Source organism: Dipodomys merriami, unplaced genomic scaffold, assembly GCF_024711535.1.
Source record: "Dipodomys merriami isolate MVZ:Mamm:240054 unplaced genomic scaffold, mDipMer1.0.p SCAF_7, whole genome shotgun sequence".
Taxonomy (NCBI): domain Eukaryota; kingdom Metazoa; phylum Chordata; class Mammalia; order Rodentia; family Heteromyidae; genus Dipodomys; species Dipodomys merriami.
Genome location: NW_027206290.1, coordinates 32,227,860 through 32,370,688, shown reverse-complemented (window position 1 = coordinate 32,370,688; position 142,829 = coordinate 32,227,860). Strand labels below are relative to the sequence as shown.

Here is a 142,829-nt window from a genome sequence, read left to right as displayed (position 1 = left end):
TATTCAATGTATATTAAGTAAAAGTTGAACTATGTAACTGGTGGGTAAGGATGGGATTAGAAAGATGGGGGAGAATGATGGAAGGGTAGCATGATCAGGATGCATTATACTCATAACCTGACTTGTTGAATTGAAACCCCTTTGTATAACTACTTAAACAAAAAAGAGTCCATAAAATGTTTAGGGTAATGTGTTTCTCTGGAAAGAGGTTTGGACCATGAGAAGAAAAATGCAAGCGATCCTAGTCCTGTTCTCTCAACAAGTCCCTAAACAACAGGGTCATATGCTTTCCGTATACTTGGGTTTATTTTCTGTGAAATGTGAGAATCAGACTAAACACTCTCAGTCTCTGGACTGGACAGCCTGGGTATGTTCTGGCTCCATCTCTTATGAGCTCTGTAACTGTATGTGAGTCACATGGCCTCTTGGAGTCTGGGATATTTTGTCTCTGATGTTTAGCTATTAGACAAACAGGAATAACAGGGCTAAAATGAAACAATGATACAGTGCTATCCAAAGAAATGTTTCCTATGGTAATTCTGGGGTGACCTCACCTCCCCAGACACATATGCTTGTGTTCCCAGGACCAACTTCTAATACAAAATAGCCCTGGTGCCTTCCTCCTCCTGCAGCTTCTAGATAGCTTCCATTCTGCTTCTTGGCTAGCCAAAGCCTTGTGGAAAAGGAAATGACAGGGAGAAGAGCAAGCCAGTCATGTAGCAGGCATGAGGGAGAAATAGACTCAATCTCTCCCACAGTGCAGTTGTAGACCATGTTCTGTATCTTCTGGCTAACTCCATCTAAAGGTAGCAGGGTGCTACCCTTTACCTCCAGGGAAGGAAGCTGTGTCCATCCAAGGTGCTCCTAGACTCTCATTGGCCCTGAGCTCTACCTGTGCCATTGCTTCCTAACAGAAAGTTCAGTTGTCCTGGCACTCAATCTCCATGGCAACCTTGCTTTTGAGACACTGAATGGAAACTGCTGGCATGGGGAGGCCAGTAGCAGAATACTGATTTGCCTGGGTGTCTGTAACAACAACTGCATCTCAATACCTTTCCAGATACCCACAGAGCTAAAAATACACCCAACTCTGTCTAGGGCTCCCCAGTCAAGCTAAGCATCTTCAAGTACCTCTGTGCTGACTTTGGCCTGCTAATATTAGGATCCTTGGCAGCTTGGAATCAAGGGACGTAGACTGGGGCTTGAATGCAAAATTATAGGACTCAGGTCTGCAGAGATGCATTGGGGAGAAGTGGAGAGGTGGGAAAGACCTACAGGAACCCAGGGTGCTTCAGAGGGCAATCAGCAGAGAAAACATTGAACCCCAACTCCTGGCAAAGCTTTGGGGATCTTGGTAGTCCAGCTAAGTTCATTTAGGGATTTGTTCATTTGCTTATTCAACAAACATATGTTAAATGCCTACTCTATTCCAGGTACTGGAGTTAGAGGTGTGAAAACGAGAGCGAGCATGTTTCTTGCTCTTACCAGAAAGCATATGAAATCTGGATTGTGCTTAAATGTCAGAAAATATTGTGTGTCTATCTGGGTTTCTTCTCTGCTATGTTAGTAAACGACTTCAAGTTAAAGATCATGTTACTTATAACCCTGGCACCATTTCTAGGATTTTATAGGTAGTGAGCTAAGATAAGACTGAATGGAATGGAATGGATTGGCACTGAGGCTCCAGCTGTAACCTGTTCTACCCTAGTGCTGCAGCTTCTCTGTGGGCCTTGGCACAGCTCTGGCTGGCTATGTAAAGTGCATGCTCAGGCTATGAGGCACTGTATTCAGGATAGACGAGGTGAATGCTCCACTCACACCTGCTAAAGGAGCTCAATACAAAGTGACAGATGGAATTAATTCCTAGTCTCCTTGGCAGGAGCTTCCATCCTCCCCCTACTCATCATCTTCTTCCCGTAATCGCTGCACATGTCATTCAATTAATTCTGCATTTCCCAGAGCAGGAGGCTGTACAGAGTTTAAAGCTTAGAGTCCATGCCAGGGCTGTTCTCAAAAAGCAGGTACACCACACACTTGGCTCCAGTCACAGCTCCAAACCCAGCCTCCTCCACAAACAGATAAGAAAATGGAATAAGACCACAATTCTTTGGGACAGTACCTGGACATGAAGTCGTGTTGGGCAGGTAGCTGAGCATAAGTGAGGTCACAATGAGCCTCGAGGTATCAGATCCTGCAGCTGGAAGGTGGTCTGGGATCAGAGCTGAGCTCCTGGATGAACTCCAGATCATTCTCAGTCTGGTTGTGAATGAGAACAATTCCATGCAACTTAATCCTCTCTTCTGGCAAGGCACCTCCCAAAATGCCTGCAGGGAGTGGCAAGAGTGGGGGGGGGGGCCCACAGCAGAATGGCTCTCGTTCCTTCAGGAACCCTGTGGCCAAAACAACAGTGACTTTCCTTCTTCTGCCCTATTTCCTCCATCAAGTGTGGCAGTAGCAAATCTCATGATTTTCCTTTCTCTTCCTGCTGGAGAAAAGATCCTGGGGCTGCTGGGGCTTGATCTGTAACATCACATGCTTCCACTGCTAGCTGGCTGCGTGGTCATGGGGTAGGGTAGGGGCTTTGTAGGCCCCTAAAATAGCATGTATCCTTTGAGGGATACTGATAGGGTCTTCTCTTGACTAGGCTTCAGGCTGGACAGGTGCTGGACTTCTTTGTGTGTCTCTGTGTGCCAGTCCAGGAGTTTTAACCAGGACCTGGGTGCTGTCCCTGAGTGTTTTCACTCAAGGCTAGAGCTCTACCACTTGAGCCACAGCTCTACTCTGGCTTGTTGGTAATTAATCAGAGATAAGAGTCTCACAGACTTTCCTACACAGGCTGGTTTTGAACCACGATCCTGAGATCTCAGCCTCCAGAGATAGGATTACAGGCCTGAGCTGCTAGAACTTGCTTGGTACTAGATTTCTTCAAAGGCTTTACCTGAGATTTTTTTCCCCCACTCCTTCTTCTGACTTGAGCAGCCTCAGCAAGTCTGATAGCTGGACCCCCTACTCATGGCTCTGAGGAGGAAGAAACTATAGGGGAAAATCAGCTGACTGAGGCATGTTCTAAGAAACAATTGTATTTCAGTGGCCTGTGCTGAGAAAGAGCCTTGTACTCAGAACAGAATTCAGGTTCTAGAGCTGGGCATTGGTAGCTCAAGCCTATTATCCTAACTACCCAGGAGGCTGAGATCTGAGGAATGTGGTTCAAAATCAGTCCATGAGACTCTTATCTCCAATTAAGCTTTAAAAAGCCAAAAGTTGAGCCATGACCCAAGTGGTAAAGCACCATCCTTGAGGGGAGGAAAAAGCTAAAGGACAGTGTCTAGGTTTTGAGTTCGTCAGTACCAGCACACACACACACACACACACACACACACACACACACACACACACACACACACACACACACACACACACACACACTTTCTTTTAAACTTTTTTGAAAAAGTGAAAAGAAGTCAGGTTCTGGTTCTGTTCTTCCCTAAGCAACTAATCACCTTAGCTACAGCACTAGCCGCTGGAACTTGTCATATCTCACAAGATTCTCAGAGAGATCCATTAGAACAGTGGACAATTTTTTGTTGTTGTTGTTGGTCATGGAGCTTGAACTCTGGGCACTGTCCTTCAGCTCTTCAGCTCAAGATGAGCACTCTACCATTTGAGCCACAGCACAATTTTCTGGCGATTTATTGGAGATAAGAGTCCCACAGACTTTCCTGCCCAGGCTGGCTTTGAACCATGATCCTCAGATCTCAGTCTCCTGAGTAGCTAGGATTACAGGCATGAGACACCAGCACCTGGCTAGTGAACACTTTTGTAACACACAGAGATTCTTCATCTCATGGTGAACAGGAAGCAGAAAGCAAGGAAGAAGGGAAACCCACATATAACCTTTGAAATCATGCCTTCTGGGACTTACTTCCTCCAGCTAGACCCTGCCTCCTAAAGTCGCCACAACCTCAAATAGCACTATATCAGAAACAAGTGTTTAACACAGCCTATGGGAGACATCTCATATTCATTTGTAACAGGGCTGTAGTCAGGAGGCTAAGATCTGAGATTCACAGTTTGAAACCAGCCCAGGTATAAAAGTCTGAGAGATTTTTTTTTTGGGGGGGGGCAGTCTTGGAGCTTGAACTCAGGGCCCGGGTGCTGTTCCCTGAGCTTCTTTGTGTCCAAGGCTAGTGCTCCACCACTTGAGCCACAGCACCACTTCCAGCTTTTTCTGAATAGTGTTTTGGAGATAAGGGACTTTTTCTGCCTGGGCTGGCTTTGAACCCCAATCTTTAGATCTCAGCCTCCTGTGTAGCTAAGATTACAGGTGTGAACCACCAGTGCCCGCTTCTGTGAGTTTCTTATCTCTATTAAACTACCAAAAAAAGCCAGAAGTGGAGCTATGGCTTAAGTGGTAGAGTCTTGAGCAAAAGAAGCTCAGGGACAGTGTCCAGGCCCTGAATTCAAGCTTCAGAACTAGCATCTAAATAAATATTAAAATAAAAATATAATTTCTGATTGTCATTCTTGGGAAGGGCATAAGTGGGCAGGAACAAGGTGTGTACATGTGAAGCAAAATTCTAAGCAGATTGTGAACAAGCAACCAGAGTTGGGGAAAGAGAGAAAGGAGAAGATCAGCATGGCCCAGAGTTAAGACTTTGTAGAGAAAGCTCTTGTGAGCTAGACTGTAAAGATACACAGTCATGAATCACATAATATTTCTGCCAATGAAAGACCACACATATATTGTGATTCCATAGGTTCTATCACCTAGTGACATCACAGTCATCTTAGTTTGTAAGTACATAATTTTTTCACTAAGGAAAAGCTGGTAAAATACCTAGAGGAAGTCACTGTTGTGAGGATTACACTAGGTCCAGGTTGCCATGCTGCAGCTCACTGGCTGCCCAACACAGTAAATTTCCTTCACTGAGCTCCAAGTTTCTCATCCTTAGAATGGGGACATCACTTCCTCCAAAGGTCTGCTGGATTGATGGAGTTAAGTATATAAAACACTTGGCACAGAAAAGATGTTCCATGAATGTGGCCCTAGGCCAGAACCACTCTAGGGAGGCAGGGGACTGAGCAGAGAAGTAGAGCTTGAGCTGGTCCTTCCGCTCTGTTCCTTGTAACCAAGGAGAACATTTGGAGGTGGTCCAACCAGACAAGTCCCAGTGGTGCCAAGATGGGAGACTTCAGTGAGGAACAAAGTCTTCCCACCCTTGCCCTTCTCCCAGGCTACCGCTACAGGCCCAAGACCAGCCTTGCATGGCAGCCTCTCATCTCCCAAAGCCCAAGTGGCCAATCGAATAGCTATAAGTAAGGTACAGAGGGCACTCAGAGACAATCTGCTCCCCCAGCCAGAGATGCACTGTGAACCTCATTTCTTTGATGGATGGAAAAAGAAATCATTTTCAGTGGATTTATTTTTCCTTCAGGCATCCTGAGTCACAGAACCTGGACAGCCTCCCCCAGACATAAAGCCTTGAGCAACCCAAGCCACCCCTGCCAATGCCTGGCATAGTAAATACTCTTGAGCTGCAGGGCCAATAGGTTCGAGTGCCTTGATGAAGAGTGGGAGTGGGATGTGATGGGCTGCATAGGCTGAGGTGACTCAGAGCTTGCCACTGCCCTTGCTCCCTGGGCCAGTCTTCAGAAGAGTTACCTGGAGCAGTAGACAGCTCACTGTCGTGGGCTGGATCTTGAAATTTGCCTAGTGTGAGACCTTTGGACCAGTGTACCACTGGGCAGCCTGGATGAGTAAGTAGCTAGATCAAGGACAAGAAACACTGTGGTCAAACCTTGTCTGCTTTAAGGATTCACTGAGAAGCCAGAAAGAGCCTTATCCTTGGAGGGTTTGGGTTTCTTGGCCTGCAAGATGGAATTGCTGTTCCCACACTGCTCATCACAGAGGTGGAGAAGAGCACCATCTGAGTTAATGCTGTCCATCAACTGCTTATACAGCATCACGAGCAGCTAAGCCTCTCTCGGATGCATAATTCAAAACCTGTCCTCTAAGAAAATTTTAATTCTACCTCTTTCAGCTACACAGTTTATGCTCTTGGTCCTTGGAGCTTGATACCCTCTAAACAGCTCTGAACTAAGCTGTTCTAGTTCCCTCCCCAACAACACACAGTGAAACAGCTTGGCTCAGAGCTCTTGAGAGGGTTTCAAGCTCTATGGGCCAAGAACACGTGAGTCCTCACATGGAAGTCCTGCCCAGACCCTGGCCAATGGGTGCCCTGCAGGCACTTGCTCCCCCGCTACCCTCTGGGTATAGGCAGCTGCTGTGCAGGACTGGTTTTGTGTGCCTCCTGCCCCACTTCCCCCCTCTATCTGCTCCCTAGAGCTAGTCTTATTCTCCCTTCCTGACGTCAAAGGCTACAGCCTACAGAAGGGGAGGCCAGGATTCCTGGCAATCCAGGGGCTTGGCTTTGGGAGCAGCCATCTGCTTTCTTATCCCTGGGGCTTGGCTGGACCTCCTCTGCTATTACCTTTCCTCTTCTCCTCTCAGGGAAGCTTTCCTGATAGGATGCTATGTCTAACCACCCAGAAGTCAGCCCGGGGTCTGTACTTTCTTCTTTCTACTTGGGTGCCTCCTTTATTTTCTCCCTCAAAACAACTCCCAGGTGCATCTGTGGGATGAATGAGTGCATGGAGGGCCTAAGAACAACTGTGCTAAAGATGTCAAGAGAATCAAACAAATCCTGGAGGGTTTGTTTTTTGTTTGTTGCTGTTTTGATTCATTTTGTAGTGGCTCTAAGATTTGAACTCAGAAGCCAGGCACTGTCTTTAAGCCTTTTTTGTTCAAAACTGCACTCTACCACTTGAGCCATAGCTCTACTTCCCACTTTATTTGTTGTAATTAATTGGAGACAAGGATCTCATGGACTTTCTTGCTAAAGCTGACTTCGAACCTCAGTGCTCAAGTCTCATCTTCCTGAGTAGCTAGGATGAAAACAATCTACCTGCCTCTAGTTCTTGAATGCTAAGATTACAGGAGTGCACTACTCCACCCGGCTAGGAATGGATTTCCAATCCACATTTCTTTTAGCCTGAAAAAAAGAGGGAATGATAGCCCATTTTTGCCCCAGCTTTAAGCCAACTGTAAGGGCATACTTGTACACATCTCTCCAATTCCATCACTTTTCTTGAGAGTTTCCCACTGTTAAGAGGTGCTTGAGTGATACTTTTGTTGAAGAGCACTAATAACTTAATAGGGCCCATGAATTAGCTAAAAGCAGGAGAAAAACTTGGCATCTCTGCCTCCATTGTCTCTACTCTATGCCATTCTCTCTGCAGTCACTTTGCAATCATGTTGGATTTCCGGAAGTATAGGACCAATGGATGACATCTGTGTGACAAGGAACAAAACTAGTTCTGAGATACAATGCAGTGTTCTTATATGTGCCAAAGCCACCAGGCCACAATGACTTATTTATCCTGTTAAAATTGGGCTTTTAGCCTCTCACCCAAATTCTAAGAGTCCCACATTAGGCCCAATTACTGGCCCCCATATGCCAAAGAGACAAGGGCAGAGAAAGGAGATTTATTACATGGCAGCCATGGAAAGAGAATATCTTCCGGGGTATAGACATTGGTTAACTAGGAGGAATTGGGAGTAGGGGAGTAAGAAGAAAGTTGTTTATGGTTAAAACAGTCCTAAGTATGGTATGCTTGACCAAAAGCTTGGCCTATTTTTTTTTGGGGGGGGGGGTACAGATACTGAGACTTGAACTCATAGCCGGATGCTATCTTGTAGCCTTTTCTCTCAAGGCTAGTGTTCAACCACTTGAGCCACAGCTCCACCTCCAGGTTATTTTTAGTGGTTAATTGGAGACAGAGTCTCACAGATTTTCTAGCCCGAGCTGATTGGGAACAGCTATCCCCAAATCTCAGGCTCCTGAGTAGCTAGGATTACAGACATGATCTACCAGCACCAGTTTAAGCTTGGAAAAGTTTCAGAAAAATTGGGATTGCTTCCTGCTTCAAGATAAGGACATAGTTTTGCCAGCTTAAGGGGGCAGTTAGCCTTTTACAACAAGATGTTTATCAATGAATCCAGTCTTTCCTAGACTCTAAGGTGATAATAAAGTGACTGAAAGAGAGAAAGGCTTAGATAAAGAATCCAGATTGAAGCGAGCTTAGGAAAGGTCTGGGTGCTCCATTTTTAGTTAATTCACACACAGGCCTATGGAAAACATTTTTTTTTCCTCTTGTGCTGGATTCAGGGCCTGGATGCTGTCCTTGAGCTTTTTTGCTCAAGGGCAATGCTCTAACCACTTGAGTGATTAATTGGAGATAAGCATCTCATGGACTTTCCTGTTCGGGCTGGCTTTGAACCTCACACAGCCTCCTGAGTAGCTAGGATTACAGGCTTGAGTCGCAGTGTAAGTCGCCTCTTACACTGTAACAGTAATAACAGCTTGTCACAAACTCCTCCAAAAACAGGGACTAAAAGAATAGTCTACTAAGCACAACAGGTGCCTGGAACTTCATATCTTTTGCCCCTACCCCAATTCCAAAATCTATGTAAGTATAGAAGATAGGATACAGAGCTGTCTTCCCAAGTGATGCAATGTAATAAGTCTTTCTCTGCTCTTCAGTGTGCTTCTTTATTTGAGGGTGTAGCAGGCCCTGACAAGTGGAACTCCAGGAGTTTGGGGCTAGTCATGTTAGCCTCAGAGAAAGAATACTAGTCTCCTAGGTGCCCTGGGAAACACCCATGAGTTCTATCTCCTCCCTAATACCTCCTGTGGCCACCCCTTCTAGGGGGATAATTAATAGTAGGTTTTTGGTTTTTGGTTTTGTTTTTGTCGGTTGTGGGTCTTGAACTCTGGGCCTGGGCGCTGTCCCTCAGCAATTCAGCTCAAAGCTAGCATTCTGCCACTTGAGCCATGGCACCACTTCCAGTTTTCTAGTGGTTAATTGGAGATAAGAGTCTCACAGACTTTCTTGCCCGGGCTGGCTTTGAACTGTGATCCTCAGATCTCAGACTCCTGAGAAGCTAGGATTACAGGCATGAGCCATTGGCGCCTGGCTTAATAGTAGGTTTTTGGCTAGGACTTCTCCCTATAGGTAGAAAACTCTGGGCTATTTCAAACCAAACTGAGGCATCTGGGCAATAGAAACATGTGTCCTTAGTTTGACTTTTATGTCACAAATTCCTATTTAAGGCCTCGTGCAAATGAAAAGTATAGGATGGTGGGGTTGGGAAGGTGGCTCAGTGGTAGAGTGCTTGTTTTGCATGTGTGAGGCCCTGGGTTTGATTCCTCAGCACCACATAAGCAGAAAAAGCTGGAAGTGGCACTGTGGCTCAAGTGGTAGAGTGCTAGCCTTGAGCTGAAGAGCTGAGGGACAGTGCCCAGGCCCAGAGTTCAGGCCCCACAACTGATACACACACACACACACACACACACACACACACACACACACACACACACACACACACACACAAGTATGGGATGGCAACCTTGTATATGTGCCAATCCTTTCCAAAAAAATCTATTGAGTCATGACCCCTCACTTTCTAAGTTCCAACTCTCATCCTCCCGAAACCCTAGAAACCCAACATTTTTAGCCATGTGCTTGCTCTTTACTTACCTAATAATGTGAGTGTGTATAGATGGGATGAGCTGATAAACCAAAATCTGCCTGACAGAGTAATGGGGACAGAGGACTACAAAAGAATGAAGAAGTAAGGACAAAAGAATGAGGAAGGGCTGGGAAGGTGGCTCAGTGGTAGAGTGCTTGCCTTGCATGCATGAGGCCCTGGGTTTGATTCTTCAGCACCACAGAAGCAAAAAGAAAAAAGCTGGAAGTGGCACTGTGGCTCAAGTGGTAGAGTGCGAGCCTTGAGCTGAAGAGCTGAGGGACAGTGCCCAGGCCCAGAGTTCAGACCCCACAACCGGACACTCACATTCCCCCCCCCAAAAAAGAAAGAAATATAGGCCAGAACAATAAATCTTTGGTGTCACAACAGGAAACAGAAAGGAAGACTCACCCATAAGAACATCACTACTTAACCCTAGGCCCAAGATGATGGAGATAAGCTAAATTGTCATCTTCCCTGTGGCATGTCTGTGCCACGTGTTCTCTTTCTCTGCCATACTTCCTTGCCTCCCTCTTTCTTTCCCTTCCTTCCCTTCTCTCTCTTTCTTTCTTCCTTCGTTCCTTTCTTTCTTTCTTGCAGTTGTAGGGCTTGAAATCAGGGCCTGGGCACTGTCCCTAAGCTCTTTTGCTTAAGGCTAGCACTCTACTAATTTGAGCCAGAGCAACACTTCAGGTTTTCTGGTGGTTAATTGGAGATAAGAGTCTCATGGACTTTCCTGACAGGGCTGGTTTTGAACTGTGATCCTCAGATCTCAGCCTTCTGAGTAGCTAGGATTACAGGCGTGAACCACCACTTTCCTACCTCTTCACTATGTTCAAACTTTGCCTGAATTATTCTCTTGTAAAATGCAAGGACTGAGGTTGTTCAGCTACTCTAAACTTTCTGGTTATTTATTTGGTGAGTTGACCAGGAAATTAGGAATTATGTCTTTTTCTGGCTTGGATTCTTCAAATGATTACTAGCTCAAGCCTATCATTTCCCTTAACAGTGTTTTTCTTTCTGTCTCTGTCACTGTCTCTGTCTCTCTGTCTGTCTGCCTCTCTGTGTATGTTAAATTCTCTGTTAAAACTTGCTTTTCCACTTTACTTTTGTGTGTGTGACTTCAATCAATTTGTGTTGGAGACATCAAAAATGCAATGTGAGATCTTCACCTCTGAGACTGTCCCACTATTAAGACTGAGAGGGCCTAAACATTCCAATGTTACCATCACAAATACCTCAGGTTTGAGCACTGGCACCAAAGGTTCTATATAATTTATTCTGAACAACTCGACAGCCCAGTGTTACACAGATTATGAAGTCGGGAAGGGTAATTCTGGTTCTTCTTTTTTTTGTTGCTGTTGTTCTTATCTTCCCTAGTGCCCTTGATTGAATGGTTTATTCATTGATTCCATCTCTTGCAGAGCAGCAGGGCTGGTAGGTACAAGCTGAACAAAGGTTTGTTATACACTGTGTCCTGGGAGCTAGTCTATAAGCCATAGGACAAAATGCGGGGCTGTCAGAGCAAAGTCCAGGAAAATATCGAGCCCCCTCTAGAGTGTAGCTGGGTCCAAGAGTAGCCAAGGCTCTACCGAGAGGAGGCTCTATTAGGGAGGGCAGCCTGGCCACAGGAGGAGGAAGAGTGAGTACCTTCCCATCCCAGCGGGAGCTCTGAGAACTATCTGCAAGACTACTTCATTTAGCATGAAAAAGGAGGAAGTGGTGGCACATTCTTGTCAACCACTAATTCATGCTAAGGTGTTAATTGTTCATTAAGGAAAGTGTTAGTTTATAATAGCCTCAAGGTGGGATCCCCTTCTAGAGAACTGTGCTCTCTCTCTCTCTCTCTCTCTCTCTCTCTCTCTCTCTCTCTCTCTCTCTCTCTCTCTCTCTCTCTCTCTCTCTCTCTCTCTCTCTCTCTGCCTCCCATCTGCTGGGATTACCAAGAGTGCCTGGGAATCTAGTAGACCTGGGTTCAAAACTTGCTACCTGTCACTGCTTGGAACCCTGAGCCAGTACAGTCATTTAAATTCAGAAAGTTCACTTTCTATAAAGTGGAGATAGGGGCTGGGGGTTTAGCCCAGCGGAAGGGCGCCCGCCTGGCGTGCCCAAGGCCCTGGGTTCGGTTCTCAGCCCTAGTTTAAAAAAAAAAAAAAAGACATATAAAGCTACAAAAAGACCAAAAAAAATAATAAAGTGGAGATATTTATCTCCACCTTAGGATTATTGTGTGGGTTAAAGGAAACATATGGAAAAGGTTTATCTCAAAGTATGTATTCAGACCTGCTGCGTCTATGTTTAAAAAAAAGAAAAGCAGAGGATGGTCATAGAACCCAAATTCCACTGCTGGGTACGTTTCCCCAAAAGGTAAGACAGGGACTCCTATAGGTATTTGTCCACTCATGTTTATAGCAGCATTGTTTACAAGGCCAGAAGGTGGAAACTTCCATCAATGGATAAATAAACATGGTATTAGCTGGGCACGAGTGGCTCATAACTGTACTCCTAGCTACTCAAGAGGCTGAGATCTGAGGACGGAGATTTGAAGCTTCCTAGGGCAGGAAAGTTAGTGAGACTCTTACTTCCAATTAACCACCAGAAAGCCAGATGTGGAGGTATGGCTCAAATGGTAGAGTGCCAGCCTTGAGCAAGAGCTCAGAGACAGCACCCAGGCCCCAAGTTCAAGTCCCATGACTAAAAAAAAAAAAAAGTGTTGTTTTTATTCTCTTGCTCCAGTAGCACTGGTCTACCCACTTGCCTTTTCTCTTGAGGAAAGTGGACAAGGGCAGGCTTGCTGTGACACTTCTAAAACCTGAACTAGATTCCTTACTATCAGTGAATCAGACTCCCAGAGCAGGGATTGATTAACAAGGTTCTATCCTGGCCTAGAAGTTTATATATCAAGTTCATTAGAAGGAGCTGGCTGTGGTACTAAGCTGGGCAGAGGGAGGGGGAGGCAGATCGTGTCTATTGAGTGTCACTGCTCACCAGGCAAGGTGCTAACCGAGTGCTGGGCCCACAAATGAAAGCTTCTGTCCTCAAGGAATTTGCAGCCATCTTCTCCCCTCAGTTACCAGCCAGCCAGCCTTCACTGTGGACATGGCCAAGAGAAGAAAGAAGAGTTTGCAATTACCTGTCAGGGATCAGAACCTAGAAAGCTTTCTCTAGGGCCCTTAGAAGACCTAATTCTTGAAGCGAGCACAGATATTGAGTTCTTGACAATAAAAATGCCCCTGTGTTCAGCCCTTGATGAGCTGTCAAGCTTGGCTGCCAGAATCATCACCCCAAGAGCTCAAGCTGCAGGGCAGAACTGGGAGTCCTCCCTGGAACACCACTTCAGAAAGAGTTGCATTAGTGTGTATCTCCTTGGCATCACAGGCTCTAACCCAAAGAATCTGAGGTTCTGAAAAGAAGATGGGCCTCCTCTCTCTCTCTCTCTCTCTCTCTCTCTCTCTCTCTCTCTCTCTCTCTCTCTCTCTGTCTCTCTCTCTCTCTCTCTGTCTCTCTCTGTCTCTCTCTGTCCCTCTCTTTCTCTCTCCCCACCCCCCTATTTATTTATTTATTTGCCCAGTACTGGGACTTGAAGTTAGGGCCTCTTTTTCTCCCTTGTACTTTTTGCTCAAGGCTCACATTCTACCACTTGAGCCATACCTCCACTTCTGGCTTTTTGGTTGTTAATTGGAGATTAGAATCCCATGGACCTTTCTGTATGTACTGGCTTTGAACCATGATCCACAGATCCTCAGCCTCTTCAGCAGCTAAGATTACTGTTGTGAGCCACTAGTGCTGGTAGGTCTCATCTGTCTTATATCTTCTACCCCTAAGACTGCAGCAGGTCGGGATACCATTTGAAATATGGCTAACAGTACAAACATAAGGTCCTGATTCCAAACAAGTGCTTTTTATTCACTCAACATTTATTGAACTCCTGCTTTAAACTAGCATATTAATAATTTAGTTTTCATTTTCAATCTGGATAGGAAACAGAAATCTGTCTAAGTGTAATTTCAAAAAAGGTAAAGAATGAGCCTCATATGGATAAATTATGAGCATGGGTCAATGATATTTTTGTTGTTGAACTTGTTAATCAACAAGGGAACCAATAAGAAAATAAGGTTGGCTCATAAAACAGTTGAGGAATTAAGATTTAAAGAATAGACATAACAAGCTGGGCATAGTGGTACATGTCCATAATCTTAGCTACACAGAAGGAGTTAGAGGTAAGACCCTATCTAGAAAACAACTAAAAGCCAAAGGACTGGGGGTGTGGCTCAAGTGGAATGTTTTCCTAGCAAGTCTGAGGCCTTTAGTTCAATCCCTAGTACTGTCCCAATCTCCCTTCCCCCTAAAAAAACAAAAATTAAACAAGCCTCCCCCCTCTCCCTCAAAAAAAGGCCAGGTGCTAGTGGCTCATCTATAATTCTAGCTACTCAGGAGGCTGAGATCTGAGGATCACAATTCAAAGCTAGCCTTGGCAGGAAAGTCCATGAGTCTCTTATCTCCAGTTAACTATCAGAAAACCAGAAGTAACAGTGTGACTTAAAGTGTGTAGAGCGCTAGCCTTGAGCAAAAAAGCTCTGGGACAATGCCCAGGTTCTGAGTTCAAACCCCACAACCACTACCACCACCAACAACAAGAAGAAAAAGATAGGTAAGAAAACTGAGGTTATCTTTCCTACTGGATAGAAATCACCTGATCTCTGAAGGAGAAAATGTAAACCTGGGTAGGAAGTAACCCAAAGAAAGTAATACAAAAGACCACACAGACAGACGTTAAGTAGAAGGAAAGGTTTATTGCCAGCAGAGCTGACAAGGCCAGGTTCTCATGAGGAAAGGGAGAAAATGGTGCCATCTGGCTCCTTGGAGGCCCTCTTTATATTGGAGGCCGGAAGTGGGAGGTGCCTGGAGGGTGGGCGTTTCTTTACAATCTCTACCTGACCAAACAAACAAACAATGAAAGTACAAGTTAACATAACTTCAGTCTGGGCTCTTAATTAATAGTAACAAATGCCAGTAACAAATAGCTCATTCCTATAATCCCAATTACTCAGGAGGCTGAGATCTGAGGACTATGGTTCGAAGCCAGCCCAAGCAGTAAAGTCTATGAGACTCTTATTTCCAACTAAACACCAAAAAACTAGAAATGGAGCTGTGACTTGAGTGGTAGAGTACTAGTCTTGAGAATATAATAATAACAAAACAACAACAACTCAGGGACAGCATCTAGGCTCTGAGTTCAAGCCTCAGCACACATAAACACAAAAGTGACAAATAACAGTATGAGGTCTTCTAGAGCAGCTCTTTACAGGGGTGGGAAACATCTGACCATAAAATCAGTTGGTATGGGGCTGGGAAGGTGGCTCAGTGGTAGAGCACTTGCCTTGCATGCCTGAGGCCCTGGGTTCGATTCCTCAGCACCACATAAGAAAGAAGAAAAAGCCGGAAGTGGTGCTGGGGCTCAAGTGGTAGAGCGCTAGCCTTGAGCTGAAGAGCTGAGGGACAGCGCCCAGGCCCAGAGTTCAGGCCCCAAGACCAGACCCCCCCAAAAAAAAAAAAAAAAAAAAAAAAGAAAGAAAGAAAGGAAGAAAAAAGAAAAAAATCAGTTGGTATGTGAGGGACAGGCCCATATGCTTCTCATAGGCTGCTCATAGCCTATCTGCCACTATCAATTAGCTGTATGGCCTTTGAATGATGTCACAAGTATCCAATAGTCCTTGACAGTAAAAATGTTTTTTTTACTCTGGGTGTCAGTGGCTCACACCTGTAATCCTAGCTACTCGGCTGAGATTTGAAGATGGTGGTTCAAAGCCAGCCCAGGCGGGAAAGTCTGTGAGACTCTTATCTCCAATAAACCACTAGAAAACTGGAAGTGGTGCTGTGGCTCAAGCAGTAGAGCGCTCACCCTGAGCTGAAGAGCACAGGGACAGCACCCAAGTCCAGAGTTCAAGCTCCACGACTGACAAAAAAAAAAAAAAAAAAAAAAAAAAAGATTTTTACCCCTGCTAGGTATATAACATGAGCCATGTGTGTGCTTTCATTGCTTCTAGCCAGAGAAAGATGCAAAAGCCAACAGAAAAAATTAATTTTAATAATATGCATTAACCCAACCTGTCATCTATCTGGATAGATGATATTAGTTATATTTTGAGTGTTTAATAACTATCTATGAATTGCTGTTCTAATGTTGGGGATTCGAAATGAATATGAAGGAACATTGTCCTCCTCTTGGCCTCCTCTCTATTTTAGTGCATTCTTCCTAACATATCCACATAGGTCCCTGTGGACCTAGCTGGCTAAGGGAAATTTAGTCCACACTATGGCCAATAATGGAGTTTGCACAAAGCAGTTAAGCAAACATTCTAGTGAGATGCATGCTCTTGAGAAGACATGTCCAGGGCTGTTCAAGTGGGATAGAGTAGTACATCAGAAAAGACTGCTGAGGATGAATAGGTGTACCAGACAGAGGAAGTAGAGAAATGATGCTCCAAGCACAAGGAAAAGTGAGTCCAAAACAGGAAAAGGTACAAATTCCAAGAATACTGATATGGCTCAGCACTAGTGGTTCACAGCTATAATCTTAGCTACTCAGGAAGCTGAGATCTGAGGATTGCTGCTTTAAGTCAGCCCAGACAGGAAAGCTCATGAGATTCTTTTTGTTGTTGATGATGATGATTGTGGAGCTTGAATTCAGGGCCTGGGTGCTGTCCCTCAGTTTTGTCACTCAAGCCTATTACTCTACCTCTTTGAGCCTCAGTGCCACTTCCAGTTTTCTGGTGGTTAATTGTGTCATGGTCTGGGCTGGCTTTGAACCACGATCCTCAGATCTCAGCCTTCTGAGTAGCTAAGATTACAGACATGAGCCACTAGCACCTGGCATCATAAAATTCTTATTTCCAAATAACCACCAAAAAAAACCTGGAAGTGGAGCTGTGGTTCAATTGATACAGTGCTAGCCTTGAGCAAAGAAGCTTAGGGCCATTACATAGGCCCTATATTCAAGCCCAAGAACTGGTACAGAAAAATAAACATTGATACAAGCATGTTTTTGGAGAATAGGATGTGTGGGAAGGGTGAATCAGGGACCAATTGAGGCCTGGAAATCAGGTTGGGACCAGATAGGTCTGCCTCACTGGATTTGTCTCATGTACATGTAGAAATAAATGGGCATGACCATCCAGCAGGGTCATCCTAGGCTACTCTCTCTTGGTGGTGGTTCTCCCTTTGGCTATCTCCTTCAAGGAGCTGTGAGCCCCATGGCTGGTAGAATTCTCCAACTCCCTGCCCTCTCATTACCCCAGTTGTGAATGGGAAGGGAGTTTGCGTCATGGTTGGTAGCTAAAAATATTTTCTGGACATCAAGTGACAGAGGTGATGCCCAGATCTAGGATGAAGAAAGCCTTGGTAGAGAGCGGCCAGTGGCTTCATAGGTCATGACAGAATAAAGTCTCCTGGGATCTGAGGAGACTGTATGATGAGTTATGGATTGATGGCTTAGTAGCCGATACTTTGGCAGACTTTGGGTCAGGTTTATATGAGATAAGAGAATCCCAGCCTGGTATTAACCCAGATACTGGGCAAGTGAGCCAAGAAAGGGCACGGCTAGCTGTTTTCATGCCCATCATCTGGATAGAGATAAGAGCTGGCTTTGATTTCTTTTGCCCTTTACATCTGGGAGAAAAAAAAAAAAAACACCCAGAGTCCTCTGCAAGCATTCTCTAAGACATTGGTCTGAGACTTCTGCAAGAGGCAAGACAAACTAGGGAAGGTAAGGATGAAGTAGAGCCAGAGTACAAAGCTTAGAACTCCTTGCTTGTCAGAAAAATCCTTCAGGATCTTCTACCCCATTAAGGTCAGGAAGAGGAAACTGCCTTGTTTTACTTCCAGTATGTTGTGTACATATATACAACAAGCTTCTCTATCTACTAGCCCAAAGCTGCTGGGAAAGGGAGCTGTGTGGAGAAGTGATTTCAGAATGTTCTACAAGTAAAGCCACCTCTCTGGCTGGTGCACACATGGATGGGGGGGAGGTGGTGGGGAAGGGCTAAGAGAGGTCTTTAATCAGCTCCACTCCCAGAGCTCTGCCCCTACCCCATGCTGGGGCTTGAAGGTCAGGGCCTAGTGTTGTTCCTTAGCTTTATTTGCTCAAGGTTGGCACTCTACTACTTGAGCCACAGCTCCACTGTGGGTTTTTTTTTTTTTTGCTAATTAATTAAAGAGTCTTATGGACTTTTCTTCCAGGGCTGGATTCAAGCCGTGATCTTCAGATGGTAGCCTCCTGAGTAGCTGATAGGTTTTTAAGTCACCAGTCTAGAAAGCAACCGACTTAAGGCTCCTGTTTGCACTTGGAGATTTACCCTCACCATATGTAGGCTTAACCATCCAGCAGAAACAGGGAAGTTCTGATCTAATCTCCTTGGAAATGAGATTTCCCCCTGCTTCCACTTCTACACTGTTTTTTTTCCCCATAAAGGGATCACTGCTGAGCTGAGCTTCGTGTGAATGCTTTGTGATGACAGGAAGAGGAGAGAAAACCAACGCCTGGAGCAGTAGCGGCCACTGAGTTGGAACTCAGGGAATGAAGCCAGGCCTGCCAGCTTCCAGCCCTGTGTTGAGAAATGAGCTTCACAAAATGTCAAATAGTTGGTTAAAGCCCAAATCCAGGGTGATATCCAGCTACATTTGAAATATCAAATACAAGTTGCATTGCCTCTGCCATGTAAGCCACCAGCCACCAGCATTTATGCCGAGACTTCTGGCAGCTTACTCCATGTCCTTCCATCCAGCGCCAGACCTAAACGTCCCACCCCAAGCCCTCAGTGGAGGAGGAGGCTGTGGGTGACTAGACTTTCTCTCTCCTCAGCTTAGAATTCATCCAGAGAAGGAGACAGGAACCAAAGACATGAAGCTTAAAGAAGCTTTGGGTACTGAGTTCAGTAGGACCTCATCTGGACCTGTAAAAACCTGTAAAGGTCGACTGAATTATAACTAGCGACAGCTTGGCTAAGCTAAGCCAGTTGCCAAAGATTCTTCAGCCAGGGTGCAAACCAGACTAGAGCTCAAGGCCCCCAGTTCCTATTCACATTCAGCTTCTAATAGAACCAATCTAAACTCTAGAGACATCAATGATGGTTCAAATGCCTGTGGTGAGAACTTCTCATCAGCCCTGACTGAGAAGCAGCAGTCAGGCCTGGCTGGCTCCAGCTGTCTTCTTCATAGCCCATGCAGGCCTAATGGCTAACTTCTCACTGAGAGCTCTTTACAGTGTAGTAAGGGGCAGGGATGAGTGGGGGAGATGAACTCCTCCAAGACTTTGGATCCTCTCTCCCTGGGAAAAAGTACATTTACAGACATACGTATATAACCATGGTTGCAATTGGAGGAAGTTCATGGATTCTGAGAGCCGGTAAATTCTTGTGAAAGGACTCCTCCTGGGAGCTTGTGTAGAGAAAGAAAGAATATTAGAGGAAGGAAACCCCAGTTCTCAGGCTGAGGAAGAAGAGTGCACAGAGTCACTTGGACCAGGGAGGGAGTCAGCTGTGCAGAGCTCAGGAGCCGTGGCAACTTCCAAGGTGAAGCATGCTGATGTCATGCGAGGTCATCCAAAGGCACATGCAGCTCTGGGGGTCTGAGAGAGGCAATGTCCCAGGCCAGCCCTGCCCCATCCTGGACATAGGGTTTGCCCTTATAACAGAGGTGGTGTTCCACTCCACAGCTCAGCTGCCTGTGCCTCCATCTGAAACGTGCATTAAGGTTTTGTCCCTTGAAACAAGCATAAAAATTCAGACAGGTCTTGATTTTATTTTGTGCAAGTAGTGGGGTTTGAACTCAGAGCCTGCGCTCTGTCCCTGAGCTTTCTTTGCTCAAGGCTGGCACACTACTATTTGAACCACAGCTCTACTTCCAGTTTTTTTGGTAGCCACTTCTAGCTTTTTGGCGGTTAACTGAAGATAAGAGTCTCATAGACTTTTCTGTCTAGGCTGGCTTCACGTCACGATCCTTCGATCTCAGCTTCCTGAGTAGCTAAGATCCTGAGTAGCTAAGATTATAGGCATGTGCCATTGGCACCCAGCATAGTCCTGATCTTCACCTTCCAACCTGCCAAAGACGGGTGGTGTCAGGCGAACCCAGTCACAGCCAGCCTGTTAAAAATAATGATTGCATAAAGAAAACATCCCCAGAAAAAGAAGCCCAAGGAATCCATGTCAGTCTGGCAGACAGGCCTCCCAGCTGACCACCTTCTGAGGTGAGGTGATCCAGTCTTCCTGGAATTGTGGCTCCTGCTGTTCTTTCATACACTAGCTCAGCAGACACCCAAACACAGCCTGTGGGGTTTGCCCAGCTGTTCTATTTCCAGCTTGTCAAGTTCATTTTAGGCTCCACAGTGTTGGCCCTCCATGATGGAGCTCCTCCTTCTTCCCTTGCCTTTCCCATTACTTTCTCCCACTGTTCTTGCTCCTCTTTCTTCCCCTGCCCCCTTTCTGTTTACCCCTTTTCTCTCTTCCTCCTCTTGAGACTCCTGTTGGGTTAGTCAGCTTTCTGTCACTATAACAAAAAAACTGGAAAAAAAATCAATTTTAAAGCAAGAAACAAGCCAGGTGCCAATGGCTCATGCCTATAATCCTTGCTACTCAGGAGGCTGAGATTTGAGGATTTCAGTTGCAAGCCAGCGCAGGCAGCAAAGTCCATGGGAATTTTACCCTCAATTAAGTACCAAAAATCCAGAAGTGGAGCTGTGGCTCAAATGGTAGAGTGCTAGCCTTGAGCAAAAAAGCTCAGGGACAGCGCCTAGGCCCTGATTCAAGCCCTAGGACTAGCACACACACACACACACACACACACACACACACACACACACACACACACACACACACACACACACACACACACACACACACACACACACACACACGAGAAACATTTGGTTCATGATTGTGTTTCAGTGGATGATTGATGAAGAAGGCCTGAATGCCTATAACACCAGCTATGCGGGAGGCTGAGATTTGAGCATTGAAGCCAGTCTGGGCAGAAAAATCTAAGAGATTCTCTCTTATCTCCAAAATTAACCAGGAAAAAGCCAGAAGTGGAACTGTGGCTCAAGGTGTAGAGTCCCTTCCTTGAGAGAGAGAGAAAAAAAAGTTAAACAAGAGCATGAGACTGTGAGTTCAGGCCCCAGTTCTATCACCAAGAGAAGGAGGCAGGGAAAAGAGGTGGGGGGAGAGAGGAGGGGAAATGGGGGAGGCAGGGGGAGAGAAAGAGACAGAGAACAGAGACAGACAGACAGACAGACAGACAGACACACAGAATTCACTTTATTGTGGCCAAAAGCAAAGAGACACAGAAATGGACCAGGACTCCACAATCTCCTTCGAGGGTGGACCTGCAATAACCTAGGCTCCACCTCCTACAGGAACCAGCCTTTATTTAGCATGTAGGTTTTTGAGGAACACTTAAAATAAGGACATTTAAGATCTAAACCATAAACCTACTTTCTCTGTGCTTTCTTTTGTCTCATCACCTTCTTAGCTCTCATTTCCCATAGCTCTCACACAGAGTGCCCCTACATGACCTCAGGGCATTCTGACCTCTGAGCCTTGGGGAGAGTAGAGCAACAACTTAAAGCTACAGCCAAGGTACCCCAATCACTCAGGGTAACCCTTAGGGCAGGCAGTATCATGGATAGCAAATACACAGGTCTCACTATTTCTGGGTCCTCAAGAGGGAAATAGCCAAGCTAGTGAAATGTCTCATGAGTATTAATGTCCCAGAGCCTGGCCTCAACTGCCCACTCTACAGTAAGTGATTTCTGGAGCTTTCTGCTGTGGATGTCAGATCTGTCACCCAACCCTTGGCTGGTTCTCTGTGTACACACTGGCCTAGAGCATGAGCTTTGGCCAGTTGCCATTGGCTGGCTGGTGTTTGAAATGTTCTTTCAACAAGATCTATAGGAGCTCTATGATTAATCCCATAGAGGTGGGACCAAGCTCAGAGACATTCAGTCATTTGTCCAAGGTCACACGGTTCACAAGAAACAAAGTCACTGGCAGCCAAAATTAGCTGCCCATGGGCAGTTGCTGAGTGAGCCTCCAGCTTCTACCTGAAGTGTGTCTAGCCATAAAGCCAGGGGTGGGTACACCAGGCCAGAACCAGCCAGAATAGATTCAAGTCCAAATCAGCCTGTGAAATCTACTAGCAGCTCCAGTCAACTTCCTCTCTGTGCCTTGCTTTTCCAGTTTGCAAAGGCAATGATAAAAAGAATGCTTACCTCCTGGGATCTTCCTAAGGAATGATTTATGTGTGGACACTTAGCCTTGCCCTAAGTCCTCACTCAGAGGTAGCCTGGATGACCTGAGACACCTGCTTGCTGACTGTGCATACCACCTGACTACCTAGGAGAGATCAGAAGAATTATATCCCCACCATCACCTCAGGGCCCACTGTAGAGACCTAGAGCACACAGCCATCCACCTTCTCATTTAATTTTTGCACCATCCTTGAGTAGAGCAAGAGGTTCATCCCCATTTCTCAATGTGTAGGCTGAAGTCCTGTAATGTCATGGGCCTGACCTGAACCCCAATGTGGGTCCATACTTCTTCTCTGACTTACTTGTGCTACAAGAATTTTGTCCAGGAGCACAAACTAGTACCTACCTAATACTGGGAGAGCTGGAGAAGGCATGAGGTTCACAGATCATCATACATGGAGAAGAAAATGGTCCAGGACACAAACCCCTTGGCTATATCTAGTAGGCTCTAATGCAAGTCTGAAGCTACCAATCCTGGGAATGAAAGGCTCCGATGTTTGGAGCTGTGAGAGCTGAGGCAGGGGCAAAGGGCTATGGATAATAGGTGGAGACTTGGCGGGGGCAAAAGGAGAGAGATGATGTTTTAGACATAGGTGACTTCTAACTTTACTTTTGTGAGGGAGTTGTTGTTTTTACAATACTAGGGGGCAAGCGTGCTACCATTGAGCTACTTCCCCAAACCATGCATTTGCTTTATAGTTAACCAGTACAGGCCAGATTTCCTCACAGATCCCTGCCCTGTAATTTGACTCAAGAAAACTGCCTACCCCTTTAAAAAAAAACCAAAACTTCTGGGCATTGGTGGCTCATGCTTGTAATCCTAGGTACACAGAAGGCTGAGATCCAAGGATCATAGTTCAAAGCCAGCTCAGGTAGGAGAGTCCCTGAGATTCTTTATCTACAATCAACCACCAAAAAGCCAGAGCTGAGCTGTAGTTCAAGTGGTAGAGTGCTAACCTTGAGCACAAAAGCTCAGGCAAAGTGCCCAAGCCTTGAATTCAAGTCCCAGGACTGGCAATGATGATGATGATGATGATGATGATGATGATGATGATGATGATGATGATGATGATGATAATTTAAAAATAAATCATTTTAAAAATGTAACCTGTTTAGAGTGCCCCAGATGAGGACTTCTGCAACAGAAAATAAGGTTCTCATTCTGTAAATAGAAAGGTCTTACAAGCCTATTTATTGGGAAATAAAACATATAGATACCAGAGTGTTGATGATTAGCCCAAGATTTTGGTGGTTGTTGTTATTTATATAGAGATTAGAAGATAGTGAAGAAAGTAGAAAAATCTCTGAATTGTGGGGGGCAGGGAGGCATAGAAAGTAGTTGGTTATTATAATAAGAGCCCCTGGCTGGAGTTCGGAAGATCCAGGAAGAGGTAAGAGGAAAAAAAACGTAGTGACCCAACATTTCAATCAGCTTGTCACAATCCAGCAGGGAGGTTCAGAGGGAGAATGGTCACAGAGGAGTATTTGTACCTCCCCAGTTCTCTCGCTCTTCCAGCCCCAAGATCTTTCGGAGGCTGGTTACCACCTCTAGCAGTGTCCTAAGAGAAATGAGGTCCCTAGTTGATTTGCTTTGGGTACAAACAGAATTGCTTCCCCATGGGAGAGGCCTCAGCCACACTGGAATGCTGGGGCATGGCGTGGGGAGGTTCCCCCACCCCTGGTGATGGTTCCCTCTGTTGTGACTACTCCATACACACGGTTGATGGAGCAGCTGTGGCCTGGGGGGCGGAGGGGGGGGGACAAAGGAAGCAGCTCCTCCTTAGTGGTGGTGGTGGCAATGGCACACCTCCATTCTCCATGACAGCTGGGGAGCCGCCACCCCCCACCCCCAGGGAGGCCACCATGGCAACAGCCATGGAGGAGCAGCTAGGAGCCTTTGAGCCTCTTGATCTCCTGGGCTTGCCTCTTGGTCTTCCCCAGGGGCTTGGCTGTGCCTGGGCCACAGGGAGAGAAGGTAGAGTCAGAGCCCTCCATCTCAGCCTGCCTGGCAGCCTCCAGGACCCAGGACCTCGAGGGAAGTACATTGGATAAGGAATCTGAAGTTTTAACTGGGCCGAAGGCCTAAACATGAGAGCTAGAGGGGAGAGGGACTAATGGGTATCCAGATTGGATAAGAAAGCCTGCAAAGAAATCCTGGTCTCTGATCCTGATAGGATTGTCCTCAGGGGAAGCCCCAGAGTCTGAGAATCAGAATTTAGAAAGTCCCTCTGTGGCAGTGTGCCTAGGAGCCTTGCTGTCCCACCTGAGACCTGAGCAGCTGGGGAAAGACTAGAAGGAGTGTTGTGGAACTGACTAGGGGTGGATGTAGGCAGAGGCAACTCAGACACCCAAGTCCCTTCTTCCTACTTCCCAGCCTCATTTCCCACCCTCCTTCCTTTCATTACCTCCTTCCTTTCTTCCTCCATCCTTCTTTACCATCATTTCTCCATTCATTGAAACCTTTCACTGAGCATTTACTATGCATGGAGTGTGGAGCCAGGCCCTGAAAGAGGAGCCAGGATGAGTCAGCACCCTTACCCTTGAGCAGCCTGCAAGGGGGAGGAGGGGGAATGTGACAAGAACCAAAAAAAGACCAGATGGAAATGGTAAGTTCTGTAGAGGAGAGAGGAAGAACTGTGGGACTCTCCCTCCCCCCCTGCCCCCCACTGCCTTGCTCATTATTCTGACAGTTTCTCAGGCAGGAAATGCATAATGTAAAGAGAAGAGCTTCCACATTGTTCCCCAAGGGCTCCCAGGAATGCCCTAGAAGTGAGGTGTACAAGCCAGCTGGAAGCAGCTTGGGAGGGGTAAGAAAGGACTGAGTTCAGCTCTGGGCCAGGCCTGTCTTCTGCCCAGTCACTCATTCATAAAATATAGACCCAATGGACTGAGTCCCTAGCACTGTGCTAGGTCCAAGCAATTCAGAGAGAGGCTGGTAATAAACAATCAGATATACCACAAGAGAACTCAATAGGCTGTGATGATAGAAAATGTTAGCTCCTGATATAGTCTAGGGGCAGTTTGGGACCTTCTTTCTGCCCTTTGAAGAATAAAAAGGTAGGAAAGTGTTTTAGGTAAACAGAGTAAGTTTATTTGAAGGTGAAAGGAGAGCCATGAAAGAAAGTAGACAGAATTAGCAGACTCTCCAAGTGAGGAGGGTATCTCCCTTGGGAGAGAGGCAAAGTCCAAGGCTTGTTGTTTGTTCTTGTGAGATATTTGGTCCTTAGGCCCTTCCTTCTTGGGGAATATGTCATTGGCCTGATTTGTTAAGCAGTAGTCACTCTGGTCATTCTTACCTCCAATTAACCGTCTCTCCCCCTCCCCCCCAAAAAAGAGGGCTGGGAAGGTGGCTCAGTGGTAGAGTGCTTGCCTTGTATGCATGAGGCCCTAGATTGCATTCCTCAGCACCAAATAAACAGAAAAAGTCAGAAGTGGCGCTGTTGCTCAAGTGGTAGAGCACTTGCCTTGAGCTAAAGGGCTGAGGGACAGCACCAGGCCCAGATTTCAAGGCCCACAACCAAAAAAAAAAAAAAAAAGAAAGGAAGGAAGAAAGAAAGAAAGAGAGGGAGGGAGAAAGAGGGAGGGAGGGAGGGAGGAGGAAAGGAGGGAGAAAGAAAGAAAGAAAGAAAGAAAGAAAGAAAGAAAGAAAGAAAGAAAGAAAGAAAGAAAGAAAGAAAGAAAGAAAGAAAGAAAGAAAAGAAAGAAAGAAAAGAAAAGAAAATTAAATTGGGTGCTGGTGGCTCATGCCTGTAATCCTAGCTACTCAGAACGCTGAGATCTGAGGATTGTGGTTCAAAGCCAGATCAGGCAGGAAAGTCTGTGAGACTCTTATATCCAAGTAACCACCAGAAAACCAAACGTGGAGGTGTGTCTCAAAGTAGTAGAGTGTTATCCTTGAATGGAAAAAGCTCAGGGACAGTGCCTAGGCCCTGAGTTCAAGCACCAGGACCAACCAAAAGGGAAAAAAGAGCTGGAAGTGTAGCTGTTGCTTAAGTGGTAGAGCTAGCTTTGAGTAAAACAGCTAAGGGACAGTCCAAGGCTCTGTACTAGCACCAAAAGTTACAAAAACACTAAGCTAAGAGCGGGGGCTGGGATGAGGGAAAATGGAACATCACTTGTGAAAGTACTCATGGGTAAGAGGCTGACGTCTGAGGGGAAGACCAGCTACAGGAGGGCCGGGAATCTGCAGAGACAAGACGGGCCCTGAAGCCCCTCGAGGAATTGGGACTTTATTGCAAATGCACTGGGAAAGCACCACTCAGGGTTTTAAGTGGAGGCAACATGATCCAGGGTCCATTTTAAGCAGCTCTCTGTAGATGGGTAGAGACTGGGTGATGGAAGGGCAGAGGGGACCCTGGAAGGAAACTCTTGTAGGAGCCTGTGTGTGTGTGTGTGTGTGTGTGTGTGTGTGTGTGTGTGTGTGTGTGTGTGTGTGTGTGTGTGTGTGTGTGTGTGTGTGTGTGTGTGTGTGTGTGTGTGTGTGTGTGTGTGTGTGTGTGTGTGTGTGTGTGTGTGTGTGTGTGTGTGTGTGTAGCATGGCCAGGGGAGGGCTTGTGACTATACACCAAGCAATCCAGGCAACACCTGGAATGGGAGAGAGGCTATGTGTGTGCTTGCAGTTGACAGGGGATCTATAGGATGGAAGGAGACGTGTGGGTGTCACCAGCCCTGGGAAATGTTGCTGAGAGTGAGCATGGGTGAGGTTACATTGGAAAGAGCACATGGAGAAAGGGAGCCCCGCCCACCAGCAGCCACCAGGGATTGCTACATTAGGAAGCAGGGAATGTCACTCAGCCAAATTAGGACCTAGCATTTCAAGACCATTATGTGTAGCCCCAGCATTGTCCAATCTCTGCCTTTCCAAGGGGTCATTGGAGAAGCAGGCAGAGACTCGAGCAGGGTAGATGCAAGTGAGACACCCATACAAGATCCAGGTTCCTGGGGTCCCTGGCAGCCCTCTGCAGGGAGGCATTCTATCCTGGTTTGGGTGTGGTGACTACATCCCCAGAGGACTGACCAGCTTGTGGGTGGATTCAAGAAGACATCAAAGGTCCTGAAGCTCCTAACTCAGATGAGTACTCATTGCAATATATCACCAAGATCCGAGGGGGGAAGGTGCTCAGTCATATGGAAACTTGAGCCCAGCTCATGCCTGTAATGCTAGCTAATCTGGAAGTTGAGAGCTGAGGATCAAGGTTTGAAGTCATCCCAAACAGACAAATCTTATTTCTAATTAACCAGCAAAGCACTGGAGTGGAGGTGTGGCTCAAGTAGTAGAGTGATGGACTTGAGTGGAACAAGCGAAGCAAGCGTATAAAGCCCTGAGTATGACATTGAGAGGAAAAGGGAGACAGCAAGACTTAAGCCCAGGGTGCCAGTCACTGAAGACTGTGTCACAGATGTTCCTTTGCCCTGATCTACATCCCTGATGGGCAGGCAGGAAGAGGCAGAATGAGTCTAGCATGGAATTCCATCCACTCTGGTGTTAAGGAAGTTGGAAAAATCCCTTTGGAAATTGAGTTCAAGTAAGCCTGCTCAGAGCTCTGGTTTCTAGATCTGCCTCCATCCTCCATCCTAACTGGATATGCGACTCCAGATAAGCAATATTTCGGTGGAAGGAGGTTTAACTATCTTTTTTGTTGTTGTTGTTGGTTGTGGGGCTTGAACTCAAAGCTTAAGCATTGTCCCTGAGCTCAAAGCTAGTGCTCTACCACATTGAGCCACAGCTCCACTTCCTCTAACCACCTTTTATGCTGAGCAGAAATTCTTCCCACAAACCCATGTCTTAGCATGCTGCCACTATCCCTCCAGGGAGGGTGTTTCCCACATCCATTTCTCTTTGGTAGTTTTGTTAGAAAGCTTCTCCTTTTCCAAAGGCCTGGAGGACCACAGCAGATGGCCACAGTGCCACCTCCAGACAGTGGGATGGGGTGGGGGTGGGGGGACTTCCTTGTTGATTTGGTATGGGATGTTTTCCAACATCTTGCATGAAATTTGTACTAGCAAAGAAAGCAATTAAGTTCTTCATTTGAACTCAATTCAGATGTCCAAAAATCTTTCCTCCTTCTTTCCTTCCTTCCTTCTTTCCTTCCTTCCTTCCTTCCTTCCAGTTCTGGGGCTTGAACTCAGGGCCTAATAACTATCCTTTAGCTTTTTCCTGCAAGCCTGTTATGCTACCACTTGAGCCACAGTTCTACTTCTGGCTTTTTGGTGGCTAACTGAAGAGAAGTGTCTCATGGACTCTCCTGTCTGGTCTGGCTTTGAATTGAGATCCTCAGATCTCAGCCTCCTGAGTAGCTAGGATTTACAGGCATGAGACACCAGTACCCAACTAGAAATAATGACATTTCTATCAGAATCAAAACCTACTTCCCAAGGTGTTCTTTACATATTTGAAGATGGAGATCAGATTTCCACCCAGTGTTCTTCAGCTTCTCTGGTCCTCCAACAACTTGGTGTTTAGACCAGTCCTACAGGTCCCTATTCTGTGTATCAGAGAATAAATTCAGTGGCATTGTACTGAGTGTCAGCAACTGTTCATTAATGGCACCTAAGACATGACATTTCTTTTTTTTTTTTTTTTTGGGTCCGGTCGTGGGGCCTGAACTCTGGGCCTGGGCGCTGTCCCTCAGCTCTTCAGCTCAAGGCTAGCGCTCTACCACTATGAGCCACAGCGCCACTTCCGGCTTTTTTCTTTTTGCTTATGTGGTGCTGAGGAATCGAACCCAGGGCCTCGAGCATGCAAGGCAAGCGCTCTACCACTGAGCCACCTTCCCAGCCCAAGACATGACATTTCTTGTGTGTGTGTGTGTGTGTGTGTGTGTGTGTGGTTTCAAGGGATGTACATACATATCAAAGAAGGAATGGGTTAAATTGCTCACTTCTTCAAGTCCTGATTTTTTAAATCTATACAAGTGAGAAGAAATGCCTTTGTTGTAAGAATTGAGATTAAAGAACTGAAAAACATTAAAAGCAAAATCCCAATTATAGAGTTTATGCCTTTCAATTCTTGCCCAGTTTAGACATAGGTCAGGCTTGATCCACAGAGTCAGATGATGTGGTCTGAACCCCAGTTTTGTCACGTAACTGGCTGTGTAGCTTTGGAGAAATGACCTGACATTGCTGTGTTGCATTTTTCTCTATTAGAAAACAATGATGAAGACCCGTTCTTTGGTGTTATTTGGAATGCATTCTCCTGCATTAAACACATTGCCTCACACTTAATACATACCTTGGTTGTTTGGAGTTGTCCTCTTTCTTACTCCTTCACAAGGACATAAGGGCTTCACTGAAATGTGGCCAATTCATAGCATTGATTTGGGAAAATGAGGTATCACACAGAAATAATCCTGTTATTGAATGGGGTGCACGCACCCCTCCCATGTTTAAGACAGTGACTGTGTGCTTGGCACTGACTGCAAGCTTTGCTGAAACCAACTCATTTCAATACCCAGCAACTCAGTGGGGTAGCTGCTATCGTTCTTCTCTTTGTGAAGACCAAGAAGAAAGGTTCAGTAAGGTTAAACATCACTAGGCACCAGTGGCTCATGCTTGTAATCCTAGCTACTCAGGAAGTTGAGATCTGAGGATCTCAACTGGAAGCCTGCCCAGATAGTCAAAATGGAGACTCTTATTCTCCAATTAACCTCAAGAAGCCAGAGTTGAGGTATAGCTCAAGTGGTAGAGTGCTGGCCATGGGCAGAAAAACCTGAGAGAGAATACCCTGGCCCTCAGTTCAAGCCCTAGTAGTGGCACAAGAAAGAAAGGAAGAAATAGAGAGCTAGAGGGAGGGAGGGAAGGGAGGGAAGGAAGGAAGAAAGGAAAGAAAAGAAAGGAATGAAGGAAGAAAGGAAGGAAGGAAGGAAGGAAGGGAGGGAGGGAGGGAGGGAGGAAGGAAGGAAGGAGGGAAGGAAGAAAAGAAAAGAAAGAAAGAAAGAGAGAGAAGGAAAGAAAGAAAGAAAGAAAGAAAGAAAGAAAGAAAGAAAGAAAGAAAGAAAGAAAGGAAAGAAAAAGAAAGTTAAATATCATAGCCAGAAAGTGATAGAGCCATCCCAGAAGTGAGGGTGTGGTTCAAGTGGCAGAGTGCCAGCCTTGAGTAAAAAAACCAATCAAGAGTACAAGGCCCTGAGTTCAAGTTCTAGTGCCAGCACATGCATGCGCGTGCGCACGCGTGTGCGCGTGCGCGCGCGCACACACACACACACACACACACACACACACACACACACACACAGCTGATCCCCATCACCAGTGTCCAGTTTAATCCAGACCCAACTTCAGCTCCGCCCAGCAGAAACCTGAGCATGGCTTCCTCGCGAGCAAGGCTGCTGTTTCTGTGAGGAGAGGTGGGGGAGCCTCCTCTTCTTTTCTCACCCAGCTCTGTCCTTGTGCCCTCCAGTGCTCTGAGGGTGATGCGTCCCCCTTCCACTTGGCCTCCAGTACCCTCAGGCTGTATGCAGGGGTCTCAGCCCCTAACCATGAAATGGTTCCACACTGATCTACAAAAAGAAAAGGGAAACAACAACACAAACAAACAAACAAAAATCCAACCATTTTGGATGTGGGCTCTGATGCGTAATATCATTAGGGATCCAGCAGTGCATCCCATCCCATTATCGCCTGGCCAAGCCAGCCTAGCTGGAAATGGCTTTCTTCTGTCTGTCTGGGGAGGAGCGGGGAAGCACAGCCCTATCTGCCCTCCTGTTGGAGGAGAGATTTTATCTGTAATTGACAACTGGCTGCCTGCCACTGCCCTGCCTCTGCTGCTGGCTCAGGCTCCCAACTGGTTTTCCACTGTTGAATTCAGTAACAGGCTGCCCATTGCTTTTTCTCTCTGCAGAGGGCCCTAAGGTGCTCACTTTGCTCTTGTGTGCTCCCTAGATGGATCTGGGTATGCTTGTGGCCCTTCTTTGTGTGACTGGACATGGAGATCTGAGAAATCTGTGGAGAAAACCCGAGAGTTGCAGGCCAGGGCAAGAAGGAAACAGACGCTTATTGTACAGCTGCTGTACATCACGTAAACACAACATGGCCATATTCTTACAACGCTTATAGAATAAGGTATTATAATCCCCTCAAGGGATGTGTCTCAGCCAGTAAATGGCAAATATAGACTAAACAGAGGCTCACGTGACTCAGTTTATGCCTGTAGTGAGAGAGCGAGAAAGAAGGTAACAGACAGGAGATATCAACCTGTAGCCAGGACTGGCTATATCATTTGTAAAACTGAGTGCAAAATGCAGCTAAAGGGCCTCTGTTCAATGATGACCAACTTCACTACGGCGACAGCCGAGCTCTGGACCCAGCTGAGTGACAGCAGGCCTTCCCTGCTCATAAGTCCATTGTGTGTAGCCTCTATGTGAGTGGAGGACAGTGAAGGTATTGGGTGTGACAGACATCATATCTGGACTCGGGTATGTTCACTCCACATCTGTAAGTAGCCCCTGATCAGCTGGGGGCTCATGGCCCAAGCCTGAAATTCTACCTACTCAGGAGGCTGAGATCTGAGGATCACAATTCAAAGCCAGTCCCAGGGAAGGAAATTATGATTCTCTTATCTCCAATTAACTACCAAAAAGGAGTGGAACTCAAAGGATAGAGACCATCCTTGAGCAAAAAAGCTAAGGGACAGTGCCAAGAACCTCAGTTCAAGCCCCAGTACACACACACACACACACACACACACACACACACACACACACACACACACACACACACACACACACACACACACACACACACACACACACACACACACACACACACACACACACACACACACACACACCCTACAAAAACAAAACTATAAAAACTCATGATCATGCCAGCAGTCCCATATTGGTCTTGTTCCATCAGCCATCCAGTCATTTCAGTGACAGCGCCTCTCCAGGACTTAGAGCTGGTGCCACTGCAGGGAAGGGGAGATCCACTGCACAAACAGCAGGCTCATAGTGGACCTCCCTGAACAAGGAAGGCTTCTTCTATGTCGTGGAGTTCAGGCAACAGCCATGGAGATCAGAACACTACCCAAGAGCTGTGGGTTGTGTTAGTTCCCTTTTGTATGGCTTTGGGCAGCTCACTTATCTCTGAGCATTTATCTCTAGGAGTACAGTGCGGGGCTGAGCCCCATGGAGGATCCCCAGTGGGGTAAGATTAGGACCAGGTGTGTTGCGTTGCTCAGGTGTAACAGGTTGGAGGTCCCCACACACCCTGAGCCCAAAAGGAGACAGACACACAGAGGAGCAGCAGGACACTTGAATGTCTTTATTGGGGCTCGAGCACAGCATGACAGTTGAAGGCGTGCAGACAGGGCAGCAGAGCCCAGCCTAGGCGTGCCTCAGACACACATAAAGGTACAGCTTTAGAAAAGGACTGACCAACACCAAGGAGGGGCAGGGAAGGAAGAGAGTAGGAAGGGAGGCCAAGGGAGGGGCAGAGGCCAAGGCTGAAGGGGCCACCTGGCCTCTGCTATTGCACTCATCCTCTGGCCACTGGCCAGGAAGTACAGTATTGCAACTGGTTTCCTCTCACCCAAGGCGTCCCCTTCTCAGACCCCTGAGCCAGATGGGTAGACAGACCCCTTCCCTGCCCGTCTGCCCAGCAGCATCTTTTAAAACATACGACAAGGGAGACAGAAAAAAAGTCAAAGGTGAAAAATAACGAAATGCCCCACCTCTGCCAAGAGCACAGATCAGGATGTTGGAAGGAGTGGTTGGGCTACACAGGAGCCCCTGGAAGTCCCCCCACAACTGGAGTGTGGGGTGGGAGGTAGAGTCCCAATCTGGGGGAGGGCTGGGCTAGTGAAGCAGTGGCTGGGGGTGGGAAAATGTGGGAGCAAGTCTCACCTTCAACAGATTCCAATAGGCCATCTGCTGGCAGAGGAAACACCCACAGAGAGAGTATACTGGGACCACCCTGCTGGATGGGCAGATCCCAGGGGGCACTTTTCCTGGGACATCACACACACACACACACACACACACACACACACACAGAGTCAGGAGAAAATCTGGGAAGGGGAAGAGGATGGGAAACAGGGTAGGGAGAGGGTTTGGGGAGACAAAGCCTAACAAAGAAGACAGACCACCAGTAGCACGTGCACTACACACAGGAGTATAGTATGTATGAATATAGATACTATATGTGCATATATATCTCTTCAATGTACAGTAGAACAGAACAGCAGGACCCAGATGGTTCTGGGCCCTGAGGGTCACATGGGAGCTTTTCCACCAGTCTGGTATACAAACAAGGATATAGGAGTCTCTCAGCAAAAAGATTCGTGCCTGGGTTCCAGAGTTTCCCTATGTCTCTGGCTTTCTGTCTGTCTGTCTGTCTCTCTCACGTTGGCGCCGCTTTAAGAGAGGGTGAGGACTTCAGCCTGGGCATAGTTGGATGAGAGGGCGTCTTGGCAGGTCTCTGTGTTTAAAGAGCACAGGGGTGAGACACTGGGACGCACGCTTTCAGTTCAACATTGCCTTGGGGGCGGGGAAAGCAAAGAGTTCAAAAGCAAAAGAAAGGGAAAAACAAAGAAAAAGATATTAGAAGGAAGCCAGCTGCTGACCTGCAGGCTGAGAGCTAAGGAACAGGCCAAGAGCAAGTTGGAAGGCATAGGGACCCCAAAGCTAAGAGGCAAGGAAGATCCAAGATGGGTCAGGGAGTGGGGTGGGCCCTTCATCACCCCTCTTCCAACCCAGCTCGAGGCTAAAGGGACTCAAGTAGCCAATAGCTTCAGAAACAACCAGCTTTTCAGAGGTTTAGTGTAGTGGGAAGAGGGACCATAACTCTCTCTACAGCTGAGCAGGAAGGCAGCGGGGAAAACGGATGTGACCTTTGGTTCCTAAGTCAGGACCCCAGTCAAACTATCCCACAAACATCTCCATCTTTCTCCACCACCTTGAGCTATTCCATTATCCCAGGTAGCTGGCAAAGAAGGTTCTGGAGCAGAGTCATATTATGACCAGTCCTACCCTCCATGTGGCAGAAAGAGTTTCAGCAGATGGAGGGCATGCAGCCTTAGGAGAAAAGGCTCGCAAATAGCATCATATGGAGCAACCCAAGCCTTCAGGGTCCTCATTGGTACTACCTTCTCAGCCTGGGGTGTTGAGGCTTGGGTCAGGGAACTGGGCTAACAGTGAGGGTGTGGGTTTCAGCCACATACTAGGATAACCTGAAAAGATACCGTGTTTGTGATCCTGCATGGGGATCATTAAATTGAGCTTCCAGACCTCATAGCTTCTGTTCTGGAGTCTCCTGCCATGCTGAAAAGCCTCAGTTACTTTCTTGGAACACATCTCAAAATGACACTGTTTCCACATCCTTAATACTATGGGTTCCAGCCACTTCCTTAAACACTGCCCTTTGATTCACTAGTGTTCTGAGGCCCCAAGTACCTCCCAGAGCTTTCCCAACTTTTGTGCTAGTACTGGAGCTAGTACTCAAGGCCTCATGCTCTTGCTTGGCTTTTTCTGCTCAAAGCTGGAGCCCTATTTATTGAGCCATACCTCTACTTCCAGCTTTTTGCTGCTTAATGGTATCGCTAAGCATCCCTTGGATTTGTCTTCTCATGCTGGCTTCAAACCACGATCTTCAGATCTCAGACCTCCTGGATAATTAGGATTGCAGGTGTGCGCCACTGGCACCTGGCTAGAACTCCATTTCTGAAGACAAGCAGGGAGAGCTGTGCTCTTACACTGTACTCCTAATAGAAACCTGTTTGTGCATTTTCAACAATACCCAGCCACAACCCCTAGTCCCCAGGGGAAGAGGGCAGTCTCTGAACTCCTGTAGCTACTAGATCCTAAGAAGCACTAGGGTGAGAAGGGCTTTAGGGGGCTTTTTTACTGACATCCATGGGTCATTCATGACATTACTTGGGGCTCTCAGACATTTGGGGAAGTTTTTCCTGGAAGACGTTATCTTACCTTAGATTATCTATATGACCTACCATGGTTGGGCCAAGGGTTACAAAGGGTGGCTCTTGCCAGGGTAGCATAAACTCTGCTCTCCTAGGTACTCTATGAAGGGCAGCCCTGGCCCAATGGTACTTCAAGACTCCAGGTTTTTAAGCTAGGTGCTAGTGGCTCATGCCTGGCATCCTAGCTACTCAAGATGCTGAGGAATTGTGGTTTGAAAACAGCCTGGAGACTTAAGTCTATAAGACTTCATCTCCAATTAAGCACTTTCAAAAAAGGCAGAAGTAGAGCTGTGGCTCAAGTGGTAAAGCATAAGCCTTGAGCAAAATAGCTCAGAGACAGCACCCAGAGCCTGAGTTCAACCCCCAGGACCGGCACCACCACCAACAAAAAAGTTCAGGCTCTTGGCAAGTACTCGGCCTTCCCTCTTCCTCTTCCTGTCAGCCTGGCTATATAGCCTGAACATTCTCTTTCCCTCTCATGGCACCTCACAGCCACTCTTCTCAGAAATATCCAGCTGCAGGGCAGCCTCTAGAGTTGCCCAGCCCTGGGTCAGATTGGAAGATGCTAACTATTGGTGTTTATGATACTTCTCTGCTCTGGAGAAAGAAACCAAGTCCCAGCTGTGGAAAAGGTTTCTAAAAGCCAAAGTAATAGGAGCAAATCCAAGTCCAGTACAAGGAAAAGCAAACAACACTCAGATTTGGGTAGGAGAGACCCTAAGAAGGGCTGCCCAAGGCCTGGGTAGGCCTGAGGCTTGTTCAGGTAGCAGCCCCCAGGCCTTTAAGACTCAACTGTTTTCAAGGTCTCCCCCTAACTGGGTCCTGTCTCTCTCCTCTAAAGCAGGTGGGGTTGGGGGAGTGTGGGAGTTTCCCCCAGGCACTAGGGGCTACAGCCTGGCACTGCTGTGCTGTGTTGCCCAGGGACATCTGTACCCCCCACAGGGGTGCTGTGAGCATGCCCATCCTCGTAGGAGGGAAGAGGGGAGGAGGCGGTGGGTGCCGTGGAAACTTGGGCTCCTGACAACTTGAGGGCTGCCTCCAAAATAGCTGCCTCAGCTCCCCAAACCAGAAAGGCATGTCAGAAAAAATAACTGTGGTACCCATATGAAACCGGACACCCGGTTCATGGTATCCCCATCAGACCCCAGACCCTCCATGCCAGCAGCCCTGTGGGGCAGGGCTGGACCTGCTGTGAGGAATCTGGGCTCTGTCTTGGCTGAGGGGGAGGAGGAAGGGAAGGGCATCTCCGTCTTGCTCCACAGGCTTCTCCAGCCTGTCTATTAAAAGGGTCTGTCCCCTCTAAAGGCTGGTCACAGGGATGTCCCTGTACTCCCTCTCAAACTTATGGGTCGCTTCATTCTGACAGCAAGCGGCAGGCAGCCTCACAAACCACAGTAGGACTGGTATCCTCTCTAGAGAGCTATCCAGCATCTGCTCAGGGTTACTAGATGCACTAAAATTATGAAGCTCCTGGCATAGGTTTTACACCATACCTCAACCCCAGGAAACAATCTGATCTTTCTCCCCCAGCCACCTTTTGAGGTAAGCTACAGATTTCCCAGCCTCCTGCCAGATCCCTAAAGCTGTCTTGCCAGGCCTATCTTTGCTACTCTGGAGGGAGCAGATATGGACTTTCCTTAGTCACTCCCTCTACCAAGTTGCATAATCTGACTCTAAAAATTGCCAGACGCAGGGCTCTGCTGTCAGGTCTAATTCCCATCAGGTGAAACAGGAAACGTCTTGGCTTGAGGCTTTCTTTCCTCTTCCTGGGTCTTAGGCTGAGGAAGGGGCTTGCTGGGGGGAGGGCCTGGCAAGCAGGTGTGCGCCTCCCTAGGATTGGCAGCAGCAGGTGCAGGCAGGATGGCTTCTGTCGCCTCACTTCCCCTCAGCTGTCCCTGCGCAAGGTGTACCCCTGCTCACTCAATGACTCACAAACCTGTTGTGCTCCCGGGCTCGTTAGGTAAATGAATACACTTAATTATAGAAATTAGATGAGTCCCCGTTCTGGCAGGAATACAGAGCAGAGGCTGGGTGGGAGCGGCAGGTGACTCAGAGGCAGGGCTGGGAATCTGAGGGACCAGGAGAGGGAGTGAATTGTCGCAGAAGCAGAGGAAGCAGTGTAGAGATGGCTGTGGCACAGGGTGCAGATGGGATGCTGGGTGGGCTGTTGGGTGTCACTGAGGAATCTGGGCACGGGCCACTGGAGAAGAGCACTTCCCTGCACCCAAACAGCCTGCCCTAGGGCTTAGAAGCCCAAGAAGCCTCTATCTGCAACCTAGGTCAAAGCTGGAAAATACCAAGCCCCTGCTCCCAGGGCAGCGCCGCTCAGGGATCCTGTCTTCTGAGGAAACAAACCCCCTTTATGCCCGCAGAAAATGCGCCACATGGCAGCCTTGTTCTTTGCTGTTCTTAGTGTGGAATGGACAGACAGACAGACAGATAGGCTGCTTGCTTACTGGTTAAAGGCCACAGGAATGGAAATGCATAATAGGAAATATTAATAGGCTGGCACCAGTGGCTCATGCCTGTAATCCCAGCTACTCAGGAAGCTGTGATCTGAGGATAATGGTTCAAAGTCAGCCCAGGCAGGAAAGTTTGTATGATTCTTATCTCCAATTAACCAGTAAAAAGCCAGACGTGGAGCTGTGGCTCAAGTGGTAGAGCACAAGTCTTGAGTAAATAAAGCCAAGGAAGCACACCCAGGTCCTGAGTTTAAGCTCCAATACTGGTACAAAAAAAAAAAAAATTTAATGTAGGCATGCCTCCTTGGCAAGGCTAAGTGGTTCCAGGTATAACATGTACTATCCATCAGCCCATGGGACCCAGGTGGGGTGGGGGTGGGGGGGGCACGGGGAAGCAGAGCCCCAAGACACATCGCCTAAATGTGCTGGCACCTATGGCTCAGAAGAGATCAGATAGATGGAAGTCATGGTAGGAGGCCTCACAGGAATCTCCCCTTGTGTCTAGGCTACACTGCTAAGCATGTTGGGGAGCTGGGTGCTGCATAGGAGAGGCTTGGAGGCCTGAATGCTCCTCAACTGACTGGCTACTTTCTCCCTTTGCTCTCCTCCAGCCCCAGGAGGGCTGGGAACTGGGAGGGCAGGTGACTGTATCTGCTTGGAGTGTGCATTCCTGTGCCCTGAGGCACAGTTAAGGGGCAGAATGGCCAGGTGGGGGGCTGGTGAGGGAATGGAAGGGATGGGAGAGCAGGAGCTTTCTTGGAGGGTAGGGTGAGCTGTACCGCGATGCCAATGGAGACAGCCCCAGACTGGTTCCAGCCGCTCCGGCTATGTTGTTTAGACTCCGGGACTTTTCACAGCCTTGGTGAAGAAAAGGCACATGGGTCAGAAGGGCACGGCTCCTTTGGAGCAGCTCCATGGCACATTTCAGGGAATTCTGGCAGGATAAGTAGCCCAGATGGAGGGATCTGTCCCCTCCTGGAGAGGTTTCCTCACTCTCCCTGGCCCCTGGGTCTCCTGGGTTCCTAAAGACAAATCCCAGCCAGTTGATCTTTGTCCTGTCCTATCCCCAAACTAAATTATCCTCCTGCTCCTTGATGACCCACATGCACAAAGACCGCCCCCCCCCACTCTTTCAAGAATCCATCTTCTCCACCCTAAGAAACCCCAGTTTAGAACCTTCCACCTTCCTCTCAGAAGCCGACACTCTGATGCATGGGCAGCTATAGCTTAATGATGGGGTCAGTGCCAATGGCTCCATGAAGTCCAGACCCATTCTCTCCTGGTCCTACATGTAGCTGAGCAAAGAGAGGTGCAGCATTGTATGATGTGGGGAAAGTTGTCGAATGCACACTGGGAGTTTGGCGATGTTAATTGCCACACTTGCTTAGCAGGGCCCGTTTCCCAGCAACCCACCTGTTCCCTCTCGAAGGTCACTCTAATTGGCTGAGTTACATGCTTGTTGCCAAGAAGCAGTGTGGAGGCATCTTGAAAATAGAGCAGCTGGGCCCCACAGCACCCCAGAGAGACAGGGTGGGATGCGGGCTCCATTGCCCGGTGCACATGCACCCATTTTTCATAAGTGAGGCTGTTCCCAGCGCACTGGGACTTTTTAACTTGCACCCTCACACCTCTACTTCCACGGAGCCCTTCACAGCACAGGGAGGGATAGGGGTGCTTGGCACTGGCTCTGTTTGCTCAAGTCCTCCATGGGGTTGGGGTTCTCTCCACCCCATATTTGAGGCTGTCCATTTACCAGGCTCCAGCCAGAGCCAGGCTGAATGATGCAGTACACTGCATATTTGAAGCAGAAGATGGGAGAAGAGGGCACGTCCCAAGCCTGAGGATCGGGGCACAGGAGTGACAAGTGAGTTATGAGTTCTGATCGTTCTCCATCTGCAGCCATTTGTCTGGAGCCTCTGGGCTGTCTCCTTCCAGATGCCACATTGCTGATCCCTCTTCTGCCACCCAAGACACATGTGCTAGATATACAACATCAGGATCTGGCAAAGTCAGGGTGGCCTGGGGATCTCATAGGAATGGTGGTGCTTAGAAGGCCTGAGAAGGTGCCCTGGGAGCCCTCTTGGGCAGCCAGATGACATCTACAGGGGCCAGAGACATCACACACTCTCCCTGATGCAGCCAATGACCCTGCCTCACTGAAACTGGTCTCTAACTGGGGTATAGAACAATGGGAAGTAGGGGGTTGAACTGGCTGGTTAAGAAGTACCCAGAAAGCTAGGGATGAGTTTTATTTTAGGAAGAGCTAAGACTTGTCCTAGAATTAAGGGAGGGTGTTTAGGAAGGTTAGGTCACAGGGGTGGGCAAAAAACATAAACATGAACAGAAACCAGAGAAGACTATCTGGTCTCAAGATCGTTGGTCCTTTCTCATGCTTGATCATTTTACCCTCTCTTCTAGGGCAGGAGTCCCTGGTTCCACAGCCTAACTTCTGCCCTGCCCCCACAGTGGGCGCAAGGCCTGATGTTAGAATTCCTCCCTTCCTAGACAGGCAGGGAAGGGGCTGGTCCCCAACTCTCAAAATCCTTCAGGTCACTTGGAAGGGGATGGGTCTCCCTTGAAGACTTTCACATCCTAGGTACTTGCAAATCTGGCCTCCAGGCTCCCAGTGCAGGATGGAAGGGAGGGGGCCTTGTGCAGGCTCTCTGAAGACCTGGGACCTGGTATTTCCTGGGACTACTTCCTTAGGGCAGGAAATGCCTCTTATTCAGGAGACGTAAGGCGAGGATGGCAGTGAACTTGTAGGCCAGGCTTGAAGGCAGGAGCAGGTCTCAGAGGCAGTGAAAGTGATAAAAATGGAGGGGAGGAGCTAAGCCCCTGGCCTAGTGCCCCTCAAACTTCCTTAGCATTGATATTCCCCATGGGCACTTTGGGGAGAGGGAGGGCTCTAAGGCCTCTTTCAAGATTATGGAAGCATTTCTAATCTAGAAACTGGGAGATCAGAATACCAATTCTAAAAGCGGGGGTGCATCCAAGGCAGAGGAGATGGTGGCCATGGACTCCGGGGAGGAGGGGACCTCAAGCTCTTTGGAGAAGGGTGAGGATTCTCAGCTTTGTGGGGGCTCCCCACCTTCCCGGCTTGGGGAACCATACCTTTTCGGACACTGCCATCAGCACAGGCATAGTCCCCAGCACTAAGCAGGAAGCAGGCGGCTGCCTTCTTGTTTCTGTCCCGTGTGCCAGAGCGGCGCAGGGCCCGGCGCTCCTCAGGGGTAGGGGCAGAGGCCAGGGGCTGGGTGAGGCCAGCTCCCTCCTCATCAGACAGCACCGCATTAGCATCGCCATTCTGCTTGGAGTCTGAAGGGCAGACAGAAAAGAGGCTGAGGAGCTGGGGCCCATCTGGGGTCTCTCAGATTCCAGACCCAGAATCTTCCTTCTTTAACCCGAGGAGGGGCCTAGGGTCACTGAGAAGGAGTGTCATCAGAGCCAGGGAGCAGGCCTGTGTTTAGGACAGGGGCCAATGGCAGAAAGGATGCTGTGCTTGCTTATTTTTTTAAGTTTTACTCAGGACCTTGTGCTGTTCCTTGGCTATTTTGCTCAAGGTTAAGCATTCTACCACTTGAACCGCAACCCCTCTTCCAGCTTTTTGGTAGTTAACTGGAGATAAGAGTCTCACAAATTTTCCTGCTCCAGCTGGCTGTGAACCACAATCCTCAGATCTCAGCCTCTTGAGGAACTGGGATTATAGGCATGAGCCACCAACACCTGACTGTGCTTGCTTCTGAAAGTAGTTTCTTTCCCAATCTAGGTCTGGTCTATAGAATATTCCCTGGAGTTGGAGTATAGGACAGACACCCCACGTCTAGACTCCTCACACCAGCCTGTTAGAGATGTACCAGATCAGCCCAAGGCAGGTGACAGGCAGACCCAGCTTCCCCTGGGTCTGACTCAGGCTGGCTCTGGGTGAGTGTGTATGGCCCAGGGAAGGCCTGACTTGAGGGGTCAAACTTATTCAGAGGTGTCCCACCTAAAGTGGATGTTCTGTTCACTAGGCAGCTAGGCCCAAGGCCAGTGCCCAAAAGATTTGGGGGTCCTCTGCTCAAAGAGGACTCTCCTAGTGTCAAAGAGACACTTGGGAAGAGGCTCTGATTCATCTCTCCAGTGCAACACTGTGAGCTCTTACCCCTGGCCTCTGTCAAGCAGCTGCGTTGTAATGCTAGAGTAAGGTGGTGACTCTGACATTGACAGCAAGCAGCCAGACAGGCTAAACACATGGCTGACAGGGCCTCAGTAATGTGTGCATTGAAGAGTGCACCCAAGACCTCTGCATTTGGTTATGAGGATCTGACTGGACTTTTAGAGGACAGAAAGGATTGCCTGGGACATTTATGTCCCCAGATCAGGAAGGAGTACCACTGTGGTGGGAAGAGAAACCCTGGGGGCAGGGTACTGTCCTGTCAAAAGTCTCTATCAGGGAAGACCCCAGGAAGGGAGTGGCCCCAGCAGAAATTATGGGCACAGGCCAAGAAACCACGGCTGAGTGTCCTGATTCAGGTGGCTCCCAAGGACTACAGCTAGTTTGTCACAGCGCCTAGCTAGATGTTCCTGCCTCAGTCTCTTGGTTCAGCCCAGTGCTGTTAGTCTGATGTCCAACAGTCTTCCAACTGGGCACCCCACCTTTCCCAGGAGCCCAGCCCATCCTAAACACTGGTGTCTTTCCCACCTTCTGGCCTAGCCTGCATTGCTGGGAAAGGAGCTGATTTCCTTTTTCATGTCCTAATCCAATGCAGGTGAGCTTTCCTGGGCGGCCTTTCTTTGCAGGAAAAGGTAAGACTCCATGCCTAGGACCTCCCTTCCAGGGATGCAGACATCAGGTTCTTCAATCTTCCTCCCTTCTCAAGACTGTCTGGGCCACTCCTTTCTTGGTTCCTTTCCATGCATGTCAAACCCTGAGCCCAGGCCTCCCTCTGGCTTGTGCTGAACAGAAGGCAGCCACCCACTGCTGTTACGTTATCACATTTATTGTGCCCAGAGACACCAGACGAGACGATTGGGAAAGAGGTGAATCATGTGTTGATGCACCTTGGAGGAACAGCTGCCCTGCTCTCTGGCTAATGGCAGTGCTCAGCTTTTGTAAAGCGATTTTAACTTCTCAAAGTGCTTCACTCATTTGGGTCTCATCAGTCTGGGGCTAGGATATAGATATAGCATTCCTACCTTACAGGTAGGAGAAAGTGACCTGTCTCCAGACACACAGACAGAGTCCTCCCAGCCTTTTAACACAGAACACCATGCATGTTCATCAGAGCCTGGGCTGGATGGAATACTCGACAGATTCTGACATTCAGAATGTCCAGAAAGCCACAAAATAAGGTTGATCTCAATATTCTTCTTCCTCTTTCCCTCCCTCCTTTCTCTTCTTTTGGTGGTACTGAGGTTTGAACTGAGGGACTCAACAATAGCCAGACAGGCTCTCTTTCTGAGCCACACCTACAGCTCCCTAACAGCACATCCTATACTGAGACCACTATAATAAACCAAGGCAGTTCACCCAGGGGGCTCTCTGGGCCACGTAAGGAAAAGGGGTCCTCCTCCCCAAACCCTACTCACCTGCTCGTTTCCTCTCCAGCACGCCCTCTTCCCGGGCAGGGGGGCTGGTGTCACTGTAGGTGCTGTCCCGGGGCGAGGTCTCCTCTGATTTGCAGTAGATGGGCGACTCAAGCTGAGCAGGCCGGGGCACGTGCTTCTTCCGCTTCTTGGGCAGCTTCTGCTTGGCCATGGCTAGGGAGTAGTACATGCCGAAATTGTTGACAATGACCGGCACCGGCATGGCTATGGTCAGCACCCCGGCCAGTGCACACAGCGCCCCCACCAGCATGCCAGACCATGTCTTAGGGTACATGTCCCCGTAGCCCAGCGTCGTCATGGTGACCACGGCCCACCAGAAGCCAATGGGGATGTTCTTGAAATCGGTGTGGTCGTTGCCCCGTGGGTCGGAGGGCCTGGCCCCTATGCGCTCCGCATAGTAGATCATGGTGGCAAAGATGAGCACGCCCAAAGCCAGGAAGATGATGAGCAGCAGGAACTCGTTGGTGCTGGCGCGGAGCGTGTGGCCCAGCACACGCAGCCCCACGAAGTGACGCGTGAGCTTGAAGATCCGCAGGATGCGCACGAAGCGCACAACGCGCAGGAAGCCCAGCACGTCGCGGGCCGCCTTGGACGACAGGCCGCTGAGTCCCACCTCCAGGTAGAAGGGCAGGATGGCCACAAAGTCGATGATGTTGAGCAGGTTCTTGACAAAGTCCAGCGTGTCAGGACAGCACACGATGCGCACCAGAAACTCCAGCGTGAACCACAGCACGCACACGCCCTCGATGTAGGTCAGAATGGGCTCTGTCTCCACCTCCCGGCGGAAGCGCACGCTGGTGATGTTCCCCACCCGGTGGATTTCAGTTACATTGCGGTCAATGTTGAAGGCCTCATGAGTCTCCAGGCAGAAGGTGGTGATGGAGACCAGGATGAAGAAAAGAGAGGCAAAGGCCACTACCTGTGGGCCAGGGAGGGAGGACAGTTTAAGGAAGCTGTCAAGACAAGGGCGGATGGACCTTGCTGGGAACAGCCATCTCTGCTCATGGAGAGTAAGCACACCGGCTACCCACCAGGCAGTCTTTTCAGACTAAAGGTGGGATTAAGAGGAGCTAGAACTCTCCTTGGAAGGGATGTGTGGAGGAGTGTGAGTACTAAGGCTTGAACTCAGACCCTGGGGACATCTCCTTAACTTTTTTGCTCAATGCTAGTGCTCTAAGCACTTGAGCCACAGCTCTACTTCCCGCTTTTTGATGGCTAATTGGAGATAAGAGTTTCTTGGACTTTCCTACCTGGGCTAGCTTTGAACCATGATCCTCATATCTCAGCTTGGGTAGCTAGGATTAAAGGTATAAGTCAATAGCTACCTCCTTGGAGGGTTTTAATATACCTGTGTGGGCGTTGTAGAGCAATATTTCCTATCTTCACAGAGTACACAGAAGACAGAGGCTGCCCTTGGCTGGAAGCCATATGTCAAGGAATAACAGCCGCCTGGCCCTTCCTGCAGTAGTTCTGCCAACCTTAGCCTCTTTCCTGTTTCAAGGCTTCTTAAACCATGATGGGTTACAAATCAGCTGAAAAGTAATTCCAAGGCCATTTTGTCTCAGGAGATTTGGGGTAAGGCCTGCAATCCTACCTTTCTCACAAGCTTGGAAGCTGAGGCTGTGTCCACTGACCACTGCTGAAGTAAGCAAGCTGTAAGACACTGATTTCTCAAAGCAAGGGCCTGTGGCCAGAAGTACCAGATCCCTGGAAACTGGTTACACAGATTTCAAGATCCACCCAAACTGAGTGAGGTAAAGGGCTTAGTAATCTACTTTAATAATCCTCCTATGGCAATCCTGACATCCAAATTTAAGGCCCACTGTTTTCAGGAATGTCCACAGGCAAGGACCTCTTTCTGCTGGCTAAGTCTATTATCCACAGCTCTAGACATGGCCCACCTAGTTTGTCCCTGATGACTGTGTAGGTGGTAAGGAAATCTGTGAAAGGACAACATGCCCTATGGCAGGTGACAAGGTGGTCTGCCCAAGACAACCAGTCTTCCCCTTCCTGGAAATGGACACTGAGCTCTACAGAAAAATGAACTGCACCCATCAGGATCACTGTGGCTGACTGATCCTGATAGCTGCTGTTGGAATTATAACAGCAGCACTCGGTAGACGAACAGCCAGGCTTAAGTGTCCAATCATTATGAATGGAGATGAGATGCATGTGTAATAACACCAATTACGGAGCCTTCATCTGTTATTCATGCCTTGCCATTCAACATTCAGTGCTGCCCTGTTGCTGGGGTCTTATCTCCTTTGCTGGCTATATTGCTCATCCTGCTTGGGTGTGGCTAGGCACCCTCCCTGAGCAGGTGACTACGGATAATGGGGGGGGGGAGAAGAAGGAGGGAGTGAGGAAGGTCTTGTCCCATTTTTTTTTTACAACCCCTAAGCTTTCTCTGCCAGGATTTCCATCCACTGCAGGCAGATCTGTTTTTCAGAGGTTTTCATCCTGAGGCATCTGTATCGGGGAGGGGGAGGAGCAGTCTGTTCTTAGGACTGTAAAACACCAATGGTGAGCACAGGGCAATCAGACAGACAAGACAAGCAGCAGCACCTCTAGGGCCTTTGGAGCTGGACAAGTCCAAGGAGAGAACTTTGAGCACAGACATTCATCAGCTGTCATTCTGTGCCCAGCACAGTTAGTCACTCTGTATGCATCATCCCCTTCATGCTTCCCAGTCATCTGGGAGGCAAGTCATATCCCATTTTACACTGGAGGGACTGGAGATCAGGCAGGTTACATACATGTCTCAGATTACACAGCCTGGGAGAGATGGAAACCAGCGTAAAACTGAAAACTGACTTAAAAGTCTACACATTCCTTTCCTACCACGCTGTCTTTACCATCTCCTGGGCAAGGCTATTTCCCAGGCCCAGGAATGCCAGCTCTAAATGATCAAACCTTCCTGTCACCTCCCTGATACCTGCTATTTCATCCTGGGGGGATGTACCTTGGACTTAAGACAGAGCCCCCATCTCCCACTGTGGGATTTCTCTTCCACTTGAGCAGGATGGGTTGATCAGAAAGAGGTTGGAAAGGGAAGAAGGGTCCATAGACAGACATGCTCCCTACGTTACAGCTGTGTCTGCCGCCCATCCTGCCTGCTTCTCCCCAGGAAGGGGAATTTCCATGCCCTTGCTGGCCTCACAAGCCAAGCCAATGCAGGTTGAAAAAGCTGTGGGCAAATGGCTCCAGCCTGTGGCTCTTCTCAGCCAACAGAGATGAATTGGCAAAAGCACCTGCTGGTGGTGAGTGACGCTGGGGGGCGAGGGGAGGTGATCCTGACTCCATTGCCTTCTCCAAGAAGCAGAAGGGGCTGGAGAAGGGGCAGGAACGACTAGGAAGCACGGGAAGTATGCATTCTCTCAGGGACAGTTAGCTAGGAGAGATGCCCCACCTGGGAGCCTGCGCATGAGGTTAATTAGTGATGTGGAAAAACAAGTTGAGGAAGAGCTGCCAAGGGGCGAGCAGAGGGAGCAGAGCCGGGAGGGGTTTGGTCTCACCCACAGGCCAGGACACTTTCATGGCTGCCTGCCCCGGCGGACACTGCCTAGGTTCCTGCAGTAGGCTAGGGCACTCTTCAAATCTCACGAGGTACAGACCACTCTCCGGGGGAAAAGCACACTCAGTTTTTTTCATTTGTTTTGGCTTGGTAATTTTTTGTGCTGGTTCTGGGGCTTGAACTGAGGGTCTGGGAGCTGTCCTTTAGCTTTTTTGCTCAAGACTGATGCTCTACCACTTAAGCCACAGCTCCATGGCTTGTTGGTAATTCAGAAATAAGAGACTCAAGAACCTACCTGCCTATCATGGCTTAGAACCCTCCATCCTCAGATCTCAGCCTCCTAAATAGGTAGCATTATATATGAGATCCACCAGTGCCAGCTTTACTGTCTTCTTGTTTGAGAACATAGCAGTCTAGTGTATTACCCAGGGTTATAGGTTCCTCCAGAGCCTATATTATTCCTCTCCCCTGAATCATTCCCCAAGCTGGATTCTTTCCTAAGCTAACCTGCAGGTCATTGATGTCCTCCCCAGGGACAAGAACACTGCTTTTTTTCTTTTCCATGAGGCCCTTAGTTGGGGGCCTCCCAGGACAAAAGGGGGCTCAGAAAGTAACTGGAGCAATGTCATCCTGCAAGGGGGCAGAGCTTGTGCTTGAGCCTTAGCCCCAAAGGGCTACCCTTCAGAGCTAGCAGGTACATCTGAGTTCCCTGTCCCTCAGCCCAACTGAGAGCAGAAGACAGCTAAAGAGCTCTGGGCTGGAAGCCTTGGGTTGGTGAGGGCAGTGGGGTTCTGCTGCCTCAGTTTCTCACCTTGGTGCTTACCCTTAACCAGGTAAGTGATGCCTTGTGGTGTTTCCATGTGGAAACTAACAGATCTTTCCATTACATGAAGACACAGGCCATGAATCTTGCTGGAAGCCCAAATGTGGTCCAAACAAACAAACAAAAAAAAGTGAACTAGCTGTACCATGACCAGCTCCTCTTCTCTTCTAAATACCCTGGACAGGAAGCTCTTGCCTGTTAGGACAGCACTTTCCCAGCAGACATGGTTCCTGCAAGTACTGTCCATCTCCAAAAGCCTAGGTGTTTTAGCTAGTGAACCAGCTCTCCAGCCAGCTTCCTCCACCATTCTCTCTTTAAGATGATCCTGAGCTGGGTGCCAGTGGCTCATACCTATAATCCAACCTACTCGGTCTAAAATCTAAAGATCACAGTTTGAAGGTAGTAGCCCAGGCAGGAGAGTCTGTGAGATTCTTACCTCTAATTAATCACCAAAAAAAGCTAGAAGTGGAGGTGTGGTTTAAGTTATAGAGTATCAGTCTTGAATGAAAAAGCTAAGGGACAGGATTCAGGTCCTGAATTCAAGTCCTAGTTCAAGCACGCATGTGTGCATGTTTGCATAGGCACACACAACTGTCTTTGGACAAAGGAGAGGACATACTTTTTGATTCAAGTCTGGTTCTTCCACTAACCTGTGTTATAACATGGAAATCCAAGCACCTACAACATGCCACGGTGTTGGAAAGGGCAGAAAACATCCCAAACATGCTTATGGAAGACTGTTCATAATTAAATAAGTAAAAAATACATAGCTTGTCAGAAAGTGCAAAGGACATAGGAAAAATATCAAAGAGGTGGGGTCTGACATGGGAGAGAAAATTCAAATAGGATGGTCTGGTAAGATCACAAAGACAAGGTGATGAGAGCCCTGAGGGAGTGAGGGGGGGAGTCCCAGGAAAAGCCTTCGGAGTTCCTGAGGCAGAAGGAACAGACACTGTACGGCCTTAAGGCTATAGTGTGCATGGCGTGCTAGAGGAGATGAGGATAGAACCTACTCTCTATGGCTGGTTGATCTGAGGATTAAATGATTCTTGTGAAACTCAGCACAGAGCTTAGTGTCTCAGAAATCTGGCACAGGCTAAGGGGAAGAGGTGACAGACACCAATCACTGGGAACTGAATACAACCACTGGGGACAAGGGAAGGGAGCCTAAGGAAGGAGGGCCAAGGAGACAGATGGACAGATAAACATAAGGAGACTCATACCCAAAAACCTATATTAAGGATGAAGTGTAGGAGAGGGGAAAATTGAGAACACAGCCAAAGCGTGCAGAGGAAGATCCATGGTGATGGGTGAGGGGCTGAGCCTCCTCAGGAAGTGAGATCCCAGTGCTCAAGTAGTGCTGGGAAGGGAGCAGAGCATCTTGGTATAATATGAGCAGTAAAGGGACAGAGCCTGCTTGAAGAAGGTATCTTTCCATTGTCCCTGGATCCTGGGTGACCACCTGCACTGAGGCCCAGAACCTAGCATCAGGGTGCCTCTGGCTGTCCCCTCCCCCCCTCCCCCCGCCCCGGCTCCCTTAGGAATAAGCCTTGGCCCTCTCAGCCTGAGCTAGGACCTTCTGATTCTAGCATCCAGAACCAATCTCCTCCTGGGCTCAGCCTCTGCAGAGTCATCATTGGGGCCCTCCTACAGCCCTACCTGGGTCACTATCAAGTAGCATTCCTGACTATTATGCCTCCATGTTGCATGCAGATCTGCCTCTGCCTGGATGGTCTCCTGGCCAGGCAATTTCCCTTTCTCTGACTCTCCCCGGTTTGACATCACCCACACCAGAAATTTATTATTTATATATGTATTTATAACCTACCTTCTTCTAAAAATTATTCCAGAGAGCCAAGTCATTATCCTACAAGTCCTAAACAGCTCAATTTCTATTTTCTCATACAATCTCCCCCTATTTTCCATGTAGAGGTTAAACTTATCATATCCTCTCTCACCCTATACTGAACTTTTTAATGACTACCATGCAACTCAATACCATCTAGTATTATTTCTTGTCACTCATTTCTTTGTGTGTGTGTGTGTGTGTGTGTGTGTGTGTGTGTGTGTGTGTGTGTGTGTGTGTATGCCTGAACTAAGGTTGGAACTCAGGGTTTGCATGCTGTACCTAGCTTTTTTGCTCAAGGCTGTTATTTTACCACTTGAGCCACAAGTCAACTTCTGGCTTGGAGGTTAATTGGAGATAAAGAGTCTCATGGACTTTTCTGCCTCATCTAACTTTGAACTTGAATCCTCATATCTCAGCCTCCTGAGTAGCTAGGATTATAAGCATGAGCCAAGAGCATTCTGCTTCTTTCATTTATCTCCTATCACCCAATTTCTTTCAGCTGCTACCTACTTCACCTGATCTGCCTGTCTGTCCTCAGTAAAGAATACCTCTGCCAGGTGGCTCATGCCTGTAATCCTAGCTACTCAAGAGGCTAACATCTAAGGATCACGGTTCAAAGCCAGCCTGGGCAGAAAAGTCCATGAGACTCTTATTTCCCACCAGAAAACCAGAAGTGGCACTGTGGCTCAAAGTGGTAGAGCACTAGCTGTGAACAAAAAAGCTCAAGGACAATGCCTAGGCCCTGAGTTCAAGCCCCAGGACAAAAAACAAAACAAAACAAAAACTCTGATTCATCATTACATTCTAGAACCCAGCTTTGGTGTCTGTCATGTAGTAAGTGCTCAGCAAAGTCCTTTGGATGAGAAGGTCAAGCAAATTTCAGCTTCCTTTTCCAGTCAGGGGTGGGGAGCTGTCGAGAGGAAGATCATCAACCTGGATGACCAGGGCTGGGTTGACAAAGGTATGCCCAAGAATACCTCTAGACACAGGGTCCTAGGACTCTGCAGCTCACCAAGGTAAGCCAAACCCACTTCCTGATGGAGCCCCTGCCAGGGGCTGGGCGACCATCCACAGCTTAAAGGACACCTCAACAGGGATCTGGGCCAGGGTCATAGCACACTGTTCATGTGCAGGGACCAAGGATGGTAGACACGTTCCATGACCACCAAACAGGCTGACATTGTCTGTGGCAGAGGTGGAGGGGACAAGAAGCTTCCTTTTCCCAAGGCCCAGCTGCCTGCTTGCTCCTGCCTGTTCTTCTCCTTACTCTCCAAAATAGCCCAAATTTATCCCTCCATTCCACACCCCACCCAAATGGCGACAAATAGAAACACCTCATCATCCAGAGCCAAGATGTTCAGAGGCAAATGTTATTCTGTTCAAAATGAGAAGGAAAAACACCAAAGAAAACCAGGAGGGAACTAAGAGGCTGCCCGAGGCAGGATCTGCAGAGAAGCCACAGCTTTTTGCCCAGCTCTCTTCTGCTTCTTAAGAAGGTAGACAACCCACCCCACTGCCCTCCTGGGCCCAGGTTTCCAGTCACCCTAGCGCAGAGGGGACAGCTTATTGTGGCCATTGAGCAGTGGGTCCCTAGGCAAAACTAGATCCAGGAAAGCAAGACGACCTTCAGACGTGGGTAGGCAGGAACAGAGCTCTTCATTGCTTTCCTAGAAGACCTTATTTTTGTCCCTTTGCCAGGGCCAGGGGAAACTTCACTCCTAACCAAACCTTGCTTCTTTTTTTTCTTATGTAAGTCCCCCAAGTGGGAAAGAGGGGGCCTCACACCAAAACAATTCTAGGAGGAGAGGCCAAGGAAGGGATTTGGGGGAGGAGCAGGAAGGAGCTCCCTCTGGCTGGATGGCCTGCCTCTCTGAGCTGTGCGGAAGCCAGAGGCCCTCTCTGTGCTGGAGCTACAGGAGGTAGTATAGGAGCACAGATGGGGACTCACGAGACTTGGGTTTGGATCTTTGTTGCTCCAACTGTGCCACATGGGGTAAGATTTTCTGGACCTCATCTAAACTGAAGTTAACAATCCCTGCTACCCCTGGGTGAGGAGGAAGCAAAAGGAAGCAGAGAGCAAGCCTATCCTCACACTGATGTTTGTACAGGGAGAAACACAATCCTCACCACCCTCCCTTTAGGAGCCGTGGGGATGCTGTGGGTCACCTTCTTCACTCAGAAGGGAGGCATCATGGGAAAACAATCCATCCCACAAAGTGAGTTAGCCAAAAGAGAAAAGACTATGACCCCCAACACAGCCAAGAGCAGAGTTAAGGCTAATCCAGCCTGAGACCTCTAGAAAATGGAAGGAATCAGGCATCCCAGGGCACATTCATTAGGCCTTGGTCTGCTCTCAGAAAAGGAAGGTGTGATTCTATAGTTCTGGGTGCTGTGCCAAGTCTTTTCTAGTCTCCTACCCTAGGCTGTAAAGTCACCTTGGGAACCACTCATTCTGCTTAGAACACTGGGGAGATGCTCCTAACTCAGGCCACAGTGAATGGAGCAGAGGTGAGCAACCTGACCAAGAGTCCATCTGAACGTAACAGCTCCATGGGCCAGGCCGGTAGCTAGGCAACAGGCTCTCCTAATCAGCTCGACTCACTTTCCATCTGTGTCTCTTTTGCTCTTGTCATAATGCACTACTCAAATGACCTGCTGGGGTTTGCAAAGAGATGCTTTGGGGCAGAATTAAACTTCTCTGCCCTCATGCACCCTCCTAGAGGACATCCCAAGTTCACTGCCTTGTGGGGCTGCAGATCCTTTCCAGGGAGATAGTGATTGAAGGAAAGTCTGCACACAGAGCCAAGGAAAAGGTGGTATGTGCATGTGTGCCAATGTTGGGGCTAATGGCTTGGGCAATAGTGTGCATAGCTCCTGAGCTCCCAGCATAGCACAGTGCCCTCAGACCTGGAAGAATCCCTTCTGATGTCCCCACTGAGTTTTCTGATATCATCCACAGGAGATAACCTCAGAACTTCATGCAGGCCACAGCAAGAAACTAGCCACTTTGCCATCCTGCACATAGCTCTGCTCCTGAGGTGAGTATATGGTAATCACAAGGCAAGAGCTTGTAGATCAGGGAGCTCTGACTTTGAGAGCTCAACCACTATCTAGGGTTGTGATCTATCTAAGGGTGTGATCTCAGGGCAAGTATTTGTGCACTCACAGCTTCAATCTGTTCAGTGGAGGCAATAACCTTAAATTGATAGAGGGTAGAGATTAGCATCAAGTATGTGCAGTAAAATACCTGCACAGGTCACTCAATGAATAGTACTTATTAGTATTTAAAAATGTTACTCTTACTGAGTGCTGGTAGTTCACATCTGTGATCCTAACTACTCAGGAGGCTGATCAGATCTTAGGATTGTGGTTTGAAGCCAGCCCTAGCCAAAAAAAAAAAAAAAAAAAAAGTCTGTGAGACTGTGATCTCCACCTGACCACCAAAAACAGGAAGTGGAGCTGTGGCAGACGTGAAGCTGTGGCTCAAGTGATAGAGCACTACCCCTGAGCAAAAAAAGCTCAGGAACAGTGCCCAGGCCCTGAGTTCAAGCCTCAGGACTGGCACCAAAAAGGAAGGAAGGAAAGAAGGAAGGAAAGAGGGAGGAGTGGAGGGAGGGGAGGAAGGATCATCTCATGTGTAGCAAAATCCCTTATAGTCATAGAGGAAAGATACCAAGAGGTGAACAGCCCAGACACCTCAGGATGGGCAGAAGTTGAGCCTAACTCCCCTAACCACCTGCTATCCTGTCTTCTTGGCTTGCTCCCTTTCCCTATGTCTGTGAGGCTGAATCTACCTCTTCTCTATTTCTCAGCTTTGAGAATCTCAATGGTCTGCATGTATCTCTCTCCCCTAGTGCAAACAAACAGCCAAGAGCCAACACTAGGAGAGTTAGCAAACTGCATGAGAAGTAGTTTGCTAGGGGCATCACCTTCTGAACTGGTCTCAGCTGGAAAGAAAACAAGGCAGTGGGCAGCACCTGAAAAAGATCCCTATCTTCTAGCTCTAGAACTACCTGTAGTCTCAGCCTGGCTAGCTGTGGTCTCTGAGACCTCCACTTGTCCCTTCTTTTTCAGGCAGGTGATGCATCTGCCTTCGTTCGGCATTTATGCCACTCGAGCCCCATTCTCTTGACTCCTCTACCCTCTACCCTGGGTGGGGAAGAGGAACTTTTCCTTCTTTGACTGGGATGAAGTTCAGCCCAGAGGTGTTTTGGCAGCATTCAGGCTCATGAACAAGACAACCTAGAATGCCAGCAGTACCCATCAGCTTTAGCTTCTCAGCAAGAAAACAGTCCCCAGACCACACAAATCACATTGCTCTTTCCAGCCAGGGCTTTAAACTACAGCTGGCCGTGAGGTCATACAACAGCCATCAGGGGTTTTATTTTTTAAAGAATGTAAAACCCCCTTCAGGGTCTGAACCTAACTAGGTGGGCGACTCTGTCCTGTTCCACCACCCCTTCCACCTATAGGGTTTTAAGAGAAGCTTAATTTAGGGAGGATAGGGGAGAAAGCAGGTTTTGCCTAAATCAACCTGTATACTCCCTCCCCCCATACACCCATTTCTAGCAGTAACCTGAACCAGGGCTTTCTGGGAAGCCACTGTGAGGCGCAGCAGCAAGAAAAGGAGCTGCAACAAATCTGGTATCACCACCCTGAAGCCTGTGGCTGGCCACTGCCCTGGGAACCTGAAGGGCCTTACTGTTCCAGGCCCTTCCAATCTTAACATGCCCCCCAGCCCAGCCAATGCCAGGCTAGATCAGGTGTGCTGGAGGCCTCCAGGCCTGGCCTACTCTCTGAAATGCATAAATGCCAGCACGCAGAGCGGCTGGCAGGATGTTAATGGGGTGGCACAACATGGAAGCATCTAACACACACACCCCAGTTTCCTTCCTTTAGCCAGGGCTCACCCTGGCAGGAGGCCAAACTCCACCTTTCCAGGTTGGTGGGCCGGGGGGGGGGGGGGAGACAGCTGAAGATAGGGTGTGGACATTAAAGGGGCTAGAAAAGCCAAACTGAGGGCACCCCACTGACTGGAAGTGGGGTGGGGTGGGAGATGCGGCAGAGCAGGCTGCTGGGATTGAGTCCAAGTAGTAAGTCAAGTGTGTGCAATCTCCTGATGGAGCGTGCAGGGGAGAGAGAGGGTGGGAAGTGTGCAATTCCCTAGAGGGCCCTGAAAGGAGTTGGAAAGAAGGCAGGGACGGCCTGCCGTGTTAAGTCGCTCTCTTCCCTGCCCCTACCCACCACTCCAGCACCGCCAGACACCCCTTGGAGACAAGGGGGGGGGTAGGAGAGACACAGAGAGACAGAGAGACAGAGAGAGACCCGGGCTCCTGCCCTGCCACTCACCCTGGCCGCCCGGGAGGAGTAGGGATCCTCAAAGAGCGCCCACATGCGGGGTTGCCAGCCACGGCAGCCCCCGGACCCAGAGCCGGGCCCTGCGCCTCCCTCGTGGGGGCCCAAGCGCTGCAGGGCCAGCTCCCGCTCCTCATCGCCGGCTTCGTCATTGGGCCCCGCGCCGCCGCCGCCGCCGCCACCTCCGTCCGGGCTCTCGAAGATGTCGAGCGCCTCTTCGGCGTCGCGGTGCTGCCGGTAGGTCATCCAGCAGCAGGGCTCCACGTCGGTCTCGTCGATGCCCCAGAAGGTGAGCTCCTCCTCGAAGAGCGGCCCGCACACGTCGGCCGGGCAGTGCAGCTTGCCGGTGCGGTAGTAGTTGAGCACGTAAGCGAAGACGCCCGGGTGCCGATCGAAGAAGAACTCGCAGCCGCCGCCGCCGCCGCCGCCGCCGCCGCCGCTGCTGCCGCTGCTGCCCGCACCGCCGCCATCGGAGTCGGGCCGGCCCCCGCCGTCGGGATCGGCCAGCCAGGCCAGCCGGGTGCCCGGCAGGGTGCGCAGGGTGCTGCGGTAGGTCTCATGTCGCGTGCCGCCCACGTTGATGATGATCTTCTCCGACGCCTCGCCCTTGGCCATCTCCTCCTTCAGACATGTTTTGGACGGAGGCTTGTTCCCCGACTTGCGCCCGCGGTAGGAGGAGACACACACCGAGCTGATCATAAGAAGCGCTGCGGGGCTCCGGCTTGGGGCGGCCGCTGCCCTCCAAACACCCTTCCCGAGGAGGCAGCGTCAGGCGGGGAGGGGGAGGAGAGGAGGAGGAGGAGGAGGAGGTGGAGGAGGAGGAGGCCGGAGGCGGCGGCGGCCCCCTCTGCGGCGCGGCCCTGCCCCTGCCTCCCACCCGCCCCCCCCGGGGGCGCCGAGCGGGAGGAGTTGGGTTTCTCGGATGCACAGGTGGTTGGGATTTGGGGAGGCAGCGCCGGGGAGGGAGGCAGGAGGGAGGAGACGAGAGCCGAGGACTCAGGCGAGGGCCCCCCGGGGAGGTAGAGGCACGCAAAGGCACACCACCACCGGGTTGGGATTAAGGGCACTCGCAGCCGGGGACACGCCCCCCTAGCCCCCCCCCCCCCCCGCAACCCCCCGAAGATGGGAGAGGGGCTCGGTCCCGGAGCGGCCCGGGGGGTCGGCGGCGCGCGCGCGCTGCACTCACACGGGCCGCCCTGGGGCTCCCACCGCGCCGAGCCGGGGAGCGGCCGGTTCCCCGCGGCGACGGCGGCGGCGGAGGGGCAGCAACAAGTCCTCCCAAAGCGGCTGCCGGGGCCGGGCCGACGCTCTCACAGCAGCCGCAGCTCCGCGGGCCCGGGCTGCGTGCGGTCAACACGAGGAGGCGGCGGCGGCATGTGGCCTCGTCCCCCCATTCATAAATCCAGGCGCTGGGCACGGATGGCGGGCGGGGCTGAGCGCAGCGAGGAGGACCGGCGGGCCGGGGCTGCGCAGGGCGAGGCGGCAGCAGGAAAACAAGCGCGCCCGAGGAGCGAGCCCGAGTCCTGCGTCCACGGCCGGGAGCTGCGCCGGACTGGGCGCCGCGCTGCGGGGGCCGCGCCGGGCGGAGGGGGGGGGGAGCCTCAGACGGGGCGTCCTGCGCGGCGCCGAGCCGGGGAGGCGGGGCTGCTCCGGGGAGCTGGGCACAGGGCGCTGGCCCAGGAGTCCTCGGGGCGGCGGCCGGGCGGCCAAGGACACCTGCAGGCTTCCACGGCTGCGCTGAGCGGGAGTCTCAGCGCAGCGCTCCGGCGCCGGGTTCCTGCGATCTGGCGGCGCTGGGAGCCGCGCCATCCACGCGTCTGCCCATCTCCGGGCTGGCCGCCGGCCTTGGCTCTCGGCAGAGGGCCGGCGGGAGGTGGACTAGGGAAGAGGATGCCTGGCCTCCGGTGCTGGGACTCCGGGGCTTGGTTCTGCGTCTTCTCTCCCGCGATCGCTCCGGGTGGCGCCTTTTCCTCGCGGCCCCGTTTGGCCTGGGCGCGCCCTCCTCCGGGCGGGGTGGGCGGGGCGCAGCGCGGGGCCGACCCGGCACGCTGCGGGGCCCGCGCAGACCGAGCTCAGCCTTCCCCCGGTGCAGCAGATCCCGGTCCAGGCGCGTAACCCCCTAGCCGCCAGTGCCCAGCCGAGCGCGCCGCCCCTGCGCGCCTCCGCTAGCATCCCCTCCCACCCCCCGGGTCCCTCTCCCCGCCTCTCCTGAGCCGCTCGGCTCCTCCCACTGCAGCCCGGGTGACACCCAAGCGCTCCAGACCCCTAACCCCTAACCTCCGCCCACCTCCTCTTGCAGAACCTATTTCCCTTTCCTTGCCAAGCCAAGCCAATGCTCTAGGTTGCCTTTTCTCTGTGGCTGCTTGGAGACCAAGATGGAAGAGAGTCTGCCCTCGCCTGCCCCAGACCACCTTGTCCCGATTCTGCCTCTTGGAAGCTTGTTGGCTTTTTCAGATCAAGGTTGGCCCCTCCACCACCTGAGCCATACTTTCAGCGAGGCATTTTTGCTGGTTAAATTGGAGCTAGGGTCTTGGCTGCCTGGACTGGCTTGGAACCTTTGATCCTCGTGTCGCAGCCTCCCTAGTAGCTAAGGATTACAGGCTAGAGCCACCCGTGCGCCCCCATGCGCTTCATTCTTCATGGCTCCCGTCACAGTCATCACAGTTCCCACAGGAATTAGACCACCTGAAATAGGACCTGGCCTTGGGAAGAGAAGTGGTTTCTGGTTTGAGTGGAAAAATGTGGGGTGGTCGGTGGCCTTGAAGATCAGTAGGTTACAGCTCTGGTTCATGGCAGGGCACATGGGAAGCGCCGGGTCCTGCCTTGTGACCACCACCCCTGTTCTACTCCTTGCAACTTTGCCTGGAATCTGCCTCCCCTCCTCTCCCTTCTCTGACCCTGAGCTCCTACAGGCCACACTGTGCTTTTTTGTCTTGATAGCTCTCACAGTGCCTGCCTCTGAGAATCTGTTTGCTAAGTGATTGAGAAGCTGCCACATCCAAAGCATTAGGCACCAACTGGACTTTGCTGGCCCCATCCCAAGAGCGACTTCCAGATTCATTTGTTTTTATTTGTTTTTATGCTCAGAACCTCTCTTACATCTTTAATTAATATCTCCACCCCTCCCCTCCTGGAAGTCTGACTGGGTTATATAAGGAGGATTTGGGGGCAGAAATGTAAGGTGATGGACATACCTTCCCTGAGCACCTGTGTGCCATACCACTTCCTGGTTAGGCAGGAAGGGGGGCTTTCATGTATTCCCCCCCAAAAAAAAGTTAGAGGCCTAGAACAAAGACAAAGGATTTTTGTGTGTGTGTGGGGGTGTCTGTATGTGCCAGCCTGTGTCCTGAACACAAAGATGGCACTCTATTACTTGACCTACATCTTCACTTCCAGCAATGGATTTTTATAAGCAGAAGTCTCATCATCAATGAGGTCATGAAAACAAACATGACTATGACCTTTGATGATCTGTACTAATATGCAGAGATGTGTGGCATCCTAAAATGAACACACATTGGTAAACATCTTCTCGGTGCCCAGTTGCCTCTCTCCTCAGACCCAATGTCTGCATTTTAGAGTTTAGCATTTAGAGTTTACTGCAGAAAAATATGACTGAGAAGATACAGGACTGGCCAGGGCTCAAATAAGGAAGAACAACTGAAAGGATATTAAAGAATTAACTAATGGTGCCTTTAAAGCTCTCTCTTGGCTATGTCCTGACAAGCTCTTTGGAATCTCTCTCTTCTCTTTCCATTCTTTGATGGCTGATTCCAGTCATTCTGGAGAAAAAGGGGAGTGAATGAGTGAGAGAAAACATCCCAGCATCCCTCCTCTGGTACATCTATCCACTCAATAAACACAATGCCTACCACCTTCCAGAAGTTACTCCAGGCACTGGACATCCATCTGTGAAGAAAACAGCTCTTGTGCCAGGGAACCTCTGCTTCCCTTCTGTGGCACTGGTAAGTGATGATGAGCACCCAGGGAGATGGTGAAAGGAGAATTCTTCCAGGGAAAAATGGATGCCAGGAGGGAAGAGAAAGATGGGAAATCTAGCATGGGAGTAGGGGAAGCCAGGACCAGCTGAGGAAAACAGGCATCCTGGTATAGGAGGGCTGCTGGCCAGCCCCCAGAGTTGGGAGCTTCATCTCAGGCCAGAGGCCTCCAGAGAAAGCTTTGCCACTCACTGAAGATTTTTCTTCTGCATCTCTGGACTGATCTGTTTCCTGAGTCTGGGCTTTTCTGGGAAATATTGTGCTATGGTTGACATCATGGGACTTATTCCATCAGCTCCTCGTGTGTATTCATATTATTCCTCTCAAAAACAGAGAACCCATGTTAGGGGAGGAACACAAAGACACAATTCCTATGTGCCTCTGATCATATACAATAATATTTGTCGAAATGAACTCCAGGCAATGGGACAAGAGGTTTATTTCTTTGTTGTTTTTGTTTTCTTTTTGTCTTGTTTGTTTACCTGTCTTTAGGAGGCTAAAGGTGGGCATGGAAATGGAGGGGAAAGGGGTAAACAAATGCAGTAGTGGCACTCACTGGACGGTATGTTGAGAATGAACTATACAAATGTGTGTGGGTTTGGGAGGGGAAAACTGGGAGAAAGCAAGAGAAGGGTGATGTGCAAAAGGAAATGTACTTGTTCCCTGACTTACGTAAGTGTAACCCCTCTACGCATCATCTTTATAATAGCAGTTTTAAAAATTAAAAAAAGGGGGGGGGGAACCCAAACACAACACAGTGCCCAGGAATTGGATAGGAAAGCCCTCTCTACCTGATTGCTGGGTGCCTGCCTACTGTGGGTGGGAAGGTGCTGCCCTCTGGTGGTTGATGCTAGGACAACTTGGATCTGGGCCTCACCCACCCTCAGTTCCAGGCTGTGATGTTGAGGAGAAAAGGGGGGGGGGGGGGCGGGGCTGCTGCTGTTGGGTGGGGCAAGGTAGAGGGGAGTATTAGCCCAGGGCTTCCCAATGATTCTAGGGTATCAGGTGTTGTCCTAGATTCATGCTCCCATCCAGAACTCTGCCTTTTCTCTCTCCTTTTTCATTCCTCAGTATCTTCATAGTTAGCTGGGTGCTGGTGGCAACCTATCAGAACCAAGGTGGGTACTAGTAGTTCAGGTCTATAATAGAGCTAGTGGAGAGGCTGAGATCTAAGGATCTCATTTCAAACAAACTGTTAACTTCAGTGAACTAGCAACACTGCAAGGGGAGATGTTTTTCAAACGGTATAATGGCAGCTTGGAGCAGAAATGGCTAAGTGAGAGCATAACCCTGAGTTCAAGCCCCAGTACCAGGCCTATGCATGTACACATACACCCACACCCACATCTTGGTAGTTGCAGGTTGAAGCAAGACTGGCAGCCAGAGCTGGAAATTGTTATTTCCCAGAACTTTCTTCCCCATTTTCATCTTTTCTCTACCCTCTCCTCCAGTAGGCAAGAGCAGGTGACTGGGAGCCAATTCGCACTATGATTTCTCTTAGTGGATTTCCCTCACCAGGATTAGGGGCATTGCTAAAAAAACAGGGAAAGATATTTGATTTCAGAACAGCAAGCTCCCATAACCTTCCAGAGTCCCTCAAAGAAAGCCCTTGCCTTCTAGATTCTGAGGCTTTTACTGAAGTAGTGAACCTAAAATCAAAGCTTTTTATGTTACTTCTTTCTCCATTGGAGTCTTTGGGTGTGATCTCCCTTCTACTTTCCTTCTTTGGGCTTCACTTGTTTTGAGGGGCTCCAGGTCAAGGAGTAGACCCCAGGAGTGACCCAGCAAGGTTATATCCATTGGTACTCACATCTCTCTCTTTTGGCATTTCAGCTCCTGCCAGGGAACACCAACCCCTCCTCCTTCAGGTTCAGGCCAAGAAGCCAGCATCCTTTCCCAGCATGCCCTGAACCTTCTCAGCCCAGCAAATTGAATTGCTTTCTCAGATATCATCACCAGGCAGAGAGGAATAGGCTTTTTCCCTCATGGGTTGAAGAAAGCAAGGGTGGGCAAGAGAAGGCTGGGAAGCCTCTGTTTGCTCAACAGCTCATTTTATCCTCCCACTCCTACCCCCAGGCAGCCTGCAAAGACTCACATGCTCCAAATCGAATGTGAGCATCTTCCCAGAAGGGCTCTGGAGAGAATCTAGCCTAAGAGGACAGCACAGAATGACCCAGGTATTGTTGAAGTCAGCTACAATGGCTCCGAGGGTTAAAGGTAGGGCTCTTGCTGTCAAGATCTTAGTGAAGTATTTGGGGGGCTCTGGAGACTCCCATAGATGGCCTTTGATGGCCTAGAAGGATGCAGATCATAAGATCAGGCCAACCCAGGACTCAGCACCTCATGCACCGTGGATTTGGGCTAGAATGGACCTGGGTGCTCATCTTTTTGAGGGATTTCTAGACTAAGCAGCCACAGGGAACCTGGAAGGCAGAGCAACTACTGGGACTGGGCCAACGGCAGAGAAGTCAGGGCTCATGTGGCCTCCATATACAAAAAAAAAAAAAAAAAAAAAGGATTCATGGAAATCACAGGACCAGGGGCAGCTGAGTGGACTCCCCCAAAGGCTTCCTTGCTCAAGGCTGCTGGGCTGGGGATCCAGCCGGGTCCAGCTTGGGTCCAGAGAGCATCCCCCCCCAATTTCTTCTCCATGTTAATGCAGGGCCTGGCTGGCAAGATTCCTTGGCACTCAGGGTTTCTCCATCTAGAAAAGTAGATTCCACCCACCTGGGCTAAATTCCAGCAAAACAGGTTCATTCCATTAGAGTAGTTAATCCGTCCTGATGGGCTCAGTCCCCTCCTGCAGTGTCCTGGGGAACAGGGAAACAGCTGTCTGGAGAGGCAGACCAAACTCAGGACTCTCATGGGTAGACATGAAGCCCAGGGATCCTTCCCTGCTTGGCTTGGCCCTGGAGATAGGGGAGAGATCCAGAATGCTGCCTGCCAAGACCCTGGAAGCCCGAGAGCAGACCTCCCTTGACTCTTTCTGCTCTGCAGCTGGCCCTGAGCGTGCTATGCCACAATCTATTATTATTATTATTATTATTAAATTGTACAAAGGTGTTCCAATTCTCAGGTTATGAGAACAATGTTTCTTGGTCAATGTCACTCCTTCCTTCATTCTCCCTCATTTTCCCTACCCTTAAGTTACCTAGTCCAGTTTTACATTGAATATAACTACTACCCTTGCTAACCTTTCCTCCCTCCATTCCAGTGCCCCCACCCCTACCCCTTTGCCGATCTTCAAAAACATGCTTCTGTTTTCTAGCATTCATTTTGATAAACAGTCCATTAGTTGTTCAGAGGAGTTACATTTTTGGATTCCTCTCCTAAATGTACCATTCTTTAGTCAGTTTGTTGTAGGTAAATGTGTTGATACCTGTGTATGTTATAATGCACATTTGTATGAAGACATGACATAATCTTTTTTGTGTGTCATGAGGCTTGAACTGAGGGCCTGAACACTGTTCCTGAGCTCTTTTGCTCAAGGCTAGCATTCTACCACTTTGAATCACATTTCCACTTCTAGTTTTCTGGTGGTTTCTTGGAGATAAGAGTCTCACAGACTTTCCTGCCTGGGCTGGCTTTGAGCCATGATCCTCAGATCTCAGCTGCCTGCATAGTTACGACTACAGGTGTGAGCCACCAGTGCCTGGCTATAACATAATCTTCAAAATGGTTGGTTTGCTATTGCATGAGACATACTCTTGCCATCTCCCAAGTGTGTTCCCATGTGGGCCAGCATGCCTGCCAGTGGTGATAGGGACACTTCAAGCCACATCATGACTGCTTCCACAAAGCAGAGACACCTGCCTGACCTGAGCCAGGTGCCTGATGCCAGTGGCTCACACATGTAACCCTTGCTCTCAGGAGGCTGGGGATCACAGTTTGAAGCCAGCCTAGGCAGGAAAGCCTGTGAGTCTCTTTATCTCCAATGAACCACTAGAAAGCCGAAGTGAAGCTGTGGCTCAAGTGGCACAGTACAAGCCTTGAGCAAAAAAACTAAAGGATAGCACCCAGGCTCTGAGTTCAATCTCCAGGATGGTCATAAATCAATTAATTGATATTAATAAAATAAACCCTCTAGCTGGCCCAATGCTTCATACCTGTAATCCTAGCTACTTGGGAGGCTGAGATATGGGAATCATCATTCAAGCCAATCCAGGCAGGAAAATCAATGAGATTCTTACCTTTAATTAGCTACCAGACAAGCTGGAAGTGGAGCTATGGCTCAAGTGGTAGAGTGCTAGCCCAGAGCAAAAGAGTTCAGGGACAATGCCTAGGCTCTGAGTTCAAGCCCTAGGACCTGCACACAAAGAAGAAAAGACCTTTTTCCCTTGAGGTTTTCTTTTTTTATCAGCTATTTTGTCATTGTGACAAAAAAATCTAACATAAAATTGGTTGCAGAGAAGTGGGGCTCAGCAGCATTTGGAATTGGCTTGTGGGAGAAATTTGGAAGAGTTTGGAGGTGCAGGCTAAAGGTACTGTTTGCTCAGCTTAATGGGTGGTTTTGTGGGACCTCAGAAGATAGGAATGCAGACAGTGCAGACTGCTCATGAGGTTTCTGATGGGAACAGGACTCTATTGGGAATTGGATTAGAGGCCAGTCATGTTGCATTCTAGCAAAGAACTAGTTATATTTTGTCTACACATTTTGTCTCTTACATTTGTCTACATCTTGAGATTTTTATGGGATGCAGAGTTTAAAGACAAATTAATCTGCTGAGGGAAATTTCAAGGTAATGTAGCATTTGGGGTGTAGTATGGTTGTTTCTAACTGCTGTTTACAGAAGCAAAAAAAAAAAAAAGCAAAGCAGGAAGACTTGAAAAACTTGCAGTTGGTTAGAAAATCCAGTGTAAAGTTGGGGCTGAGGAAGTCTTGGTTTCTGAAAAGATTGGTAATATTCAACAAAACAAAATCCAAGGACTGGGCTGGGATGTAGCTCTGTGGCAAAGCACTTGCCTAGCAAATACAGTGTCCTGGATTCAATCCCTAGTACCAAAAATAAAATACAAAAAAATACAGTTAAAAAATTAAATACTTTGCATTGGTATAATAGGTAAGATGCTTTGAGGGTATCTCGGGAATTGGCCAGACGCCAACTGCCACTGGCTCAAGGGTATGAAAGAATACAACTCATTGGAAAGGCTTTGCCTTGAAAAGAATGTGTTTTCAGGACCCTGCTGACATATGGCTGGCTAGGAAGTTGGCTCCCCAGGATTTCTTTCACTATCTGCACCCAGGCACTTAGAACATTGAAGTTATGGACCAAGGAGGCCTGGATGCTGCTTGAGTTGACTAACAGCTTTCACAAGATGCTGGTTTGCAGGCATGCAATATGAAAGAATTATGGGTCATGAGGCTTCCAGCCAGGTTTCAAAGAAAGGCTTGAGAGACTAGGATGTCCCTGCAGACATCCTCTGAGAGGGCAGTGCTCAAATCTGTGAGCATGAAGCCTACGCTTCAACTGAGACCCTAGAACACTGGTAATGCCAGCAATGTGGAATGTCTTCCTGGAAAAGCTAAGCATCCAGCCCAAGAGAGAGGGCATGTAGGTGAAAATAGCAAGATCAAAAGTGGTGCTGCTCAAGGCCACTGGAGTTCAATTGTGCCATCATGAATCCCAGAGGCCAGACATGGTGGTACAGGACTTAATATTTGCCCTCCTAGGTTTCCATCTTTCTTTGATCTCATCCCTCCTTTGTATACTCAGTTCTTCCCTTGTAGGATGGAAATGTTTTCTCTTGGAAACATATAACTTTCTTTTTAATTTTATAGGAAATCCATAGCTTAAAAAATGGTCTTGAGCAGGATGCTGGTGGTACACTCCTATAATCCTAGTTACTCAGTAGCTGAGATCTGAGGACTGAAGTTCAAAGCCAGCCCCACCAGGAAAGTCTGTGAGACTCTTACCTCCAATTAATCACCCCAAAAAAGCCAGAAGTAGAGCTGTGGCTCAAGTGGTAGAGCACTAGGCTTAAGCACAAAAGCTCAGGGACAGTGCCCAGACCCTGAGTTCAAGCACCAGGACCATTATATGTATGTGTGTGTGTGCGTGCGCACGCGCACACACACACACACACACACACACACACACACACACACACTGCCTTGAGTCTTAGTAGAGGTTCTCCACTTAGAAGATTTTTGAACAATGTTGGAATCGTGAAGGATTTAGGGACTCCTGGAGATGGTCTAAGTGTATTTATAAGCTAGCCATGAATTTGGGGGCAGGGGGAGGAATGGAATGCTATAGTTTGAGTATAAAGGATTTCCCACAGGCTCAGGGGCTCTAGCTGGTGATGGCATTTTGGGACTAGATAAAGGAATTAGGGCCCAAAGGTAGTTATACCTCATCCCTTGGCCTTTCCTCTCTTTCTGCTTCTTGGCCATTATAGAGTGGTCAGACTATGCTATGCACTCCCTCCATATAGCCCAGCAACTTGCAATCAGGGGACCAGTGACAGATCTGTCTGAATGTGCAAGCAAAGTAAGTGATTTTTCCCTCTTGAGTTGTCCGCTCAGGAATTTTGATCATAGCCAGGGAAAGCTAACTCACTCTGACAGTTCTTGCTTAGAGTCCCTCATGTGGCTGCACTCACATGTCAGCAGAGGCTGCAAACCTCTGAAGCTCGTCTGTTCTGAACGTTTCCTATGGCGTGTTGATGTGGCTGGCAGTTGACACGGACTGCTGGCTGGGGGCTCAACTAAAGCTTTCAACTCCAGCATCTGCAAGCACAGAGCTTCTAGCATGGCAACTGAAGAGTGTTGGACTTCTTACCTCAAAACTGGCTTCCCCCAGACTCAGTATCTCTAGAACACTGCATGCAGGGTCAAAGCCCTTGTTAACCCAGCCTTGGAAGCCACATAGCACCACTGCTGCCATACTGGGCCATTTAAAAGAGCCACGTGTTCATGCAGAATCAAGTGGAGAGGCCTACGTTTCATTTCCTGATGCGAGAACGAGTAGGGAATTTGGGACCTTTTCTGGAAAACTAACAGCCAGGCGCTGGTGACTCACACCTGTCATTTCAGTTGCTGAGAAGGCTGAGATCTGAAAAATCAGGGTTCAAAGCTAGCCTGAGCTGGAAAGTCCATGAGACTCTTATCTCTGATTAACCAGCAAGAAGCTGCCGGAACTGAAGCTGTGACTCAAGTGGTAGAATGCCAGCCTTCAGCAGAAAAATCTAAGGGACAGCACTTAGGCCCTGAGTTCAAGCCCCAATACTGGCATAAAATAAATAAATAAGCTCTAGAAGGCCAGCTGGTTCATTGCATGGGTGATGGAAAGATGCGGACTTCAGAGTGAAACATGCCCATGGGCCCAACCAGGGTTAACAAGAGAGAAGGTAAGATATTTAATGAGCACTGATTACATTCCTATATGGAAACAATTATTTACTGTATTCTAGCAAGAGCAGTTCATTTATCCCTTATAGCATCTCCTCTGGGAAAACAATTTTATGGACATCTTTGTTTTACAGATTAGAAAATGCAGGGTTGTGTTGCCCAAGTAAGTGACAGACTCATGATTCATGACCAAAATGACTGTATGTCACTCATCACTGAGGTAAGCATGAGGCAGAAGCCGCTGTCTCTCATATCTTTCTGGGTGTCCCTCTCATCTCCCTCCCCGTCCAATTCCTCCATTCAGGGATGCAAATGTAGCTGCTTACCAACTCTCAGAACTGACCTGCTGGCACATCTTCAGCTAGAGCTTCCCCACAGGTGTCAATGATGGATGAGAAAGACCCTAGAAGAGGCTCATTACCTGGGCACAATTCCCTCCTCTCAATCTACAAACCAAGTCAGTGCCTTCTCCTTAGATCTGGAAAAATTCTGTGACCCACAAACTAATAGTGGAGGTGATACTGAGTTATTTTCTAGGCCTAGGCCTTAAGAAACCAGCAGCTTCTACTTCTTCTCAGTCCCCATCTCTCTCACTCTCTGTCTCTCTCTCGGTCTCTTTCCCCCACCCCCTCCTTGGTGCTGATATTGGAGCTTGAACTCAGGTCCTCAAGCTCTTGCTTAGCTTTTTTGCTCAAGGATGATGCTTCACCTCCAGTTCCAGCTTTTTGCTAGCTAATTGGAGATAAGTGTCTTATGGACTTTTCTGCCCAGGCTGGCTTTGAATCACAGTCCTCAGATCTCCTCCAGAGCAGCTTGTCCACCTGTTGAATATCACTGAGCGACCTCAGTTGCTACCAAAAGAGTTGCTCAAACTATCCAAGCCCAAATTCCTCACCCATAAAATCATAGTTATTTTAGCCACTAGAATCTGGGTTGACTCGGAACTCAGCCTGGACCAACATACATTTTCTCATCCAATCTATCTGTTATCACTGTCTGATAGACTTGGACATTTAAATAGAGTGATTAAGTAATTTACCCAAGGTCTTCTAGGAAACACAAGACTCAGCTTGCATTTATATTTGAACTCGTACTTGGGGAGTCTGACTCCAGAGCTCCCCACTGAAGCCTTTTTATTATGTGTGTCTTTGAGGGCCCATGTGCCCTTCCTTGGAGGAGATCTTGCATTTCAACCATAAACATTACCTTCTGCCAAAGTGACTTTTTTTTTCTTTTTAAGTACTGGAGCAGTACTCTTTAAGTACTGGCAAGATTTGGAGTCACAGGGCAGAGTAAAACTCAGCAACATTCAGGTCAGTGGGGCTGATTTGCTTATCTTCTGACACCTAAAGCAAGCCTCTGTGAAATGTTTGTTCAATGAATAACCCTCAAAGGAGTGACAGAGTGGAAGAGGATGGGAATGGGGGTGGGGCACTGAGATCTGGACAGAAAGGGTTTTCTGCCATCTGGTGGCTGTGCCTGGAACAACACTTTTTTCTGGATGGCAAGGGAAAAACAAAACAAACCTTGAAAGAATCCTTGGGGGGTGGGGGTGGGGGTCATTGGTTGCGTCTAAAATCACACAGCATTCAGAGACCTTCCAGACTGGAATGGGATAGGGTGGGAATGGGGCTTCCTCAGGACCCAGACATCTTACCTCTTGGGGTGTCTGTTCTTGAGGTAGGCAGGAAGTAGGGCCACTGATGCCCTCAGTCCATCCCACTTTTATGGAGCTCAGCATTCAGTGATATTTGTGATTGAAATTTGCCAAAGTAAGTGGTATCATAGCTTATACTTCATCGTAAAGTTTCTAATAGAGATAGCTAACCAGAAATGAAGGGTGATTCTCAGAACTTAGAACATGGACTTGTACCTGCCAACTCCCCGCCTCTCCCCCAACCCCATCACTGAGATTTCTACCTCCCTGTGTGTACTCTAAGACCTCCAGACACTGGTGCCTTCAGCACTCTGCCCTTACAGAGTGGCTAGGTATAGCATCCTAGCAGGGTAGGGATGTCCCCTGCACAGCCCTGAAGAGACTAGTATACACTATCTTCACATCAGACCGGGACCCATTTTCCTCACCTGGAAAAATCCAGACCAGAAATATCTCTCTGAGAGAACTGCTAGAAAGATCTCAGAAGGATAGACATGTGGAGAAGAGGCCCACCACAAATATGTGCTTATCTAAGGACATTGCCTTAAAAAAATACATATGTCCATTTCCAAACATCTCAGCCAGCACCCTTAGGAGTGCTGTCTGCCCATCCCAGACCAAACTTTCTCCCCAAAGTTTTGCTAAGGACTTTTGCCTCACCCCATCCTCTCTCCTAACTCCAACAACTTGAGTAAGAAATGCAGAAGGAGCTAGGCATTGGTGGCTTAGACCTATCACCCTAGATCTTAGAAGAGTAAAATCTGAGGATCATGGTTTGAAGCCAGCCTAGGGCAGAAAAGTCCATGAGACTCTTACTTCCAATTAACCAGCAAAAAAGGAAGTGAAGATGTAGCTCAAGTGGTACAGTACCATCCTTGAGCGGAAGGATCGATTTCCCAAGCCCTGAGTTCAAGCCCCAGTATCAACAAATTGAAAAAAGAAAAGAAAAATGGAAGGATATGTGGTAAGAACAGACACTTTATTGTACACCAGGAGTGGAGAGAGAGGAAGGTGTGGCCCTGGGGGGGGGGTGACAATACTCCACCCCTCCCCTGGGCTGAGGGGTTCTGGACCCAGGGCTCTGACCAGCATGGCACACATAGACTTGAACTGTTCTAAATTTGTACCAGAACCGGAAGTGACTGCCTGGTGTGTGTGCTCGGGTCTATACAAAGCAGGGTTTTCTGTGAGAGGGGACCCTGGGCCCTCCTCTCTCAGCCTCCATCACTGGGCCCTGTGAAGGGGACTCATCTCCCACATTTCAGGGCCTAGTGGAGGGACCCAGGGGTGTGTGCAGGGTGTCAGGTGCATTCCAACCTGTTCCGTCTCGCTTCTTTTTCACAGTGGGGAGGACTCTAGCGGGGAATGTGCGGCTGTGAGGATGGGCAGAGGGGAAACTCCCTGCCGGGTAATACTGCAGGCCTGCGTGGGCCCTGGTGCCCCCAGAATCATGGCTTATGCAGGCTGACTTGGGGAGCCTCTTCCCACACTAAGCAAGCAGCAGCCCCTGCAGATTCTGTAGGGCGGAAACCAACCACGCCTATCTTACCTTGTGTGCCCCACCTGTCTGTCCCTCATCTGGGCTTCACGTGTCATGATAACTCAGGAGAGAGGGTAGAACGCTCCCTGAGCAAGAAGCTGGTAATTGAGGTTGAGGACAGAGAGGGGAGGAGAGTCTTACTGGCATTCCCCAGCTCTGCCCCAAATCTCCAAAGCAGTGGAAGTGGGGGCCCTGTGCTGGGATGTGGGGCCTATCCCATCTCTTTCCTGCAGAGAAGCGGGACTGGGGCCTCACCTGCCCTGTGACCCTACCTGCCCCTGATGGCCTGTGGAGGCAGCAAAGGTTTCATAGGACAGCGGTTCCTTTCTCAACTGTGAGAATCATCTCAAGGACAGGTATAGGGCAGAGGTGCTGTACGAAGCCATCCTCAGACATCCAGTACTTTTCCTCCCCAAGAGCTTGTGACCACAGTGGGAAAAGCAAACAGTTGCCTGGACAATTAACTTGAGAGGGGGGGCTTTCCTCTTCCCAAGGCCCTCCTTCTCACAAGAGGTATAAAGATGATGAATCACCAGCAAGAGACACATGCCTTATCCATAAAGCTGAGGAAGAGGGAAGAGAGGCAGCCTGGGCTTCCAAAAGATGGGAAACACTGGGAGGGTCACAAATCAGCACCTTACACACACTCACACTCGTGTATATACATCACACACACACACACACACACACACACACACACACACACACAACTCTGAGCCCTACAAACACACAGGAAAGACTGAGCCCAGACAAGGCCTGGCCTACAGCAAAAGGCTACAATGAACACTACTTGAGCTCACAACAAAGCAGACAGCCCCAGCTCAGCCCCCTCTTGCAGACTTGCAGGCTGGGGCTTAGCCCAGCCACGCTACAAAATTAAAAATATATCAAATATACAATGAAAATAGATCTGTACAGCACTGAGGATGAAAATAGTCCACCAGCCACAGTATAATATTGGGTTTGTCATTTCACAGCATTTACACCCACATATACAGATTGAATGTACAATAGAAATAGCATAGAGAGAAGAGGGTAGATAGGGAAGTCTTCTCCTGGGGCCTGGTTTTCCTGCTGCTAATTCTGCTTAGGGCTAGGCATGGAGCCCGGTAGAAGGTATTGTTAGGTGAGGGGGGCGTGTTGATGGTAGGTCTCCCAAAGCTCATCCCTTTGGGAGATCTGGGCTCCTCTCAAACACTGGGATAGGTGGGATTGGGAGAGCTAGAAATGAGAGGTGTGAGGGAGGGCTGGTTGGGGGGAATGCCCCTCTCCCCCACCTAAGAAGGGGGGTAACCAGAGGACCCATGGCTAAAGGGGGGACCTGAGCCTGCTCTGTTCCTCCTAGTACTGAGAGCAGTTGGGGGGGGTGTCACTAAAATGACTCAGGACCCTCCATGAAGGTGTCCCAGGCCTATTTCTTCCCTGCAAACCAGAGCTCTCAAAGATGGAACATGTCTTCCATCCATCCATCCATCCATCCATCCATCCATCCATCCATCCATCCTTCCATCCACGGACACTTATTCTCCAGTCAGGTCCTGCACTCTGAGAATAGTCGGGGGGAAGTCTTGAACATGGCGGCTGGGGGATCCTGCCATCTGCTTCAGCCTCCTGCAGGACAGAGGCTCTGTCTTGTAGCACTGTATGTGATACGGCACCACAGGCCAGGGAGGCTTGGGAAAGCTTTCCAGGGTGTTTGCACAAGATGTGTGTGTGTGCCACAGGGAGAGTGAATGGCAGCCCAGAGGAGCGCCAAAATGACCTGTCTCCCCCCAGAAACAAGGTTTCCTGGTGAAGAGCCCCTGAACTTCTAAGGGAGAATCCGCCACTAGAGGGAAGATGAGGCCCCAGGTGGGGGGAGGGGGGAGTGTGCTTCAATTGTGCTCCAAACCATCGAGATTGTGCTGGAAACTGTCAAGTTGTGCTCTGGTCCCCTTCTCTCTTGAGGAAAGAGGCAAAGGCCACCACGCTGGGGGTCCAGGCTGGGTGGAAGGGGACCAGGAGATGGCTGAACCCTAATCTAGGCGGGAAGGTTCTGGGCCTAGTTGTTGTCTTTCTAGGTGGGATGAAGGAACATACCCTAGCCACCCCAATAAGGGCAATGACCCCCAAAGATTCCAGCTAAAGCCAGGGGGCCAAGGAGGCCTCTTGGCAGCCAAGATGGATGCTCAAGCCAAAGGGTAACACCTACCCCACTAGACAGAGTTAAGAAGCTTCTGTATACCTCCTACCAAGTCTGAGCCCTGAGTCCTGGCACATGGGTCCCCCCCAGGTCACCAAGGCAGCCTCCTGGCTCAGAAGCCGCCCAGTCTGGGTTGGCTGGTGCCTCTTCCCATGATCATGTGACCACATGAGGGGACCGGTCCTCAGACCTCAAAACTGCGGGTGGCAGGTTACAGGATTCCCTATTGGGAATCCAGACCCATGGATTGTTCTGGTGACATGGCTGCAATTTGGTGAGAGGTTCTCAAGGGTAAGAAGTTGGGGATAGAGTTGTCCCCAGCCTCCTGCTCAAACCACGGGAGCAGAGTGCTGGGACTAGGGTCGAGAATGAGCGAGCTAGACCCTCTGTCCTTGGCAGAGGGCCTGACCTGGACCTGATGGCCACCATGGAGGAAGAGGGCAGGCCCAGACAAATGGGCAGGGTGGGTGGGCATGGGGGGGAAATGGACTGGTTGGGGGCAGTGGTCACAGCTCTGACTCAGGGGTGCTGGCCAGGAGGTAGCCGCTTCCATAGCGTCCATTGGGGTTGCCGCTGGTGTCTAGGGGTGATGTGCTGCCGGGTCCCAGATAGGAGCGGTGGGTAGGCATGGGGGAGGGTGCCTCGCTGGGCACCTTGCTGAGGATAAAGCGGGTCTCGTCGTTCTCTTCCAGGTTTGAGATGTCCTTCATCATGCGGCCCTTCTTGTAGGACACAGAGAGGGTGTTGGAGCCATCGGACAGCAGGCGGAAATGTCGCAGGATGAACACCACAGGGATGGGCAGGGTTGCCACGACGATGAGGGTGACCAGGAGAGCCATGGCCCAGTTAGGGAAATACAGGTAGCGCTCTGCAGCCTGAGGGTGATTGAGTGGTAAGGGCTGCTGCCGGTACAGTGATGGCAAACACCTCCCTGCCACCCCCGCCCCCAACCAGGTCTGCAAGACAGCCCTCTTCCTGCCCTCAACCATGATCTGCCATTCCTCTCCCCTCCCATCACCCTAACCAGGCATCAGCAGGTCAGTGGCTCTGGGGCACTATTGGACTTGAACTCGCCCTCATCTTGGTTTAGCTATCTCAGTCATCTCCATAGACATGGAGAGAAACTAAGGGTTTGAAAGACCTGTAGTGAGCCTCAGTTTCCCCATCTGTGCCGTAGGGATAAGGCCATTGTTCAGGGTGAATATAGAGATGACAGGTTTGGTATACACAGCCACTGGCACAGAGTTTCTGCCCTATAAAGGTGTATCCTGTTGCATTAAAGGCCTGAGAAGGTGTCCGTGTCTCTGAGATCTCTAGTCCCCACCACTTACCTCCTCCTTGATCCAGGCACTGTAGCCTGGGGGTGTGACCCCCAGCTGGATGATACTGGCTGTGGTGAGCACGGCCATGCATAGGGGAGACACAAACTTCCACATGTAGAAATAGAAGCGGTAGGGTTGGAACCCCAGCATCTCTGTCAGTTCCTGCATGAACCTGCCAGGCATAGCAGAGCGCACCTTTACCACCATGCCCCGCTTAGCCCCAGCCACCTCTACTAAAAAGCCTTCATTGACTAGTTCCTTCTAGGCTTTTCTATGCCATTCGGTTTTATTCTCCTAGGCTATTCCAGTCTATTCTTATTTTGTGCCCATATTGGGGACTTGAACTCAGGGGCTTCTGCTCCTACTTGGCTTTTTCACTCAAGTCTGACACTCTACCACTTGAGCCACGCCTGCATTTCTGGCTTTTTTGCTGATTAATTAGAAATAAGTTTCACAGACCTTCCTGCCTGGGCTGGCTTTGAACTATGATCTTTAGATCTCAGTCCTTTCAGGTAGATAGGATTACAAATATAAGCCACCAGCACCCTTTCTAGGTTTTTCCTTCAAGGCTGACATGCTACTATATATTTTGTTTTGTTTGTTTTATTGTGCCAGTACTGGGGCTTGAACTCAGGACCTGAGCATGGTCCTTTTTCACTCAAGACTGATGAAGTACCACTTAAGCCACACCTTTTTTTTTTTTTTTTTTTTTAGTGATTAATTGGAGATAAAAGTTTCTCAGACTTTCCTGCCTGGGCTGGCTCCAAACCTCAGTCCTCAGATCTCAGCCTTCTGAGCACCTAGGTTTACAGGTGTGAACCAGCTGCCTTGGCTCCTCCCAGGCGTTTTCTGTAGGCCTCACCTTCAATGCTCATAGTGTGAGGCCTGGGTGGACTCTTGGAAGCTCTGCTCTACCTCGAACCATGTTCCACCCAAGGATTTAATACAGCCCGTCAGACCTGCCCTGGGTGAGCATGGGTAAGGGCACCAGAGAATTTGTGTTCACTGGAGCACACGCTGCATGGCTCTTGACTCCCCCTACTGGAGAAGATACAGCGGTGCACCTTTTTATCATCCAGGTTTCTCACCTCAAGGTCTAGAATTGCTAAGAATCGCAAGAGGCAGGCAGGTCATAAAGCATACAACACTCATCTTTCCCTAAATTACACTACCTGAAATCAGGCAATTCAGTCTATTACAAATGTAAGCAATCATGAGTGTTAAAGATAGATAGAACTCTATTACCAATAGATGAAATCAGGTATTTTCATACTGCCTGATAGTTATTGAAGGTATCTAAAACATTCATATTCATCACTTCTTTGAAATCATGTTTGGTACTAGATCCACAAGCAGATCTTATAACTTAAGGCAATAAAAATAAAGTACACTCGCTTTATTATTCTGCATATTAAACAATAGTTTTTTATGTGATTACTTTCCTATAAAATCCTATATGTTTTATATTATGCATTTAGAACTGATATTCTGGGCTGAAGGTGTGGTTGAAGAGGTAGAGCACTTTCCTTGAAAATACAAACTCATGAGTTAAAACCTCAGTACCCCTAATCAATCAATAAAAATGATACTGTTGCCAAGTGCTGGTGGCTCACATCTGTAATCCTAGTGACTCAGGAAGCTGAGATCTGAGGATTGCAGTTCAAAGTCATCCCAGACAGGAAAGTCTGTGAGACTTATCTCCAATTAACCACCAGAAAATGGAAAGTGGAGCTGTGGCTCAAGGTGGTAGAGCACTAGCTTTGAGCACAAATGCTCAGGGACAATGTCCAGGTTCTTAGTTCAAGCCTGCTGACCTATCACAAACACATAAAAATGATAGTCTGCAAGATACGTGCCTCACACCTGTAATCCTAGCTATTCAGGAGGCTAAGATCCAAGGGTCATGGTTCAAAGCCAGCCTAGGCAGAAAAGTGTATGAGATTCTTATCTCCAGCTAACCAACAAAAAAACTGGAAGTGGAGCTGCGGCTCAAGTGGTAGAATGCCAGCCTTGAACAGAAAAAAACTGAAGGACAGTGTCCAGGCCCTGAGATCAAGTCCTAGTATTAGCACACACACCTTTAAAAAAAAAAAAGATATTCTGAGAATGGGAATAGCACCGGGTAGGGTCCATTTGCACCCAGAGTTAGAACCCCTCTAGCAGTGTCTTCCAGCCCTGGTTCACAGGGCAGACACAGGGGTGTCCCCCTTTTCATATGCAAGTGACTCCTGTGAGAATACCCCAATTCCAAGACTATCTAGGAAGTTTCAGGGTTGAGGGGTCACTGGAAGTCCCAGGCATTGCTGAGGACAAGGACAGAGTGGCCACAGACAATGCTGAGCTGAGCTGCGTTGGTAGAAAGAGCTTTGTGGGAACAGGGATTTGTCCTTAAAGGGGGGACAAGGCTGAGCACTGATGGTAAGTGAAGACCGTCCTCAGATCAGGCCATGAGACCAGACCCATCCTTACCACACCTCATCACTGAATATCTTACCCTGCCTGACTCCAAACTTGGGCCCAAACCACCCTTGGAAATCGTAGCCACTGAGATTTTCAAGTTAGTTCATTAGTTATTTTTACTATTTACTTATGGTAGTCCTGGACTTGAACTCAGAGCCTGGGTGCTGCCCCTGAGTTTGTTGTTGTTTTTCTGAAGGCTAGCACTCTCTCTATTGCCCAAACCACAGCTCCATTTCTGGCATTTTTTTGGTAGTTTATTGGAGATAAGAGTCTCACTGACTTTTCTGCCTAGGCTGGCTTTGAACCACCATCCTCAAATCTCAGCCTCCTGAGTAGCTAGGATTATAGGCGTGAGCTACTGGTGCCCAGCTACTCCATAAGTTCTTGAGGGCAGGGAATCCTGGCGTTCCCACCAAATGCTTCACAAGTTGAACTGGATTCTGGAGAGTTGGTACCTAGGACAGAGGCCAAGGTTTTTTAAGGCAATTTAGGCTGGAAGTAGACTTGAACCCAGGACTCGTAGATCCTCAGCACATTTCTTTTACTAGCTAATGGCTTATGTCAGTCATTCCCTCTTTCTAGGCTTCAGTTTCCCAGAGTCTATGGTCTGTTGCTCCATTCACAAGCAGGTCTAGAATGCAGGACCCTCCAGGAAGTCATGTGAGACTAAGCCTGCCTCCTGCCTCCTGCTTCCCCTCTCCTTCCCCCCCTCCCCCATGCCTCTTCCCATGTCTCCCTTACTTCTTGGTTCCATAGATCCAGGCCACAGCAATGTTCTCGAGGATAACGATGACGGTGAGTGGCAGGGTGGCCGAGTAGTCATCGAACATGGTGACAAAGTAGTTTCCGGAGCGCTGGACGAACAACAGCCCCACGAAGAATGCAAAGACACAGCAGCCCACTACAGAGAGCCGGGAGGCCGGAGTGGGGGCAAAGGTGCAGGGTGGGCAAGAGGCTAGCATTCCCGCTCCCTTGGGGACAGCTCTACCGGAGGGTGCTCAATACTGGCGTTCTGAGCCCCCCTTCTGGGTAGGAGGAATTCTTAAAGAAGGCCCAGATTCTCCTATCTCCCCCATCCCTGGCTCAATTCCACTTAATTACAGCATTGAACTGAAATGATTCTCTGGATCTCTGTCTCTACCTCCGTTTCCTCATTGAGAACCATAAGGTACTCCCTGCCTGAGGGTAACAGTGGGAAGGAGTTCTGCATGGGACCTGAGATATACTAGCAGGGTCCAGGGTCCAAAGGAACTGGGGCTGGAGCTAAGAGGGTGGAGCAGGGCGTGAGCCGGTGCTGAGCCCTGCCCAAGATGAGCCAACAGGGCCTCAGCCAGAAGGGCAAGTGAACCCAAGAAATAGGCCCACCTCCTGACTCGGATTGGACTCCAGTTTCCAGCTTTCTCCTTCCGGCTGTGGCCCAGGCTCACAGATAGGTCCCAGCTGTATCCCCAGACAGAAGGCACAGCCCAGGGAGAACCTGTCCACCTGAATCCCCAGTCCACCTGACTGTCCCGTACATGGGCAGCCACAGGTCTTACCTGTGAACATCTCCTTGGGCACCTTGAAGGTGTCGATGATGGGCGTGGTGATGCCCGCCATGGTTCCGATCATGCTGCCCAGACCCAGGTTGATGAGCATCAGGAAGAACATGACAGACCAGAACGGAGAGGCAGGGAAGTGTGTCATGGCCTCCGTGAAGGCGATGAAGGCCAGGCCTGTGCCCTGCACAGACTGAGGGTAGAGTGGAGAGTGAAGGTTCAAGGCCCACCCACACCCCGGAAGCCCCCTGCTTCCTTCCCTCTGCCCTTGGGGCTTTTAGGAATCACTCCTCTCTGTTTCCTAGAGAGCACCTCCCCCCAAACCTGGATCCCATTGATTGGATCTCAGCCTGTTGGTTGGGAATCCTGAGGCACCAGAATCCCCAGGTGGAATAGAAGTACCAGGAATTCCCCTGCAGGGGTCTAGGATCCACAGGTGGTACAGAGACCTTGGGGATTCATGTCTAGAAATGCCCAGCACAACCACTTCTTCTAAGATGTCTTCCTTGATTGCTCCAACCTTGGTGGCCATCCAACCTCTGAAATTCTGACAGTTGCCCTGTGGCAGCTCTTAGCGCTCCATACAGGGATTTGATTGGTCTTTGGTGAAGCTGGTCTAGGGTTTAATTAAGCCACCAGATAGCTCAAGAACAGCTTGAATGTTGGGTCCTGCTTCCAGGGCACTTGGCCACAGCACACACTCACGGCCTTACACGTTCTCCTGTGATTTCGAGGGAACACACACCTCCGTCTGAGCGTGTAATTCCTGCCAATTGGATTTGATCAAGGTTGTAGTGTATGAAAAATCTGCTATAATTCTAGTTTTATTCAGAGGAGCAGGCCATCCCAAAGAGGGTGCGGAGTGTTTATGGAACACAGAAAGGAGAGGTTTTTAATGCTGTTGGGAAGAACCCAGGCGATGGATTCCCAAATTGAGCACCTTAGCTATTTTCATTTTCTGTACCGGTACTGAAGCTTGAACTCAGGACCTTGAGCTTGCCCTTGGCTTTCTCATTGAAGGCTGGTACTCTACCACTTGAGCTACACCTCCACTTGCAGCTTTTTTGCTGGTTAACTGGAGATATGAGTGTCTCAAATTATTCTGCCTGGGCTGGCTTCAACCTGTGATCCTCAGATTCTAGCTTCCTGAGTAGCTAGGCTTACAGGAGTGAGCCACCAGTGCTTGGCTCCTTTGGTCTTGATCACCTAGGAAGGGTCAAGGATGTGGGAAGTGGCTCCTTCTGTTTAATGGAGCTCAGACATTGCTTAGAGAAGCTTCTAGTCCCATAAAGAAGGGCAAGGTTGGGCCAAGCTATGGGAGCCTGCTACAAGTGGGACCCTGTGGGTTTCTCTATCCTGTTACCCATATAATTTGACTGAACAGTTATTTTTCACCAATCCTGGAGCTTGAACTTAGGGCCTGGGCACTGTCCCTGAGCCTCTCTGTGCTCAAAGCTAGCACTCTACCACTTGAGCCACAGCGTCACTTCCAGCTTTTTCTGTTTATGTGGTACTGAGGAATCGAACCCAGGGCTTCATGCATGCTAGGCAAGCACCCTACCACTAAGCCACATAACCAGCCCTCATTTTGTTTTTAATTTCCATTTTTGGTGATAGTCCCTGTGCTTGAACTCAGGGCCTAGGTACTATCCCTGAGCTTCTTTTGCTCAAGGCTAGCACTCTACCACTTGAGTCACAGCAATACTTCCAAGTTTTCAGGGGTTAACTGGAGATAAGATTCTCACAGACTTTCTTACCCAGGCTGGCACTGAACCATGATCCTCAGATCTCAGCCTCCTGAGTAGCTAGGATTACAAGTGTGAGCCACTAGTGGATGCTTTGTCTAATTCGTCTTTGTATTTGTCCACTTAGTAGCTGTGAGATCTTGACCAAACCCCCACCTTGGCTAAAACCAAGGGATGATATTAATGTTCAACTCCTAGACCTGGAGCTGGAGCACAAAGGACAGACAGGAACACAAACCCGTGCCTCATGCATCATGAGCAGCCTCTGTTCTAAGTGATTATATATATAGCAGGACTAGACACCACACAAGTCCCCTCAATTAATAGGGAAGTTATTCACACTGACTGTCTCTGAGATGGGTAGGCCTGCCTTGGCCCCTGGTCTAGTCTTAAGCTACTTCATGGCAAGGGCTTCTGCTGACACATCTTCATTCTCTCTCTGTGTGGGCGCATAGAGGGTCCTTCTCATGACATAAACTAGTGAGTCCCTATGGGCTTTCTGAAGCCAAGCCCCAGCTACCCTGTCTCTGGGCTCCTGCCTGTCCTGGGTAGAAGAGCCTGCCTCCTACCTTGTTCAGCTCATCCTCCAGGAGGCACGCATCCAGGCCCAGGTCTGAGAAGTGCTCTTCCTTTACAGTCATGATGACGTTGTACATCTCCATGTAGTCCTTGGTGGTCAGGTGGGAGAAGTTGACATGAGGTGGAATGAGGTCCCGGCTTAGGACATTGGAGTTGAGGTACCCAAGGATTTTCTCCGCATTCCTACAGCACAATGGGGGAGAGGGTTGGGTAAGAAGGCAGGCACACAGGCAGGACCCCATGGGCCACACCTCTGAGCCTGCCCTGTGGGCCAGAGCTGGGGATACATGATGCTTTCCTAATGCCAGGCCTCTTGCCCCACTCGGCCCACCCACCCACTCCTGATGAGGTAGGCTGGGGAAGGAGGGACCAGAGAGGACAGGCCACCTACTCGACCACACACTTCTCGTTCATGATGTTGGCCTTGAAGCCCAGCACAGCAAACACCACCAGGGTAGCCAACACTGAAGTGAAGAAATTGATGAAGGACACCAGGGCAGCGTCAAAGTGGCAGTTATTGTCCTGCTTGTTGTAGCTGGAGAAGGCGATGACACCACCAAAGCCCAGTCCCAGGGCGAAGAAGACCTGAGTAGCTGCTTCTCGCCATACCTGCGGGTCCAGCATCTTGTCCAACTGTGGGAGAGAGCCATGACGGGGAAAGAGACACACATGGAAACAATTAGTATACTCAGAGCTCGGCACTGGTTGCTCACGCCTATAAGCCTGACTATTCAGGGGGCTCAGCTGAGGATCTCAGCTCAAAGCAGGCCTAGGCAGGAAAGTCTGGGAGACCAACCACCAAAAAGCCAGAAGTAGAGCTGTGGCTCAAGTGGTAGAGCACCAGTCTTGAGCAAAAAAGTTAACGGATAGCATCCAGGCCCTAAGTTCAAACCCCAGACAAGAAAAAAGTTACCATCAGGTATTTTGGGGTTCTCTATACCCCTTTTCCCCCACATCCTCAATGGAGACTGACATCATAATAAGAATGTCCTGGGCTGACTGACCCAGGACAATGCACCTAATTCATCTGAGCCTTAGTTTCCCTAAGTGCAAAACACAGATGTCAATTTCAGAGGATTGATGTGAGGTCCTAGTAAAATAAAAAACGAATGCCAAGTGCTTGCATAGTAAATTCTGTTAATTTTAGCTGCTGTCATTGCTTACCATGGAGATGTCAGACAAAGGAACATGACCAAGATCAATGCAAGTGGTTGTATCCTGCACAAGTCTAGGGAGTGACATTCTCTTAGACTAGGGTGTGAGTGGTACCTGCTAGAGTCATGTAGTCAACAGCCTGTACAACAAGATGAGCGAACTGGGAACACCAATGTCTCTATATGACCTTCCCTCCATCCCAAATAGAACAAACCCCACCTTTTGCTTCGTTCTCCCTGCTCAATCTTTCCTTTCACCCCAAAAGAAGCCACACAAATCTACACACTTCAAATCACATAACTGACACCCCCTACACACACACATCCCTCTGGACAGCAGCCCCTGCCCTAGCACCATGTCTTCAGACCTTACAAAGGCCAAGCCACCACAGCATTTGCATGGCACGACACAATTTCCAAAGCCCTTTCCGTATCTGTTTTATCTTTTACTGTTTGTTCCTTGAGGCAAGGTTCCAGCACTTCTGGAGTTTATTTCTAGTAGGAGAGGTGAGCATTGCTCAAATGATCTCATCAAGCAATGCTAAATTGCAAACATGACAAAGGGCTGTGTCAGCCAGACACTCAATGTTCTGAGCACCTGTAATGGGGGATGCAAGAAAGTCAGGAGGCGGCCAACCCTTCCCCAGGGAAGGGATCCTGGCGCTGAGATCTGACAGGTGGCAGTAGGGGCAGAGAAACCAATGTGAATAGGCGATCGAGGTAGCAGAGAGGATGATGCGTAAAGGGAAGTGGAAGTGGCCAGGGTGGAAGCGTGAGGACAGGTAGGGGAGTGCAGATGAGACGGTACCAGGATACAGCTGGGATGTGCAGGTGTGGTGGGACACAGGAGATGCACAGGTGACATGGCGTAAGTGAATCACACAAGTAAGATGGTGCAGGTGAGATGGTGCAGGAGAGGCAAAGAGGTGAGATACTACAGGTCAGATGGTACGGCTGAGGGGTACAGGTAGAGTGGGGCAGGTGGGGTCAGGTTTCTGCCTTTTATGTTGAATGCATGGCAGTGGGAGCAGAGGAAGAGGAACGTGTTAGCACAGTTGTACAGGGCAGATCAAGACGAGAGCTCGACACGGCGCCTTTCAGAGAGAGGAGATGTCAGGTAGGCAGTTGGGCAGAGAATCTGGAATTTAGAGGAGACAGCAGAGCTGGAGGAAGAGGCTGGGAGTAGCAGCTTCCTGGAAGGAGGTAAAGCTAGGGCTGAGGTTAGGAAGTGAGGAGAGGCTGGCCCCGGGCAAATCCACCTGCAATGTTTCCCGCAGGGAAGGTGAAGAACCTCCTGCCAGGAAGTGGGAGAAATGGGCAGGAAGAAAACTCAGGGAGAGCCTGATTGAGGAAGGCCAGGACGGCCCAGAGACCAGCGCTGAGAGAGGACATCAGCAGTCAGGTGGGTGTTTAGAAGTGAGAGGTCTAGCCAAGCACCAGCAGCTCATACCTACAATCCTAGCTACTCAGGAAGCTGAGATCTAAGGATCAGGGTTTGAAGCCAGCCTGAGCAGGAAAGTCTGAGACTCTCCAATTAATTAGCAAAAATCTGGAAGTGGAGCTGTGGCTCTAGTGATAGAACATTTATCCTTGACTGAAAAAGCTAAAGGACAGGCACCCAGGCCCTGAGTTCAAGCCCCAGTATTGGCACAAAATAAAATGACTCTCCCAAAAAGCAACAGGAAAGGTGGATGTTACATACACCTGACAGACTTGCTGGCCTGCATGGTGTCCTACTGTCTGCGCATCATGACAGCCCTCCTAACCACGCTGTGGAGCCTGGCTACTTCCCTCTGGCTAGATCCAGACCTGGCAGGGTTATGGCAGTCTGTGAGAGCCAGAAAAGAAAGGAGAAGTACAGGACTTTGTGAGAGCAGGCATGTTTAAGTGGACATGCTCGGGTCATGTCTCATGAGTGATGAAAATCCTCAGTGGCTCTCCTCTGACTTTTGGAAATCCCTGTCCACCTTACCACTCTCAACAAAGCCCCAGGGCCTTTCATGCCTCTCACCTTGGTCATGGCAGTTCCCTCTGCCTTGCATTCCCTTCCTCCTGCTCACTTCCTGGTGAACTCCTATTTATTTCTCAAAACCTAGCTCAAAGAGCCCTCTTTGAGGCTTATTCTGATTGCTGGTTACAGAGCTAGGCTTTGGGCTGTCACGACTCTAGCCATGACTGCCATCCTTCCAGAAGTACAAACTTCTATTCACACCTGTGTGAACAGTGCCTGATAGGTAGAAGAGCTCTGAAACAGGCAGACAGAAAGACAGACAGACAAACGCTGACCTTGTGCCTTCAGGAAGGACCAGACGAGGAACTTTGAGGTTGGATCTGCCTTTTGGGGCTAAGATGTCATCTTCTAAGGCAGATTCTTGGGATTTCAAAACTTCTGCTTTGTAAAAATAGCTTTTTTATTTGTGGTGGTCATGGGGCTTGAACTCAGGGCCTGGGTGCTGTGCCTAAGTGTTTTTGTTTTTGTTTTTGGGTCGTGGGGCTTGAACTCTGGGCCTTGGCATTGTGTCTCTAAGATTTTTCTTTTTGCTCAAGGCTAGCACTCTACCACTTGAGCCCCAGCTACAGTCCCAGCTTTTTGGTGACTAATTGGAAATGAGAGTTTCACAGACTTTTCTTGCCCAGGCTGGCTTCAAACTGTGATTCTCAGATCTCAGCCTCTGGAGTAGCTGGTATTGCAGGCATGAGCCACTATACCTGGCTAAGCATTGCTATTTTAATGCTGATTCCTCTCTTCTTTTCCTCCCTCCCTTTTTTGTAATTATTATATTTGTAATTTACATTAACCATTACCATAAGCCATACACATATGTAATCCAAGCACTCCAGAGGCTGAGGTAGGAGTTTGAGGCCAGCCTAAACTGGCCTAATGACCTAAGGAGAGCCCTGCTTCAAAAATAAACCAACAAGACATTAGCTCAGATTTTACAAAAAAGGTTCAGATTGTGAGACCCAAATACTACCATTAAATAAGGGTGTAAATTCCTGGTGACTATTCAAAGGCCATTTCATAAGCAAGGCAGACATTCCAGTAAGACATCATAGTCCCAAACTTATCAGCACAGCTTGGAGACCTCCTCAGGACTGTGGGATATACTATGATATTAGACAAAAACAAAATTGTTTCAATGTCTTTTAAGATTGTATCTATTATTTCCAGGCTTCATGGTGCATGCCTAAAGTCACAGATGCTTGAGAGGCTGTAGGTAGGAGGTCCTGGTTAAAAGCAAGGGACACTATCCAAAAAAAGTTTGTAAAGCAAAAAACAAACAAAACCAACAACAAAATCCCTACCAATACAGGGAGGTGGTCTGGAGGCCTAGATCAAATGGTAGAGGCAGTGTAATAAGCTTATGGCTATAAGATCAAACCCTAGTACCATCCTATCTGTTTACTATTGCTCTTCCATTAAAAAAATTATGGAAGCTTGACACCCATTGCTCATGTTGTAATCCTAGCTACTCAAGAGGATCTCAGTTTGAAGCCAGCCCCAGAAGAAAAGTCTGAGACTCTTACCTCCAATTGACCACCAAAAAGACAGAAGTAGAGCTATAGCTTAACTGGTAAAGCACCAACCTTGAGCAAAAACAAAAACAAAACAAACAAACAAAAACAAAACCTAAGAGACAGTTCCCAGGACCTGAGTTCAAGTCCCAGTATTGGCACACAAAATAGACTAGTAAAAAAAAAATCAAAAAGTTGGGAGGATAACGTAATGAATTCCCTTTATACCCACTCCCCAGCTTTAACAATTATTAACACCTGGCCAACCTCACCCTTTTCCATTGTACCCAATTCCCAGTCTTCATACTATTTTGAGAGAAATTGGTGGATCCAGCTCCCTTTTCGAGGCTCCCCAAATCACCTGCAGCCATACTTGTCTTTGAAATGATTGTGTCTCTGTTCCCCTGCTTCCAGCCTGCACTGGAGGGGTTCTCTCACTGACAGAGATGAACAGATACACAGTGTGAATCTGGGGGTAAACTGAGCCAGGCTCCTCCAGTATGGAATGCTTGATGTTCTTTGAGTTTTAGAAGACTCTTAGCTAGGCACTGGTGGCTCACACCTGTAATCCTAGCTACTCAGAAGGCTGAGATCTGAGGATCACAGTTCAAAGGCAGCCCAGGAAGAAAAGTCTGTGAGACTTTTATCTCCAATTAGCCAAAAAAAAAAAAAACCCACAAAACTCAAAACCAGAAATGGAATTGTGGCTCTAGTGGGAGAGTTCCAGCCTTGAGTGAAAAAGCCAAGGGACAGCACTCAGGCTCTGAGTTCAAGCCTCACTACCAACACACCCACACAAAAAAGTGCCAACCCCTGTCCAGACTCGGGGTGCCCCACATCCTTTCCAGACATGAGGACACAACTGCAAGAGGAAAGAGAAATCAGCTCTCCCTATTCAGTGCCCTCTCCCACTCCTAAAACAGCCATGGCTTCTTTCTGTTCTTTGGCACAGTGGCTGAGTCATTCTCACATCGAGGGAACAAGGTGTTTCTCAGCCTGTGACTCATGGACATGAAGATGCTTTCCCAATCCACAAGCAGCTGCTGAGCCCCCGCTGAGCTGATGGGACAGCAGCACACACCCTTACTCTAGCACCACTATGGCACCTGCCTGCACAGAGCCAGACAGGCCATGAGACACCAGATGGCACTGGAGTGCCGAGTTTGCACTGCCCAAGAACAATGTCACCTTCACAAGAAACAAGGAGGATGATTGCTAATGGTCCTGTGTGTCAGCAGCAGCTCTATGAGCTCCCCTGACTTCCCGTGAAGACTACCTTCCTCCACCCCATCTCACAGCTGTGGAAACAGCTGCTGCACGATGAACTGGGATCTGAACCAGATCACATGGTTCTTTCCAGTCCCAAGGCCAGGCAGCCCCTCCCTCTTGCCAAGAGGCCATGGCCCCAATGGTGGGAATCAAGAAGTTCCACCATCTGGGTGCCAGTGGCTCACACCTGTAATCCTAGCTACTCAGAAGGCTGAGATCTGAGGATCGTGGTTTGAAGGATCCCACGGAAGGAAAGCCCATGAGACTTTTATCTCCAATTAACCACCAAGAAGGCAAAAGTGGTGGTATGCCTCAAATGATAGAGTGCCAGCCTTGAGTGAAAAATCTAAGAGACAGTACTCTGGCTCAGAGTTCAAGGTCTAGTACCAACACACACACACACACACACACACACACACACACACACACACACACACACACACACACACACACACACACACACACACACACACACACACACACAGAAGTTCCACCACTAAGCTCTATTCTTGGGCCCTTGGAACTTGCTGGGCCCAGAGTTAACAGAAATAGTGGTTCTGTTCATTCCTATGCTTTACTTGGGGAGCCCAGATGCCCACTTTCTTCTCCAGATGTAATCATACCTATAGCACCCCATGTAAGCCTCTAGAGACACTGATGTGGCTACAACACCTATATATACATATGTATTACCATATACACATGCATATGTGTGTGCATGCATATTCCTGTCTACTGTACTGTCTACTTAAGAACTGTCCATGGAGCTCTCCTGGAATCTAGGACACCACCTTGTCTTCAGGCTAAATACTTTCTCAGTATGCTAAGCTGGGATCACAGAGTTCCCAAGCTCCAAGCAGGCTGCCCTGTTTGCTTCTACCCACTCTCAGCCTTGCCACACAGCTTGTTCACTCACCTTGAGAAATTACATAATGCTAAGAAGCTTGAGTGAGCCAATGTATGCATCAGGGCACCATCCATCCACTGTAAAACACCTGACTTAACTGGGTGCTATTGACTCATGCCTGTAATCCTAGTTACTCAGAAAGATTGAGATCTAAGGATCACAGTTCAAAGCCAGACCAGGCAGGAAAGTCCATGAGACTCTTACCTCAAATTAACCAGTAAAGAGTCCAAAGTGAAGGTGTCGCTTAAGTGGTAAAGTGCCAACTTTGAACAAAAAAAGCTAAGGGACAGTGTGCAGGCCCGGAGTTCAAGCCCCAGTACTGGCACCAACAAGCAAACAAAACTCCTCACAGATGGTGGGAAGCAGCCTGCTGTCAGAGAAGTTGGAGAAGGAGAAGCTGCAACCTGGATCTCGGAGGGGTTGGTTCTGGACAAGCAGCCGAAGTCTATGTGTTCCCCAAGCCCTGGACACCATCTGGCCTTTAGTGCTGCGCCTGCCCCCTATCCCATGCTCTTTCACAATGGCAGCCCACATTCACTTCCTAGGATCTCCACTACCTCCTCCATCCTCACTGACAGCCACCTCACTTCCTTCACTGCTGAGACCCCTCCTGACAGCCCCTCACTGGCCAGCATCATGCATGGACTGCCCTTTCCCTCCTGCTGAAGACCAACTGCTCCATGCGGGCTCTCAGCCTCTCCCAGATGCTACCTCCACAGTAACGTCTGTCTCCTCCCTCTTTAGGGATTTTAAAATATACTCAGTTCAATGATTGTGTGTGTGTGTGTGTGTGTGTGTGTGTGTGTGTGTGCGCGCGCACACACACACATATGTGCACGCTCACATGATGGCATTGGAGCTTGAACTCAGGTCCAGGGAATTCTTTTGTTTTTTTTGGGGGGGGGGTCCGGTTGTGGGGCCTGAACTCTGGGCCTGGTCACTGTCCCTTAGCCCTTCAGCTAAGGCTAGCGCTCTACCGCTTGAGCCACAGCACCACTTCCGGCTTTTTTCTTTTTGCTTATGTGGTGCTGAGGAATCGAACCCAGGGCCTCATGCATGCAAGGCAAGCACTCTACCACTGAGCCACCTTCCCAGCCCCAGGGAATTCTTACTTAGCTTTTTTTGCTCAAGGCTAGCACTCCACCACTTGAGCCATAGCTCTACTTCTAGCTTTTTGCTAGTTAACTGGAGGTAAAAATCTAACTTTTCTGCCCAGGCTGGCTTTGAACTCTGAACCTCAGATCTCAGCCTCCTGAGCATTGTGGATGTGAGCTATCAGCACCTAGTAAAATGATACTTTTCTTTTTCTTTTTCTTTTTTTTGTGCCAGCCCTAGAACTTGATCTCAGGGCCTGGTCATTGTCCCTAAGCTTTTTTGGCTCCAAATGATCACTACCACTTGAGTCACAGCTCTATTCCAATCTTTTTAATGATAAGAGTCTCATGGACTTTCCTGCCCTGGCTGACTTCAAATCTCCAGATCTCAGCCTCCTGAATAATGAGGATTACAAGCATGAGCCACCAGCTTAATAATTCTTAATATAGCATATACAGTTACCAGTTATCAAAATAAATTTAGAGCCTCTTCACTTCAAAAGGAAGACCACTAGAATGTCTCCTCAACACCCTCTCAAGTCTAGCCCTAAGCAAGCACTCTACTATTCTCTGTCTCTAAGGATTTGCCTGTTTTGTGCATTTCATATAATTGTAATTATACCCAGTGTAGGTTTTAGGGTCTGGTTTCTTTCATTTGGCTTAATGCTTTCAAGGCTTTTCACATGCCTCTTCATTCCTATTTTGGGCTGGATAATATTCCATTTTATGGAAATACTATCTTTTGTTTATCCATTCATCAGCAGATGGACATTTGGATTTTTTTCTGCTCTGGGGCCACTATGAGTAATACTGCCATGAATTTTCATGTTCAAATGAATGTTTGTGTCCACATATGTTTTCAGTTCTCTTGGGTCTAGGCCCGGGAGCAGAGTTGTTGGATGATATGCTAACTCAGTTTAACCTTCTGAAAACCCATCGGGCTGTTTTCCAAAGCTATTGCACCATTTAAACACCATCAGCAGTATACGCTGGACTCTTTTCAACATGATCACAAAATTCTGAGAAATACCTTCGACCTCATGGTCCTCTCTAGTTACCACCTCATCTCCCATTTCTCTGTTTCTCCTTATGTCTCTGATTCTTCATCTTGTGTTTCCTTTGCAACCCATTACTACTAGATTTTGTCCCCAGTCCTCTACCGAAACAGCTTTGTCAAGGTCTCCAGAGATACCTCACTGTCAGATGATCCATCACTTCTTCAGCCATTCTCAAAGCATTTTCTCCATTCTGTCTCTCTCAATGGATTCAACTCTTTCCCCTTCTTCTTCTTCTTCCAGCACTCCCTCCCCAACTCCTGTTCCCTGACAGTGCCCACCCTCCAAGTGATGATAAACCAATCCATGACCTGCAGTTCTATTACCCTGGCCTCTCTGATCTGTACTCCAGACTCCTGTCCAACTACTTGCTAGTGCTTCCACCCACCTGATGTTTCAAACTTGCCATACCCAAAGCAATCCTCCAGGTGCCCTCCCCCAGATCTTCTTCCCCCACCATCCTCCCTCATCTCTCTAAACATCAACCCCAGCCTTCTGGTTGCTTAGGTCATAGACCTTGGAGTCACCTTTGATTCTTCTCCTCCTCACACATCTCACATCCAAGTAACAGCAAACCCTACGCCTCTATTTGCTAAGTGCATTTTCAACCCAACCACCCCTCATCACCACCTAGCCTCACCCTTACTCATCTCTCATCTGAAAATCCTCCTCAACAGGTCTCTATCCTCTCTGTATCCCCTTAGGTTCAGATTACTTGCTCATGGCTGGCCCTCTACCACTTGAACCATTCCTTTAGACCTCCTTTTTGCTGGTTAATTGGAGATAAAAAGCGCTCAGACCTACCTGCTCTGCCTGGCTTCAAACCTCAATCCTCAGTTTTCAGCCTCCTGAGCTGCTAGGATTACATGTGGGAGCCACTTGTGCCCAGGTTGATGATGAAAAGCTTTAGAGTCCATAGAGACCTCCAGGTTCTCCCAAATGAGTTATGAGATGCCCTGGTCAAAAATATCCTTGGATCAGGGTGCCCATGGCTCACACCTTTAGTCCTGGTTACTCAGGAGGCCAAGATCTGAAGATCATGATTTGAAGTCAGTCCCAGCAAGAAAATCCATGAGACTCTTAACTCCAACTAACCACCAAAAAGCCAGAAGTGAAGGTGTGTCAAAAGGGGCAGTTCCTAGCCTGGGCAGCTGTGGGCAATGACCTGGCAGTCTATATCCTATATTCTAGAAGAAGTGAAGTGGCTTTCAGTTCTGGTCTGAAACAGTCATGTCTTTCAATGGTTCTCTATCTGAAGTCGATTTCTGGTCCTTCCTTTCTGCAGATGACCTGGCAGATTTGGAAATAGGAGGGAAAAACTGTGAGAAAGCAAGGGAAGGGGTGACATTGTCCAACAGGAAATCCACTCTTTGCCTGACTCATGTAACTGTAACCCCTCTGTTTTTAGCATTTTCAAATAAAAGTCATACATAAAAAAGATAATTAAGAATCTCACCCCAGTGGGTCTCACTTGGCTCAAGTAAATAATGGCTCCGGCTGTTCCAGGGCCTTTGCTGGGGGAGTTGGGTCTCTGAGACCCTCCATGCTTCCTCTCCTTGCGCAATACAGCCCTCAGGGTCAAGGGCAGGAGCTTCTCCATAGAACTGTTCACTGGACTTGGTGTGAAGACCAGCGCCACAGGCTCCAGACTTACAGGCCAGAATCACACAGGCTGGAGATTCCACTGTGCTGGTTTTTGTTGTTGTTGTTGCTGTTTGTGGGGCTTATACTCAGAGTTTGGCACTCTCCCTGAGTTCTTTCACTCAAGGCTAGCACTCTACCACTTCGAGCCACAGAGCCACTTTCAGTTTTTGAGTGGTTAATTGGAGATAAGAGTCTCATGGACTTTCCTCCTGGGGCTGGCTTTAAACCATCATCCAGTATCTCAGCCTCCTCAGTAGCTAGGATTACAGGCATGAGCCACCGGCGGCTGGCTTCTGTGCTGGTTTTTGGAAGATCTGACTCCTTTAGCATCTTCTGGGTCTAATTTTTAGAAGCCTCATTCTCATGAAGACATTGGCCACTGCGAATGCTAAGATGGATTCTTATGGCTTCCTAAACATGGAGGAAAAGATCTGAGAAGGAGGCAATGACTTCTGTTTAAAGCCATTCAGCATCCATCTGATTGGTAACAATGAAACCTGACAGATGTACTGGTCAGGAGTCAGAATGGCTACAACCACTTTGGAGAGCATCTTGACTAAAGCTATGTCTACCATGTGAGACAGAAATCTCATTCTTAAAAAGCATACCCTAGAGGAACTTGTGTACATGAAGACCTGTGGTATTAGCCATGATGAAGACTGGAAACTACTTAAATGGTCATCAACTAGAGAATGAATAAGTAAATTTTAGTTTAGTCCTATTTTGGAATATGATATAGCAGTGAAAAATCAATACAGGTGAGCTTCAAAAAGTAGTACTAAGCAAAACTGAAAGTAAATCACATAAAGACACTAATCTGAGCCATTTCTGGAAAGCTTAAGAGTGCGCACAAATGCTACTTATGGAAACACGTGTATGTATAATGAATTTCAAAGAATGTATTAGCAAGATAAATCCTAAATTCAGGGAAGTGTAGGCTATGGTGTGAATGTTGGTGTCTTCCTAAATTCCTATCTTGAAACTTATCACGCAATGCAATAATACTAAGAGTTGATATGTCTGAGCCAAGCACTCGTGAATTATGCCTGCAATCTTTGGTACTCAGGAGGCTGATATTTGAGGATCCCAATTCAAAGCTAGCCCAGGCAAGAAATCTCCAATTAATCAGCAAAAAGATGGAAATGGAGCTTTGGCTCAAATGGTAGAATGCTAGCCTTGAGAAAACAAGCTAAGGGACAGTGCCCAGACCCTGAGTTCAAGCCCCAGTAGGGGCACAAAGAGAAAAAAAGGGTGAGGGACAAATATGATAGAAATATAATATATAATAGAAGTACATTAAGAATATATGAAAACAGTATAATGAAACTCAGCAAAAACTGGTAAAAAGAGAGAGAAGAGTGAAAGAGAGAAGAGTTAAAAAAAAGTAATATAGATGGGTAAATTTGACCAAGTACATTATATGCATGCATGTAAATATCACAATGAAACCCCTTATACAAGTAATTTATGCTATTTTTATTGTAACTATAAAGGTGATATACAGAAGGATTACAGTTACATGAGTCAGGTACAGAGTATATTTCATGCTTAAAAAAAATAGCAAATGTAAGTAAGTCACTAGTAGCTCACACCTGTAATTGTAGTTATAGGAGGCAGAGATCTGAGGATCGTGGTTTGAAGCCAGCCCAGCAAGAAAAGTCCATAAGACTCTATTTCCAATTAGCCACAAAAAAGCTGGACTAGAGCTGTGGTTCAAGTGGTAGAGTGCCAATAGTGAGCAAAAAGAGCTGAGTGTGAGGCCCTGAGACCCTGAGCCTGGGTACCAGTACATGGACACACAATGACAAACTTTTTCCAATGGCAAAAATGCATATCTATTAATATAATAGACTTTCTTAAGAAATTAAATATTATAGATGTCATTAAAGTGCATGTGTAATTGTTCCTAATCTTACTTTTGTCCTTCCCCAAAGGCAGCTAGTTCACTTAGTCTTTGTTCACTTGTCTTAGTTCACTCCTGTGGCTATGACAAAAATTGAAAAAAAAAAAAAACTTTAAACTAGGTAATTTATTAGCAATAAAACTTTATTGCTCACAGATCTGGAATCTGGAAAGGTCAAGGTGAAGTGGTCAGCAGATCCCATATCTATAAGCAGATCTTGTACATCATTCTCTACTTTGAAGATGGCACTTTCTCTCCCCCACTCATCGTGTGGTAGATGAATCCAAAGGATTTCCTGGACTTCTTTTATAAGGACACTAACCCCGTTCATGAGAGAGAGCACCAAGAGAGAGCTCCCGTTTAAACTCTGAGTTTAAACTTAAACCTTGAGTTTAAGCATCAGGACTGCTCAACTCTTTGGCTGTTGAAAGGACTAAGTGGGGGGGGGGGTGTGAATGAGTTCCTTTCTCCCTTAATTTAAGATTCCTCCCAGGGATAGGATGGGAGGGTCTCAGGCATTTTTGTTGTTCCTACTGTCACAGATTCACACAATGAAGTTTCCTCCCATGATTGGATAGAGATCTCAGCATTTACCTCGTCCTAGCCAAACCAGTTTCTCCACCAAGCCCTCACATCGGCTCAGTGCTTTTCCACACCCTTGCTTGGCTACAAAGTCCTCTTGAATCCTACCAAAATCCTATCAGCATTCCATGGCTCATTTCAGATGTTACTTCCTAACCTAAAGCTTTTCCTGATTTTATCCAGACTGGTGGAGCATCCTTATCTTTGGAACCACTTTGTTTGATTTTTGTCTATTTGTTTTGTGCTGGTCTTGGGGCTTGAACCCAAGACCTACCTGAGCACTGTCCCTGAGCTTCTTGCTCAAAGCTAATGCTCTACCACTTGAGCCACAGTGCCACCTCTGGCTTTTTCTGAGTAGTTTATAGGAGATAGAGTCTCACAGACTTTCCTTCCCTGGGCTAGCTTCAAATGGTGCTCCTCAGATCTCAGCCTCCTGAGTATCTAGGACTACAGGAGTGAGCCACCAGTGCCTAGCATCTCCTTGGAACTATGAGGACAGGGCCCAGGGTCCCCTTTCTTCCTAGATCCTTCCAGCACAACATACAGCAGGTGTTTTGCATGTGTTCAGTTGTATGAAGCTGACCAGACCAGTGGGCCTGGGCATGTTCCCAGCACACAGGAGTCCCAAATGCTTACCTTAGGAGTGAACATGTGCAGGATACCATCGACTGCTCCTCGCAGCAGCAGCCCCCGGACCAGGAAGCAGGCCAGCACCACATAGGGGAAGAGAGAGCTGAAGTACATCACCTGTAGAGAGGACAGGGACCCACTGTCAGGAGGAGCCCCTCCAACAGCAGGCACCGCCCCCCTCCCTGCTCACAGCTGGGGCCCATGAGCCTCCTCTGATACCAGGTGGCACAAAGCAGAGCCCTGGAGCCCCTGGGCACAGAGCCAAACCCACCACCCATCTTGGCCCTAAGCCCAGGCAGAAACAGGAGCAGGATAAGCTGAAATCCACATGGCTGTGCCTGGGCTTTGTTTGCCTCTCAAGTTCTGGAGCTCAGGCTAGTGGTCCCCACCCCTAGAACTGCTGAAGGATGAGGGAAGCCTGAATTCTCTCTCCTCATCCTCCTTCGTCATCTTCCCAAGTGAGCCCATCAAGGATATCTCCTGCTCTTACAGCTTTCACAGATGACATCCAGGAAGCTAGAGAGGGCTCCCAAGAAGAGTCTATTAGAAGAAGGTCTAGCTCCTAGCCATTCTCAACCATGTGTATTTTTCCATCACATGTATGTTGTACATTTCCACTGCCCTGGTACATGGACACACACAGAGGATACATCTACAGAACGCCAGCAGCACTGAAACAAGTCCAGAGGGCAGCGAGCACAGGGTGGTACAAAGACTAAGAGCGGGTCAGGCCATTTACTTGGCCTTAGTGTCTCCATAGCCCCATCAATGCTGAAGAAGGAAGTAATTCCTAATTCTTTTTTTTTTTGGGGGGGGGACGGTCATGGGGCCTGAACTCTGGGCCTGGGCACTGTCCCTCAGCTCTTCAGCTCAAGGCTAGCACTCTACCACTGGAGCCACAGCACCACTTCTGGCTTTTTTCTTTTTGCTTATGTGGTGCTGAGGAATCGAACCCAGGGCCTCATGCATGCAAGCCAAGCACTCTACCACTGAGCTACCTTCCCAGCCCAGTAATTCCTAATTCTTAAGATTATTGGGGACCAAGTGTCCTCATGAATATGGCAATAATGATGAGTTCCATGAAGTGCCAGTTAGTATTTTGACATTTAGAGATGGAAGAAGTCAGTTACTAGGGTGATGTCCCCTTTCCAGAGCTTCCTGCCAGGTCCCTAGGTCCAGCTTTGAGACAGACCAGTTGCATGCTAGGCAAGGTGCTTTTCCTCAGTTTTCTCATGTGTCAAATGAATGGATGACATTCTTTCCATACCTTTCAGTCCATGAATACTGGTAAGTGACAAAAAACAGCCTCAAGCTGAGTGCCCATGGCTCAAGCCTATAATTCTAGCTCTAATCAGAAAGCTGAGATCTGATGATCATGGTTCAGAGCCAGCCCAGGCAGGAAGTCTGTGAGACTCTTATTTCCAATTATGTACCAAAAGGATGGAAAAGGAGAAAGAGCTCAATAATAGAGTGTCAGCCTTCAGCCTTGAGTGAAAAAGCTAAGAGACAGTGCACAGGTCCCGAGTTCAAGCCCTAGTACCAGGGCGCGCGCACACACGCGTGCGCGCGCGCGCGCACACACACACACACACACACAAGGCCCTACTTTGAATGGGTGTGAACCACTGGTAAAGGTGTAAGACATGCTTGGTTGGCACCCTTGGAGATGGGACTGCTCAACAGCTGTCTTCAGGGGACTCTGAGTCCTTTCACTCAGACAACCCTAGCACCATCCTGCTCAAAAACCTTTCAACTGTAAACATAGCAATCTGCTATGTTTAGATTGCTAAGAGTAGACTGTGCTACGAAACTGGGGGAGATGGAATCTAGACAAACCTTCACTGGATCAATATGTCATGAATAGGCCTCAGTTATCTGAGAGGAGCCAAGTAGAGGTTAGATCAATGATTTTCCAGCAAGTGCATTCCTGATGGGCAATACCTCCACAGCACAGGATTGTGTGGCAGTAACAGTCTCACCTCTTCTCCAAGGCCACAGAAAGGCCCTGATTCAATCACCTGGAATCCTCAGACTTCCCTTAACTTACCTTGCCTGAGGACTGGATGCCTTTGACGACAGCCATGCCCACAATGCTCCAGGCCACCAGGAGACACAATGTCATCTTCCAATTGAGCCCCCCACTCTCTGAGATGGAGTTGGAGATGTCCAAGGCCTCTCGGTACCAGAAGTACGTAGTGGCTGAGCTCTTCTCACACTCTGCTTCCACCACTGAAAGCATACCAAGGGCCACCCCGTGAGGGTGTGTGAGGATGGGGGTGGGAGTGACTGAAGGTGGGCACCAGAGGGGTTGTAGGCAGTGATCTGGCAGACCCTGAGGAATCCTGGGGTCTGGGAGGCTTCAGGGTACAATGACCTGGCAAAATTGCCACCCATGCTACCTCCCCTTCATGTCCATCCACTCAGGGAAGGTAAAGACAAGTCAGGCTAAGTTGGTGTAAAATTGGGAGCTGGACCTGGACTTTCAACCCAAATCATTGGCTAAATGGATCATCTGAACACAGGAAAATGGCTTCTGTTCCCATCTGTGAAGTTGGCTGATCATCACCCTGCCCTTTGCAGGACTAGCATACAACTAAGATTATTTTCAGACTCATGGTATAGGGTAACACCTAATAGTTCATCACCACTAAACTAAAGCCATGCTTCCTAGAGTTTTACTTATACTCATTATTTTATTCAATCCCCTAAGGACTCTGTAGGCCAGGCTAAAGAGGGATCATTTGTCCTGGGGAAGGGGAAATGTGGGGCAGGGTGTTAAGTGACTTGTCCAATGAGCCGATGACATCCCAAACCTGAGTGCTAAGCCCATTAGACTCTGTTCTGGGGGCAGAGTTGACTGGAATCCTCAGTTTGGGGTCTGTCAGGGGACCCATACTTGCCTGCTGTGGTCCCATTCCTGATGACAGGACATTCGCTCCAGGGTAGTGGGTACTGGAAGGACTTGAAGAAGTAGAAGATACTCCATCCGATGATCACATTATAATACAGCCCAACGAAGAGGCAGACCTGAGGAAAAGGGCCCAGGGCGATGTCACCAAGGTTGCAGAAATGCTATCTGGGCCCCACACTCCAACCGAGGCCCAACAGCTCAGGCCATCAAGAACCCAGCTGCCCTCTCCCAAGGAGGAAAATGAGGTCGAGGAGCAACCAGTGAGGGCCTGCTCCAATGCTCCATTCATCTGTTACTCAAGCAATCCACAAAGGAACTCTTGCAATATTAACATTTTCTCCTTTAAGCAATGAACTCTTAAAAAGTTAATCCATTCCAGTTCAACATTGCTCTGACATACTTGAAGCCCCTCCCATCATTTCCTGATGATGAAGAATTCTAATTAAAGATACCTTCCAGGACCAGGGAAGTACACCCAACTTTTGCCCTTACCAAAAACAGCCCTAGAGGGCTGTGTGCATTTTGAGTTTTTGTGGCTAACTGGTTTCCTATGTCCTTTCGGGACACTATTCTGACTTTTTTGTTTTGGTTTACACCAGTATTGGAGCTTGAACTCAAAACCTTGAGCTTGAGTTCTCGCTTGGCTTTTTTGCTCAAGGCTGGCACTCTATCACTTGAGCCATAGCGCCACTGCTGGCTTATTGCTTGTTCACTGGAGATAAGAATCTCACAGACTTTTCTGCCCAGGCTGGCTCTGAATCTCAGTTCTCAGATCTTAGTCTTCTGCGTAGCTAGGATTACAGGTGTGAGCCACCAGCACTGGATTACTCTTCTGACTTTCAAACTGTTAGCAGCTCATCTTTAGAAAGACATCGCTTTTCATTTCTTGGACAGCCAATAACTGACATGGAAGAACTTTACTTGAAATAGAAGTCAGGGGCTTTGATGAAAATTCTGCCCGTGTTTTATGGGCATCCGTGGTAGATGCTTCCAGGTTGTAGTGAGAGGTAGAGTCTGAGAGGCAGAGTCCCTTGTTTAATATGCTCCACTTGTATGCCGAATATGGTGGCTAACACCTGTAATCCTAGCTACTCAGGAGGCTGATATCTAAGGATCATGGTTCAAAGCTAACCTGGGCAGGAAAGACCATGAGATTCTTATTTCCAATGCACAAGCAATAAACCACTCAGAAAACCGGAAGTGGCGCTGTGGCTCAAGTGGTAGAGCGCTAGCCTTGAGCTGAAGAGCTGAAGGACAGCACCCAGACCCAGAGTTAAAGCCCCATGGCTGAAGAAAAAAAAAAAAAGTTCCTGCGCAGCACCTGTGTGCAGGAGTGAACTCTGGTGTCCAACAGATTCCAGTTTTTATCTGAGCAGACTTTACCCTTTAAAGGACATTTAGTGTCCTCACTTAAGAGCTCTCAGCAAGGTCCCCCTGGATGAACCTGCAGGTTTAATGGGGTTCCATCTAGGATCAGTGAAGATGCCCTGTCTTCCAAAATCTCATGGGTAGATATTCAGGTTCTTCTCTGAGACCTCCAACTGCTCGTCTGTACAGCATGAATTCAAGGGGACCCTGAGCCCCAGGATTGCCTTTTCCTAAGCCTCTATTTTGCTAATTGAAACACATTTTGCCCATGGAAAGGCAAGGACTGCTCTTGTGGGCTGCTGATGACTGGTAAGCAGAGACAAGTATCCAGGATGGCCCCTATGTCCCCAGAGAACTGGATGGGGTTTCACAGGCCCTGGTGTATGATATGTCCTATCTTTTCCTCCTTTGCACCATCCTCAGATAGCACCACTGTTTCAATGTGCCTGAGGGACTGTTCAGTTTAGGAAATACGCTGACTGGGGCCCTGAGTCACCAACTGAAAGCAATTCTCATATGGAGGCTCTTGGCCCAGGACACTAGCCAATAAGCCTGGTGACCTCTCCCCCCTCCAAGTTCTCAGAGTACCCAGAGTTCTCCTCTGCCTCCTACTTAGTGCCTGCTGTCCTCCCTCCCTTCCTTCCCCCATGACACCCAGCCCAGGACTCACAATACAGCTGGAAAAGCCGATGCCCCCCAGGCGGGGACACACATAGTGCCACACACCGATGCTGCCACGACGGATCCTCTGGCCCACAGCCAGCTCGAGAAAGAAGAGGGGGATGCCAATGATGATCAGCAGCACCAGGTAAGGCACCAGGTAGGCACCTGTGGGGAAAGGGAAAGGGGGTCAGCAAGGGTTTACAGCCTGGTGACAAAGTGAGGGAAGAGCTGGCAGCCTTGTCCTGAAGCCTCAGCCATACCTCAGCTCTTCTGCCCAGTGTCACCAGTCCTGGTGCTCCTCTGTGAGGATGACACCTTCACCATGCTCCTCTCCTTGACTCCCCTGGCCTGAAATGCTGAAGGAGGGACCATATTGTGTGTATAGTTGCCTTCTGCTCATAAGCTCAGCTCAGAAACAGACACCACACTGCCTCTCAGGATCCACATGTCAAAAACACACGCAGACAGACACTCTGTGGACACCTGTCCATACCTCTTCCACCCGCCACAGCAGCCCCAGACAGTGTGGGCTCTGCTCATTGGCTCCCAGTGGCTCAGCCCCCAGCGGTCCAGTCTGTTTTTGTCTGAGCAACAGCTGCCATAGCACAGTGGGCAGATCTGAGAAAGAAGATATTGGAAGCTCTCCAGGGAGAGAGGGTGTGACCAACATCACCATTAATCCGTGGCTAATTGAGAGGAACGGGAGAGAAGTTAGCTGTTTAGGAAAGCATGGTTGGAAGTATCATAAAGGACAGAATGGATCTCGCCAAAGATTCCAGATGACAAATGAATCTTGCAGTCCTAAACCTAGCTGTAGACACAGCCTCAATTCCAAGTGACAAGGCATTTAGCAGGAGAATTAAAGCCACATCTAGACATGGTTGAGTGCATCTTGCTGAGAACTGTGCCAATACCCTAGCCCTGTTAAGCAGCACTGTCAGCCAGGCCTGTCTATCAAACAGTGTCAGTGCAGTCCCAGCCACTGGGGTCCTGATGGTCACCCCAAACCTCCAGACCAAACTTCTGCTTACCCCCCACCCCAGTCAGAATCCCACATGCTCTCCCATAAATGCTGAATCTGCTAGTGAATGCTGGATATAAAACCTGGCACTTGGCAACAATCAGCTGTTTACTGCGGGACTCTTCTGGGCCAGGCCTGAGCGTGGGGGGATGCTAGAGCAACAGAAGGCTGAAGATATCAGCCTGGAAGAGCTCACAGGCTGCTGGGGAGGCAGGAATCTTAGAATCCTGGGCAACATCACGTGTGCACACAGCTACATACACAGCCCCAACTGAGCACACACATGCTGCAAGAGTGGCAGGTGCAGTGGAGCTAATCAGGAAGACAGTACACCAAACCTCACACAACAGCATCTAATCAGAAAAGCCTCTATGGAAGACAGCACACACAAACCTCACACAACAGCATCTAACTCCTTACCACCACCCCCAAACACACATGTACACGCACACACACACATGTTCAACATGTCACCAACAAGCAGCCCCAAGACATCCCTGGAAGGGAAGGAGGGAAGGCCTAAAGGATAACAGGCAAAGACCCCAGGTCAGTCTTTAACTCAAACTCTGGGTCTCAAGCAGAGAAAGGCAACCTGCTTCAGGGACAAAGGGAGGCAGCACCACTGTTTTTGTATTTTGCCCCAGTGACCTCTGGGTAGAGTAAGATGTACAGAGAGATGGGCTTCCAGGTGTGGGCAAAGTAGGTTAGAGTTTGTTATTTGTTTTTCACTGGTTGTGAGGGCTTGAACTTAGGGCCTGGGTGCTGTTCCTGAGCTCTTTTACTCAAGGCTAGCACTCAACTTCTTTGAGCCACAGCTCCACATCTGGTTTTCAGGTGGTTAATTGGAGCTAAAAGTCTCACAGACTTCCCTGTCCTGGTTGGCTTTGAACCATGATTCTCAGATTGCAGCCTCCTGAGTGGCTAGGATTATGGGTATGAGCTACTAGCACTGGAAGTTTAGAATCTTCTATGGATGCTTTTCTCCAAGGAACTGGGGAAAGCCTCCAAAAGTGATCCTGTGGCAAAGGCCAGAGAGCAGCCTCACATGCCCCAGTCCTGTGCACCCTAACCCTCTCCAGCCAGGTCACAGGGCATGGGTCTGACTGTAGTTTTCTCAACTGTGCCGAGGTTTGGTTGACCAGAATGCTCAAATTGCTGGGTACAGTCTAGATGAGTAGAATTTGTGGTTCACCAGAGATACTTTTATACATCAATCTTGGTTGAAATCATTTGGAAATGATTTCTTCCATCTTAAAAAATTCACCTTGGGTCACAACTGGATTTCCTTTGATGTTCTTAGCAGCTTTCAGAAGGTTGAGGTCTGAACAGCTTGAAACACTGCTCAAGGTATTAGGAAACTAAACAAAATGAGTCTATAGGTGAGTATATTTGGGTTTTCTGAGGTTCACTAGACCTCTAGAAATGTGTATGTCTCAGTCTATACCCTGAGCTTCACTTCTGACAAACTTTGAGTTTATTCCTGGGGTTTAAAAAAATCCAGCCCTAACCCATTGACATATGGATTGAGAAGAAGGCAACAAAGAAATCCTGGAGTCAGAATCCTGGCTCTGCCACTTACTGTATTATGTAGGGCAAATTCATGCTTTCTCTGTGCTATTATTTTTGTCATCTACACAGAGGATGAAAACAACTAGGCGCTGGTGGCACATGCCTGTCAACCTAGCTCCTCAGGCAGCTAAAGATCTGAGATCTGGGATCTGCCAACTTGGGCAGGAAGTCTGTGAGATTCTTATCTCCAATTAGTCACCAGAAAACTAGAAGTGGTGCTGTAGCTCAAAGTGGTAGCATATTAGCCTTGAGCACAAAGAGCTCAGGGACTATGCCCAGGCCCTGAGTTCAAGCCCCATGACTGACAAAAGACAAAAAGAATGAAAAACATTAGATAGCACTCTATGAAATTGCTGATATTTTACCATTTTGACTTTACAATATTGCCAGTTGATACACCTTGGCTCTGTACCTATCACGTAGGTCTGTTGTAAAGAGAAATTGAGTTACTACCAAAAGGCAGAATAAGCAAGAACAGTTCCCTGCCTTTGTGTGTGCACATGTGTGCATGAGTGTGAATACATGTACATGCATGCACATGTTTATTACACAAAAGCCAAAAAGACTCGGATTCAGTACCAAGTATCGAGGCAGAGCTGATAATCTAAGCTAGAAAGGACAATGTGAGCAGAGTATGGAGATGACCCTTTTAGTCCCAGTACTCGGAAGCTGAGGCAGGAGGATCCAGAGTTCAAAGCCAACCAAAACTACATAATGAAATCTTGTTTCCAAAAAACACAATAGAGTGTGGTGGCTCAAGCATGTCATCCTAGCTACTTGGGAGGCAGAAAGTAGGGGATCAAAATATGAGGCCAGCCTGGACATAAATGTTCAAGAGACTTCATCTAGATGAATGCCTGGGCGTGTTGGCATGCACCGGTTATCCCAGTTATAGGGGAAGCACCATAGCTAGGCTCAGTACACCTGCTATCTCCCATGACACACATAAGCAGAAGTAGGAGGATCACAGTCCAGCCCAGCCTTGACATAAAGCAAGATCTTACCTCAAAAACAACACATGGGGACTGGCACGGGTCAAGCATAGAGCCCCTGTCTAGTAAGCACGAGGCCCTGAGTTCAATTTCCAGCACAAAACAACAGGAAAAAAAACAACTAACCCACAGAAAGTCAAAGTTAGAGGTTCCCAACTAAGTCTCCACAGACCACAAGCCATCTCTGAGCATCTCTCAGAGCATAAGGAAAGCATGCACTTTGGTTTGTAGCTTGCTTTGGGTTCATCTTATATTAATATGGTGACCATGCCATGCAAAACCAAAAGCTCTAACTGGCAGCTACTTACATACATAATTTGTTAAAGTCTTTTATGCAAAGTGGCCATATGGTGAATATATTATATAAGGGTGAAAAAGGGAAGCTTCTGGCCTAATTATCCTACAGGCTATAGACACACACACCTTTCCCTTCAATAGAATGAACAGAAGAAGAATGAGAAGGTCCCCACCAGGCTTTGTCTTTTATTTATTTATTTTTTGAGAGCAGGCTTGAACTCAGAACCTCAAGCTCTCACTTGGCTTTTCTGCTTAAGGTTGGCTCTCTACCACTTGAATCACACTTCTATTTCTGGCTTTTTTTTCTGATTAACTGGAGATAAGAGTCACAAACTTTTCTGCTTGGCCTAACTTTGAACTGTAGTCCTGAGATCTCAGACTCCTGAGTAGCTAATGTTACAGATGTGAGCCACCAGCACCTTGTCTTCTTAACCAAACTATGTCCTAGAAGGGAGGGAAAGGTCTCTGAAAGGGGCTGCAGTTTTGGAAAGGCTACATGGTGGAAATCCCTCAGAACAGAGCAGGAGGAGCTGGGTTAAAATGCCTGCCAAGTTGTGGCCACCCAGGAGTCTGGAGTATGTTGGTCCCAAGGGCAGGAAACTCAGAAACCTTTAAGCTTTCTATTAGCTGGTTTTGCTTAGGAACAGAGGCTGGGTTTGGAAATCTTTCCAGCCTACTGGAGGTTTCTTTGTTCATTTTCTGTAAGTTATCCTATGGGGTGTGTGTGTGTGTGGTGTGTGTGTGTGTGTGTGTGTGTGTGTGTGTGTGTGTGTGTGTGTGTGTGTGTGTGTGTGTGTGTGTGTGTGTGTGTGTGTGTGTGTGTGTGTGTGTGTTTTCCCTTAGCTTTTTCGGTCAAGGCTAGCACTTGAGTCTTGGCTCCATTTTCAGCTTTTTGGTGGTTCACTGGAGATAAAAAGTCTCAGGTACTTTTCTTCCTGGGCTGGCTTTAAACCTTGATCCTCAGATTTCAGCCTCTGGAGTAGCTAGGATTACAGGTGTGAGCCACCAGCACCTGGCTACTGCCAGAATCCTGATGAACAATGCCTGGGGGCTTCTACCTATAGTCGGTGTGTTTTGGGGGGTTGATATGCATCCCAAAGTAGAAAATGTCCCCCCTACAGGCAGGCAGCAGGTATGGTATGAAGTACCTAAGCTGGGGACAGGCTGTCCAGCTCATCCTAACTCTGTCCCTAGCTGAAACTTTGATCACTAAGTAAGTTACCCATGACCTTAAGTAAATCACCTAACAAATCTACACCTATATTCTACACTCAAAGGAGGACCACGATAACTCCTTCCTCATATAAAGTTGCCAGATAAACTTGGTTTTGGTTGCTCTAAGGTGCTCGGCTATCAGAATTTTCAGGCAACAAAATTGGTGCTATTACCCAGTAAGGGCTTACAACAGTACTTAGCCCCTAGTAAACATTTGATAATAATGACCAACAGTTGCTCTTTTCTCCAAGATCTGGTAGTGTGTAAAGTGCATTGACTCCTTCCTGCTATCCTGTAAGGAGAGTCCTTCCTGCTATCCTGTAAGGAGAGAACCACTGTGATCCTCAATTTACAGAAACATGGATTGGTTCAGCAGCTTGTACTAAATGTCAGAACTGAGCAGCCAGCTTGGGATTAGCACCCAGACAGTGTGGAACCAGAGCCCTTGGATCATGAAGAATCTTCCTCGCCTATCTGCAAGGACTATGGTTGTGCCTTCAGCAAAGAGGTCCTCCTTGCCCCCCTCAGCCTGGACCATTTTTAGAGAACTCTGGTGCATCAAGGCTGCCTCTTACCCCCTCCATTTTTCTGGCACAGGTAGGGGAATCGCCAGATGTTGCCAAGCCCCACGGAGAAGCCAATCTGGGCCAGAATGTACTGAAGCTTGCTATTCCAGGCTGGCCGGTCCTCTGCATCCAGCTCCTCCTCCACCGCCTTCTGCTTGGCACCTGTCTCTCCAGCCACATTCAGGACACTCTGCTTATAATCCACTGGCTCCTCAAGGGCCAGCAGGTCAGCCACCGACTCGGTGACATGCTCATTGCTATGCTCACGCTGGGTCACTTTGCTGTTCTTCGGCATGGGTGCCACAGGGGCTGTGCAGCCCTGTTCCCCCGCACACAGAGAAGGTGGGGCTCCGCTGTCGTCAGCTTCTTCTCATCCAGGGACCTGTGCAACCAGGTGAGCAGGAGAGCATTAGCTAACCACATCAGGGCAGGGTGATGGGGAGATAAACATGGACACAACCCAAATCGAGTCCCAGCATACCCTCAAGCTAGTCAGGGGGTCTCAAGTGTGATTTCCTCCCCAACAGAGGGCCTGCTTAGGAGCTCAAGGCCTACACCAAGTTTCCCAGAGATCTTACCTGAGCATCATAAGCAAGAGCAAAAACGGGCAACTCCAGATACCAAAACCCAAATAAAGGGCCATCCATCACGATAATTGCTTTCTTTCACACTGCAGTGTTCAAGGCTCTTTAGAGATCCTCTCCATCTTCCCTTTGGTAGCCATGACTATGGCTGAAAGCCATAGCTCCTGTGTTCTTGTTAGCCAGAACCACCTGGTAGGATCCTGGGCAGCAGAGTCTGCCTTCTCAAGGGTTTTTCTACTCAAACTGCAGCCCCTGCTGAAGTATCATGTGACGCTTCAATACATATGTTGACAGTGTCATATTTAAGCATTATTTACTTAAACCTAGTTCCCTCCTTATTGTTCCCTTATGGTGAGAACTTTCAAACTCCTTCATTGGAGCTTTTTTGAAATATAAAGTGTATTACTATTATCTACCGTTATTATATTCAATCTAATTGTATCTTACTGCTCACTGATCCTCCTGTCCCCATCCTTCATTCCCCCTACTCTCCCAGGTTATCTGGCCCGAACTCTCAGCTTCTAGAAGACTTTTTAGATTCATACGCAAGTGAGACTGCCACAGGACACCATTTTTCAATGCCTGGCTTATTAGACTTAATACAGTAATGTCTAGTTTCCTGTATGTTGTCACAATACCACAACTTCATCCTTTGTTATGGCAGAATAATATGCTGTGTTTTTAAAGAAATTCTTCATACCAGCTCAACGGGATCAAATGATCTCTCTCTCTCTCTCTCACACACACACACACACACACACACACACACACACACGTAGTCCATAAGCTGGGTACAGTTTTGTATGCCTATAATCCCATCAACTTGGGAAGCAGGGATAGGAGGAAGTCTGAGACCCGCCTAAGCAAAAGCAGGAAACACTATCTGAGAAATGAACTAAAAGCAAAAAGATTGAGGCACCCTGATTTCAATCCTCCTTACCCACCTTACCCTGACTCTCAGGCCCATCTCAGACCTTCAGAATCATTTCCTGAATCTTTACAGGATGCCCAGATAAGTCAATGGGATATGTATCCCTCCCACCAAGAAAAGCTCTAGAGGCGTTACTATGGAGCCCCTGGCTACCAGCTACCATGGTCTTTTCATTTCCCTAGGCAGGAGCGGCTAAGCAAGCTCAGCTAAGGATTCTGGCACCAAAGACCTAGAAGTGTCTGCTCCTTGCCAACAATTCCCAGGTCATTGCTCAGCAGTGACATTATCTGAGGGCCACTGCAGCCAAGAGCTGGTTGTCCATCCTTCAGTGACATTTTTACAGCAGATAATGTCTGCACAACATGGGCGGGGGGTAGAACCCTCCCCTGCTCCTGCCAGTCCGCATTTATCTTTCCTGCTTTTTCTTAAAGAAACAAAGCACCAAGAAAACGAGTCCTTTGAAGAACCTGAGCATTCTGTTACACTTCAAGGCGCCTCCTTATTAAGGGGAGGCTAGAGGATTTCAAATTAAACACCCTCCCTCAACCCCGCCCTGCCTGCAGTTACCCTGAATCTTTCTAGGGATGTAAATTAGCCAGCTCTGTAATTACTTTATTAAGAGAATGAGCTGTCTCTGGCAGCTAGGCTCAGTTTGCACTTCTTAAATGATGTGCCACCTGAACAGCACAGGCAAGGTTGCTGTGCAGCCAAGGGGTTCAAGGCCATTCTTCCTACTGAGCTTGACCTTCTGACTGATTCTAACAAGTATCTGGCCTTTGAGGAGACCTGACTAGCTAGCTGTTATGCATGAGATAAAGCCACAAGGCCCTTAGATAGGGACCCCGTCCATGTGAGCATGTGGAATCAGCTGGCCTTCTCAGACCAGGCCAGGGACCATCCAAGCAGGTGATACCTCCCTTCCTTCTTCACTCAAGACAGCAGTGAAGCCAGGTAACAGGGGCTCATTCCTATAATCCTGGCTACTCAGGAAGCTAAGGTTTGAGGATCAGGGTTTGAAGTCAGCCTAGGCAGGAAAGCCTATAAGACTCTTCTCTCCAATTAACCACCCAAAAGCCAGAAGTGGAGCTGTGGTTCAAGTGGTAAAACATTAGATTTGAGCAAAAAACTCAGGGACGGTGCCCAGGCCCTGAATTCAAGCACCAAGACCTGCATGTGTACATATACGCATGCGTGCGCACGTGCACACACACATACACACACACACACACACACACACACACACACACACACACACACACACACACAGGGCAGCAGTGTCTTTTGCAACTTCTTGTTCCCACCCAGGAACAAGATTCCAGGTTCAGCTGGATATGGTGGTACATTCTTATAATCTCAGGAGGTTGAGACAGGAGGATCATGAGTTTGAGGCCAGCCAAGGCCTGTCTCCAAAAAATAGCAAGACTCTGTCTCAAATAAAAAAGAAGTAATAGGGCTGGGAAGGTGGCTCAGTGGTAGAGTGCTTGCCTTGCATGCATGAGGCCCTGGGTTCGATTCCTCAGCACCACAGAAGCAGAAAAAGCCAGAAGTGGTGCTATGGCTCAAGTGGTAGAGCACTCACCTTGAGCTGAAGAGCTGAGGGACAGCGCCCAGGCCCAGAGTTTAGAGATGACGACAACAACAACAATAACAACAAAGTAATAATTTTTTAAAGGACCCCACTGTCTTAGGTTTTTGGAAGAACTGGGACAGAACCAGCTGCCAAAAAGATTTCAGAATTCCCCAGAAGGAGCTCTCTGTTGGGACTCCACGGTGAGTCAGCTGCTCGGCATCGCATTGTGTCCTGCAGGGTGCCCAAGATGGCACTGTGTCTGTGGATGCTTCAGCCTTCACCTGCACCTGGGAGGCTGCTGTGTTGCTCATGCTATATAAATAAAGGAGTTATATAATGGAGAGGTCTGTGTCATGGACTGGTTGTCAGGATGTGTCCTCCAATCCCAGCAGGTCCCTGACCCCCTGAATCTCAAAGAGAGAAAACAGAAATGGCTGCTTGGGTAATTCATATCGAGAACTTTCACTAAAGACTGGAGCTGGGGAGAAAGACTGAGGTTCCTCTAGGGATTGTAATCACTGCAGTGGGGGGTGGGGGTGACCCTGGACTCAGAGACTCTTTCTAGCTATTGTGCTCACAACAGGATTTGATCAGAACAGTCTGTAATGTATTAGGTCTGATATGCTGATCATCAAATCACAAATGGGATAAGCCAAGGAGGAATCCCACCAATCTATCGAATCCATCTTTAAAGTGACCAGCTAGAACACATTGCTCCCCAAATAGCTCGGAAGAGTGGCAGCTCTGGTCACCAACATTGTATGTATGTATGTACGTGTGTATGTGTGTGTGTGTGTGTGTGTGTGTGTGTGTGTGTGTGTGTGTGTGTGTGTGTGTATGCTAGTACTGGGGCTTGAACTCAGGGCCTGGTGCTGTCCCTTAGCTTTTGAGCTCAAGGTTGGTGCTCCACCATTTGAACCACAGCTCCATTTCTTTTTGTTGGTTGATTGGAAATGAGTCTCATGGACTTTCCTGCCCTGACTACCTTTGAACGTTGACCCTCAGATCTCAGCCTTCTGAGCTGTATTACAAGTGTGAACCACTGGTTCCTGGCTTAGGGCCACGATTTTTAAAGTATCATTTTGTAAAATAGAAGGACTCGCAGAGAAAACTATTGTGCATCTTGTAGGAACCAGAGAAGGCCACTTATAGCAGCAGGCTGGCAAACTACAGGGCCATGCTCCATAAGCTTCTTTTTCTCCCCAGATGTCAATAGTGCATACAGATGTCTTGCACTCTAGGATCAGAGCCAGGAGCCCCTGTACCCTCGGCTTTGCAGGATGCAAACAGTTGGTGTGAACCTGAAAACTGAAGTGCTGGGCTGTAGCCACACCTGGAGAATTCTGGGCCCAGTGATTATGCTCAGGTAACAGCAGAGCCAGATTCTGAGACATTTAAAATTTGAAGGATCCTAAGAATTGCCCGACTCAAATATTTTCATTTGATATACGTGGAAACTGAGGCACAGAGAGAGGAAGTAAGTAGTTCGAAGCTACTCAGGCCTCTCTTAGGACTTATCCAGAATATCATCTGGATAAGTGGCTCAGCAGAGTCAGGGAATGTAAGGCAGTGGGTGTGAGGAGTAGGCTGTAAGATCAGGCCTGGGTTACTAGGCAATTCATTCACTTACTAGTCTGGATGTCCTCTATATACAAGGATCTGTTCTAAGGGAAAGTGAGCAAAACAGGCCATGTGTCTCATCTCCGGAAGTTCACTTTTCTTATGGGAGAGCTAGATAGTAAAGAAGTAAGTGTGGACTATGATGGCTGAAGGTGATGTGTGATCCAGGGAGAAATAACAGGAGAGGGGACCAAGCTGGTCCTTCATGCAGGGGAGGGGGACAGTCAGGACAGACAGCCTGATGACACCGGCATAAAAGCCTGAATGATGAGAGAGAATCAGGCAGAGGGAGAGACATACACTCCTGGAAGGAGGCATTAGGAATTCCAGGAACAGTAAGATGGGCAGAACAGCCAGAATGGAGAGGGGGGGAGGGAGAGAAAGGGGAAGGGGAGAGAGAGAGAGAGAGAGAGAGAGAGAGAGAGAGAGAGAGAGAGAGAGAGAGAGAGAGAGAGAGAGAGAGAGAGAGAGAGAGAGAGAGAGATGCCAAGAAGTGTAGTAGGGTTTTGGTAGCTTGTGAAGAGGCCAGCCATTGGCCACAGTCTAGCTATGTCAGTTTAATGACAGACCCTTCTCCCAGGAAGACTGTTTGGAGGAGCCAGTAAGCTGCTCGGAGAGAAGTATCTGGCTGAGAGCTCCTCATACACTAAGGACCCACGTGGTAGCAGCTGTGGTCTGGAGGCCTACAATTATTTACCTTTCTATATATCAAATATGTACATTTTCAAGTTCACATTTGGTCATATAAATCCCTTCTTTCTCCTCAGGAAGGGAAAAAGTGAGTTCAAAGTGGGAGTGGAGGTAGGCAGGAGAAAAAATGTTGGCTTATCTTAAAAATGTCTACCTTGCCAGGCACTAGTGGCTCACCCCTACAATCCTAAGGCTGGGATTAGAGGATCGGTTTCTAAGCAAGCCTAGGAAGGAAAGTCCGTGGAGACTTTTATCTCCAATTAACCATCAAAAAAGCCAGAAGTGGAAGTATGGCTCAAGTGGTAGAACTCCAGCCATAAGTGGGGAAAAGAAAAAAGCTAGAGGACAGCACCTAAGTCCAGTTCAAGCCTACGAGTGGCACCTACACAAAAAAGTCTACCTTTATGTTTGTTTATGGAGCTGAGGATCAAACTTAAAACCTTACACATTAGGCGAGCAAACATTCTACCCTACCACCGAGCCACACCTCCATCCCAGAAACACTTGCTTTTGTTTTGAAGAACCAGATTCTCTCCTGAGGTGCTAGTCAGCACCTCCCAAAGCCCTGCCACTTGCTACACTCCAGTGCCCAAAAGAGCCAGGTTAAGGCTGGTCAGATGTGGGCCCAAAAGATCAGCAATACTATTAGTAATAAAAATAAGGCATCATATAAAAAGTTTAGCCTTTTATTCATGAAAAAATATATATCCTAGATATAGTATTCATAATTAATTGAAACCATTTAATGTTTTGTGCATGCACGCATGCACGTGTGTGTGTGTGTGTGTGTGTGTGTGTGTGTGTGTGTGTGTGTGTGTGTGTGTGTGTGTGTGTGTGTACCACTGGGCCAGGCTCTTTCCCTTGGCTTTTTTGCTCAGGGATGGTTCTCTATCACTTGAATCACACCTCCACTTTTGGTTTTTTGCTTTTAATTGGAGGCAAGAGTTTCTCATATTTGTTTGACTGCGCTAGCTTCTAACCATCATCTTCTAATCTCAGCCTACTCAACAGCTAGGATTATAGGTGTGAACCAATAGCACCCAGCTTAATAACACTTTTTATATACTCTGCTGGTATCGTATGGGGTAGGGATTTTCCTCAGGAGTCATTCAACCTCAGCTGGAATCCCAATTTCACTGTATATCACTTCCTGGGCTTCAGTTTCCTCATCTGTCATGGGAGGATGCTAATAATGGCCCTTCACAACACCAAGGACAGTCATGCAGTCCCAGACCTGAAGGCCCTCAGGAGTCACTTCACCAATGCTCCTGGACCCAGGGGAACTGGACTCAGGGGACCAGTAGGAAGTTTCCTTCACTCCAACATACAGAGGGGAAAGCTCAGACCCAGGGGAGACCACAGCTTACACCACACAGGTCCGTTGTGTGCCCTGTCATTCTGTAGGTTGAATTGCCCCTTTAAAGAGAAGGTGGCACTAGTGACCTGGAATAACCCTCCCATCCCTCAAGCCAAGCTTCCTGAAACCTGGACTCCACAAACTAGTGAAAGACCAGCTTTTAGACCAGGGCTGAAAATCCAAACTCTACCCTGCCAATGATCCCTGGGACTAGCATCAGGATCAGAGAAGGACCTGGAAGGGGAGATTCCTCTCAGTCTTGCCTCCTAATTCTACAGAGCCAACCATGATCCAGGCATCAATCAACTGTACCAACTGTACCACTGTCTTCACTTCCCTGGACCTCAGTTTTCCCATGTGTGGATCTGGGTGACCTCCATGGCCCCTTTTCGCTGAACTACATATCCAGTGAGTGCCCTGCCCATATGTGGCTGTGACCCACCCCTGGCACTGGGTGCAGCAAGTAGGGTTTGTAGGCAGTCTGTCCTGCCACCTTCTGTCAGCTGAGAGCCTGCTAGGGCACCGCCGTGGGGAGGTGTTGACAGCCATCTCAGCCGTAGTCTAATTATCCCCCTGTAGTAGCTGGGGTGGGTTGTAAATTTGCTTTCACAAGCCGTGTGTCAGACGATGAAGTTACGTGGTACTTTCTGAAAGGAATGCCTCAATTACCTTTAAAGCACAATGGCAAGAAGGGCTGGAATGCTGAGCAAGTCTGGGTGCCATCTTGTCACTTAGCAACCCAGGCGGCTCACAGCTCAGAATAGCTCCTGGGACAGAATCAGGACTGAGCAGTGAACTGTGAATCTTCTTAAAATAAGAGGAAAAAATTAGAGCGACTAGGAGAAAGACAGGTAAAAATATCTCCAGCCAGAGTGCTGATGGCTCCACAACAAGTTTTTGGACACAGCATCAAAAAGTTAGCTTAGGAGGGAGAGGTGATTTCTTTCACCTTGAGCACAGGGCATGCCTGGATTCCCCACTGCGTAGCTGCTGGAGATGAAGGAGCCATTCTGAGATGCTGAAGTCAGCCTCTCTGAGCACAGGGGCTCAGGGAATGGTTCTCTCCTATTTGAACCACAACTCCACTTTTGGTTCTTTTTGCTGGTTAATTGGAGGCAAGAGTTTCTCGGATTTGTCTGCCTGGGCTAGGTTTTAATCATCATCTCCCAATCTCAGCCTCTGATTCTGATTCTGGGGTGTCTTGTGTCCAGGAAGATTGTAACAGGTCACTCAAAGGCCAAACTCCCCAGAGGAGCTGAGTGGAAAAGCTGTCATCTTTGGGAAAGCCACAATGATAGACCCCACAGCAGTCATCTCTGAGGTGTACCCAACTCTGCCACCCTCAGGTCTGCAGCTCTGGGAAGAGCACTGTAATCTGACTATCATAAACAGAAACCTTTGCACTGTGGTTTTCAAGACAACCTGAAACTTTCCAGTGCCAGTGGAATATAGTGCCATGCCTATATCCTAGAGACTTGGGAGTTTGAGATTTGAGGATCTTGATTCAAAGCCAGCTCAGGCAAAAAAGTCCTGGAGACTCTTGCCTCCAATGAACCCCCTAAAAAGCCAGCAGTGGAGGTGTGGCTCAAATGGTAGGGTGCTAGCCTTGAGCGGAAAAAGCTAAGGGGATAGCAACCAGACGCTGAGTTCAAGCCCTAGTACTGGCACAAAACAACACTTTTCCCATACTGAAATCCCAACTGACATCTTCATGGGTGATAGAGGAAGCAGGTGAGAAAAAGTAAGCCCGCTGAGTAGAGAGCCTCTGGGAAGCCCAGAAATCTGCATGCCGTGGCTGGCACTTTAGTCAAGGGCAGCTCTCCATACATTTGGGGAGGGCCTCAGCCTCTTGAAGCCAGAGTTCTGTTCCTTATTTGTAAAATAGGGAGCATGGCTTATCTACCAACTGCATCAGGTTACCACACGGGTGGAAGGAGAAAGAATGAGAAGCTTATTGAAAACTCAAATGCCCAGAAGTGGTCATTTCTTTTACTCCATTTTTCACAGGCTTGTTGAGTTTATGTTGTAGTCTCCCACTTCATATTTCAATTGACAAGGACAAGGAGAAATTCTGGCATATTTCTATTATATAAGCTCAATGAACGTCATATGCATAAAATAAATGACTTCCTATTTTAAAAAACTAATGAATTTTAAGCCCCTCAAAATTTCTACAATCTGAGATATTTTCCAACTATTAATTTGTCCTATTTTCTGATGTAGTATTGTGTGTGCGTGTGTGTGCTGGAAATGGGGCTTGAACTTAGGGCCTTGTGCTCAGGCTTGACTTTTTTCCATTCAAGGCTAGCACTCTATCACCTGAGTCACACTGCCACTGCTGGCTTTTTGCTGGTTAATTGAAGATAAGGGTCTCACAAACTTTTCTGCTTGGGCTGGCTTCAAATTGTGATCCTCAGATCTCCGCATCCTGAGTGGTTAGGATTACAGACAAGAGCCACTGGGACCTGGCTTGCAATAGTCTAATCCCTAGTATATGTCCTAAGGATCAGTCAAGTGATTGATAGTTTAAAAGCTAACATACACCAAGAAAGAAGCCTGGCCATCATTTGATGGCTTTCTGCCTCTTTTAAAGGAGTCTATATTTGTACTCTGCCTTGCTCACTGTGTAGCTAGGATCCATCTTCTTCTCAGAGGGATAAAATGGGTGGGCACAATCCAGCTCAGAGCATGCCAGAGGACTGATGGGTCAGTTCCCAACAACAAATCAGGCCAAAAAGCCAACTGGACCTTCTGCAGCCTCCTCTCACCTTCCTGTCATATTTCCCCAGTGTGTTCTCTGCAGCTGAGATTTTGTTTTCTGAGTCAGGAGGAAAAAGCAGCAGGAAAAGGGGCAGAAGGGGAGGAACTGGCACTGGAAAATGTGGGTGTGGCCAAGTACAAACAAGATCTCTTGGTTCCACGTTGCTACTTCCTGAGAGGAAAACTCTTGTTCAGTACATACCAGGGCTGTACATTGCCCCCACCCCCATACACTCCATCTTGTGCTAGAATTAATGCTGATGCTCTACTGGGAGCTTCCAAGGGCAGAGTAGCATGTAACTAAGATCGTAACAACAGAACAGCATTTAGCAATGCTCATGTCAACAGCACACAGGCCACCCTGCCTGAGTAGCACTTCTTGTGGCAGCCACTCTGCTCAGAGCCCTAATGCCACCATCTTCTCCCATCCCTCCAGTAATTAGAATAGGAAAGTAGGTGCCACTGTTATTCCCAGCTTACAAACAAAGAAATGGAGGCTCCAAGGGATCCATTGCCTGTATTTCACTGAATTCAAGATCCCTGATGCTGGTACTTTTCTTGAACTTAGTCTGCAGGTAAGGTCAATGGAAGGTTCTCACTGGAGTAACATCACCCCTACTTCAGACTAATTGGCATTCTAAATGGCCCTTGATGCTACATTATATCCTAGTTTTAAAATGCAACAATGTACAGAAGCATGTATTTTCAAATCCATGAAATGAGGTAACCAGTCTGTGCGCATAGTCAATACAGAGAGGCCCTGGATTTGCATTGAGATGGCCTGATCTGGATCCTGGTGCTACTGTAGAAAGAGCTCACAGGATTTAGAGACAAGAAGACCTCAAATTGTATCTCCTGCTCTACAACTTACCAGCAGCAAGCCTTTGGGAACGTTTTTGGAGCTGACAAGCTGGGATGAAGGTTCCTAACCCATGAGTGTAAGGCCCCTTCAGGTAAGACATGGGGGAGGGTCTGGGCTCAATCAAGCATAGAGGCATATCCATCCACAATCCCACAATGCCGTGGGGCTGGTAAACATGGAGCACAAAGAAGCCCAAAGACTCAGTAGGCTGATGGGAGAGGCAGGTGCTTGGTACTCAAAATGTTCCCACTGCCCTCTTGGGCTGGAAGCCTGTAAATTACAGACACTGCTAGAATAGGGCATTTCAAACATTTCTCCACCCTCTGCTCCTTCTTTTCCTTTCCTTTCCTTCAACATATATTTACTACATGCTCTGTGCCAGGTAGGTCCTGTTCTAGGACATCAGACAGCAGAATAAACAACATTCCTACCCCGTGGATTCTGCCTAGTGCAGAGTGGAAAATAAGTATGAATATATAACAGAGGTTGAAGGGATGGAGTAGGGCAGGATTGTAAGAAAATAGAGAGGAGTTAAGAAAGCACCCACTAGGGCTGGGTGTGTAGCTCAATTGCAGAGTGCTTGCCTAGCATTCTGGGCTAAATCATTAGTACCATAAGAAAAGAAGAAACAAGATGATGACAGGATTATCCAAGCAGAGTAAGACAACGAGCCGTGTGGCTATTCTGGGAAAGCATTTGAAGAAAAGAAGGTGAAACAGAAAGTGCAAAGGCCCTAGGACAGGTCACTAATGCTTGGTGAATGCAAGAAACAGAAAGGTCATGTGACTAGAACATCCTGAGGGATGGAAGATGAGAGGAGCCGAGAGGAAAGATGGACAGTAGGCAGAGCAGCAAAGATTTATCAGCCATGCACAGCAATTTGGGCTTTCTCTCTAGAATCACAGGAAACTCTTATGGGTTTTCAAGCAAAAGGTAGAATGTGACCCAACTAGTTTAAAAGGTATCACTAGCTGCCCTGTAGATCAACAAGCCAGGAACTTGGAAGGGTAGGTGAAAGATGGGAGACCTGGATAAGGTTTGGATTTCAAAGAGAGGCAAAAACAGGGTAACAGAGTGATGAAAGGCATCTCAGGTGTCAGCTAGGTAGAGGGCCCAGGAGAGTTAATTTTTTTTAAACAGGAAAAATTTAAAAATCAGATGTGAAAACATCTGAAGACCTAATTCCTTTCCGCATTTATAAGGGGCCAAAGATGAAGACAGATGGATACTCAGAGCATCTGCCCAGATCCTCTGACCTGGATTTTCTTAAAGCTAGTATTTTTTTTCTTCTCATCTCAGAGACTCACAGAAGGGATCAAGGGTGTCCAATTACCTGAATTACTAATGGGCTTCTGAAGAGCGCTTGAAGCAATAGTGATTGAGAACCCCTTCATTACAGTCCCCACATGATGTCTCTTTCCTGAGGACCAAATGGGGCTGTCTCTCTTCCACTGCAGCATTCAATGCAGCTTTACAGAGGGCCTAGCAGGAGAGCCTTTCTCCAGGGAACAAGTCACCACGAACACCTACTGTGTGTTATTTATCCTCCCAACAACTTGAGATAAATTATAATCCTCATGTTAGGAGTAAAGAAGCCTAACCTCAGAGAATCTAATGTCTGTGTACAAGATGACACAGACGAGAAGTGCAAGAAGAGAGATTCAAACTATTATCTATAGTTTTTCTTCCTTTTTTGGGTATGAGAGAGAGAGAGAGTATGTGTGTGTTCCTAGGGCTTGAACTCAGGGCTTTGCGCTCTCCTTTAGTTTTTTCTCTCAAGGCTGGCACTGAACCACTTGAGCCATACCTCCATTTCCCTGTTTTTGCTGGTTGACTGGCGATAAGTCTCTCAGATTTGTCTGCTCAGACTGGCTCCATATCACGATCCTCAAATCTCAGCCTCCTGAGTAGCTAAGATTACTGGCACTCAAACCTTTATTCTTTTATTTGTCGGTCATGGGGCTTGAACTCCGGGCCTGGGCACTGTCCCTCAGCTCTTCAGCTCAAGGTGAGCACTCTACCACTTGAGCCACAGCACCACTTCTGGTTTTCTGGTGGTTTACTGGAGATCAGAGTCTCATAGATGTTCCTGGGCTGACTGTGAACCGCGATACTCAGATCTCAGCCTCCTGAGTAGCTAGGATTACAGGCGTGAGCCACCAGCGCCCAGCTCAGCCCTGTTTTCTTTCTTCAATCGTTTGCATATCTTAACACTCACAGAAACTAGTTTGGCATACTTGAGTAAGTGGAGGAGGCTGCCCTACCCTAGGCCACCCCAGCCATTCTTAGGGATGCAGGCACCATAGTTTCTGGACCACAGGCTACCCTTCCCACACTGGTGGGAAGTTCTGCGATGTGTCTCACTTAACAAGTAAGCAGCAGAACAAGCACATCTACCACCACTTCCCTGTGATCAAGTTTCCTCAGTTAGCTGAGTCTTTTTTCTAAGAGAAACAATATAATATAATTTGGGGCACTGGTCAAACAGATTGCTTCTGGCTGTTTTAAGGAGTCCCCAAATTCTAGCAGACTGATCATTTGGGTAGTGGGGCAGGACCATGGACAGCACCGATCAGCTTTTCTGGGAGTCAGCCCCTTGGCCACTCAGCACAGGAGCACCTGCCCTCCTTCCCTCAGATCCAGGGAAAAGAACGGCAAGTCCCCACTGAACACTGGAAAGAAGAATTCCAGCTGCCCTACTGGAACCACCTCACCAGGTGACATTCTCATCCCTCATAAGGCAGTTTTCATGAGCAGACTTCCTGCCCTGCGTACAGCTCAAGTGGGGGTTAACAACGACAGGGTTACAAGAGTCATATAAATAGAAGCTGGCTGCCAGTGGCTCATGCCTGTAATCCGAGCTACTCAGGAGGCTGAGATCTGAGGATCATAGCTCAAAGCCAGCCCAGGCAGAAAAGTCTATGAGACCCTTTCCTCCAGTTAACTAGTAAAAAGCCAGAAGGGGTCATGGCTCAGGTGGTAGAGCACCAACTTTGAATGAAAAAGCTAAGGAATCATGCCTATCCTCTCAGTTCACACACACACACACACACACACACACACACACACACACACACACACACACACACAAATATCTTAGAGGGGGAAAAATGCAACCAGTAGGATTTGGGGGGTGTAAACCAATGAATTCTATTTGCATACAAAAGAATAGATGGTAAATTTGTGGTATGCAGAATCCAGCAGAAACTGCAATTAAACCAGTAATTGGAAATGATAGAGTAGAGCACCAGGTTACTTGTCTTCAGATGAACTTGTAGAGGGACTCTGGAAGGCAGCATAGTAGCTGGGTAGGACAGGTGCAGATGCTGAGATGACCCCAAGGCCCAAATCTAGAACATTTGCTCTTCTGGCTTTTGACAGACCTTAACAGCAGGGTTTAAATCTCAACTCCCAGGTTGGGGACTGAGGCAGCCTAAGAACTCACTTGACCCAGAATCACTCTCTGAGAGTGAGCATGAGAATAATTTAGTACAGTTATTCATGCTGCATCTGAGCTTATGTTCTCACTTTTGAGTTTTATTGTACAAAATGACTATGTTTTTTTAAATAACCACATTTGCCCATTGTTAATAAAACAATTTGCTCATGGAAGGAAAAATGAGTTACCAATGAATTGGGTTTCCATAAAATGGCTGCACCTGAAGCAAGGGTTTCTATGAACTCCTTTTTGTCCTCTTGGGAGTGGGGGAGTATTCTTTCTTCTATTCCAGTTACTCAGCCTCACTTACAGGAACTTCTCAGTTGGTTTTGAGATGGAAGGCAAGCTAGGACTGCATGGGCCAGTTCTTCTGGGGTTAAGTGATTCTCACAGGGAGTAGACAGACAGCAGGAAGAATTAGAGGTCACATTTCCTAGAACAGTGGCTCCCTAGAGCTGAGGAAATCAGGGTCTCCATGGGGCAAGATCAGAAAGCAAGACGCATCCATCCGAGTAGCCCCACCAGCAGCTGCTGTAAATAACCTTGGTGTGTTAGCAGTTTTGCTCTGGGGTCTAGGGCCTCATCAGAGACTGCTGCAGATTGCTGGCACACTGTCCAGCAGAGAAACCTGACACATCAAAGCTCCCATCAGTGACTGGCTGTCCCTGATTCTGCAGACACAGAAATCCTCAGGCACCATCCAACTTGCTCTGACCCTTCTCTTCCTGCTTGTCAACAACCCCTACCTGAAAGGAATGAAGTCCAGGGTGGTAAATGTCAAGAAGAATAAGACAAGGATAGGACAATAGACCACAAGACAGAGCCTGGGATCTCTGGCTGGAACCTGATCCACTTGGAACCAAATGGCACATCCATCCCCCAGACCTTGGAAGTTTGATTCTGTTCATTCTCTATCCATTTCCCATCGCTGGAGGCCCATTTTCCCTTTCTCAGGACACCAGCCTGAAAAACAGAACCTAGAGGCTTAGCCAAATCCTCACTATAAGAGCCTAGATTGTTGGCAAACATTTAGTAAGAACTTATTATGGAAACACACTACATCATGTGGTGAAGATCATAAAGTTTGGCATCTGACAGAACTGAGTACTGATTCTCAGGTTGCTACTCACTTGCCTGTGTGACTATGAACAAATTATTTAACCTCTCTGAACCTCAAATTCTATATGGATTACAGTAACTGTCCTCTGGGATTGTAGCAAAGATTAAACAAGATGGTCTGTGAATAAAGCACTTAGTGGCTCACATAAGCCTCAATAAAAAGCTGGATATTATTACTGTATACCAAGGATGACATAAGCACCTAGAACTCAGATTTGTATTCTCTTTTGTTCAAAGCACACACACAAGGCATTTCCTAAGAACACTGTCCAACTGGACCTCTGACCTCTGGTAGCCTAGGACACTGGTCAGGGGAGCCTGGCATCGAGTTGTGACATCAGGGTGTGCTGTTTGTTGTTGTTGTTTCCATCCTAGTGTTCCAGATGTTTGGTACCGAGGATTTCTTGCAATCTAGCCTGGAAGCAAGTGATAACTCAGACCTAGTCTAGGAGAAAAGCTCTAATCCACCTTCCCTTAAATACTGCTGATATTTATCTTAGCAGTTTAAAGGGATTTTAATGATGAATTGTCCTGCTGCAGCAATGCTGGACGGGAGAGGAGTATGATGGGAGGAGGGGTGCACAGGCAGAAGGGAGCTGCTGCTCTAAAATCCTCTCACCACAGTCTCCATCATCTGTAAAACATATTCCCAGATCCAATGAGGAGGGCAATCACTCCAGAGTGAATGTGACCACACACACACACACACACACACACACACACACACACACACACACACACACACACACACACACACACACACACACACACACACACACACACACACTTCCAGTAGCAGTCTGGCCTCATCCTTGCTGCATTTGGGGATATTCTTATTTCTTTCATTCTAGACACAAGATAAGACACTCAGGAGCCTTTAGGGAAATAAAAGGCCCACTCCATTTTTCCCTTTCCTCTCTAGGAAAGGCCAGCCTTGCTCTCTCTTACAACTGTCAACTCTATTATAAATAGGACTGAGGGGAAAGGAATAGCAAGACCTATTCAAAGAGAAAGGAGTCTGAAATCTATTCAGCAGGTTCCACAGCTTTGGACAGGCCATAGTCACAAATATTTCCCAAGGAGTCTGCAAGTGGCTGTGGGCAACCTCACCCCAACAACAGTCCTGCTCCTGCTCGGCCTTCCCCATCCAGAGTCTCACAGGCTTAAGGGTGTCAGCAGATTAACTACATGGAACACCTTCAGTGGCTCCTACACCCCTTTCATACTCAGGAGCAGGGTAATGGAAGAAAGAATTGCCTTTGGTTAAGACCTACAAGAGAAGAAATGGGGGGAGGGGGGTCTAACATCTAGGGGCACATGCTATGTTCCCAAAATTAGACCTAAAATAAGCCTGAGGAAATGATATCCTTACAACCAAGAGGCTCCAGAGGTGTTGTAAGTTACCTGATGGCACCCTGCTAGCACATGGCAGAGCACTGGGCCCAGCTGTGACCACATTAAGACTCTTTAGATTCCCCTTCCACAGTACCTCAACCCCCACCAACTGGTCCTGCTCACCTTCCCTATGAGGTCAGAGCTCCTAGGCCCTTGACCAGCAGATAGACAGTCTGAGCTCTACTCTGAAGATTCTTGACTACCTCTGGCCTGGAAGCCCAAACCCCCTTGGGATTCTGGTCATTCCTGTTCACAAGTCCTGCTAAAGAACTGTTGAACTCACAGACAGCTGACACACGACTCTGTGTGTGACTCAGGCCAAACAAACTCCAATCGGAGCTGGTGGGCACGATTTGCCTCCTGCACTGAGTCACCCTAAACTGCAGAGAGTCACTGAAATTCAACCACCTACTTAGCCACAGCTGCTCCATTAGAGAAAAAGCCATCAGAAGAGTAAGAGCTTCTGACAGTCCTGCAGATGGGCTGTGGCCAAGGACAACCTGGTGTGACCTCAAAGTCCTTCCTGTCGAGGTGATGGACCCACTCGGATAATGTAAGCACAGGGCAAGGCACAAGAAGCCCCAAGAACCTCCTCATGCTCTGACCTTCTCCAGATGTCGGTGGGAACACTCCGGACAGCTTTAGTGAGACCTGCAAGTTCTGGTTGAATTTTTATAAAGCCATTACAGGATCTTCTCAGTTCCTCAAAGTCACATTAACAAGGCCAAGGTCTTTACCAGAATTTTCCTTCCCTTCAATCTCTTCATTGTTCCAACCCAACCCCACATCTGCCTCTCATTCACAGATGAACTGTCCTCTAAAGGTTTCTCTGGTTAGAAATTTCTTAATCCAAACAGGCCATTTTATATGATCTACAGGATAGACCATTCATATAGACATACAGACATATAGACATATATCTGTTTTATATAGACATAAATATGTCATAAATATGTCTTATATAGACATAAATATGTCTACATGGCAAATATGAGACAGATCACTCATAGACATGTGCTTATCTATATGAATGATTTATACCATATATAATATGTAAACACATATTTGTATCTGTATCGAGATACAGATATTTAAAGAGAACGTGTGAGCGACAAAGAAATATATCCAATTTAAGAAGCCTAATTAGTTGACTGTGACTCGACCCTGTATAAGGTGAGTAGCCTCAAAACTTTTGAACTTGGACCCCTGATAGGGCAGTTTAGGTCTTAAAAGGAAACATACGGCTTCTGTGCCAGGCAGCCGCGCCCCTTGGGGCGCTGGTACCTCGCCCCTCCCCCTCTGCTCACCGGCAGCTCGGCTCACACAGGTATGAATGTGGCGGCGGCCTCTCTCCTCCGCGGCGTTGCCTCGGGAGGAGGAGCGCACCCCGTGCACGTCCCCGATCTCTTCCCAAATGCACGTCCCTAAAGGGGGAAGGGGCTTTATTCTAGCTCTAGATTCGAGAAGGTCCTGCCCCAGGACTGGAAATGAAATATTCGTGTTGGGCTGGGGCAATCGGTTTCTCTTGTCAATGTTATCCTCAAGGTCATGGGCCTGAGGCCGAGTGTCTGGGGCTGGGGTCCCGGGGCCGTTCAGGAGTCCCCGCCGAACTGCGCCCTGGGCGCGCGCGTTTCCAGGCGGCGGGCCCCGGGGAGGAGGAGGAGGCCCTCCGCGGGCGTTGCCTCTGCAGCTCTGCCCCGTTACCTCCGGAGTTCTGGGGCCCTTCTGAGCCCCAGAAGCTGAAGTCCATATCCAGCCAGTGCGTGAGCTGCTGGGCACCCTTGATGCGCCGGACTGGCACAGCCCCATCGCTCGGTCGCCAAGCAACCGGGAGAGGAGCAGCGCACGGAGCCCCGCGCCCGTGCAGGATAGGGCTGAGACCGGGAAGCGCGGCCTCGCACCTCGTCCTTAGGCCTCCCCGGCTGGGGCGGGGCTGGCACGGCAGAGTTGCTGTGGCCGGCCCGGTAAAGCCAAAGCGGGGCACGGCTTAGACACTCACCTGTCCCGCGTGGGCCGTCGCGCGGACTCGGCCCTGAACTCCAGCCGAGTAGCTGTGATCCCCGACGGGTGGCGGGCGCACAGTCCCTTCCACCGACAGTGGCGGTGACAGGCCCTGACCGGGGTTGGGGGACCCCGGGAGCTGCGCGCCGGCGCACGCGACTCCGATCGCTGTCTTCCTCCCGCCGTCCGCCAGTCCCAGCCGGGCGCCCGCCGCCTGCCTCGCGCTCTGGGGCTCTGGGAGACTGGCCCGGAGGCCCAGGTGGCACGGCGGCGGAGCGAGCGCGGCGATGCGAAGGCGGGGGCCGAGTGCCACCTCCCCGCGCCCTGGCCGCACCGGCTCTGCGGAGCGGAACGGAACGGAGCTGGGCGGAGCGCGGCGCACACGGTTCCCTCGCTTTCCGAAAGGCCACCCTGGCGGCGGGGCGCCGTGACGCAGGCTTGACTCACGCGCGGGCCCGCGTCAATGCGAGGCTCTCGGGCCGCGAGCGAGGCTCTGATGGCAGAAGCCGGCGGAGGGCACGATCGGGAGGGGGTAGCTAGGACGCAGCCCCATGAGGGCCCTGGCCAGGGGACCCAGACCTTTGTGCTCTCATCGGGGCCTCTGTCTTCCGAAGGAAATGGGGCCCCCATAGCCAAAGACCTCCTGAGCCCCAGGCCTCTCTTTACAGGCTCCCCTCTTTCGATCCTCCTTCATGAACTCGATTCCATCCACAGAGATTGCCAGACCTTTCCGCCTCCACGCTCGAGTTGCCTCAGTTCGCTTTCCTTGAGCTTTCTTTTTACACCGCTGACCTTCCTTCACCCTACGGTCTACATCATTTATCTGTTGGGGTGGTACTGTGTGCTGGGGCTGCAGAGGCTGATGGAAAATCAGAATAGAGAAGAGAAGCCCTGGGGGAGGTAGAAAGGGATTTGCCCACGTAGTCACAGAAGGAGCCAGAAGGGCTGAAGAGTAGGGGACAGTAAGGTAGAGAACAACTCTGACTGGGCTCTCAGCTGGTGCTGACCTCAGAGGATAGGCAGACAGATGTAGAGGAAGGGCAGCATTTCTAGGGCATAGATATAAGCGAATGTGGAAGATAGGCCCGGGATCATGGCTGTGCTGGGGTAGGGCTCCTGCCTAGGGAGTCAGACATTGCCCTGCCTTCATTTGAGAGAACTCTTTGGGAGGTGAATTGTCTCCTCACCAAGGTGAGGGATGGGAGATGAAATGGCTTCAATTATCCCAGAGAAAGGCCATAGGGCTGTCTCTGAGAACTCACAAGGAGCTGAGATTTCATTCTTACCAACCACCAAGTTAGCCTGCTCCATAGATGTTGGAAGAACCCTTGAAGTTCCGGAGCCAGAGTCACAGGACTTGTTACTCTCAGCATAGCAGTTATTGTGCGATGCAGTTCAAATCCTTTTCTCTTAATCCCCAAATTTTAGTCCAGGGAGACAGGACTAGAACCCTGGTGATGCCCATATATACCAAGGAACTGCATGCTTAGGAAACCCCACACTTTTCTAATGGGCTACAAAGCGAATCTGCCTATCATTTGCCCCAGGCAGAATCTTTGTTATACAGACAGCAAACAAAACTGCCCTCCACTGGAAGGAAACACTACCTCTGTCGTTTTCTAGGCAGTCTGCCACAATCTGAGACAAAAAGCCTGTGCCTGTGATGAGAGGTGTGAGGATACAGGATATTCAGTAAAAGTATCTCTCACTAGACATTACATTCAGCCAATAAGGAGTTAGCAAGCCTGGTGTTTACTTGACACTGTTGTCAACATGAGGATATCAAGACAAGAAATCAAGACCGATTGTGACCCTGGCCTTTATTGAATTTGGACCTAACCAGAGAAGCAGAGCCAGGGACAGGTGCAAGGAAGGAAGTAGCAAAGGATGCAGGGGATGTGATAGAAATGAACAAATACAGCTCATAGGGTGTGGAGAGGAAAGACAGCCTCAAATAAAGGCAGTTTTAAGGCAAAGGAGCTTGAAGGTGGTATGGTGATGGATAGGGAAAGGACTCCGGAATCTGACGAACTGACATTTTCATCCAGACTGCCATTACCTGGAGATCTTGTACAAGTTTTGTAATCTATCTGAGACTCAGTTTCCACTTCTACAAAATGAGTGATATTTATTTCTTACCACTGTTGTGATGATCATGAGTATTTTAAAATACCTGGTCTTTCATGTGCTTAATAAATAATTGTTATTAGTGATACTATTAGCAAGAGGAACAGCTTTGGGGAAAAAGGTAAGGAGAGCATGGATTTGGGACATAAAGTAGGAAAGTGATAAGCAAATGTCCTTACCTCTCTACCCTCTATCATGTCCCTCCACCAAAAGTCTCAGTCTTGCAATATCTACTTTCCCTGAATAAAGTTCTCTAGAGAAAACCAGTATGAATCAGTCTCCTTCTGCCTTCATGGTCACCAACTTCCTGTGGAGTCTTTATTCCTTCCTGTGACTCTCTAGTCAACTTACTTCCTCTGTACCATCAAGAACACTCCAGCCTTCTCTACTGTCTGTCCTCAAGCACTCTTCTTACATCACTACACTCTTGTAGGAACTGCCTTGCCTCAGGGAGATCTCCTGGCCTTCCACTGAGAATAATTATACCAGCCCTCAGCTGCACCTACATGAGCACCCACTATCTCTTCCTTCCTCCTGAGAAAGCAGGAGAGTTTCTTTTGATGTCGAATCTACTCCCACCTAGCCTCTGGATCCCATGGCCAACAGTGCCTTAAAATCTCAACTAATATCAGCTCTTTCCAGCTCTCCTGGCTCCTTAGCTTTTCATTTCTACTGTTAGCTTTCTATTAGTTCCTTCTCCGAAGCTGTTAAGCATATCTTCCTTCAGAGGTTTTAGAAGCCACTATGCTCTCTCCTCCACAGTCTCCTTTTCTCCACAAATGCTCTGCCCCTACCATTTCATTCTTCAGCCCACTCTGTTCCTTCATGCTGCCAAGATGGCTCTCAACAAACAATACCTCTGTGTCACTAAATCCAGGGGACATTTTGCACTCCTCATCTTGTTGTCCTCTCTGTAGTGTTTATCGTGGATACTTCTCTTTCCTTCTAATACTCTCTTTCCTCCTTTTCTGGGAGTCACTGCTCCTGATTTCCCTCCTGCCTTCCAGCATGCCCTCAGTTTCCCCTGTTAATCTTTACATGCTGGCTTTCTCTTGGTTCCTATCCCTTCCTAACTGGATGCAATTTTCCTGTACTGATGCATTTCCATTTCCATCTCCATTCCATATGGTCTCCTGAGCTCCACATATTCAACTTCTCACCGTGCCTTTCACTCAAGGTACAAGCTTGATGCTCAAAGACCTACCCTGAAAAATGTTCAACATCTTGCTTCTCTTTCCTCCTCTAGTACCTCTTGCCTCCATGAATGAACCACTGAACCAGCCACTTTGAACCTCTTTCCTTTCACCCTTTCATTTAATCCATCACTAAATCCTGGGGGAGGAGAGTTTCCATTACTACCTGCCTCTAGACCGTGACCTACTCCAAACTATGACCATTGCTCACTTGAGCTCTCTTAACTCCCTTCTAACCCAACTCTGATCTCCACCCCTTGGAGCCACACAGCTGCAAGGGGGATCTTTAAGAAATGAAATATAATCGCGTCTCATGCAGCTTGCAGCTTTCTACCCACACTTTAAGCCTGTGTGGGTGAGACTAGGTCCTTGTCTCCAGCCTTGTCTGTCGCTCCTCTTCCGTGGCTTTCCTGCAACCCACTTACTCCACTAGCCTTCCCTCAGCTCTTCCCACTTTCTCCCACACCTTCCTGGTTTGGGTTTCAGCCCATATGCCCTCTCTGCCAGGAATCTATTTAGTCCTCTCCTCCTTTTCCCTCACTTCCTGTCTACTCACCTCCATCCGTCTCCAGACTCTGGAGAAGAATTAGATCAACTTGCCAAGTGGACATCTCCCTCCATCCTTTGTATCTACAAAGGACACATTTTCACACTAAATAATTAAGAATGTGACTATTTAGATGCAGAGACTGTGTCTATCCTCAATACCTGGTATACACCACAATGAATATTTTCTGAAAGAACAATTAATGTGTTTAGAAATATGGGCAGAGAGCAAGTGACGGGGTGACACTATCGAAAAAGAAATATGCTCCCTGACTTGTATAACTGCAACTCCTCTGTATATCACCTTTATAATTATAATTAATTTTTTTGTTGGTTGTGGGGCCTGAACTCTGGGCCTGGGTGCTGTCCCTCAGCTCTTCAGCTCAAGGTGAGTGCTCTACCACTTGAGCCACAGCTCCACTTCTGGCTTTTTCTGCTTATGTGGTGCTGAGGAATCGCACCCAGGACTTCATGCATGCAAGGCAAACACTCTACCACTGAGCCACCTTCCCAGCCCATAATTAATTTTTTTTGAGAAAAGAAATGTGGGCAGAAAACCAGGAAAGTGAGACAAAGATAAACTCAGAAGTCATAACCATTTAAAAAGTGGGGGAAGGATAGGAATGTGGTAGAGTGCTTGCGTAGCATGTGGGAAGCCCTGGGTTCGATTCCTCAGTACCATATAAATAGAAAAGCCAGAAGTGGCACAGCACTGTAGCTCAAGTGGTAGAGTCCTAGCCTTGAGCAAAAGAAGCTCAGGGACAGTGCCGGGTCCTAAGTTCAAGCCCCAGGACTGGCAAAAAAAAAGTGGGGAAAGGTAAGGCCTTAAAAAGGAAATGTGAAGAAGACTGGGTGGTGGTGGCTCACACCTGTAATCCTAGCTACTCAAGAGACTGAGATCTGAGGATCACAGTTCAAAGCCAGGCCAGATAAATCAATCTAAGAGACTCTAATCTCCAACTAACCAACAAAAAGTTGGAAGAGGAGCTATGGCTCAAGTGGTAGAGCTCCAGCCTTGCTTGAAAAGGCCTAATGAAAGCTTGAGGGAGGCTCTGAGCTGAAGCCTCAGTACCCTCTGTAGAAACTTGGTGGTAAGTACTTACCTCTAAAGGAGGAGAAGAGCAAGAAGGATCAGCATAAAGTATAGAGAGGAGGAATCCATATAGAGAGGATAATGTGTCAAAGAAGAAAAAAATTTCAAGAGGCAAAGACAGATCACAGTGTCAAGATCTATAGTGAAGTAAGGCACTAGTGGCTAAGGGACAGTGCCTGGACTCTGAGTTCAAGCCCTAGTCCTGGCCCAAAATAATTATAATGAATAAAAACAAACAAACAAACAAATAAGGAGACATGTTCTCTCACCTTTCTTTCTTAACTTACTTTCTTCTATCCAAGCCTGCCTTCCTGAGGAGACACTAGAATGATTCTCCTGTTTCTCTCTATATATAACTTAAGAAAACTATGCATTATGGGCTGGGAAGATAGCTCAGTGGTAGAGCGCTTGCCTTGCATGCATGAGGCCCTGGGTTCGATTCCTCAGCACCACATAAGCAAAAAGTAAAAAGCCAGAAGTGGCGCTGTGGCTCAAGTGGTAGAGCGCTAGCCTAGAGCTGAAGAGCTGAGGGACAGTGCCCAGGCCCAGAGTTCAGGCCCCACGACCGGATGCAAAAAAAAAAAAAAAGAAAGAAAGAAAGAAAAGAAAAGAAAACTATGCATTAGTGGCTCACATTTGTAATCTTAGCTACTCCGGAGGCTGAGATCTGAGAGAGGTGGTTCAAAGCTAGCCCAAGCAGAAAAAGTCTAAGAGACTCTTACCTACAGTTAACCAGCAAAAAGCTGGAAGTGTGGTTTGAGTGATAGAGTGCCATCTTTGAAAGAAAAAGCCAAGTAAGAGCTTGAAGCCTCCCAGATATGTTAAGGAGTAAAATGTAGGAAGTATTAGCTGTGGTTTTTCTCAGGACTCATGAAACATGTAATTGTCCAACATTGTGTTTACATTTTTGAGGGCTTCTTTTTGTATATGTATGTGATAACTGGGAACTGAACTTACGACCTTGTGTTTTTCAGGCAAGCTCTTTACTACCTGAGCCATGACTTCAGCCCTTGTTTCTGAGTAGCATAAATACACAAATGCTAAGATATAACCTCTCCTTTGTTCTGAATGGCACAATTACTTGATTTCCTCCAGTATGGATATTCTAAAACATGAATTCCAAATTCTTTGATAATGTTTCCTCAAGAAGTGAAGTCTATACCCTCTACGTTTGACTATGGGTTATGTGGCTGATTAAATATGAGAGATCATCATATCATACCTGTGTTTATATACAGGCCATAAGACATAAGCCGTTGTCTCTGATCTGAGTCTTGCTCTAGAGCCTACCTGTTTTCTGTGAGACTATTGGGAGATCTCATAGAGAAAAACTGGGACTCTCAATCCTAACCCTAACTGATTTCCTGATCTACAGCTAACCCCAACCTGCCAGCCAGGTGGTGTGTGAGTCATCATGTAGGAGCTCCTCCAGATTTCAACCAAACAAGCTTTACCATTAAGGCTACATAAAATAGAGATACCTGCGCAAGGTATACGTTCCCAGATGCCTGCTCACTGAAACCATGAGAGAAAAAGGACTGTTCTTTCCAATCTGCTATATTCTGTAAATGATTTGTTATGCCACAGTAAATAACCAGAAGTACCATGTCACTGAGTATGTATGGTAATAGCTACATGGTCAGAGACCCCTCAGAACCAACTTGATTTTCACTTGGAGAGCTCCTTCCCTTCCTGCTTAGACACTAAATGGAGCCTCTTCCTACTCCCAACCATCATAGGAACCCCATCCTACCAGTTTATGTTGGATCAGCCAGGAAAATAAGCAAATCTCACCAAATTAGGGCTCAATAACTACAACACATCTGATAAAAAAAAAATTTCTACCCATGGTTGTGGTGTCTGGGAAGATAGCTATCCTGCTATAGCCTTGGCAAATTAAAAAAAAAAAAAAAGTTTTGGGCCGGGAAGGTGGCTCAGTGGTAGAGTGCTTGCCTTGCATACATGAGGCCCTGGGTTCGATTCCTCAGCACCACATAAGCAGAAAAAGCTGGAAGTGGTGCTGTGGCTCAAGTGGTAGAATACTCACCTTGAGCTGAAGAACTGAGGGACAGCGCCCAGGCCCAGAGTTCAGGCCCCATGATCAATCAAAAAAAAAAAAAACCAAACCAACCAACAAACAAAAAACAGTTTCTGTGGCTATGTGGCATTTTATCTATGGGAAGTGGCAAATGCTAATGTAATTCCTAGGGGCAATGAAAACTGGGATCTTGAGTTTGAGCTACACATGCCCTTCAGGCTCAACCCAACATCACTAGTGCCTCCATTTCCTCCATTTCCTATCCTTGCCCATGACCACTTTTTCTCATGACCTAGTGTACTTTTCTACTGAGAACATCCTTGGTCTTATCCTCTCACTAGTCATCCAGAGTTTGCCAAAGAAGTAAACCATATTTGCTGTTCTGGGATGGCAAAGGAGAAGCCAGAAGGTCTCAGCTCTCAGAGATGGGTTCAGAGAGCCAGCAGGGTATAACAGCACATCAAATATATGCTTAAGGCTTAATATCCATTATATACAGAACTCAAGAAACTAACCCCTCCCAAATCTAACAAACCAATCATTAAATGGGCAAGGGAGCTAAAGAGAGACTTCTCAGAAGAAGATATAAAAATGGCAAAGAAACACATGAGAAAATTTTCATCATCCCTGGCTGTAAAGGAAATGCAAATAAAAAGAACACTGAGATACCACCTTACCCCAGTCAGAATGGCCCACATCCTAAATTCAGCCAACAACAATTGCTGGAAGGGATGCGGAGAAAGAGGAACCCTACTGCATTGCTGGTGGGAATGTACACTAATACATCCACTTTGGAAATCAGTCTGGAGGTACTTCTGAAACCTAAATATAGACCTCCCCTGTGACCCAGCCATACCACTCCTAGGCATCTACCCTGAGCAACAGGAACCAGGACACAAGGAGACATGCAGCTCCATGTTCATTGCAGCACTGTTCACAATAGCCAAGATATGGAAACAACCCAGATGCTCCACTACAGATGAATAGATCCAAAATTTGTGGTAGCTATACACAATGGAATATTATGCAGCCATTAGAAAGGACAAAATAATGGCATTTGCAGGGAAATGGATGGAACTAGAGCAAATCATTTTAAGTGAGGTAAGCCAAGAGTAAAGAGACAAATGGCACATGGTCTCCTTGATATGTGGATGCTAAAGCCAAAAATGCAAGGAAATATGACAAAGTAAACAGGACTCAAGAAACAAAGGACTTCCACTCATTTTGTTGTATTATTGCTAAAATGACTCCATGTTCTTGACCACATATATGGGTATATATATATATATTATTATATATATTATATTATATATATTATATATATAAACATCTGAGGGAAGCTAGGAGGAGGACAAAGAATCAGAGGGAAACAGGAAAACATACAACAGCGGGACCCATCAGCTACACTGGACATTGATGAAAATGAACTAAGCAACTCAAAGGCAGAGATAGGAGGGAGGGAATGAGAGGGATAGAGGGAACAGCTTACATTAAGCAAAAGGAAAGAAATATAAATACCACCTGATGTGGAAGAAATAGTTGTATTGTCAAAGCTCATAGAATTCACAAACTTTATAGACCATGATAATCACAATTTGTCCTGTGAAGGTTAAAATGTGTATGTGACTTTAACTAAGTATCACTATTCCACAATACTGTGAAATATGTGAAATTTATGTAATCACCTAATCTCAATAAAAAATAATTTTAAAAAATACATGCTAAGCTGGGCACTGGTGGCTCAATCCTGTAATCCTAACTACTCAGGACAGTTCTGAGGATTGCTGTTTAAAGCCAGTCTGGGCAGAAAAGTTCCTGTGAGACTCTTTTTTTTTTTTTTTTTTTTTGCATCTGGTCGTGGGGCCTGAACTCTGGGCCTGGGCACTGTCCCTCAGCTCTTCAGCTCAAGGCTAGCACTCTACCACTTGAACCACAGCGCCACTTCCGGCTTTTTTTTCCTTTTTGCTTATGTGGTGCTGAGGAATCAAACTCAGGGCCTCAGGTATGCAAGGCAAGCGCTCTACCACTGAGCCACCTTCCCAGCCCCTCCTGTGAGACTCTTATCTCCAATAAACTACTCAGAAAAAGCCAGAAGTAGTGCTGTAGCTCAAGTGGTAGAGTGCTAGCCTTAAGCAAAAGTAGCTCAGGGACAGTGCCCAGGACCATATTTCACATCCCGAGACTGGCAAAAAAAAAAAAAAAAAAATGCATGCCTAAAAACTTGGCCTGTGGAAATGACCATAATAATTGTTCCTCATTCATAGGATGCTGAGAGATCAATGAGATTTTCCCAAGTACCACATTCATTACAGCAGCTGGCACATAGTAAGGCCTCAATACACATGAACGGCTGCTACTGTGAAGGTAGAGAAGATGTAGAAGGAGGTGAAGATGGAGATGGTGTTATAGTGAAGAATAGGAGCTAAGATTTGGGAGAGAGGATGCTTCAGAGCAGAGATCTTTTTCTTTTTGTGAAAGTACTGGGGCTATCCTTTAGCATTTTTGCTTACTCTATCACTTGAACCACACCTCTAGATATAAAAAAGGTAAATGTGGGCTGGGAAGGTGGCTCAGTGGTAGAGCGCTTGCCTTGCATGCATGAGGCCCTGGGTTCGATTCCTCAGCACCACATAAGCAGAAAAAAAAGCCGGAAGTGGCACTGTGGCTCAAGTGGTAGAGCTCTAGCCTTGAGCTAAAGAGCTAAGGGACAGTGCCCAGGCCCAGAGTTCAGGCCTGACCCCCCCCCAAAAAAAAAAAAAGAAAAGAAAAAAGGTACATGTTTCTCAGATCAGTCAAAAATGGATTTTGTTAGCACCTAAGGGTTTGTGTTTGAGTTAAGTCTTGCTCTATGATGCTGTTTAGAAAAGGTATAAAATTCACTTTTTCTCTCTGCCTTAGTGTCTTTGTCTCTCTATATAATTCTTAGTTATAGCATTACTGATGTGAAAAATATCCAAACTTTTTATTTATTAAAAGTTTTTCTTTAAGTGAGGCAACAATGGGACATGGCAGCTAAAATAGTGTTAGTCAGGTTTTTGTCACTATAACAAATACCTTGAAGAAGCAATTTATGAAGTCAAAAGATTTCTTTTTGATGCAGTGTTGGAGGTTATGTTTCAGTTCACCCATTACTTTAGGCTGGTACAACACATTGAGGGCAGGGCAGGTTGAACAAATGGAGAAGAACTGAGGAGAGAGACAGTGAGGGAGGGGTGAGAGGCCCCTGGAGGTTTTGAAGGGGCTTCTTAATTACTTCCTGCCACCACTACCTCAGCTTCCTCCATGACTCACACAAACCTCAGAATGGCTTTTCTTCTCATCTCCTTAGCAACGCAAGGACAACGTGCCTGGTGATGACAAAGATGAATGGATATGACTCTTTACTGGAGTAAGAAGTACCACACAAATATAGGTCAGCTCACTTTGCCCACAACTTTAAAAGTGGTCTTTTCTTCTTGGAATTCAGTGACAAAGAACATGACCCCCAAAGAAGCCATTCTATAGAATCTTCTGGAGCAGCACCAGGGTCTCCCAAAACTAAACACATCCATAGATAAACATGCAGTGTCAAAATCAAGATCGACCTTCAAAAAGGATGACTTTAAATGACCTTTCACTGTATATAAGTCAGTATGATACACAGCCAGGCAGACTTAGGGTCTGATTCTAGTCTACATGACAGGTGACCTCTAACAGATCATTTGATATCTTTGAACTCAGATTCTTCATTTAAGAACTGGGCCTAATAACCTTCTCTCTAACCTCATGTGATTGCTATATGGACCATGTGAGATTAAACTGCATAAAGTCAAGTCAGCTCTGGGGGATGCCCACTTATTAGCTAATTAAATCATCAAATAGCCATCTGCCTTGGGAATTTTAAAATATAATGTAGTTGCTCCCCTTAAAGGCTGAAGTTTCACTTGAAAATAATTTACAACTAAAAATTCTAAGCAAGATAATTCAGTGACATAAATGGATACAAAAATCAATATATTATAAATCTATTAACTTCCAAATATGCAACCATTAGCAAGAAAGTGCAAGAAATGACTCAGTTACAATACCATTTTAAACACACACAAAAAATTGAAAATAAATCATAAAAGATGTGTAGAAAATAGATGTGAGGAAAGATTCCATATGTTACCCAGATATTAAAGAAGTTTGAATGTTAAAGAAGTGACATGTTCTTTGGAAGATCTGTTTGTGGAAGATAAAACACAATAGCATGTTAACTCTTTCTAAGAATTATTCTTATTTATCTCTGAGAATCTACACTCATTAAGAACTGAAAAATAACTCTGGCCGGGTGCCAGAGGCTCATGTCTATAATCCTAGCTCCTCAGGAAGCTGATATCTGAGTGAAGATTGCAGTTCAAGGCCAGCCCAGACAAGAAAGTCCATGAGACTCTTACCTCTAATTAACCACCAGAAAACTGGAAATGGAGTTGTGGCTCAAAGTGGTAGAGCACTAGCCTTGACCAAAAAAGCTCAGGGACAGCACCCAGGCCCTGAGTTCAAACCCTAAAACTGAAAAAATAAAAATAAAAATAACTCTGGTATAAGGACCTGAGTATAATCCCCGCCCTCTATCACAAAATTAAACTTTTCCTTTGTTCTCTTTAACTGGACAAGCTGATTCTGAGGTTCATGCAGAAAAAAAGCAAAAACAGGGCAATTTTGAAAGGGTGTTATATGAAGAATTAGCTCACCAGGTGAGAAGGTATTTCAAAGCTATCCATTTGAATTACTGTGGTCCTAGTCATGAGAAACACATGAAACAAAACACAAAGGTCAGAAATAAATTCAGATAGGTTGTATGAAAGGAGGTTAGCCCTCCTCTTGACAAGGATGGAAGAGGTCCTGGGGCCTGAAAACGTACATACAGCCAAGACATCACCACCTACTTTGTGGCATTTAAGTATATTTTACAAATCATAGGTATAGAAAAGGAGAAGACATACAAACTAGTGGTATTGAAAAAAATTCAATAACAATAGTAGGAAACTTTTCCAATCTCAAAAAAGAGGTCATCCATGTAGAAAAGACTTAAAGAACACCAAACAGAAAACAAGCAAGATAAGAACATCCCAAGACACCTTATAGTTAAAACACTAAGCATACAGATTAAAGATGTTGAAAGCTATAAAAGATATAAGTAACTTATAATGGCAAGCCTATTGGAATGATAGCTTTTTCAACACAAACTTGAAGTGCAAGGACAGCATGGAAGGAACTTAATTCAATCTCTGAAAGATGGCAATGGTGAACCTAGACTTATATATCCAGCAAATCTATCCTTCATAAGTGATGGAAAAATTAAAACCTTCTATGATAAAAGCTAATGAAATTCATGACTAAATAAACCAGTACTAAAAACAAAATATACTCTAAGGAATCCTACCCACCAAAGAAAAGATCAAAAACAGGAAAATACAGAAAAGAATAAACTCTATAAAATGAGATTAGCAAAACAGGAATAGGAAAGAGCAAGCATCATAAAAACAACAAAATGACAGGACAAACAACATGCCTTTCAATAGTAACATTGAATGTAAATGATTTTAACTTTCCCGTAAAAGAATGGAAACTTATAAAAGCAAGACCCAACCATTTGTTGCCTATAAGAAACATATCTTGGGCTGGGAAGATGGCTCAGTGGTAGAGCGTGTGCCTTGCATGCCTGAGGCCCTGGGTTCGATTCCTCAGCACCACATAAGCAAAAAGAAAAAAGCCGGAAGTGGCGCTGTGGCTCAAGTGGTAGAGCGCTAGCTTTGAGCTGAAGAGCTGAGGGACAGCGCCCAGGCCCAGAGTTCAGGCCCCATGACTGGACCAAAAAAAAAAAAAAAAAGAAACATATCTTACGGACAAAGAGAATTATAGGCTTAGATTGAAAGGAGGGGAAAATATTTTCCAAGCCAATGATCCCAGAAATAAACACAGATAAAAAAATCATTTAAAATATGTTACTATATTTTAAGTAAGATGCTGCATGGTGCCACAGGCATGAGCCTATCATCCTAGCTACAAGAGAAGATGAGATAAGGAAGATTGTGGTTCAAGGCCAGCCCAAGTTAAAAAAAAAAAAAAAGAGCCTATCTCAAAAGTAAAAGCTGGGGGCTGGGAAGGTGGCTTAGTGGTAGAGTTCTTGCCTTGCATGCATGAGGCCCGATTCCTCAGCACCACATAAACAGAAAAGTCTGGAAATGGAGCTGTGGCTCAAGTGGTAGAGCACTCGCCTTGAGCTGAAGAGCTGAGGGACAGCGCCCAGGCCCAGAGTTCAGGCCCCACAACTGGCACAAAAAATAAAAAAGTAAAAAGTAAAAGCTGGGCATGGTGAAGTGCATATAACTCCAGCTATGGCAACAAGTGTAAACAGGAGGATTATAATCCAGTCTGCCCCTCCTCCACAAAAAAAAATCCTAATCTCAAAAATAACCAGGGCAAAAACATTTTTAAGGGACTAGAGATATGGATCAAGTGGTAGAATAGGTGCCTAGTATATGTGAGATCTTGAGTTTAAGCCCTAGCACATCCAAAATAATGAGTAGCTACTGATGGTGTGTGTGTATGTGTGTGTGTGTGTGTGTGTGTGTGTGTGTGTGTGTATGTGTGTGTGTGTGTGTGTGTGTGTGTGTGTGTGTATGTCTGTGTGTGTGTGTGTGTGTATGTGTATGTGTGTGTACCAATCTTGGGGCTTGAACTCAGAACCTGTGCACTGTCCTTGAGCTTTTTCTGCTCAAGGCTAACACTCTACCACTTGAGCCACAGTTCCACCTCAGGCCTTTTGGTGGTTAATAGGAGATAAGAGTCTCAAGGATTTTCCTTCCCTTTCCTCAGATCTTAGCCTCCTAGGTAGATACTGTAAGAAAAGAAAATGAGCAAGAAGGGTTTAAATTCAACAGACCAAGACTTTTTTTTTGGGGGGGGGGTCCGGTCGTGGGGCCTGAACTCTGGGCCTGGGCGCTGTTCCTCATCTCTTCAGCTCAAGGCTAGCGCTCTACCACTTGAGCCACAGCACCACTTCCAGTTTTTTTCTTTTTTCTTATGTGGTGCTGAGGAATACAACCCAGGGCCTCATGTATGCAAGGCAAGTGCTCTACCACTGAGCCACCTTCCCAGCCCCAGACCAACAGACTTTATTTGGTAGGAAAGCTGGGAAAGGCAACCAAGTCTTCTTCCATCCAACTAAAAAGGAGATGTCACATCCTCCTGCCCCACCCTTACAGCTAGGATCCCTTTAAATATTAAGCAGAAAAAGTGAAGTCAGGCAGGGCAGACGGAAGTGAGGCAAAATGGAGGCAGGGTAGGTGAGCAATGTTATTTTGACTGAAGAGTTTCAAGGTCTCAACACAAGCTGCTTCATCGAGGGCATCAGCATCAGATGTGGCCTTGGTCTCATGCTCTCTTCCAAAATTGCTGGGTGCATTTGCTCAGGAAGAAGGGGATGGGAGATGATGATTCAGTGGGGTCAGCAGCAGATATAGTGGTCAAGAGAAAAAGTGAATGCTTTCAGTTTAAATTATTTCCCATCAGATAGGATTACAGATATGAATCAGACTGTTTTTTGGTTTTGTTGCGGGTTTTGTTTGTTTTGTTTTTTTGGTGTAGGTCCTAAGGCTTGAATTCAGGGCCTAGGCATTGTCCTTGAGCTTTTGTGCTTAAAGATAGCATTGTTCTTGAGCCACAGTTCCACTTCTCAGTTCCTGTGGTTAATTGGAGATAAGAGTTTTAGAAACTTTCCTGCCTGGACTGGCTTTGAACTGTGTTTCTCAGATCTCAGCCTCCTAAATAGCTAGGATTGCAGGTGTGACCCACCAGCACCCAGCTTGAGGGATATTTTTAATAAATGACATTGGTTTATTCATCTGAAATAAAGTAAATCTGAATCTGTTTCTTACTCCTCTACCAACAAAAATTATAGCTGTATCAATATTGATGAATGTAAACATTTAAGCCACAGGAGCACATCAAAAGCAGGACTTAGAGGGATATTTATAGACCTAAATAGATCTATCAGAAAAGAAAAAAGGTTGAAAATCAATGAGCCAGGCAACCATTTCAAAACCTTACAAGAAGAAGTACAAAATGGAACCGAATAATGCAAAAGAAAGGAAACTGTAATGATAGTATAGAAATTAGTGACATAGGAAAGCAAACTTACAGTAAAAGGGTTCTCAAAATCAGAAGTTTGTCCTTTGAAAAGCCCAGTTATTATTTTAAATATAATTTTATTGTTATTATTAAGGTGTTGTACAGAGGGATTATCATTTCATAAGTCAGGTAATACATACATTTCTTTTTTGGATGTCACCCCTTCCTTTGCTTTCCCCCAAAAGCCCAATTAATTTTAATGAAACTATGAAAGCACTATAAGAAAACATGGAGGGGATTGTTCTCATGTTGAGTGGGTTGGGTAGGGAAGTCCTTTCCAAGAATGACATAATCGCTGGCTTCTCCTTTGCCTCATTCTATTTTATTGTTCTCAAAAAAATCACTTGTTACCATCTGGCATTCCAGTCACTTTCCTGTTTATTTACTTGTAGAAAAAGCAAAGCAGATGAAAACTGTATGCTCAGCACCAAGACAACATCCTGACACAAAGTAGGTGCCTTGATATATCCACTGACCTATTATTAAAGACAATGGTGTGAGCTGGATACTTGTGGCACGTGGCTGTAATCCTAGCTACGCTGGAGGCTGAGATCTGAGGACAGAGGTTCAAAACCAGTCTGGGCAGAAAAGTCTGTGAGATTCTTATCTCCAATTAACCTGCAAAAAGCTGGAAGCATTGCTGTGATTCAGGTAGTAGAGTACCAGCCTTGAAAGAAAAAGCCAAAAGAGAACATGAGGCCGTGAGCTCAAGCCCAGCTACCAGCATACATACACAAAATTGACAGTGGTGAATAGTGTGGAGGAGATACCTGTAATATATGAAGAGTTCCTTAAAATAATTTTAAAACTAGAAGATGTAATTGGGAAGTTCATGGAAGATAAAATATAAGCAGCTTTTACATATGTTAAAAAAAAAGATGTTCTGGTTCATTTGTAACAGGAAAAATGCAAATTGAAAAAATCATCAGACTATTTTTACCTATTATGCTGGCATTTTAAAAATGCCACACATGTAAGTAAGGGGAGAAGAATTAAATAGTAATCTCTAGAGAAGGTAATTAGACTATCTGTATTAGAAGAATACTAACTGGTTGTCCACGAGGCCATATCTATAAAAAATATGAAGGCATATATTCATTTTACACATGTTTAAAGACATTCATTTAGAGAAAAGATGCTCCTAGAGCAGTATTTGTACTTTAAAAAAGGAAACAATTTAGATATCCATCAACAAGGAACAGTTTAAATAATTTATGGTACTTCCATGCAATGAAACTCTTTGCAGTCATTAAAATGAACAAGCCTGCTCTATATGTTCTGATCTGGAAATTTCTACAAGATGTGCCCTTAAATGAAATAAAGATGCAGACTAGTGTGGAGTGGGTGTGATCATTTGTGTGTGCTTGTTGAGCCATAGATGCTTCTAGAATGACATGTAAGAGATTGGTGACTGTGCATGCTCTGAGGTCAAGTACTGCATGGTTAGGGGTGGGCCTTGAAGAAAGATTTGTTCTTCATCATCTGCTGTGGCAGCCCTAGCTGCTTCTCTGTGAGATCTCTAGAGCACCCTGGTAACTGGCCCCCTCTGCACTAGGTACTGGGGACTGGAGGAATGGGGGAAGGGAAACTTGTTATTGGAATTCCTTCCATTTTTCTTTGTGCCTGTGTTACCTGTTTATTAAGATAGCAAAATGAGCTGGGCGCCAGTGGCTCAAAACTGTAATTCTAGCCACTCAGGCTGAGAAGTGAGGATCAAGATTTGAAGCCAAACCCAGACATAAAATGAAGCTTTTATTTTCAACTAACTAGCAAATAGCTGGAAGTGGAGGTGTGACTCAAGTGGTAGAGCATCACTCAGGGCTCTCATAAAGCTCAGTACCCAAGCACTAATAAAGAGAGACAGACAGACAGACAGACGGACACAGACACAGACACAGACACAGACAGAGAGAGAGAGACAGACAGACAGATAGACAGAAATGTGGGGGAGACATAGCTCAGCAGTAAAGTGTGAGGCCCTGAGTTCAAACCCCAGTACTGCCAAAAATAATGACAAAATACATTTCCCATGCTCCTCCATGCTTCCTGTCTGCCCCTCTCTTCAGCTGCCATCTCCCCACAACCTTCTCCATCCATGTATACTCTGCCACTCTCTTCACAGGGCACAGTGTGAAGAACGTGGACTTTGATGCCAATTGCTGCATTCTGTCTGAATCGGAGCTTCCCTGATCCTCATCTATGCTGGGGGAGGGTAGGTGGAGGTAAAAGTATCTGTGGCACTGGGGGTGGTGAGGAATAAATGAGACAATGTGTGAAGTAACTACTCAGTAAACAACAGTTATGGCACACTGGCTTTTCTGCAAGGTGGTTGCAATACCCAGGAAGGACAGGGGTGGACAGGTCCCTACCAAGTCTTGAGCTCCGACACATATTCAGGAAGACAGAAATGACAACATTTTCTAATATTTGTTGGGAGCAGCGCCAGGGTGGCTCCTGTGTGTACCTGGGGATATGAAGAAGGAGGCCATTCCAAATGATCAGGTAGGTGCCCAGTATCCCCAGGCCCCAGACTCCAGCCTGAGAGAAAGCAGCTTTTAATGTAAACAAAAGGAGGAGGGTTGGCTGCTCTAGTAGGACCAGTGACAGCCAGGATCAGGATCAGGATGTGCCTGGAGATAATGAAAGGGAAGGGGAGTGTCTGTCCCACCAGATACAGGGAGGGAGGGAGCATCGGATACAAACCCCCTCGCCTGAGGAAGAGCACCAAGGTTTCAGAACCAGAGTCAAATATAGACCCGTTTTCCCTAAAAGCACCAGCCACTGCTTCTATAAATACCTCAGCCAGTTTTCCGGGGGTTCTCATGTGACTTTGATGCCTACCTCGGCTGTGAGGATCTGTTGCCATGGTGACCAGCCCCGTGACCAGCCACTCTTCATTCATGGCAGGTTGCAACGTCCTGGATGGAGGATGGAGTGCTGCTGGGGGCGGAGGGAGAGCCAAGGAGAGCAAGAACAGGGATGAACAATGAATAAGGATAAAATTCCAGTTCTGGGGGGTAGCGGGGCAGGCAGACTGCAGGGCTCTCTAGCTTTACTGCAGAGACAGTCTGGTCTGACAGAATTATTGATCTCCCTGGGCTGCTGTCAGGGAAGAAACATTTTTATTTGCGAAGCAGTAGACATCTTTGCCTTGGAGTCAAAGAATCAGAGAGTTGAAGCTAGAAACACTTCAACAAACCTCTAGGCTATTGCCCTTGTTTCAACAAAGAACAAGGCCCAGAAAGATGAGGTGATGTCCAAGGTCACTCGGCAAATCAGTTGCAAAACAGGGGCAAGAACGAGTCTGTGTGTCATGGACCAATTTCCCTCCCCCTAAAGACAGCTCAGCTCTGGACTGGGGTCTCTGTGGTCGTACACAGAGATCTAAGTGTGGCTCTGATAAGTTGAACTTGAGCTAGTGTTGCTCCCAGGTTAATGCTCCTGGCTGGAATCATGGGTTGGTCCTCCGAGGGAGGAGAAAACAGAGCTTATTTAGTCTGTACCAAAGTCAGCATGACTCCTTGGCTGATAAAATGTAGTAGAGAATGCCCAATAGATCATAAAAGTTGCTGCAGTGTTGAGAAAAGCCAGATGTTGGGCTTAGTCAGTAATGGAAGTGTTTTTTGTTTTTTTTTTCTGGTACTGAAGCTTGATCTCAGGGCCTTACCCTCTCACATGGCTTTTTTTTTTTTTTTTTTTTTTGCTGAATGTTGGCACTCTATTACTTAAGCCATAATTCTATTTCAGGTCTTTTGCTGGTTTTAATTGGAGACAAGAATCTTGACTTCTCTGCCTAGGCTGGCTTCAAACTGTGATTCTACACGTGAATCACCAGCACCTAGCTTGGAAATCTCTTTTTGATCAGAATATCCAAAAATCTGTTTACCCATCAAGCAGAATTCAAATACTACCAGGTTCTGTCCTTCCCTGCTAAGATGCAGAGGGAAGGGGTCAATACATTCTGCTTCAACAGAGCTTCTGGACTTAGGTGCACGTGGGTTAGTAAATAAGAGAGACTCTTATTAATCCATAAGCTATTCTCCAGGAAGTGTTCAGGCCTGGAAGAGGGGTGGACCTCAGAAATCAGGGGAAGAGATAGTCACAACCAGGTGCCAGTAGCTTACTCTTATAATCTTAGCTACTTGGGAAGCTGAGATCTGCCTGGGCAGGAAAATCCATGAGACTCTTCTCTCTGATTAACCACTGTGACTCAAGTAGTAGAGTGCCAACCTTGAACAAAAAAAAGCTCAGGGACAGTTCCCAGACTCTGAGCTCAAGCCCCAGGACAAGCATAAAAACAGAATGGGAGGAGCGAAGGAGAAAGAAAGAGGAGAGAGAGAGAGGGAAAAAGAGAGAGAGAGGGGAGAGAGACACAGAGACAGAGACAGAGAGATTGAAAGGGTCAAGAGAATGTAGCCAGGTAGGTGGATAGGGAAAGACTTTTATTCTCTGTGCACTGGATAGGGCAGGAGCTGAGCAGCTTGGGTTGAGTCTGACAGAGGTGGTAGCCAAGTCTTCAGATGGGACAGCTACCAACCACACAGATGATTCAAATGATCCAATTGCCTTCAGCAACAGAAATGAAAGTCTGGGAGGAGATGGACTCAGGAATGACAAAGAAACACTGCGTAGAGACTCAGGACAAACCCACACATCGTGAGGAGCTGGAAGACCATCAGCACCTGGTCACCACCTGGTCTTGGGACGGATGTTCAGCAGTGCTCCATGGAGCCAGAGAGGCCCAGATGGAGCTCAGAGATAAGGATGAAACGTGGAGGGCAGAGTGCTCCACCTGTGGTAGCCAGCCTGCTCCCCAGCCTAGAGAGGTGAGGGCATTCATTCCATGAGAGAGGCAGAGCCCCCATCACCTGCTTCATCTGTCTCTTCAGTAGCTGTACACTTGCTGTGTGTGCTTATTCTACCAGCATTGCAGCTGCTGGAGGCCAGAGACACTACCTCAGCTGGGTCTAAGATGCCACTGGCTTGTAACAGTTGGCTAGAATGAATTACAGATGGCCTGGAAGGTGGAGGTGTGGCTCAGCAGTAGGGCATCTGCTTGGCAAGCATGAGGCCCAGAGTTCAAATCCTAGCATTGTAAAAAGAAAAAAGAAAGAAAAGCAAACAAGATGGTCAGGGAAGGGCCGGTGTTTTGCTTTAAAGCACAGCTAGAGCTTGCTTTTGGAGACAGATTTGCATCTGAGTTCTGGCCCCATCACTTACTCAAGTGCCTTTTTTTAAAATGCAGCTTAAGTGGGATAAAACTACCTACTTTGATGAGCAGTGGTGACAAAGACATAATGGTCACACAGGGGCACACTGAAAGAGAGCACACAAGCTCTCTCCCATCACAGAATGTGAAGGAAAGGAAGACCCAAAAGGGCTTCCAGGCCCTCCCTTCAGGACTCTCCCAAATCCACCCTACCAGCTCCTTCCTGGGCTCCAGCTCTTCTTCCTAAAAGGTCCTCCCACTTGTGTCCTTTCATCCAAAGGCTTTCTTTCATCCAAACATTCTCATGGACTTTCTTGCCCAGCTTAGCTTTGAACCTCAATCTTCAGATCTCAGCTTCCTGAGCAGCAAGGATTGCAGGCATGAGCATGTAGTAGTGGGCTTGTCTTACATTCCCATGTGTGCTTTCTCTTTGTACCATGCTAAATGGGCTTGGGCATCCTTTTATTCTATCCCTTACACCACCACGAACAGCATACCATTATTACCCCCAGTTTTATGAAGCCAGAGCTTGAACAAGTGAAGAAACTTGCCCAGCATGACACAAACAAGAAGCAAGGCCAGGATTTGATCCCAGCCATCCTAGACCCAAGTAGAGCCCAGGCTCTAAATCATGATTTCTTGGTATATTCTACAAAGTAAGAAAATGGTCCCGCCTCCATTTCTCCTGTGAAATAGTTCAAGCAGGATTAAAGTCCATTCTATAGATGAAGAAGGACAAGCCAGAAAGTATGTTAGTTGGCCTTCAATACTATCACAAAATACCTGAGGCAACCAACTTACAGAGAAGAAAAGGTTTCATGTGACTCAAAGCTTTAGAATTTCCAGTTCACAATTTGTCAGCCCTATTACTTTAGGCTTATGGCAAAGCAGAACATCATGAAAAGAGTATGTGCTGGAGACAAACACACTCACTGCATGGCCAGGGAGAAAGATAAAGAAGAAGGAGGAGGAGGAGTAAGAGGAGTAAGAGAAGGAGGAGGAGGAGTAAGAGCAG

At 47.7% G+C, this 142,829-nt stretch overlaps 2 protein-coding genes and 1 pseudogene across 4 annotated transcripts; 1 reads left to right on the top strand and 2 right to left on the bottom strand.

Moving 5' to 3' along the window:
* Positions 1-32,133: 32,133 nt before the first annotated feature.
* Kcnc4 (potassium voltage-gated channel subfamily C member 4) lies at positions 32,134-55,490 on the bottom strand. Of its 3 annotated transcripts, XM_070006258.1 has the most exons (5): positions 54,390-55,490; positions 42,837-43,773; positions 40,380-40,583; positions 39,675-39,677; positions 32,134-33,367 (listed from the first exon to the last, which is right to left on the bottom strand). In XM_070006258.1, the coding sequence occupies exons 1-5, from the start codon at positions 55,092-55,094 to the stop codon at positions 33,315-33,317; spliced, it is 1,902 nt and encodes a 633-aa protein (XP_069862359.1). In that variant the 5' UTR covers positions 55,095-55,490; the 3' UTR covers positions 32,134-33,314. The 3 variants fall into 3 exon arrangements, with proteins under 3 accessions (XP_069862359.1, XP_069862357.1, XP_069862358.1); XM_070006256.1 differs by lacking the exon at positions 39,675-39,677 and having other exon boundaries at positions 32,134-38,126; XM_070006257.1 differs by lacking the exon at positions 39,675-39,677 and having other exon boundaries at positions 32,134-33,308.
* Positions 55,491-68,361: 12,871 nt separating this feature from the next.
* Positions 68,362-121,828, bottom strand: Slc6a17 (solute carrier family 6 member 17). Its single transcript, XM_070006255.1, has 12 exons — positions 121,450-121,828; positions 103,133-103,505; positions 97,471-97,628; positions 95,422-95,548; positions 94,569-94,750; positions 92,528-92,638; positions 79,159-79,400; positions 78,758-78,950; positions 76,444-76,636; positions 75,647-75,806; positions 72,455-72,617; positions 68,362-71,998 (listed from the first exon to the last, which is right to left on the bottom strand). The coding sequence occupies exons 2-12, from the start codon at positions 103,416-103,418 to the stop codon at positions 71,630-71,632; spliced, it is 2,184 nt and encodes a 727-aa protein (XP_069862356.1). The 5' UTR covers positions 103,419-103,505; positions 121,450-121,828; the 3' UTR covers positions 68,362-71,629.
* Positions 121,829-133,263: 11,435 nt separating this feature from the next.
* On the top strand, positions 133,264-133,380 carry LOC138817404 (U6atac minor spliceosomal RNA; annotated as a pseudogene).
* Positions 133,381-142,829: the final 9,449 nt, after the last annotated feature.

Bases quoted from the DNA above. Each gene is read 5' to 3' on its own strand.
- Kcnc4 (XM_070006256.1), bottom strand. From the start codon at position 55,094: ATGATCAGCTCGGTGTGTGTCTCCTCCTACCGCGGGCGCAAGTCGGGG. The intron at 40,584-42,836 runs GTGAGTAGGGTT...TCTGCCCTTCAG, and splicing joins GCTGGAGAGGAAACGAGCAG to ACTCCAAGCAGAATGGCGAT. The intron at 38,127-40,379 runs GTATGGTTCCCC...TTCTTCACCAAG, and splicing joins TGATGGCAGTGTCCGAAAAG to GCTGTGAAAAGTCCCGGAGT.
- Slc6a17 (XM_070006255.1), bottom strand. From the start codon at position 103,418: ATGCCGAAGAACAGCAAAGTGACCCAGCGTGAGCATAGCAATGAGCAT. The intron at 72,618-75,646 runs GTAAGGGAGACA...TATGCCTGGCAG, and splicing joins TGGATCTATGGAACCAAGAA to GTTCATGCAGGAACTGACAG. The intron at 71,999-72,454 runs GTAAGTGGTGGG...AATCACCCTCAG, and splicing joins GTGCCTGGATCAAGGAGGAG to GCTGCAGAGCGCTACCTGTA.